We start from the raw sequence: 144179 nt of genomic DNA on the forward strand, positions 1-144179 counted from the left end.
TTATAGTGCCCAGGAACTCCACCCTGTTGCTGGGAACCAGGGAACTCTTTCCTTAGTTGATCTTTCAACCGTGAGATTGGAGCATAAGAAGAAGAGCCCTCGAATGATCCTCTGCAAGGCTGGATGTCCCATGGGACAGTTGTTGCGGACGGATCCACCAAGAAAGGGAATCCCTCGTCCGAACATCCAGAGAAATCTGTTGAAATAGATCTTAATAATCGCCGTTCCACTGTCTCAACATGCACAGCTGAAGAGGTCTTAGATGGAACCTGGCGAATGGAAGGACATTGATGCTGGACACCATGAGCCCGATCACCTCCATACTCTGAGCCACAGATGGACTGGAGGAAGACTAAAGGGCAAGAGGAGGACGCAATCTTTCTGAGCCGCTGATCTGTGAGAAATATCTTCATAGACATAGAGTCCATTATCATGTCCAGGAACTCCACCCTGTTGCTGGGAACCAGGGAACTCTTTCCTGAGTTGATCTTCCAACCGTGATATTGGAGCATAAGAAGAAGAACCCTCGAATGATCAACTGAAAGGCTGAACAACCGTGCCTGAATTAGGATGTCGTCCAGGTAAGGTGCCATCGCAATGCCCCTGGATCTGGCCACTGCAAGCAGCTCCCCCAGAACCTTTGTGAAGACTCTCGGGGCCATCGCAGACCAAAAGAAAGGGCCACAAACTGGAAGTGTTGGTCCAGAAACGTAAATCTTAGGAACCTCAAGTGGTCCCTGTGAATCGGCACATGAAAATAAACGTCCTTCAAGTCTACAGCTGTTATGAACTGTCCCTCTTGAACTAGGGGCAGAATATATCTGATCGTTTCCATTTTGAATGATGGAACACTCAGAAACTTGTTTAAACACTTCAGGTCCAGAATCGGGCGGAACGTGCCCTTCTTCTTAGGAACCACAAAAAGGTTGGAATAGTACCCTAGACCCCTTTCTGCTAGGGGTACTGGTACAATAACCCCGAGAGAGGCGAGATCTATCACACACTCTAGAAAGGCCTCTCTCTTCTCTGGTCTTGAAGACAAATTTGACAGGAGGAATCTGCCCTCAGGCGGATGGGATCTGAACCCTATACTGTAACCCTGGGAGACAACTTCTAGAACCCAAAGATCCTGAACCTCCTGCAACCATGCATCTGAGAATTGAGATAAACTGCACCCTACGTGATCCCGAGACAGGTCGGGGGCCGCGCCTTAATGCTGATTCGGTCTCGGCTGGCTTTTTGCTCTACTTAGACTTGTTCCAAGATTGAGCCGGCTTCCAATATCCCTTGGACTGGTCCGCTTTCTTGATGGGTTGCTGGCGCTGGGCCTTGTCCGCACAAAAGGGGCGAAAAGTAGATCCCTTAGGCTTAGCCTTCTTATCCTGCAGTAGGAAAGCTCCCTTGCCTCTCGTAACCATGGATATGATCGAATCCAATCCTGGACCGAACAGGATCTTTCCTTGAAAAGGCAGGGACAACACCCTCGTCAGGTCATGTCAGCAGACCACGATTTTAGCCACAGAGCCCTGCGTGCTTAAACAGAAAAACCTGACACCTTAGCATTCAGGTGAATAATTTGCATATTGGCGTCACAGATGAAAGAATTGGCGACCTTCAGCACCTTAATCTTCTCCTGTATCTCGTCTATGGACATCTCCCCCTCGATCATTTCACACAGGGATTCACATCAATATGTCGTAGCTCCAGCGACCGCCGCAACGGCCGCTGCCAGCTGATAAAACAAACTCTGTGTGCCGAAACAACTTTCTCAACATGTTTTCCAGCTTTTTATCCATGGGCTCTTTAAAACGACGAACTATCCTCAAGGGGAATATTTGTCCGCTTCGCGAGCATAGAGATAGCCCCACCCACCTTAGGGATGGTCCCCCACAGCTTAAGCCGAGAGTCCGGAACGGGGAACAGTTTCTTAAAGGAAGAAGGGGAAAAGGAAGAACCTAATCGCTTCCATTCGTTCTTAATAATATTAGCCATCTTAACAGGAACCGGGAAAGACTGAGGTACTACCCTGTCAAGCTTGGGAATCGCAGGTTCCTCCGGTATCTTAGGCTCTGGAACCTCCAGAGTAGCAAGCACCTGCCATAGCAGAAAGCACAAATTCTCCACCCTAAACCTATAACCAGACTCCTCCGCTGACGGAGGTTTAGATGACACGGACTCCGACCCAGAAGGGGCCCCCTCCGAAGAGTCAGAGTGTGCCTCGTCCTCGTATAGAGCCTCTGGATCTTCCATCGGCGTGGACAACCCCTGGGTGGGGCCGCTATGATAAACCCTACACTTGCGCTTAGCAGAACGTGGTAAGGCATGGATCACTTTCGAAACCGCCGATTCCAGTTGGTCCGCAAAGTCTGACGGCCAACGAATTTCTCCCGAAGGAGTAACGGTTGGACGGTTGCATGTGCAATCGGGATTAGGGAACGCACCTCCCAGGACGAAGAACCCTCAGAGGTGGACAGCTCAGTAGTACTAGACATCCGTTTACATTTAGATATTGTAACTTTATCAAGGCATGTGGAACATAGTTGAGCAGACTGATCTACCAGAACCTCCTCACAATAAACACAGGAGTGAGACTTTGTTAAGGAGGGAGAGACCTCAAATGTGTCAGAGTCCTCCATCGCTTGCACTTATGGGGAGACTAACTTAATTTACAAAAGGCACCTTTATACCACTAATGGCCGGGGCACACACCACCTCCTAGGACCCAGACTACAGAAACCACTATGTCTCCTGTGCCACAGATCAACAGAGGAGAGATAGACACACCCAGACACGCGGAATGCCTGGCAGGACCGCTCCTGCACTAGGGAAAAACATGCCAAAAATGGCAGCGCAAAATTCCCGCCAGTAACCTGAAAGTTCCACACATTGCCAGAGCCTCATCTCGCACATAACGCAGCAATGACACAATAACCAATATCATGTAGGGGGAACTTCCGGGCGGCGGCCATGACAGGTCGCATGTTTGCTTACTGCTCCAACCCTTGGACTTAAATCTCTCAAAAGCTAAATTTTGCAGCCTAACTGAATGCAGATTTACAACATTTATCCTACAGCAGAGCATACCCTACAGATTGAAACCACCCACACCAGCATAGGAGTAAGTTTAAGCCTCCTGGATATTACTAGAGGTTACGGCCTCCTACTAGACCCCCCGGCAGAGTATCTTCTCTGTCGTTACTCGCAGTGTTACCTTACAAATCACTGCTAAAATTGCGCAACCTTTATCTAACATGCCCGCTTTACACCTCACAGAGAGGATCGATATGAAGGGTGCTATGGAAATCTTGGAGCAGCTGAGTCATTTGCTCATGGATTACCGAGCTGACTTTGACGAGTCACTGCACATGGCGTCCAACCCTGGAATCATCTATAAACCCTGCCTGGTCCCTCGGCTGGAACACGATTCTACAACAGATGAATGTGGTAGTGCTTTGGGGCCCCAGCACTTAACTCCTACTCTGGATGTAGATCTAAAGGACCGGGCATCTGATGCTTTGATCCTAGCAGGGAGCGATAGGCCAGTCGAGGACTTAAAGCTTGAGAGAGCCGTTTCCGGTTTTGCCACCATGCAGAGAGCCAACAGATACAGCATTACAACGCTAACCTCAAGCCTCACAACAGCGGATGCGGCTAAGACCTATGAGCGCAGGAGGTTCCTTACTCAACATTTATCCCCAATGTTATACCCAGGGATCAATCAGTATGTCCTACTTCTGTTCTCAGGGAAACCCGGTGACCAACTTACATCAATTGGGACTTTCTACATGCCATCAAAAACCGGAGTTTGGTAACGGAGTATTTGCCTCATGTCACTGAAATTTGCTCCTGGACTAGCCATTGATCATATTTATTGCCTGAACGAGGACACTATAAATGTTCATGTTTCAACCTATATTCATACTGGTTTATTTTCTTATGTGTGTTCTCCTCTCTCCCCCCGACTGCATATTCACATGTTTGCGGCATGGATTTGCCGAACGCATATGTTCCTTATGTAGATATTCGAGTACTGCCTGCCTGACTCCACTACTTATTTGGTAGATATTAGAACACTTGGGGCAACACTATTATATATTTCCCTGCTGCGTGTCATTTGACATCTATATGATCCTCACAGAGAGGGTTGGCTTCCCGCGGCCGGGGAGGTGAGCCCTCTATTTCTATCCCATGTTTAATTTTATTCCAGCTGCTTCGGGAATAATGTCATCTACTTAACCAAGTTTTCTTGCCCCTTAGTTTCGCATACTATCATTGCTATAACTGTCATTGCATTGAGTTGGTACTTATCACCACAGGTTTATCGCATTGCACTTATGTCAAGGTGGGACAGACTTTTTCATTTTCTTATTTCTATGCATAGAGGGGGGACTCTCATTCTAATTTACCTCAGTTGAGACCCTTGATTTGTTCGAGGATAGCGCTGTTCTTGTTCCTAATTAATTTGTTGTTTATACTTACCCTGAACCATATAAGTCACTGATTAGTATTTTTTTCCCTCACCAGCACTCACTATACCCTACAGATCCAAGGTAATTCTAACCTTCCATGTGCCTTATTTCATGTATAGTTATATATATATATATATATATATATATATATTTATTTTTTTCCCTAGCTTCACTTATATAATATTTTTGCCGTCAATGTAAAGCGGGCTCAACAGTAAAAGCAATTCAAATAGTTAATTTCTCCCATTATTATTTTATACCCCTTACTCCCCTATCATCAAATACTAAAGGATAAGTTCCAAGAGAGGCCTTTGTTTTTCTTTTTTGGGGATTAGAGATTTGCAAAATAAGATGGGCATAAATGAGGGTGTATCCCGTGTTATCTTCTAGAAAAATAAAAAATGAGGTTAGCATAGAGAGATCCAAGAGTGGTCTCTACACTCCATTATACCTTTCCTTACTATAAGTTGTGTTTCTTTACTTAAGGTCCAAGAGCGACCTATTAGATTTGATATGGAAGGTTCCCTTATGAATAGGTACCATGTATTTAATTTTGCCATCGCTAACTGTTTTTTATTTCATAGGTGAGCTGTGCAGAATGTTTCCTATACCATTATAGAACTAAGCTAGACTGTAAATTTTTCCTTCTGTACTGAATGGCAATTTCCTTTGTGTTTATACTGTTTGTATGCCTAATTTAAGCACCTAAATAAAAAATTAAAATAAAAAAAACCCAAACAATATCATGTATAAACCGCCCCTGTTCAATAATCCCCCTTCCAGGAATATTAACCATTGATTCTGTAAAGATAAAAAGGCGCCACACTGTGACCCTGTCTTCTATGTTATCATTATTAATAAAAAATGAAACGATCTTACCAGAATCTACGCCGTGCAACAGGAACATGGCCTTTCAAGTGTGACAGGTTAGTAGCCTCACTCCTGACATGGACTTGAGTATAAAAAGCAGGCAGTGAAACTCGTCAACGCTGATTGCTTATGGAGCTGTTAATAAGTCGGGATGGTTTTGCAGAAAGACTCTCCCTGCATCTCCGGACTCTAACTTTCACCCAAGCTCTCACTGAAAGGCTGACAGGGCTACTAAAAACTCCAGTCCCATTTCGAAGAGTACTACCTCCATAAGAGACTACTCCGAATCTTCCAACACTTCTCTGCCATCCTCCTGTGACGAAAGGCAAAGAATGACTGGGGGATGAGGGATGTGGGGGAGGTATTTAAGCCTTTGACTGGGGTGTCTTTGCTTCCTCCTGGTGGCCAGGTTCTTAATTCTCAATAGTAATGAATGAAGCCGTGGACTCTCCTCCCCTTTAGATGGAAACAGGCCTGATTCTAGACAGAGCCTGAACAAAAGACTGGATAGACAGATTTGATAGGACGAGGACTTATTCCAAGACTGAGCTGGTTTCCAAGTACCCTTGGACTGATCCTCTTTCGTGGCGGGCTGCTGGCATTGGGTCACCAAACTGAAAGCATCAGAAAGATAGTGACAAAAAACAAAGGCGCCCTCCACAGGCTGTCGTAGAGGCTAGATGATCACCAAGGTCAGCTCTTCTTAAGAATGGATGGAAAATCTGAGAAAAAAATGAAAGAGAAGAAGGCGCTCCAATGATGCAGAATGTTAAAACACGACTAGATCTTCCCCAGAAATGATCCCCTTACAAATAAATGGGTACTCACAAACTGAGCGCACTATAATACAGTGCTATTCTTGCAAGCTGGAGTATTCAGAGCCCACAGCTAGCTCTCACCAGATTCAATGTGATCTTGAGTCTGGGATGAAAGAACAAAAATAGGGAGGGAAACAGGGAGACTTTAATGGTGCAGATGGTCACTAATGCTTTCAAAGCCCCCAATATGTGCCCCTTCTGTGATGGAATACTCACATATGCTGCGCACTATAATGCAGTGCAAGCTGGTATATCAGAGTCTACCAGCTGACTCACTCCAAAGAACAGGATCCACAGACCAGCAAAGGATATGAGACCCCAAAATGAAGCTCACAAACCAATAAAATAAATTAAAATATCCCAAGGCAAGGGATATATTTTATTAAAAAGTAGTATAAAAACAATACAAGAAATTCTGCTACGCGTTTCAAGATGCTGCTGGCACCTTTTCATCAGGCAGTGGTAAGTGAGCTATACAAAACACACACTATATATACAGCACAAACATTATACATTGATTAAAAACACATTCGGCTAAATTACGAGTTGTGCATTAGGGTTAAAAAGCAGCGATAGGAGGTCCAAACGCTGCTTTTTAACGCCCGCTGGTATTACGAGTCTTGAAATGACAGGTATACTCGAAAATACCGCAAATCCACATATGTCAATTGCGTATCCTACATTTTCTATGGGACTTGCATTACGCCGGTATTACGAGTCTAACCAAAAGTGAGCGGTACAGCCTCTCCTGTCAAGACTGATACCGCATTTAAAAGTCAGTAGTTAAGAGTTTTATGGGCTAACGCCGTAGCATAAAACTCTAAACTAAAGTGCTAAAATGTACACTAACACCCATAAACTACCTATTAACCCCTAAACCGAGCCCCCCCCCCCCCCCACATCGCAAACACTAAAAATGTTTAACCCCTATTCTGCCGAACCGGACATCGCCGCCACTATAAAGAATATATTAACCCCTAAACCGCCGCCCTCCCGCATAGCAAACACTAGTTTAATTTTATTAACCCCTAATCTGCCGTCCCTAACATCGCCGACACCTGCCTACATTTATTAACCCCTAATCTGCCACCACCAACATCGCCACAACTATATCAAAGTTATTAACCCCTAAATCTAAGTCTAACCCTAACCCCCCCAACTTAAATATAATTTAAATAAATCTAAATAAAATTACTACAATTCACTAAATTATTCCTATTTAAAACTAAATACTTACATATAAAATAAACCCTAAGATAGCTACAATATAACTAATAGTTACATTGTAGCTAGCTTAGGGTTTATTTTTATTTTACAGGCAACTTTGTATTTATTTTAACTAGGTACAATAGTTATTAAATAGTTATTAACTATTTAATAGCTACCTAGTTAAAATAAAGACAAATTTACCTGTAAAATAAATCCTAACCTGTTACAATTACACCTAACACTACACTATAATTAAATACATTCCCTAAACTAAATACAATTAATTACAATTTAAAACAATTATCTAAAGTACGAAAAACAAACACTAAATTACAGAAAATAATAAAATAATTACACGTTTTTTAAACTAATTACACCTAATCTAATCCCCCTAATAAAATAAAAAAGCCCCTCAAAATAATAAAAAGCCCTACCCTATACTAAATTACAAATAGCCCTTAAAAGGGCCTTTTGCGGGGCATTGTCCCAAAGTAATCAGCTCTTTTACCTGTAAAAAAAAAAAAGTACAATACCCCCCAACATTAAAACCCACCACCCACACACCCAAACTTACTCTAAAACCCACCCAATATCCCCTTAATAAAACCTAACACTAACCCCTTGAAGATCACCCTACCTTGAGAAGTCTTCACCCAGCCGGGCCGAAGTCCTCAACGAAGCCGGGCGAAGTGGTCCTCCAGACGGGCAGAAGTCTTCATCGAAGCCGGGAAGAAGAGGTCCTCTAGACGGGCAGAAGTCTTCATCCATCCGGCGGCGGAGCGGCTCCATCTTCAAGACATCCAATAGGATATTTTCTACCTTAATTCCGATTGGCTGATAGAATTCTATCAGCCAAAGGGATGCCATTTTGAATGACGTCATTTAAAGGAACCTTCATTCTTCAGTTGGACTTCGTTGGAAGAGGATGCTCCGCGTCGGATGTCTTGAAGATGGAGCCGCTCCGCCCCGGATGGATGAAGATAGAAGATGCCGTCTGGATGAAGACTTCTGCCCATCTGGAGGACCTCTTCTTCCCGGCTTGGATGAAGACTTCTGCCCGTCTGGAGGACCACTTCGCCCGGCTTCGTGGAGGACTTCGGCCCAGCTGGGTGAAGACTTCTCAAGGTAGGGTGATCTTCAAGGGGTTAGTGTTAGGTTTAATTAAGGGGGTATTGGGTGGGTTTTAGAGAAGGGTTGGGTGTGTGGGTGGTGGGTTTTAATGTTGGGGGGGGGTATTGTACTTTTTTTTACAGGTAAAAGAGCTGATTACTTTGGGACAATGCCCCGCAAAAGGCCCTTTTAAGGGCTATTTGTAATTTAGTATAGGGTAGGGCTTTTTATTATTTTGGGGGGCTTTTTTATTTTATTAGGGGGATTAGATTAGGTGTAATTAGTTTAAATTTTTTTTAATTATTTTATTATTTTCTGTAATTTAGTGGGGGGGGGGGTTTCGTACTTTAGATAATTTTTTTAAATTGTATTTAATTGTATTTAGTTTAGGTAATTAATTTAATTATAGTGTAGTGTAATTGTAACTTAGGTTAGGATTTATTTTACAGGTACATTTGAATTTATTTTAACTAGGTAGCTATTAAATAGTTAATAACTATTTAGTAACTATTCTACCTAGTTAAAATAAATACAAACGTGCCCGTAAAATAAAAATAAAAAAACTAGCTACAATGTAACTATTAGTTATATTGTAGCTATCTTAGGGTTTATTTTATAGGTAAGTATTCAGTTTTAAATAGGAATAATTTAGTTAATTATAGTAATTTTATTTAGATTTATTTAAATTATATTTGTTAGGGGGGGTTAGGGGTTAATAACTTTATTGTGCAATAAAACTATGCTTTATATTGCTTTGAAACTGGACTGTATTGCCGGCTTAGGTCACTGTTTAGGAGCTGAATGAGGGGCCCATGTGTTTTGTTTGTCTGTTCTATGTATGTCTCAATGTTATGTGTTAAATTCTAATTTATTTAGGATGTTTGTTTCTTGCTTTATGAACTTTTGATTAAATTGCAAATATATGATATTTATTGGTATTTCATTTATTTAACGTGATTGCTTGTTGTCCTGGTCTTTGTGGCTGCACCTTATACCGGTACAGCCTTCTCTCTTTTCATAGTTTTATTGCAGAATACTTTACGAGGTAGCATATCCCTATACAAGTCATAACATGATAGGTTGAGCTTTTTCATTTGTTCTCTTTGTGCTTTTTGTTAATAACTTTATTATAGTGGCGGCAACGTTGGAGCAGCAGATTAGGGGTTAATAAGTGTAGGTAGGTGGCGGCAACATTGGGGGAAGGAGATTAGGGGTTAATAAATATAATGTAGGTGGTGGCGGTGTCTGGAGCAGCAGATTAGGGGTTAATAATATAATGTAGGTTGCGGCGATGTCCGGAGCGGCAGATTAGGGGTTAATAATATAATGTAGGTTGCGGCGATGTTGGGGGCGGCAGATTAGGGGTTAATAAGTGTAAGATTAGGGGTGTTTAGACTCGGAGTTCATGTTAGGGTGTTAGGTGTAGACATAAAATGTATTTCCCCATAGGAATCAATGGGGCTGCGTTAAGAGCTGAACGCTGCTTTTTTGCAGGTGTTAGGTTTTTTTCAGCCAGCTCTTCCCCATTGATTTCTATGGGGAAATCGTGCACAAGCACGTTTTGCCAGCTCACCGCTACCGTAAGCAGCGCTGGTATTGAGGTGAGATGTGGAGCTAAATTTTGCTCAGCCTTACCGACAAAACTCGTAATCTAGGTGATAGTGTTCACATGTTGAAGTTGAGTCACATGGTCTAATCACAGACAGGCTACAGCTGCTTATAATATGATGACTTAAGCAAAGAAAACCCATTTTAGTTTGCAGACCTGAATACATAGTGAGCAATATTAAAAGTCCATATATAAATACATATATCAAACAACACATTCTAAACATAAAAAACATTTTCCACAATCAGATTCCCTGTTGTCAGGATGTAGTATACAAACATATATATGTATACATGCATCATCAGTATAAGATCAGCCCTTAAAGCGCCCCCTATAAGGCAAACACCACCGTATAGTAGTAATTGTATACAGATAGAGCTGCCTCCTTAATAAATATAGAAGATGACAATCCATATTCCTCTTATAAGTCCACCCTGCGAGCTGGCAGCTGGAAAAAGGTAAACAGACGCACGCTCAATCCTGTAAGTGTAACGGTGTCATAGCAACACACCCCTCAAGCCGTGACGTCACTTCACCTAAACCAATCAGTTATCACAAGGCGGAGTCATACACAACACTATGGGACCAAACTAGACACTAATAGCCATCACACACAAACACCCAATGCGCTCATATTTAAAGCACAAAATATTGGGTCCCTGTTTGTCAACTAATGGCAAATATGTCCAGTCAACAAAAAGGGAGACCTAAGCTGGCACTCTTGGTTACAGAAAAATGTGTTCGTTGTCATAGCAACGTTATACATAAGAGCATATCTATGGCTACTAAAAAATAACATTGCTTGAAAAGATACATAGATATGGGGAAAAGAAACAATATACACACTCTCTAGATATCCCTATACATATAGCCACATTGTCAGCGCTGTATGTAAACAAATTAATTTAAATCATATCATACAGAACATACGACAATGGTAGAGTAATCTTAAATGCAACATATGTATTCTCAAAAGATTAATCACCAATCTATAAAGGAAAGGTGCATATTAGACTGAATACTAAATTCTGTCTTATACTATACAAATAATGTTAGAAAGGACAAAACCTCCTCTATTGGCATGTTTACCAAATCATTACAAAAAGGGAGAAACTATTGGAAAGCTGCCAGATCTAAATTCTCATTTAATCCTTCAGGGAATAGTGTCTTGAGCTTCCAGATCCAATAGGTCTCCCTTTGTCGCAACCTAGTAAATTATAACGCACAGCTTTTGGGATGAATTCTATAGGGACAATATATGTCTTATCTTTACCCCCATGCATGAGTGTACTATGTTGTGACACACTTTGTTTATTAAAGTTATGTTTAATGTTTCTATGGTGTTCTCCCCATCGTGTTCTCAAACACCTACTGGTGCGTCCACAATACTGCATTCCACAAATGCATGTTATTAAATAAACAACATATATACTTTCACATGTCATCCGGGTCTTAATCTGAAATATTTCTCCAGTTGTATTGGATCTCAAACTCGTCTCCTTGTGTCCGATATGGTCACATGTCTGTCATCTACTCTTAGCACATTTGTAAACCCCCTTCTTAAGTTTCAAAAAACCAGAAGACTGCTGATGTTGTCCCTTAGTCTCAGGCCTTCCTTTTGATGTCACAACCTTACTGGGGGCTAAACAACTTTTCAAAGTAGGGGCCCTCCTAAAGATACATAACTGTTTATTCCCTACAATTTCTTTAAGAATTGGATCATTCTTTAAAATGGGCCAGTGTTTTTCTATAGTCAGGGCGATATCTCTATAATTGCTATTAAATAGTTATACATTTTGGTACATCCTAATATTTATTTACTCTAGATGATTTAGCTTTGAGCAATTCATCCCTATTTTTTAAAGAGGCCTTACTCATGCCCTTTGAGATAATTTTATGATTATACCCTTTCTCTTTGAATCTGTTGGATAGAACTTCAGCTTCTTTAACAAAATCACTTTCTCTCTTACAGTTTCTATGAATTCTACAGAACTGGCTGTATGGTACATTGTTCAGCCATCTCGGGTGGTGATTGCTTCTTTTATCTATATAGCTGTTGCAATCAACCTCCTTAAAGAAGGTGTGACATCAAAAAAATTCACACTATCACTTCTGATATTATGAGACAAAGAAATTCCATAATCATTATTATTCAGATAACCTACAAAACTCTCAGCCTCTTTGGTAGTACCATTCCAGATAAAAATTAGATCATCTATGTAACGGCCATAGTGGACGACGCTCGCCCAGAGTTCAGAGGGGTACATATGGTGTATCTCAAAGTATCCCATAAAAAGATTTGCAAAATTTGGGGCGAACGTCGTCCCCATGGCCGTTCCACAAATTTGCAAAAAGGAGGAGTCCTGGTATACAAAGTAGTTGTGTTTTAACACAAATAAAATAGGCGTTGGGCCTTGTCCGCACGAAAGGGACGAAAAGTAGATCCCTTAGCCTTAACCTTTTTATCCTGTGGTAGGAAAGTGCCCTTGCCTCCCGTAACTATGGATATGATTGAGTCCAATCCTGGACCGAACAAGATCTTTCCCTGAAAGGGAAGGGATAGAAGTCTGAACTTAGAGGTCATGTCCGCAGACCACGATTTTAGCCACAGAGTCCTGCGGGCTGATACGGAAAAACCTGACACCTTTGGGATCAGGCAAATAATTTGCATATTGGCATCACAAATAAAAGAATTAGGGACCCTCAAGGCCTTAATTCTCTCCTGTATCTCGTTGAGGGGAGTCTCCATCTCGATAATGTCAGACAGAGACTTGCACTAATATGTTGCAGCTCCGGCAATTGCAGCTACCGCTGCTGCCAGCTGAAAAACAAACCCCGTATGTTGGAACATCTTTCTTAACATGTTCTCCAACTTCTTATCCATGGGCTCTTTAAACAACGAACTATAATCAAGAGGAATCGTCATCCACTTTGTAATCGTAGAGCTAGCACCATCCACCTTAGGGACAGTCCCCCATAGCTCAAGCTGAGAGTCAAGGACAGGGAACAGCTTCTTAAAGGAATAACCTAATCTCTCCCATTCATTCTTAATAACGTTAGCCATCTTAACAGGAACCGGGAAGGACTGAGGTACCACCCTGTCCTCATACAATTTATCAAGCTTAGGAATCAAAGGTTCCTCCGGTAGTTTTGGTTCCAGAACCTCGAGGGTAGCCAGTACCTGCTTCAGCAAAAAGCGCACATTTTCCATCCAAAACCTAAAGTCAGGCTCCTCTGCATTGGGAGCTTTAGATGACATGGACTACGACCCAGAAGGAACGTCCTCCGAAGAGTCGGAGTTGTCCTCGTCAGCGGCTAATCTTTTCGAGATATCCATTGGAGTATAGGACCCCTGGGCTGGATATTTTACCTTATGCTTGCGTTTGGCACAAATTGATAAGGCACTTATCCCTTAGAGACCGCCATTTGCAGTTGATCCGCAAAATCTGACAGCCAACGGATCTCTCCCGTAGGAGAAATAGACATGCCCTGGGGCGCTGCATGTGTACTCGGAGATGTATGAAGGGAACGCACCTCATGGGATGGGGAGCCCTCAGAGGTGGATGGCTCAGTAGTACTAGACATCCGTTTCTTTCTAGATGTCGTGACTTTATCAAGGCATGTGGAACATAGTTGAGCAGGCGGATCTACCAGAACCTCCTCACAATAAACACAGGTACTAGACTTAAAGAGGGAGTACCTCCATAGCTTGCATCTTTAGTACGAACTATATAAAACTTAAATAAAAATGGCACCTTTATAACTTCCAATGGCCGGGGCACTCACCACCTCCTATGACCCGGACCACAGAAACCGTTACGTCTCCTGTGCCGTAGGTCAAGCCAGGAAGTCGATAGGCCCCACCCAATAGAAGGAATGCCTTGCAGGACCACCCCTGCACTAGGGAGAAAATGCGGCAAATCTGCCGCGCAAATACTGCCGGAAATGAAACTAAAGTCCCATTGCCAGAGCCACATCTCACACATATTGCAGCAATGGCACAACAAACAATATTATGTATAAACCCCCCTTGTTAAATAACCCCCTACCAAGGATATTAACCCTTGATTCTATAAAGATAAGAGGTATCGCACTGTGACCCTGTCTTCTGCGTTATTATGTGTATAAAAAAATGAAACGATCTTACCAGAATCTACACCGTGGAACAGGAACACGGCCTCTCAAGTGCAACAGTGTAGTAGCATCGCTCCTGACATGGACTTGTAGAAAGCAGGCAGCAAAACTCGTCAACGCTGATTGATTATGGAACGGTTAATCAGAGTCGGGATGGTTTAGCAGAAAGACTCTCCCTGCATCTCTGGACTCTAACTTTCACCCAAGCTCTCACTGAGAGGGCTACTTAAAACTCCAGTCCCATTCCGAAGAGTACTACCTCCATAAGAAACTACTCCGAATCTTCCGACACTTCTCTGCCAACCTCCTGTGACGAAAGGCAAAGAATGACTGGGGGACGAGGGGAGTGGGGGGAGGTATTTAAGCCTCTGGCTGGGGTGTCTTTGCCTCCTCCTGGTGGCCAGGTTCTTAACTCCCACAGCTGTGGACTCTCCTCCCCTTTAGATGGAAATAAACTTTATTTGAAAAGCTATATACAATGGAGATGTTGAGCCAAAGGATCGACTGTCATGCAACTTTAGGAAGTGAGCTGCAATAGAAATACATAGTTTGGGTGGTGCAGTTATTATTGTCTACACAGCCTGCTTGTCAAGAGACAAAACAAATAATATCTAATTGAGAGGCAGCAAGGGTTACATTAAACTAGAGAATGTACATTTTTTTAAATTAAACTATGCAATTTTACTACAGTGACTAAGATAGTCCTAATGCATTAATCTATGGCATTAGGGTTATGAAAACATTCTTTTAACTTTACCATCACTTTAGCGGTATAATGATTTATTTTAGGAGTACCCTGTATTATAGAGACATTAAACATTATATAAAGCTTGATTTAATGAAGCATTCAAATAAAAGATTCGTCTGAGAATAACATGTAGATGGATTTTTTAAAGTTTAATTAGCTGTTTAAATATTAACTAAATAAGTGTAAAGTTTTAGGCCTAGATTTAGAGTTTTGCGGCCAAAGGGGTGCGTTAGCAACGCATGCTTTTTTCTGGCCGCACCTTTTAAATACCTCTGGTATTGAGAGTTCACAGAATGGCTGCGTTAGGCTCCAAAAAAGGAGCGTAGAGCATATTTACTGCAACTTCAACTCTCTATACCAGCGGTGCTTACGGACGCGGCCAGCTTCAAAAACGTGCTCGTGCACGATTCCCCCATAGAACAATGGGGCTGTTTGAGCTGAAAAAAAACCTAACACCTGCAAAAAAGCCGCGTTCAGCTCCTAACGTAGCCCCATTGTTTGCTATGGGGAAACACTTCCTACGTCTGCACCTAACACTCTAACATGTACCCCGAGTCTAAACACCCCTAACCTTACACTTATTAACCCCTAATCTGCCGCCCCCGCTATCGCTGACCCCTGCATATTATTATTAACCCCTAATCTGCCGCTCCGTAACCCGCTGCTACTTACATTATCCCTATGTACCCCTAATCTGCTGCCCCTAACACCGCCGACCCCTATATTATATTTATTAACCCCTAATCTGCCCCCCACAACATCGCCTCCACATGCCTACACTTATTAACCACTAATCTGCCAATCAGATTGAGCTCGCATTCTATTGGTTGATCGGAACAGCCAATAGAATGCGAGCTCAATCTGAATGGCTGATTGAATCAGCCAATCAGATTGAACTTGATTCTGATTGGCTGATTCCATCAGCCAATCAGAATTTTCCTACCTTAATTCCGATTGGCTGATAGAATCCTATCAGCCAATCGGAATTCGAGGGACGCCATCTTGGATGACGTCCCTTAAAGGAACCGTCATTCGTCGGGAAGTTGTCGGAAGTAGAAGATGGGTCCGCGGTGGAGGTCTTCAAGATGGAGCCGGTCCTCATCGGATGAAGATAGAAGATGCCGCTTGGATCAAGATGGTTGCCGGTCCGGATCGCCTCTTCTTCCCGGATAGGATGAAGACTTTGGAGCCTCTTCTGGACCTCTTCAGCCGCCGGATGATGGATGTCTAGCCCCCGCTTGGGCTTGGATGAAGATTTTGGAGCCAGGACGGATCGGTGTGATACCCGGCGAGGTGCAGACAAGGTAGGAAGATCTTCAGGGGCTTAGTGTTAGGTTTATTTAAGGGGGGTTTGGGTTAGATTAGGGGTATGTGGGTGGTGGGTTGTAATGTTGGGGGGGGGGTATTGTATGTTTTTTTTTACAGGCAAAAGAGCTGAATTCTTTGGGGCATGCCCCGCAAAGGGCCCTGTTCAGGGCTGGTAAGGTAAAAGAGCTTTAAACTTTTGTAATTTAGAATAGGGTAAAGCATTTTTTTATTTTGGGGGGCTTTGTTATTTTATTAGGGGGCTTAGAGTAGGTGTAATTAGTTTAAAATTGTTGTAATTTTTTTCTAATGTTTGTAAATATTTTTTTATTTTTTGTAACAGTTCTTTTTTATTTTTTGTACTTTAGTTAGTTTATTTAATTGTATTTATTTGTAGGAATTGTATTTAATTAATTTATTGATAGTGTAGTGTTAGGTTTAATTGTAACTTAGGTTAGGATTTATTTTACAGGTAATTTTGTAATTATTTTAACTATTTTAGCTATTAAATAGTTCTTAACTATTTAATAGCTATTGTACCTGGTTAAAATAAATACAAAGTTACCTGTAAAATAAAAATAAATCCTAAAATAGCTATAATATAATTATAATTTATGTTGTAGCTATATTAGGCTTTATTTTACAGGTAAGTATTTAGATTTAAATAGGAATAATTTATTTAATAAGAGTTAATTTATTTTGTTAGAATAAAATTATATTTAACTTAGGGGGGTGTTAGGGTTAAAATTAGCTTTAGGGGTTAAAAAATTTATTAGAGTAGCGGTGAGCTCCGATCGGCATATTAGGGGTTAATACTATTTATTATAGGGTTATTGAGGCAGGAGTGAGGCGGATTAGGGGTTAATAACTTTATTATAGTAGCGGTGCGGTCCGCTCGGCAGATTAGGGGTTAATAAGTGTAGGCAGGTGGAGGCGACGTTGAGGGGGGCAGATTAGGGGTTAATAAATATAATATAGGGGTTGGCGGTGTTAGGGGCAGCAGATTAGGGGTACATAGCTATAATGTAGCTGGCGGCGGCGTGCGGACGGCAGATTAGGGGTTAATAAGTGTAGGTAGCTGGCGGCGACGTTGTGGGGGGCAGATTAGGGGTTAATAAATATAATATAGGGGTCGGCGGTGTTAGGGGCAGCAGATTAGGGGTACATAGGGATAACGTAGGTGGCGGCAGTGTACGGAGCGGAAGATTAGGGGTTAAAAAATTTTAATATAGTGGCGGCGATGTGGGGGGACCTCGGTTTAGGGGTACATAGGTACTTTATGGGTGTTAGTGTACTTTAGAGCACAGTAGTTTTATAAACCGGCGTTAGCCCAGAAAGCTCTTAACTACTGACTTTTTTCTGCGGCTGGAGTTTTGTCGTTAGATTTCTAACGCTCACTTCAGCCACGACTCTAAATACTGGAGTTAGAAAGATCCCATTGAAAAGATAGGATACGCAATTGACATAAGGGGATCTGCGGTATGGAAAAGTCGCAACTGCAAAATGAGCGTTAGACCCTTTCCTGACTGACTCCAAATACCGGCGGTGGCCCAAAACCAGCGTTAGGAGCCTCTAACGCTGGTTTTCACGGCTACCGCCAAACTCTAAATCTAGGCCTTAGTGTCTAAAAAAACAATGGGATCTGCCTTCTGTGATGTGGCCAATTAGGGACAGTTATATTCCTTACAACCATTGGCTGCACATTCTAGTGACCAATTTATAACAATGATCTGCATTTCAACCTCTAACAGGAAGTGAAAAGTATACAATTATCAGAATGAAATTACAGGAAAAGGAGACAAAATACATAATGAAAGTACATTGCAAAGTTTTTTTTATTTATACAATTTATCATTTTATATTACCATCTCAAAGTGTTGATGGTCCCTTTAAGATAAAACCATTTGTTTCCACAGCATAACTTGCCCTCGGAGTACACTGTATCAGTTTGCTTTGCTGAAACAGGATGTGTGTGTGTACCACCTGTTGTATAAATCACCTTGAGAAGGCTAAAACTATATGCACTGCAAATATCTGGATTATTTGTGATACACTGTTTTGTGAAACGGTTCTGACAAGATGAATCTGCAACATAGGAGGGCAGCTTAGATCATTTAAAAAGATATGAAACACAAACATTTTCTTTTGGGACTTATAGCATGCAATTTTAAACTACTTTCTGATTTATTTCTATTCATTTTTCTTTGCTCTCTTTGTATCTATTGTTGAAAAGCAAGAACGTAAGCTCAGTAGCCTACCCATGTCTGGAGCACGATATGGCAAAAGTTTTGCAAAAATGTTATTCATTTGCAAGAGCACTAGATGGCAGCTCAATTCCTTGTCATGTACCTACCTATGTATTTTTTTCAACAAAGAATACCATGAGAACAAAGCAAATCTGATAATAGAAGTAAATTGGGAACGTTATTTAAAATTGTAAGCTGTGTCTGAATCACAAAAGAACATTTTTGGGTTTCATATCGATTTCATCAGTTTCACATATAGTACAACTGACTACACAATTCCTCTGTAGCCCTCTAACACACAGTGGTTTTGCATTGTATGTGCTTTAGTGCGTATTAAACAAAGCAGACTGAAAGAAGAAAAGAGTTTTTTTTTAAAAAAAAAAAAGTATATATTTTTTTATATTTCCAGTACTATTTACAATGTGGCTGGGACAAACAGGGTGACATTTGCAGAAACTGTACACAAATAAAAACATTCATTGAAATTCAATCCAGGTATGAATTGTGTGGATAAATCTTTAATTTACAACATGTACAATAATCCGTATCCCTCATTTAGCGGTCAGGAAATTCCAGCAAAATAAACTGCTATTTTTTTTGAGGTTTAAAGGAAAATACACAGTTTCTTGCAGTATAACCTATTAGCCGTGCCTCCTATTTACTAGAGAAAAGACAAGGACTTCCTGAAATACAGACATTTCTCATAGTACACTATCAGCAAGGACACAATGCCAAGAACAGATAGTGTGCTGTAATAGCGTATACCATTCGTTTTCATTGATTAATGAAAGTGTTAACAGATTTTTGTGCTTGTGATTAAACTTGCATTTATTCAAGTCAAGCAGACAGAACCTACAAGGGGTTGCTGGGTACAGTGAGATATGTACTACTGTTTGACTAACATGGGTCCTTCTATCAGATATTCACGTTAGGGCTTTTGGTGGCTTCCAAAAGAATGAAGCAGCTGCCTAATAAGTTGCAGAAACCCTAAGCAAAAATATTACGACAGGGACATTGCTGCCAGCATATTACAGTATTGCGGCACTGCCTTATGGATTTATCACAGGAGGATACTATTTCATGACCCACAATACCACAACCAACATATCTCGCCAGGTAAATAATTTAGATAAACTATTTGTACACGTATTGCTTTGCATTTTTTTTGCATACAATGGGTTAAATAAAGCACCTGCAGTAACATTGTGCTACCTAGATACTGCTGCTCTAGATATTCAGGATCAATCAATTCCTGTCTTGGCAACCTTGTTAAAGTCAATCTTGCAGGCATTTTTGTGGATGTTAACTCTACAATTCCCTCTTATGAGAACCAGCTACATACAGAAAGTATTAAACAGTCTTTTGAGGAGTAGTGTGTCCCTTAAAAGGACATTAAAATAGATTACACCTCCTTATTATGGGTGCTGCCATGTTGGAACTTAAAGGGGACCATAGTGATGTGTAGAGCCAGATACTTGCAAATTAAAGTGAATGTCAACTTTCATGATAAAGTGATAAAAATGGGCACTTTCATTCATGAAAGTTTACATTGCACCGGATTTTACAAATAATTATCTTCTCCTGAAATGCCGGATCGCCGATCCCCCGCCTGCAGTTTCTCTGTACTTCGTCAGCAATGACGAAACCGGCTTCCTCCAATCACGGGATCCCCCCCAGGAGCGTCCATCTGGTGAGGCCACGCTGTGTTTGGAGGAAGCCAGTTTCGTCATTGCTGGGTAAAATCTGGTGCAATGTAAACTTTCATGAATGAAAGTCCCCCTGTTTTTAATAGTTATTTTGAAAACCTGGCACTTTATCATGAAAGCTGACTTTCAATTTAAGAAAACCGGTATTAAACCTTATTAATAACAGCAAATACAGATTTACATTTCAAGTAACATTTCCAATCTTGGAAATGCAACAGTGGGGGATAAAAAAAAAAAATCTGATCGCCACATTGATTTGTCTGGTTACTACCATTTAAAGAGAATGTTGCTTTGCACAGTGAGAGCAGAAAAAAGGGTTTAGGGAAATTATATATATATATATATCTCCATCAATCTATCTATATTGTCTACTCCTTCTTGCACATAGCCTTTTAACAGTAATATTTACATATCTTTCAAATTAAGATAGAAGATTCCTTTGTGTGTGGAGCATAATCTGCTTTGGTGGTGTTGGGAAAACCCCCCAGAATAAAGCGTCAATAGTGTTCATAAGAGATAAAAGCTGGGAATGTCACTAAACTGAAAGTTATTACAACCTACACAACAAACTATATTGTCTAACACATTACCCTGGAGATCATTATAGCTTGGCTTGTAATTAATGAATCCATTATAGTTAAATGAAACTAGTCATATTTTAAATCAGAAATATAGACCTTATTTTCTATGTAGATTAAACAGATTTAACCCATGGTGTCACAAAAACCAGAATGATGGCTACAGAAAAAAAAGGATTATATTACCATTTTACTAGTATTTATCTCAATGTGCTCTTCATTTAGACAGATAAGCACATAGCTCCTTCTATTGAAGACTGGTCATTTAAAAAGGGCTAGATTACAAGCAATAGCACAGGGTGTGTTAGAATGCACAATTATAATTGGATAGTTAAATATTTTAACCAAAAGTATCTTAATGAAGACAAAACGTTTTTAGCATGCGCTATACTTAGAATGGATATTGATGTTAATGCAAAGTAAAGTCCTAATATTTTAACTCCCCACGTGTAAACTATATATGGCCTTAGTCACATAGCATGCTTAACATTTCATAGCCTTTAACAAAGGCTGTTGCGGAAACGTAACAGCAACTGAATAGCAAAGACTGGTGAACGTGCCAATTAAAGGGACAGTATACACCAACATTTTTCTTATTTAAAAAGATAGATAAGCCCTTTATTACCCATTCCCCATTTTTGCATAACTAACACAGTTATATTAATATACTTTTTACCTCTGTGATTACCTTTTATCTAAGCCTCTGCAGACAGCCTCCTTATCCAAGTGCTTTTGACAGACATGCAGTGTAGTCAATCAGTGAAGACTCCTAAATAACTTCACGGGAGTGAGCACAATGTGATCTATAGGACACACATGAACTAACATTGTCTAACTGTGAAAAACTTTCAAAATGCTCTGAGATAAGAGGCGGTTTTCAACGGTTTAGAAATCAGTTTGAGCCTAGCTAGGTTTAGCTTTTCCAAAATACCACCAAGGGAACAAAGCAAATTTGATTATAAAAGTAAATTGGAAAGTTGTTTAAAATTGCATGCCCTATCTGAATCATGAAAGTTTAATTTTGACTTTACTGTCCCTTTAAGTTAGTGTGTTTAACAAAACCAAAAGAGACAAGCAGCTGAACATGCAAAATGTATAAAAGCCCAAATTAACTTTCTATAAGGCAATATTGTTTGAGACATCTTGTGCATTAATAAACGGATTCCCAATCTGCTCAGTAACAGTGTCACTGTATGTATATCAGAATAACGCTCTAATTTGCCAGCACCTCAGGATATTTAGTATGGTTGTGTCTGGAGATAATGGATCACTATCGGATCAGGATGAGACTGAACTGCTCTAAAGGACATAGAGGAGTGTACCCCTTTAGAAATATTGCTAAGGTATAACAGGGCACCAAATGAAAAAGCATCATGACAGTGGGTACCTTTCTGGTCAGTCTTAGGATATATCTTCTATTGCTCCCTATCGGGGTAAAGTCAACAAAAGAGGGGAAACAAATCCACAGGTTGCTTTGTCTCCAAGATATGTTGACCACAGAATGCACTACCGAAACAGACAACAGGAAATAAAAATACATACATTTTAACAGGAGTGATCAAATATTTACACTGTAAGATAATGCACTACAAAAGGAAACGGTCTAAACTGCCGTTTCACAACAATCCATCATTTTGTCCAGTGTAACTTCTATCTTGATGATATTGCAAAAGAGGGACTGCAATTGCTCAAAAAGCAATTGCTCTATTTCCAAAAGTCGGGGCTAGGCTCAGAAAGGGTGATCATCATACCCAACAAGAAAAGGAACAATTATACAATGCTAAAAAGACAGGTCATGATACTGCTAATACTTAAGAAGCCAAGTTCTAGTTAGACAAAGGTTGGTTAAAATGGCCTATAATGCAGTCATCAGTTAATAAACCTGAAGTTGGTGGAATGGCTATGTATAGAAGATTGAGTGATGTTATAGTTAAAAAAAAAAGCACATTCTTTAAATAAAATCTCTGCTAGCAAAATTTAGACAGTTTCACTAGTTTATTAATTACTTGGACCATTTGTGGCTTGGAATTCAATACAAACAATACCTACAATCATGCAGGAAAATTCCAACCACTCTATGCCAAATTCTCGATTACTTTGGCATTTATAAGTACAATAAATACCTCTTGCATTTTTTTGTGTAGAAATTGTTTTTTTGTCGCACACTCTCAAAACGGCAAAAAAAGGGAATTATGTAACTTAGGAATGCTAGAAATCAAACAGCTGGTTTAGGCAATTTGCAGAAAACTTCAGTTAAATTTTTTTTTTTAATCTCTAGGGAGAGGGGGGACAAGTACAAACAAAACTATGATGCGTTTAATGTCCCATTTATTATCGTTCCTTAGTTTTATTTACTCAACCGATAATATTAAGGATGGCAATACTATGGTAAACGTTTACAATTTACCATTTATGGTCCACTCTCTAGTGGTAGACAAATCTGTTTAAAAATTAGCAGCCAGAAAAACTTTTATGAGCCAGACAGTGGTATTTCTTTATAGATATATGGAGAATAATCCAAAAAGTTAAGAGCCAGGGGTAAAATTCTAGTAGCCAGTGGCTCCCTGGCTCCTGGGTTTGTCGAGCCCTGCTCTACTGGATGTGATAAATGTTTTAAATACAGAGGCTGAAAAGGCAAATAAACCAAGACTAGCTCAAATGTTTGCTAAGCTGAGGATACCTTCAAAATTAAATGTTTCAAAGTAAAATTGTCATGTTTACACAACTGTCTGAAAATGCAATTTCCAAAATATTTTTAATCTGTCAATGTTGCAGAAAAATTACTGACTACAACTTGTGAAAATCCATTTACATTTTAAGGAGAAAATTATTAAAAATAAACAAGGAGCAAAAAGGATATTCGTATTCTAGTCTAATGAATGCAAACCATAGCTTTCATTTCGGTATACAAAGGGAAATGTATTCTCACATGACCAAACACCCCTTGCAGAAATTTCTGACATGTTACTATGCACACAGCTAAAACCATCGGGTCGAGTGCTGCTGAAAATATCCATCAGTACATATTAAAACCAAAAGCAGATAAAAATACCTCCTGACTGGTGAACTGCAATGACCACTTTCCAGCCATGAGACTGACCATTGACTAGCACAGGCATGAGATGTGAAGCAACAAAGCACAGAGATATAATCTACCTCTAATGCAAAAAAAGGCAACCAAACATCCCAATATAGGTTACATCACATTATAATTGCAACCTTAGTCTGTACTAACATCAATATACTATAATAATCATTTTTGTTGAAGATTCCTTTCTAATTTACTGCTGGAATTTGATCTAACAGCTTATTGTGTATCAACACCCATAACTGCCAATCATAGCCATAACAGTGAATTTAAAAGTGGAACCCCCTTAAAAAAAAATAAAAAAAAAAAATAAACACACACACAACAGGAGGCTCAAAGATTACCTGGAAACACAAACAGTGAGATTTTATGCTGCTGAAGTAAAAACACATCAAATTGATTATTGTGTGTACACAAAGCAGGAAGGTTATGAAACTATAACCTGTTTTTAGTCCTTGAAGACAGACTTGACCCTAATGGTATATACACCACACTGAATGTTATATTTCTGGCCCCAGGTGAGTGATCTATTTGCAGTACACTCGAGTGTGACTTATACCTCAAATACTTGTTTTCCTGTAGTGCTATTTACAAAGCTAAATAAACATTGTAAGTTAATATATAACAAGTTTCTGAAACTATAATTTCAGTATTTGTGATAAACAAGAATGAATATGTAAATAAAACAGCACTAATGTGCCTTACTAGGGAGAACAGATCAGATCCAGGGGTTACTTGTATACAAAGCATAGCTGGAAATGCATAGATGGCAGCTTAATTAAAAAATAAAATGAAACTAAATAAATGTAAAATGGAAGATTTAATTACAGAGATTTGATGTACATTTTATTTTTCATCAATTCAATCTAACATTAGGGAAGAGAGAAAAATCAAGATGAGACCTTCCTGTCCTGAATTAATCTGCCTTTCAGAGGATTATTCCTGTCCACTAAAACAAGTGTGAAATGAGTGAGCAATGAATACCTAAGTATGCAATATGCATTTTCTGGCTTCATTTTAAAAAGGTTAAAACAGGAAACCATTCTGGGTACAAGTTTAAAATAATCCTCCTTTTATTAAACAGCAGGGCACAAGTACAGCATCATGGTTACTACTAGTCATAATTTTGCATTTCCTACCGCACCTGTGGCTCTTTAACCCCTTAGTGACCATAGCACTTTTCAATTTTCTTACCATTTGGGACCAAGGCTATTTTTACATTTCTGCGGTGTTTGTGTTTAGCTGTAATTTCCCTCTTACTCATTTACTGTACGCACACATATTATAAACCGTTTTTCTCGCCATTAAATGGACTTTCTAAGAATCTTATAATATAAAAACAATATGATGAGAAAAAAAACACACTTTTTCTAACTTTGACCCCCAAAATCTGTTACATATCCACAACCACCAAAAAACACCTATGCTAAATAGTTTCTAAATTTTGTCCTGAGTTTAGAAATAGCCAATGTTTACATGTTCTTTGCTTTTTTTGCAAGTTATAGGGCAATAAGTACAAGTAGCACTTTTCTATTTCCAAACTATTTTTTTTCTCAAAATTAGCGCTAGTTACATTGGAACACTGATATCTGTCAGGAATCCCTGAATAGCCCTTGACATGTATATATTTTATTTTTAGTAGACAACCCAAAGTATTGATCTAGACCCATTTTGGTATATTTCATGCCACCATTTCATCGCCAAAGGCAATCAAATAAAAAAATGGTTCACTTTATACCAAACTTTAGGTTTCTCACTGAAATTATTTACAAACAGTTAGTGCAATTATGGCACAAATGGTTGTAAATGCTTCTGTGGAATCCCCTTTGTTCAGAAATAGCAGACATATATGGCTATGGCATTACTTTTTGGTAATTAGAAGGCCGCTAAATGCCGCTGCGCACCTCACGTATATTATGCCCAGCAGTGAATGGGGTTAATTAGGTAGCTTGTAGGGTTAATTTTAGCTTTAGTGTAGTAGATAACCCAAAGTATTGATCTAGGCCCATTTTTGGTATATTGCATGCCACCATTTCACCGCCAAATGCAATCAAATAAAAAAAAATCGTTCACTTTTTCATAATTTTAGGTTTCTCACTGAAATTATTTACCAACAATTAATGCATTCATGGCGCAAATGGTTGTAAATGCTTCTCTGGGATCCCCTTTGTTCAGAAATAGCAGACATATATGGCTTTGGCATTGATTTTTGGTAATTAGAAGGCCGCTTAATGCCTCTGTGCAACACACTTGTATTATGCCTAGCAGTGAAGGGGTTAATTGGTAGCTTGTAGGGTTAATTTTAGCTTTAGTGTAGAGGTCAGCCTCCCACCTGATCCCTCCCTGACCCCCCTCAAACAGTTCCCTTCCTTTCCCCACAATTGCAACCGCCATCTTAAGTGTTGGCAGAAACTCTGCCAGTACTAAAATAAAAGGCTTTTTTTATTTTTTTCATACATATATTCTGCAGTGTAGGATCCCCCCTAAGCCCCCAACCTTTCTGATCCCACCAAACCGCTCTCTAACCCTCTCCCTCGCTACCTATTTGTCGCCATCTTGGGTACTGGCAGCTGTAGTGTGGCTGCCCACCTAAATACACTCCCACACTCACTGTAGCAAGAGTGCTACCACTGTCGGCACTCCCAGATCCGGAACTCATCTGCAGCGATGGACCGCCCACCTTCCTCCCTTGTATCCCTCCCACGCCACCAACGATCCGCACTATCGCTGGCCGATGCAGAGGGGGACACAGAGTGGCCCCCTCTGCATCGATTGCCTAAAAAAAGGGTATTGCACAATGCCTCAACATCAAGGCATCATTGCAATAACCTGAAAGCATCTGGAAGCGATAACGATCGCTTCCAAAGCTTAAAACCCCAGAGGACGTGCCAGGCACGTCCTTGGTCATTAACTGACACCCAATGTAGGATGTGCCTGACACATCCTCGGTCGCCAAGGGGTTAAAGCTGTTCTATTAATTTTACTCATTACAGAATACAGTTGGTAACGCTCTGCATTATATACTGGGCGACGCCATCTTGTAGCTCGTGTATTGTTACATTCTGTGACAGAAGCACAGGTCTGTGATGTTACTGGCTTTTTGACAGCTGTACCTTACACTTCAGTTAAGCTCATATAATAGTAAGCAGAAGCATTACATTTTTGCCGAGTTTAAAAATTACATAAGAAATATAAGCTCCAAGATGGCGGCGCCCAGTGTGAAGATGCAGAACGTCACTAACTGATAATTGTAAGTAGTTAAAAATAAGAGGAAAACTTTGAAGACAGGTACAGGAGGGAAAATAATAGCAAGGTTTGAGTAGTAACCATGCTACTGTAGTTGTACTCTGCGGTTTAACGTCCCTTTAAAAACAAGCAGTCAAGTTGCATGAAGGAAAATGACAGTTTGAAATAGTTTGCCGTTCAGTTGGAACATTTACATATAATATTAGATGCAAAATTACATGTCATTGTATCGGGGTGGGGGGGGGGGGAATAAAATTGTAAACTTTGTGTATATCATGGATAACATTCACATAAAACAGGTCGAATAATCCAAACTGAAGCCAGCATTCTATAAAGTATACCAATGTAGAAATAGCCCAATAAAACAAATCTGCATAAAAAACTGTAAATAATTACACAGAATAAGGTTTCAATTTCAATATGTTTGTGGATAAGCAGATTCCAAACGCCAGTTTATCTTTAACAAACACGTCATTGAAGCATCTGCTATTGTTGGCATGAATCATGTTTTTTTGATAGGGATGTTTGATCAGCTCCAAAAGGTTTTGCTTGAAGAAAATAGCTTTTGTAAACACTATATGAGAGACTCCAGACCATGCTTATTTCTGATTTCGCTATAAAGGCTGTATGTATTTGTACCATTGTTTAAGTCAATAACTAGCTTTTTTGCTAAAGCTTAAATTAAAGTGATGGTAAAGTTTATACTATATAAAAGTAAATCCCAAATCTACTTTTTATCTTGGTAAAATGCTTTTAAAGTTGAGCAAAATCCTTTTTTTTAATTATCATCTGGTTTGAATATTCCCTGTTCAACCACCCTCTACAAATTTCCTTTTACCTCAAGGTGATGTCTTCACCTCTTATCCAATCAGCTTTGCAGCCATACGGCACAGCCAAAAAAAAACAAAAAAGCACACATTTGTAGAGGGCAGTCGGACAAGGAATAATCAAACTTATAAATTATAATGAAAAAAGGATTTTGCGCATCTTATGTATTATATATGTATTATAAAGTATAATCTTTACCATCAATTTAACTTATCAAGCAGCTGCTTGATGATTCACTGCAACCTTCGAGTTGTCAGATACCAAAGACTAAAGCGTGAAAACCGGTGCCATAGAGCAAAGCTATAGGATTGCGGCCTGAACGTTCAGAACGTAAGTCCGATGTAAGCAGGATTTAAAGTTAGTGAGCAGAGACCACCACCAAGCATGGCTACGATGGTGACAAACACGCCCTATTACAAAGCTGCAATGCCATAACAAACATACAAAATAAAGCTTTCTGCAGAAATCCATTAGTGGTAACAATCGTGTTGTACAGATTGATTTAACAGAAGAAAAAGAAATGTAAACCCAACCTTATACTGTATAATTTATTAGTACTTTTGGCAATGTTACTAATGATTGTTGGTATGAGTATTTAAAAAAAAAAAAAAAGTATTGAGAAATCCTGGAAAAAGTAATCAGGTTGAGAATCAGAATACGGCAAAGTGCCATTTTGAAATCCTAACTATCTGTATTAAATTATGATAAAATAAGGTAAGACATTCTACTAAACAGGATACAAAATTAAAATTAAATTAGTGCCAGAATAATGCCTCTAAGAGGATACGGAGGAAGCTATGCCTGAAGAAAATCTATCTATACTCATCTTGTTCGTATGACTGATATGATCAGTTTTAGAAGCAATATTGGCAAAATCTTACAGAAGCCAGATTGTTACATTGGGAGTGAATAGCTTATATGGCACAACTAATGAGTGTAAAGAGACTGGTCACAGTATGGGGTAAAAGCCCTCTTCCCTAGGCCCTGAAAAGCTTATATCCTGCAATAAGATTGTGATCATTCTCACAGCAAGAAAACAAAAGTATGGTATAAGAAATTACAGCATGAATGTCAGAGATATTCACATTATATAGCAAATTCAGCATATTTTACCATTCAGTCCTATCTGTATCACTTCATAGCCCACTATACACTTCAAATCGTAGCAGTGAAACAAACCTGTCAATCTAATGGTTCAAAATAATTAAAAACCCAAATCAATGAAGTATGGAAATTCGATGTACAGCCCAAATATCTCCATGAAATGCAGTAGATTTCAGCAACGTATCACAAACGCTTGCAGTATCAGCAATGTTACGAGCGCCCTTTTCCATCAAAAAAGTCATATTTAAGGTCTACCCAGTATGACTGGCATCACTCTTGCTTTGTTCACATGGCCAATGCTGTTCTGCCTATAAATATACAATCGTATTTCCATCCGGGTCATAACAAGTGCTTCAAATCTTCAAAATCACACACACCGAGGAATGCTAAACTCATATCTATAGCTTACACTATGTAACAGTTAATAAAAAGTCTGAGCAAATTCTTCAGCGCCAAAATCTCATCACAAGTGTCCATCACCCAATGTTAATCTAGTCACGCAGCGTCTTGCTGGATTGCTTGCAGCGAGGTTAAGAGCTTAACCCATCAAGCGTTGGAAGGACCCGATACCTCATTCTTTTGCAATGCAACACCTGTCCTTCCAACACTAACGGGGAAATGCGGTTATGTAAAAGTCCAGCCAGCCCAGCTCTATGGTAAAGTGAATTGCAGACTGGTCCGGTCTGGGCAAGAGAACTGCAGGTTACCCTGCTAGCTTGCTGGTGACAAGTGAGGATTTCCTCTGTGGAAGGTCTTGTGGTGTGGGGATGTGATCGCCTGTTACCAGGTTCTTGTCTTGCCCAGCACATGGCAACTGCTTGTTCTTCATCTTAGCCTTGGCCATATTGTAATCACCTGAGTCAAAGTACTTTTGCTACAAAAACAAAAACAAAGAAATTAGATATGGTGCCAATAAGCATCTCATCAAATTTTAGGATTTAAAAAAAAAACACACAGAAATCATACAATTATGGTTCACTTATCAAATAGCATTCACATTAAAAAACAGCAGTAAATATGGGGCACAAAATGTATATAGTTAACTGCATGCAAGTGAAAAAGTACACTAGCTTAGAAGTGGTAATGCAAGTGAAAAAAGAAAATTTATGCTTACCTGATAAATTTATTTCTTTTTTGACACGAGTCCACGGATCATCTTAATTACTAATGGGATATTCACCTCCTGGTCAGCAGGAGGAGGCAAAGAGCACCACAGCAGAGCTGTTAAATAGCTCCTTCCTTCCCTCCCACTCCAGTCATTCGACCAAAGTTAGGAAGAGAAAGGAAAAGCCAAGGTGCAGAGGTGTCTGAAGTTTATATAACCCACAAACTGTCTAAAAGAAACAGGGCAGGCCGTGGACTCATCGTGTCAAAAAAGAAATACATTTATCAGGTAAGCATAAATTTTCTTTTCTTTTTTAAAGACATGATGAGTCCACGGATCATCTTAATTACTAATGGGACTCAATACCCAAGCTAGAGTACACAGATGATACGGGAGGGACAAGACAGGGAACCTAAACGGAAGGCACCACTGCTTGAAGAACCTTTCTCCCAAAAGCTGCCTCAGCAGAGGCAAAAGTGTCAATTTTGTAGAACTTTGAAAAAATGTGAAGAGAGGACCAAGTTGCAGCCTTGCAAATCTGTTCCACAGAAGCTTCATTTTTGAATGCCCATGAGGAAGCAACAGCCCTCGTGGAATGAGCAGCAACTCTCTCGGGAGGCTGCTGTCCAGCAGTCTCATGTGCAAAACGTATTATACTCTTCAGCCAAAAAGTAAGAGAAGTAGCCATAGCATTCTGTCCCTTACGTTTTCCTGAGAAAAACACAAAGAAGACTGACGAAAGTCCTTAGTCGCCTGTAAATAAAACTTTAAAGCACGGACCACGTCCAAATTGTGCAGAAGCCTTTCCATCTGAGAGGAAGGATTAGGGCACAAGGAAGGAACAACAATCTCCTGATTAATGTTCCGGTCAAAAACAATCTTAGGAAGAAATCCTAAACGGTACGTAAAAACTACCTTATCTGAATGGAAAATAAGATAAGGAGACTCATACTGTAATGCCGAGAGCACTGACACTCTCCGAGCAGAAGAAATAGCCACAAGTAATAACTTTCAAAGATAATAACTTAATATCCAAGGAATGTATAGGTTCAAACGGAGCCCCTTGAAGAACCTTGAAAACTAAAAATCAGACTCCATGGAGGAGTAACTGGTTTGAACACAGGCCTAAACCTGGCCAAGGCCTGACAAAAAGATAGAACATCTGGAAAATCTGCCAGACGTTTTTGTAACCAAATAGATAAAGCTGAGATTTGACCCTTTAGGGAACTCGTCGACAAGCCCTTCTCCAAACCCTCTTGGAGAAAAGACAAAATTCTAGGAATCCTAACTCTACTCCATGAGTAGCCCTTGGATTCACACAAATAAAGATATTTACGCCCGATCTTCTGGTAAATCTTTCTAGTCACAGGCTTACGAGCCTGAATCATGGTCTCTATGACCGAATCAGAAAAACCCAGTTTGGACAAAATTAAGCGTTCAATCTCCAAGCAGTCAGCTTCAGAGAAACTAGATTTGGGTGAAGGAAGGGCCCTTGAATTAGAAGGTCCTTCCTCAACGGAAGTCTCCAAGGTGGCAGAGATGATATGTCCACCAGGTCTGCATACCAAATCCTGCGAGGCCAAGCCGGAGCAATGAGAATCACTGACGCCCTCTCCTGTCTGTCTGATTCGAGCAATGACCCGAGGAACAAGCGCAAACGGAGGAAAAAGGTATGCTAGACTTAAAGTCCAAGGAACCACCACAGCATCTATCAGTTCCGCCTGGGGGTCCCTGGGCCTCGACCCGTATCTCGGGAACTTGGCATTCTGTCGAGATGCAAAGAAATCTAATTCTGGCTGACCCCATTTGAGAATCAGGCTGAAGAACACTTCCTGATGGAGTTCCCACTCCCCCGGATGAAAAGGTATGCCTGCTCAGAAAGTCCGGCTCTCAGCTTCCACCCCTGGGAAGTGGATAGCCGACAGATAGCAAGAATGGGCCTCCGCCCCCTGAATTATCTTGGCTACCTCGGTCATCGCTAAGGAACTCCTCGTTCCTCCCTGATGATTGATGTAAGCCACTGAAGTTATGTTGTCCGACTGGAACCTGATAAACTGGGCCGAGGCTAACTGAGGCCAGGCCAGAAGAGCATTGAAGATCTCTCTCAGTTCCAGAATGTTTATAGGAAGAACAGACTCTGACTGAGTCCAAACTCCCCGAGTCTTTAGGGAACCCCAGACAGCTCCCCACCCTAGAAGGCTGGCGTCTGTTGACACAATCACCCAGAACGGTCTGCAGAAGCAGGTTCCCTGGGAGAAATGATCCAGAGACCACCACCATTGAAGTAAGTCCCTCATCTCCTGCTCCGAAGTTATTCGAGGAGACAAGACTGCATAATCTCCGTTCCATTGCCTGAGCATGCTTAACTGCAGATATCTGAGGAGGAACCGAGCAAACTGGATGATGTCCATTGCCGCCACCATCAGCCCGACTACCTCCATGCACTGGGCCACTGACGGCCGAGGAGTGAACTGAAGGGCTGGGCAAGTATCGATAATCTCTGATTTCCTGACTTCTATCAGAAAAAACATCCTAGATATGGAATCTATTATGGTTCACAAGAAAGACACCCTTGTATTTGGGACAAAGGAACTCTGTTCCAAATTTACCTTCCACCCGTGAGTTCTCAGGAAGGATAACACCATGTCGGCATGGGATCTTGCTTGTTGAAAAGATGGCACCTGGACTAGAATATCGTTCAAATAAGGTGCCAACCCAATGCCCCGTGGCCTTAGAACCGCCAGAAGAGACCACAGAACCTTTGTGAAGACTCTGGGAGCCGTGGCAGACCGAAAGGAAAAGTCACGAAGTGGAAGAGTTTGTCTAGAAAGGCAAACCTTAGGAACTTGTGATGATCCCTGTGGATAGGAACATGTAGATATGCTTCCTTTAAATCCACTCGTCATAAATTGACCCCCTGGATCAATGGAAGAATGGTACGAATAGTTTCCATTTTGAATGACGGAACCCTGAGCAATTTGTTTAGACTCTTGAGGTCTAAAAATGGTTTGAAGGTTCCCTCCTTTTTGGGAACCACGAACAGATAATGATCACAAAACCAAACTTGATTGAGAAGGAGAACATGCCCCCTTACGGGTTGGGTGCATGCCCCTCATGTTCTGTCAGCAGCAATAGGGTCTCCGTGCTTGGTAGGAGGAATAAAAGAATTTCCCTGGGAATCTCGAGAGAAACGAAATTATCTCTTATTTCCTTTTCACTATACTACATTAAAGGAGCCTACTCAATTAAAGGCCCTTCTCCTATTCCTGCGATAGGGGAGTCTGTCCATATAAACAGACAAAGCAACAAGCCAGTAAATCACCACACTGGAAACAGTAGTCACACCAACTGCAGGTTGACGATGTAGACCCTCTAACCTTAATAATCATAGGGTCCTTCATCTGCATAGAGTCCTGAAGAAACTACTATCCTTCATGTTAAGACTCTAGACCAACGTGGGGATTCCCATTTCCCCTGGTTATCTCCCACCTTCTAAGTGAAGGAGAAAAAAAAGGGGGAAAAACCCCTATAGCCCTATCTGGTACAGAAATACTTACACCATGAAGGGTCCATCATAATATTAGAATAACCTACTTGTGTCGGAGCCACCCAGAGTAGCTAAAAAAAACTTACTCAAGAAGCTCCTGATCAGATAAAGGTGTTTACCTCATCCGAGACTGAGAATTCCTTATCCGGTATTACAGAAATATCTTCCTATTTAATTACAGGGAAGAAACATTTTAAATAACCACAACTGAGTCAATCCCACTATTCTGTGTTAAAAACAGGGCAATAAAAAATTATTTTTTTATTTTTTTTGTAACGCCTTAGGAAAAATTTGTTGTAAATTTGACCATTGTCACTAGGTTCCTAAACAGTACGCGCCTAGAAGAAGTAGGTTTAGAACAAGTCTATCCTTATCAATTAAAGATTTCCCAATAACTGGGAAATAGAAGTGGACTGGTAGAACATTGGAATGATAAAGGATGATTTACACAAATAAACAGCTGCATTCTTTAACGAAAATTAGCACATAAAAAAACGTTACTGTCTCTTTAAATTTTAAAAAGCAACCTTTTATTTCTGTGTGCAGAGGCAAGCTAAATTAGCATGCAACCATTGCAGAACTTAACGTTACTTCTTTGTTCACAGACATCGCTTATGACGTTGAGGAAGCAATGTCTTGTGCAGCAATTCCGGATGGAAATTGTAAGAAACTGCAGGGCACTGCATGTGTGTTAGAAAATGTAATGTACACTTCTTTAATCAATCTGCCTCACATATGGCAGAATACTTAAAGACTTAGCCTGTTGTTAATAAGAATTAACATATAGCCAGCGTAGCTGTCCTTAAATGATAAAGATTAACTTTTATATTCTTACGAGGTCAGACATGGTTGAACCTGTAAGAGAGAGTTTAATAGCACTGACAATTCTCTCAAACACTTCAGCTTGACCCAGCTGAGGCGTCAGACAGCCTCTCTATACAAAGCCTGACCTTATTCTAGCACTGTCTTGAGCGCAAGAAATTAGACAAGTATTCCTTCGTTTTTTCCAATAACCGGAAGTGTTAGAAAGGAAGTGTTTTCTGTAAGGCGCCATCCTCCATTCCTAGCGTATATCAGAAGTGTTAGGAGGGAGTAAGAAATACTTTGGCGCCATTTACAAGCTCCGCCCCTCGTGGGCGTTACTCAAGCCATCTCCCGGTCGCCATTGATTGAATAAAGGCAGTGGGAGCAAAAGGATAGATCCTACTCAATTTAAAAGATAGATCTTTACTCTAAGTTAAATGCTAGTCCACTGTAATCACTTGCGGAAACACCACTCCCACTGTTATTACACAAATAACGAAGTAAAAACACAAGACGAAATCTCCCGGTCGCCATTTTTCTAAGTATAGCGCAGTGAGAATTATGTCCCACAAGTTCCCATTGCTCTAAAGCCACCAAAGCTCTACTGAAGAGACTTATATGGACTATGGCTACACCCTAGAACAAAGCAGCACAATCTTGCACTACTTTAAAAATAATAAACTCTTGATTGAAGAATCTAATCTAACACCTCACTTTACCTCTTCCTATCACTAACGTAGGCAAAGAGAATGAGTGGAGTGGGAAGGAAGGGAGGAGCAATTTAACAGCTCTGCTGTGGTGCTCTTTGCCTCCTCCTGCTGACCAGGAGGTGAATATCCCATTAGTAATTAAGATGATCTGTGGACTTAACGTGTCTTAAAAAAAAAAAGAAAGTACACTGGCATAGAAGTGGTAACGCAATTGAAAAAGTACACTGGCATAGAAGTGGTAACGCAAGTGAAAAACATAATTTATGTAAGAACTTACCTGATAAATTCATTTCTTTCATATTAGCAAGAGTCCATGAGCTAGTGACGTATGGGATATACATTCCTACCAGGAGGGGCAAAGTTTCCCAAACCTCAAAATGCCTATAAATACACCCCTCACCACACCCACAATTCAGTTTAACGAATAGCCAAGAAGTGGGGTGATAAAAAAGTGCGAAAGCATATAAAATAAGGAATTGGAATAATTGTGCTTTATACAAAAATCATAACCACCACAAAAAAAGGGCGGGCCTCATGGACTCTTGCTAATATGAAAGAAATGAATTTATCAGGTAAGTTCTTACATAAATTATGTTTTCTTTCATGTAATTAGCAAGAGTCCATGAGCTAGTGACGTATGGGATAATGATTACCCAAGATGTGGATCTTTCCACACAAGAGTCACTAGAGAGGGAGGGATAAAATAAAGACAGCCAATTCCTGCTGAAAATAATCCACACCCAAAATAAAGTTTAATGAAAAACATAAGCAGAAGATTCAAACTGAAACCGCTGCCTGAAGTACTTTTCTACCAAAAACTGCTTCAGAAGAAGAAAATACATCAAAATGGTAGAATTTAGTAAAAGTATGCAAAGAGGACCAAGTTGCTGCTTTGCAAATCTGGTCAACCGAAGCTTCATTCCTAAACGCCCAGGAAGTAGAAACTGACCTAGTAGAATGAGCTGTAATTCTTTGAGGCGGAGTTTTACCCGACTCAACATAGGCAAGATGAATTAAAGATTTCAACCAAGATGCCAAAGAAATGGCAGAAGCTTTCTGGCCTTTTCTAGAACCGTAAAAGATAACAAATAAACTAGAAGTCTTACGGAAAGATTTCGTAGCTTCAACATAATATTTCAAAGCTCTAACAACATCCAAAGAATGCAACGATTTCTCCTTAGAATTCTTAGGATTAGGACATAATGAAGGAACCACAATTTCTCTACTAATGTTGTTGGAATTCACAACTTTAGGTAAAAATTCAAAAGAAGTTCGCAACACCGCCTTATCCTGATGAAAAATCAGAAAAGGAGACTCACAAGAAAGAGCAGATAATTCAGAAACTCTTCTGGCAGAAGAGATGGCCAAAAGGAACAAAACTTTCCAAGAAAGTAATTTAATGTCCAATGAATGCATAGGTTCAAACGGAGGAGCTTGAAGAACTCCCAGAACCAAATTCAAACTCCAAGGAGGAGAAATTGACTTAATAACAGGTTTTATACGAACCAAAGCTTGTACAAAACAATGAATATCAGGAAGAATAGCAATCTTTCTGTGAAAAAGAACAGAAAGAGCAGAGATTTGTCCTTTCAAAGAACTTGCGGACAAACCCTTATCTAAACCATCCTGAAGAAACTGTAAAATTCTCGGTATTCTAAAAGAATGCCAAGAAAAATGATGAGAAAGACACCAAGAAATATAAGTCTTCCAGACTCTATAATATATCTCTCGAGATACAGATTTACGAGCCTGTAACATAGTATTAATCACAGAGTCAGAGAAACCTCTTTGACCAAGAATCAAGCTTTCAATCTCCATACCTTTAAATTTAAGGATTTCAGATCCCGATGGAAAAAAGGACCTTGTGACAGAAGGTCTGGTCTTAACGGAAGAGTCCACGGTTGGCAAGAGGCCATCCGGACAAGATCCGCATACCAAAACTTGTTTGGCCATGCCGGAGCTACCAGCAGAACAAACGAGCATTCCTTCAGAATCTTGGAGATTACTCTTGGAAGAAGAACTAGAGGCGGAAAGATATAGGCAGGATGATACTTCCAAGGAAGTGATAATGCATCCACTGCCTCCGCCTGAGGATCCCGGGATCTGGACAGATACCTGGGAAGTTTCTTGTTTAGATGGGACGCCATCAGATCTATTTCTGGAAGTTCCCACATTTGAACAATCTGAAGAAATACCTCTGGGTGAAGAGACCATTCGCCCGGATGCAACGTTTGGCGACTGAGATAATCCGCTTCCCAATTGTCTATACCTGGGATATGAACCGCAGAGATTAGACAGGAGCTGGATTCCGCCCAAACCAAAATTCGAGATACTTCTTTCATAGCCAGAGGACTGTGAGTCCCTCCTTGATGATTGATGTATGCCACAGTTGTGACATTGTCTGTCTGAAAACAAATGAACGATTCTCTCTTCAGAAGAGGCCAAAACTGAAGAGCTCTGAAAATTGCACGGAGTTCCAAAATATTGATCGGTAATCTCACCTCCTGAGATTCCCAAACTCCTTGTGCCGTCAGAGATCCCCACACAGCTCCCCAACCTGTGAGACTTGCATCTGTTGAAATTACAGTCCAGGTCGGAAGCACAAAAGAAGCCCCCTGAATTAAACGATGGTGATCTGTCCACCATGTTAGAGAGTGTCGAACAATCGGTTTTAAAGATATTAATTGAGATATCTTCGTGTAATCCTTGCACCATTGCTTCAGCATACAGAGCTGAAGAGGTCGCATGTGAAAACGAGCAAAGGGGATCGCGTCCGATGCAGCAGTCATAAGACCTAGAATTTCCATGCATAAGGCTACCGAAGGGAATGATTGTGACTGAAGGTTTCGACAAGCTGCAATCAATTTTAGACGTCTCTTGTCTGTTAAAGACAGAGTCATGGACACTGAATCCATCTGGAAACCCAGAAAGGTTACCCTTGTCTGAGGAATCAAAGAACTTTTTGGTAAATTGATCCTCCAACCATGATCTTGAAGAAACAACACAAGTCGATTCGTATGAGATTCTGCTAAATGTAAAGACTGAGCAAGTACCAAGATATCGTCCAAATAAGGAAATACCACAATACCCTGTTCTCTGATTACAGACAGAAGGGCACCGAGAACCTTTGTAAAAATTCTTGGAGCTGTAGCTAGGCCAAACGGCAGAGCCACAAACTGGTAATGCTTGTCCAGAAAAGAGAATCTCAGGAACTGATAATGATCTGGATGAATCGGAATATGCAGATATGCATCCTGTAAATCTATTGTGGACATATAATTCCCTTGCTGAACAAAAGGCAAGATAGTCCTTACAGTTACCATCTTGAACGTTGGTATTCTTACATAACGATTCAATATTTTTAGATCCAGAACTGGTCTGAAGGAATTCTCCTTCTTTGGTACAATGAAGAGATTTGAATAAAACCCCATCCCCTGTTCCAGAACTGGAACTGGCATAATTACTCCAGTCAACTCTAGATCTGAAACACATTTCAGAAATGCTTGAGCTTTTACTGGATTTACTGGGACACGGGAAAGAAAAAATCTCTTTGCAGGAGGTCTCATCTTGAAACCAATTCTGTACCCTTCTGAAACAATGCTCTGAATCCAAAGATTGTGAACAGAATTGATCCAAATTTCCTTGAAAAAACGTAACCTGCCCCCTACCAGCTGAGCTGGAATGAGGGCCGCACCTTCATGTGGACTTAGAAGCAGGCTTTGCCTTTCTAGCTGGCTTGGATTTATTCCAGACTGGAGATGGTCTCCAAACTGAAACTGCTCCTGAGGATGAAGGATCAGGCTTTTGTTCTTTGTTGAAACGAAAGGAACGAAAACGATTATTAGCCCTGCTTTTACCTTTAGATTTTTTATCCTGTGGTAAAAAAGTTCCTTTCCCACCAGTAACAGTTGAAATAATGGAATCCAACTGAGAACCAAATAATTTGTTACCCTGGAAAGAAATGGAAAGTAAAGTTGATTTAGAAGCCATATCAGCATTCCAAGTTTTAAGCCATAAAGCTCTTCTAGCTAAAATAGCTAGAGACATAAACCTGACATCAACTCTGATAATATCAAAAATGGCATCACAGATAAAATTATTAGCATGCTGTAAAAGAATAATAATATCATGAGAATCATGATGTGTTACTTGTTGCGCTAAAGTTTCCAACCAGAAAGTTGAAGCTGCAGCAACATCAGCCAAAGATATAGCAGGTCTAAGAAGATTACCTGAACACAGATAAGCTTTTCTTAGAAAGGATTCAATTTTCCTATCTAAAGGATCCTTAAACGAAGTACCATCTGACGTAGGAATAGTAGTACGTTTAGCAAGGGTAGAAATAGCCCCATCAACTTTAGGGATTTTGTCCCAAAATTCTAATCTGTCAGACGGCACAGGATATAATCGCTTAAAACGTTTAGAAGGAGTAAATGAATTACCCAATTTATCCCATTCTTTGGAAATTACTGCAGAAATAGCATTAGGAACAGGAAAAACTTCTGGAATAACCACAGGAGCTTTAAATACCTTATCCAAACGTTTAGAATTAGTATCAAGAGGACCAGAATCCTCTATTTCTAAAGCAATTAGTACTTCTTTAAGTAAAGAACGAATAAATTCCATTTTAAATAAATATGAAGATTTATCAGCATCAACCTCTGAGACAGAATCCTCTGAACCAGAAGAGTCATCAGAATCAGAATGATGATGTTCATTTAAAAATTCATCTGTAGGGAGAGAAGTTTTAAAATATTTTTTACGTTTACTAGAAGGAGAAATAACAGACATAGCCTTCTTTATGGATTCAGAAACAAAATCTCTTATATTATCAGGAACATTCTGCACCTTAGATGTTGAAGGAACTGCAACAGGCAATGGTACTTTACTAAAGGAAATATCTGCTTTAACAAGTTTGTCATGACAATCAATACAAACAACAGCTGGAGGAATAGCTACCAAAAGTTTACAGCAGATACACTTAGCTTTGGTAGATCCAGCACTAGACAGCGATTTTCCTGTAGTATCTTCTGACTCAGATGCAACGTGAGACATCTTGCAATATGTAAGAGAAAAAACAACATATATATATAAAGCAAAAATTGATCAAATTCCTTAAATGACAGTTTCAGGAATGGGAAAAAATGCCAAAGAACAAGCTTCTAGCAACCAGAAGCAATGAAAAATGAGACTTAAATAATGTGGAGACAAAAGCGACGCCCATATTTTTCGCGCCAATAAGACGCCCACATTATTTGGCGCCTAAATGCTTTTTGGCGCCAAAATGACGCCACATCCGGAACGCCGACATCTTTGGCACAAAATAACGTCAAAAAATGACGCAACTTCCGGCGACACGTATGACGCCGGAAACGGAAACTAATTTTTGCGCCAAAAAAGTCCGCGCCAAGAATGACGCAATAAAATGAAGCATTTTCAGCCCCTGCGAGCCTAACAGCCCACAGGGAAGAGTCAAATTTTTGAAGGTAAGAAAAAATGATTAAATCAAATGCATTATCCCAAATATGAAACTGACTGTCTGAAAATAAGGAAAGTTGAACATTCTGAGTCAAGGCAAATAAATGTTTGAATACATATATTTAGAACTTTATAAACAAAGTGCCCAACCATAGCTTAGAGTGTCACAGAAAATAAGATTTACTTACCCCAGGACACTCATCTACATGTTTGTAGAAAGCCAAACCAGTACTGAAACGAGAATCAGCAGAGGTAATGGTATATATAAGAGTATATCGTCGATCTGAAAAGGGAGGTAAGAGATGAATCTCTACGACCGATAACAGAGAACCTATGAAATAAACCCCGTAGAAGGAGATCACTGCATTCAAATAGGCAATACTCTCCTCACATCCCTCTGACATTCACTGCACGCTGAGAGGAAAACCGGGCTCCAACTTGCTGCGGAGCGCATATCAACGTAGAATCTAGCACAAACTTACTTCACCACCTCCATCGGAGGCAAAGTTTGTAAAACTGAATTGTGGGTGTGGTGAGGGGTGTATTTATAGGCATTTTGAGGTTTGGGAAACTTTGCCCCTCCTGGTAGGAATGTATATCCCATACGCCACTAGCTCATGGACTCTTGCTAATTACATGAAAGAAAAGTATATAAAATGCTCTTCAACGCATATGGCTCTTGCAATAAAACATGTAACACTAAATATATCACTTCGGCAGTATTACTAACTGGTAAACTAGCACATCTGGCAGTTACAATTATAGCTTCTGATGCATTATATTCCCATGAGAACCTTTAAAATGTGGACTCTACAAGCAGAAGCTCCCCAGGGTAGTCAATAATAGACAAACCTATCGTTCATAAACAAAAACAATAATGCTCCAGAACTATTGATTGGCCAAGAAAGGCTCCCATACATGTGAACTGGTGTTTCTGCAATTGAAATTGAGGACAGTTGCAATTTTCATATACAACACTGTCCTGTAACAAGAACAGACTGCTTGACCATTACATGTACAACACATGCTTCTCCAAAAGTTCACAACACAATGTTTTGAAACATAACACTTTTTCCTTGAGAACATGAATGTAATGGAAAAAAAAAGGAATTTGATATGTTTTACATTTAAAGTTACATTAAATAAATAAAATAAAAAAAGATTCAGAGAGAGCATTCAATTTTAAACAACTTTCTAAAGATCTGCTGGGAGCTAGCTTGTGATTGATGGCTGCACATATATGCCTGTTATTATTGGCTCTGCCGTGCATTGCAGTTCAACAAAAAGAATACCAAAAGAAGAAAGCATGTTATTAATAGAAGTACATTATCAAGTTGTTTAAAAACAAAATTTATGCTTACCTGATAAATTGGTGCTCTGACAAAATGCAGACAGAACATTTGGCCGACAGCATTCTGTCCGACGGACATTTGGCTGATGGACAGAATGCCGAAGCATGTTCCGAGTTCGGCCGAGGGCAGATACGCTCCAGAGTGCTCTGTTCTAATCAGAGCCTCGGGTGCCGCAACCGCCTCTGGGAACCTAACCATGGGTCCCAGCCCGCACGTCTAGTAATTCTCTGTCTGTGAAATTATCCATCTATCTAATCGCATCCATCCCTCGCATCCATCTAGCTCGTGATCTGACAGCCACTTGTGTGTCGGCCAAATGTCCGTCGGCCAAATGTCCGTCGGCCAAATGTCCGTCGGCCAAATGTCCGTCGGCCAAATGTCCGTCGGCCAAATGTCCGTCGGCCAAATTTCTTTCTTTTCGGGCATGGAGAGTCCACAACATCATTCCAATTACTAGTGGGATATTCAACTCCTGGCCAGCAGGAGGAGGCAAAGAGAACCCCAGCAAAGCTGTTAAGTGTAACTTCCCCTACCCATAATCCCCAGTCATTCAGCCGAAGGAAAATGGAAACAGAAGAAATACAAGGGTGAAAAGGTGCCTGAGGTTTACTAAAAAAAACTGCAGAATTATAATTTAAAAAGAGGGCAGGGTCGTGGACTATCCATGCCCGGAAAGAAAGAAATGTATCAGGTAAGCATAAATTTTGTTTTCTCTCTTATGGCATGGAGAATCCACAACGTCATTCCAATTACTAGTGGGAACCAATACCCAAGCTAGAGGACACGGAATAAACAGGGAGGGAGAACCTAAACAGAAGGCACCATCGCTTGAAGAATCTTTCTCCCAAAAGATACCTCAGCCGAGGCAAAAGTATCAAATTTGGAAAATTTGGAAAAAGAGAACCATGTTGTCGCCTTGCAAATCTGAAGCTTCATTTTTGAAAGCCCAAGAAGGAGACAGCCCTAGTGGAATGAGCCGTAATTCTCTCAGGAGGCTGCTGTCCAGCAGTCTCATAAGCAAAACGAATCATACTTCTTAACAAGAGGGAAAGAGTAGTAGAAGTGGCCTTCTGACCCTTACGCTTTCCAGAGAAAACAACAAACAGGGCAGAAGATTGCCGAAAATATTTAGTAGCTTGTAAGTAAAATTTTAGAGCATGCACAACATCCAAGTTATGCAAAAAGACATTCTTTATGAGAAAAATTACGACAAAAAGAAGGAACAACAATTTCCTGATTAATGTTTCGATCCAACACCAACTTAGGGTGAAACCCCAATTTAGTACGAAGGACCGCCTTATTTGCATGAAAAATAAGGAATGGGGAATCCCACTGCAGAGCTGAAAGCTCAGAAACTCTGCCAGCGGAAGAAATAGCAAGAAGAAACAAAACCTTCCACGATAATTTTATATCAACAACATGAATCGGCTCAAACGGAGCCTGCTGCAAAACTTTAAGAACTAGGTTAAGGCTCCAAAAGCTTTAACATTTGGTAATGCTGCCAGACGTTTTTGCAAAAGGATAAACAGAACAGAAATCTGACTGACAAACTTTTCTCCAGGCCATCCTGAAGAAAATAGAAAATTTGAGGAATTCTCACCCAACTCCAAGAAAAACCTTTAGCTTCACACCAGCTTTAGCTTTACGCCATATCTTATTGTAAATCGTACGAGTAACAAGTTTATGAGCCTGAAGCATAGTATCAATGACTGCCTCCAAAAAAAACACGTCTAGACCAGACTAGGCATTCAATCTCCAAGGAGTCAGATTCCGATAATCTATATTTGGATGGAGGAATGGACCCTGAATTAAAAAAGGTCCTTCCTCAGAGGTAACCTCCAAGGTGGAACCAATTCTGCGAACCAGACTGATTGGGCTTTCAAGAAGACTTGGACTGATCCTGCTTGGAAGAGGGAGAGAAAGATTTTTGAAGTTACGAAAGGAACGAAAATTACATTGACGTCCTCCGAGTCTGTTCTTCTTGTCTTGCGGTAGAAAAGACCCTTTTCCACCTGTAATATCAGAAATTATTTCTGCCAGACCAGGTCTGAACAAGGTCATCCCCTTGTAAGGAAGTGCCAGAAGCTTGGACTTAGAGGTCACATCAGATAGGACACTGAAGCCAGACATCTTGGCTCCCAGTCTAATAACTTGCATGTTAGCATCAGAAATAAAGGAATTGGCTAGTTTGAGAGCCTTAATCCTATCTTGTATCTCCTCCAACAGAGTATCTACTAAAATTGATTCAGACAAGGCGTCACAGCAATAAGATGCCGCTACTGTGGCAATACAAACTGCAGGTTGCCATTGAAGACCTTGATGAACATACATCCTCAAATAAGCTTTCAGCTTTTTGTCCATGGGATCCTTAAAAGGAGCAGCTATCCTCTATAGGGATCGTAGTTCTTTTAGCCAGAGTAGAAATAGCCTTGGCACCGTGCGCCAAGAATCTTTAATGGAGTCAGCAACAGGAAACATCTTTTTAAATAAAGGAGACGGGGAGAAAGGAATCCCTGGCTTCTCCCATTCCTGTGAAATAATCTCCGTCACACGGTCTGGGATAGGAAAAACTTCCACAGAGGAAGAAACATCATAGTATTTATTAAGTTTACTAGACTTAATAGGGTTGACAACGACAGAAGTATCTGAGTCGTCCTCCTTAACAGTACACAAAGGTATTCAAGCTTAAATCTGAAGTTTACTTCTTCAGTATCAAATGAAAGAATAACACTGTCCGAATCTTTGAGAGTTCACCCTCAGAGGCTACCGGCATATCCTCAGACTTATGAGGGAGGGCAATCTGCATAGCAGTAGGTGGAACAGAAACCTTACTATCTGAATGTCTAATTTTCCTCTTGCGTTTTGACAGCATAGGAAAAGCAGATAATGGCACTGATACCGCAGAAGATATCTGTGCAGCAAAATTTGCAGGAAAATAAACTCCTCCAAAAGGAGGAACTACAGGGCACTGTATGTGACGCCATAGAGGCGTTTGAGGAGAAAGCTGTGGCATTGCCTGAACAGCACCATCCTGAGAGACATTGGGCTCCGAGGGCAACAATTTATCTTTAAATTGAAGTGTTCTAGCTAAGCAAGCAGCACAGAATTGAATAGGCAAAAGCATTTGTGCCTCTAGGCATAACAAGCATTTGTCAAAAAACACAGTCTTGGTCCATGTCCATCATACTAAATAAAAAATTCCCCAAATTTTAGAATTTTTTTTAAACACACTGTCTCTTTAAGAATGTTTGTTTAATACCACAATTTGGCTGCCATTAGTCTCTAAAACGATTGTATAGTAGATAGACACTGAAGAGACTGAAATTCAATGACGCCGCTCCGTGAATATCCAACAGCAGAGAGTAGTCACATGATCGGCAGAGAAAGGGAAACTACGCAGCAAGTAAAAGGTGCGTGTTTCCCTCTGCCTACAACATAAGATGCAAGTAGCTGCAGCTGGTTTCAAACTCAAGCAGTTTGTCAGTTAGCCTGTTCTAGCTAAGCAAGCAAAGAAAACCAACTGCCAGATTTTAATTTTATATATAAATCCCTGTATAAAACATAAGCCACACACATACTAATAAAGTTTTTTTAACAAAATTAGCCCAAAGAGGAAGCCCAATAAAGGGAAGATTAACCCCTAGTCTCAACATACATAATGTGCCTGCCCACTGCCAAAGAAAATCCTGTATAAAGAATTTTTAAAATGTCCCTATCTACTTTATATGACATTCTTCTGAAGTGCAAGTCTCCAAGACCTAGAAGACAAAAGCACTTTCCTGCAGTCTAGCTGTCTGGCAGGAAGACAGCTCACAAGGCATCAAAGGACACATACTCCTTACAGAGACCTGTAGAAAAAAAAAAAAAGAGAGAGTGACTAACTCTGGTTTTCTGTACCATGGGAAGCAATGTGTTAGGAAACAAAGCAATGACTACCTCACCTAACTGCTTCCTAACTGCTTAAAAGCCACCACTACACTACTGAAGATATTGACATGGACTCAGCTAAACCTAAATCCTTGCTTGCAGGGAAAAAGTACCCAAAAAATGAATTAATTTCTTCAGACACCAAACTTCACCTCCTCCATTGACAGAGGCAAAGAGAATGACTAGGGATTATGGGTAGGGGAGTGACACTTAACAGCTTTTATGTTGTGCTCTTTGCCTCTTCTTGCTGGCCAGGAGTGATATTCCCACTAGTAATTGAATGCTCTGGACTCTAGTGTAGTGTATGCTCTATTTAAATGCCTATATATTTTTTTCTTTATATACTTCTGGGAGATTATACTTCAGTATATTCTCCTAAACTACACAGCACCTGGGTTACATATGGGTTTGTACCGAGTGATATTTACATAGATTTATCAGCTAATCGTTAAAGGCATGAGTTTCCAGCAGCAGAAGTGTGGATGCTAATTTTGGAAACCTGTCAGGTGTGCTTCATTGCTACCCTGCCTGCGTCTAACGATGGAGAACCTCTATGAATTAATTTTCAAGATGATGCCCAAACTTCCCTTAAAAAGAGATTGTGCTTTATGTTTCTATCAACTACATGTGAACATTTTCCCCCTCAGAAAAGTAAAAGCAGTTTAAGCTGCAAATATTGCAGTATTTCTTCTGGCTGAAAGGTACATTGAGCACTACTAGAAAGACAAAAAAACAAATCATGGAAGTATGCAACAGAGAGATATGAAACCCAATTTTTTTTTTCTTTCATGATGCAGATAGAGCATGCAATTTAAGCAACTTTCTAATTTACTCCTAATAACAATTTTTCTTGGTGCCCTTATTTGAAAAGCAGGAATGTAAGCTTAGGAGCCAGACCATTTTTGGTTCAGACCTGGGTAGCACTCGCTGATTAGTGGCTAAAAATTGCATGCTATCTGAATCATAAAAAAATGTGGGTTTTAAACATTTAAGGGACATTAAACTCAAAAAAATTATTTCATGATTCAGGTAGAGAATACAATTTTAAACATTCCAATTTACATCTATTATCTAATTTGCTTCATTCTTTAGATATCCTTTGTTGAAGAAATAGCAATGCACAAATGTGAGCCAATAACATCTTTATGCAGCCACCAATCAGCAGCTACTGAGCCTATCTAGATATGCTTTCCAACAAAAGATATTAAGAGTATAAAGCAAATTAGATAATAAAAGTAAATTAGAAAGTCGTTTAAAATTGCATGTTCTATCTGAATCATGAAATAAAAAAAACAGAATTTATGCTTACCTGATAAATTACTTTCTCTTGTGGTGTATCCAGTCCACGGATTCATCCTTTACTTGTGGGATATTCTCCTTCCCTACAGGAAGTGGCAAAGAGAGCACACAGCAGAGCTGTCCATATAGCTCCCCCTCTAGCTCCACCCCCCAGTCATTCAACCAAAGGTTAGGAAGAAAAAGGAGAACCCATAGGGTGCAGTGGTGACTGTAGTTTAAACAAAAAATGTTTTACCTGACTTAATTGCCAGGGCGGGCCGTGGACTGGATACACCACAAGAGAAAGTAATTTATCAGGTAAACATAAATTCTGTTTTCTCTTGTAAGGTGTATCCAGTCCACGGATTCATCCTTTACTTGTGGGATACCAATACCAAAGCTTTAGGACACGGATGAAGGGAGGGAACAAGACAGGTACCTTAAACGGAAGGCACCACTGCTTGTAAAACCTTTCTCCCAAAAATAGCCTCCGAAGAAGCAAAAGTATCGAATTTGGAAAATTTGGAAAAAGTATGCAGTGAAGACCAAGTCACTGCCTTACAAATCTGTTCAACAGAAGCCTCATTTTTAAAAGCCCATGTGGAAGCCACTGCTCTGGTAGAATGAGCAGTAATTGTTTCAGGAGGCTGCTGGCCAGCAGTCTCATAAGCCAAACGGATGATGCTTTTCAGCCAAAAGGAAAGAGAGGTAGCAGTCGCTTTCTGACCTCTCCTCTTACCAGAATAGATAACAAACAAGGAAGACGTTTGTCTGAAATCGTTAGTTGCCTGTAAATAGAACTTTAAAGCACGAACTACATCAAGATTGTGTAACAGACGTTCCTTCTTCGAAGAAGGATTAGGACACAGAGAAGGAACAACTATTTCCTGGTTAATATTCTTGTTAGAAACAACTTTAGGAAGAAAACCAGGCTTGGTACGCAAAACTACCTTATCTGCGTGGAAGACCAGGTAAGGTGAATCACACTGTAAGGCAGATAATTCTGAAACTCTTCGAGCAGAAGAGATAGCTACCAAAAATAAAAAAACTTTCCAAGATAACAACTTAATATCTATGGAATGTAAAGGTTCAAACGGAACCCCTTGAAGAACTGAAAGAACTAGATTTAGACTCCATGGCGGAGCCACAGGTTTAAAGACAGGCTTGATTCTGACTAAAGCTTGAACAAACGCTTGAACGTCTGGTACCTCTGCCAGACGCTTGTGTAAAAGGATAGACAGAGCAGATATTTGTCCTTTTAAGGAACTAGCTGACAATCCATTCTCCAATCCTTCTTGGAGGAAAGACAATATCCTGGGAATCCTAATCTTACTCCATGAGTAACCCTTGGATTCACACCAACAAAGATATTACCGCCATATCTTATGGTAGATTTTCCTGGTGACAGGCTTTCTAGCCTGAATCAGAGTATCTATAACTGACTCAGAGAAACCACGCTTTGATAGAATTAAGCGTTCAATCTCCAAGCAGTCAGACGTAGAAAAACTAGATTTGGATGCTTGAACTGACCCTGTATTAGAAGATCCTGCCTCATTGGCAGTGTCCATGGTGGGACAGATGACATGTCCACTAGGTCTGCATACCAAGTCCTGCGTGGCCACGCAGGCGCTATAAGAATCACCGAAGCCTTCTCCTGCTTGATTCTGGCGACCAGACGAGGGAGAAGGGGAAACGGTGGAAAAACATAAGCCAGATTGAAGGACCAAGGCGCTGCTAGAGCATCTATCAATACCGCCTTGGGGTCCCGGGACCTGGACCCGTAGAGAGGAAGTTTGGCGTTCTGACGGGACACCATCAGATCCAACTCTGGAGTGCCCCATAGCTGAGTCAGCTGGGCAAATACCTCCGGGTGGAGTTCCCACTCCCCCGGGTGAAAAGTCTGACGACTTAGAAAATCCGCCTCCCAGTTGTCTACTCCTGGGATGTGAATTGCTGAGAGATGGCAGGAGTGATCCTCCGCCCACCTGATTATTTTGGTTACTTCCGTCAATGCTAGGGAACTCTTTGTTCCCCCCTGATGATTGACGTAAGCTACAGTCGTGATGTTGTCCGACTGAAATCTGATTAATTTGGCCGCAGCTAGTCGAGGCCATGCCTGAAGAGCGTTGAATATCGCCCTCAGTTCCAGAATGTTTATCGGGAGAAGCGTTTCTTCCCGAGACCATAAGCCCTGAGCTTTCAGGGAGTCCCAGACTGCACCCCAGCCTAACAGACTGGCGTCGGTCGTTACAATGATCCACTCTGGTCTGCGGAAACATATTCCCTGAGACAGGTGATCCTGAGACAACCACCAGAGAAGAGAATCTCTGGTCTCCTGGTCCAACTGAATTTGAGGAGACAAATCTGCATAATCCCCATTCCACTGTTTGAGCATGCATAGTTGCAGTGGTCTGAGGTGAATCCGAGCAAAAGGGACTATGTCCATTGCTGCTACCATTAATCCGATTGTCTCCATGCACTGAGCTACAGATGGCCGGGGAATGGAATGAAGAACTCGGCAAGTAGTTAAGAGTTTTAACTTTCTGACCTCCGTCAGAAATATTTTCATTTCTACTGAGTCTATTAGAGTCCCTAGGAAGGGAACCCTTGTGAGAGGGGAAAGAGAACTCTTTTTGATGTTCACCTTCCACCCATGAGACCTTAGAAAGGCCAATACAATCTCCGTGTGAGACTTGGCTCCTTGGAAAGACGGCGCCTGAATTAAGATGTCGTCTAGGTAAGGCGCCACTGCTATGCCCCGCGGTCTTAGAACCGCCAGGAGGGACCCTAGCACCTTTGTGAAAATTCTGGGAGCAGTGGCTAAGCCGAAGGGAAGAGCCACAAACTGGTAATGCTTGTCCAGAAAAGCGAACCTGAGAAACGGATGATCTTTGTGTATAGGAATGTGTAGGTATGCATCCTTTAGATCCACGGTAGTCATATATTGACCTTCCTGGATCATTGGTAAGATTGTCCGAATGGTCTCCATTTTGAATGATGGGACTCTGAGGAATCTGTTTAGAATTTTTAGATCCAGGATGGGTCTGAAAGTTCCCTCTTTTTTGGGAACCACAAAACAGGTTTGAGTAAAAACCCAACCCTTGTTCCGCAATTGGAACTGGGTGGATCACTCCCATTGTATGTAGATCTTCTACACAGCGTAAAAACGCCTCTTTCTTTGTCTGATCTGTAGACAGACGAGAAATGTGGAACCTTCCCCTTGGGGGAGAGTCCTTGAATTCTAGAAGATATCCTTGGGATACAATCTCTAATGCCCAAGGATCGTGTACATCTCTTGCCCAGGCCTGAGCGAAGAGAGAGAGTCTGCCCCCTACTAGATCCGGTCCCGGATCGGGGGCTACCCCTTCATGCTGTCTTGGTAGCAGCTGCAGGCTTTGTGGCCTGTTTACCCTTATTCCAGCCCTGGTAAGGTTTCCAGGTTACCTTGGGCTGTGAAGCGTTACCCTCTTGCTTTGCAGCTGGAGAGGAAGAAGCGGGGCCGCTCCTGAAATTACGAAAGGAACGAAAATTAGCTTTGTTTTTTGTCTTAAAGGACTTGTCCTGAGGGAGAGCATGGCCTTTTCCCCTGGTGATTTCTGAAATAATCTCTTTCAATTCAGGCCCGAAGAGGGTCTTTCCTTTGAAAGGGATGTTCAAAAGCTTGGATTTAGACGACACATCGGCCGACCAGGACTTTAGCCATAGCGCCCTGCGCGCCAAAATGGCGAAACCTGATTTTTTTGCCGCTAACTTAGCTATTTGGAAAGCGGCGTCAGTGATAAAAGAATTAGCTAGCTTTAGAGCCTTAATTCTATCCATAAATTTCCTCATAAGAAGTCTCCGTTTGGAGCGAGTCTTCCAGCGCCTCAAACCAGAAAGCAGCTGCAGTAGTTACAGGAATAATGCAGGCAATAGGTTGGAGAAGAAAACCTTGTTGAACAAAAATTTTCTTAAGTAAACCCTCTAACTTCTTATCCATTGGGTCTTTAAAAGCACAACTGTCTTCAATTGGTATGGTTGTGCGTTTAGCAAGTGAAGAAACAGCCCCCTCCACCTTAGGGACCGTCTGCCACGAGTCCCGCACGGGGTCAGAAATGGGGAACATTTTCTTAAAAACAGGAGGGGGAACAAAGGGAACACCTGGTCTATCCCACTCCCTAGTAACAATAAACGCATCAGTGTAAACAGGGACCTCTAGGTACTTGTCCATTTTACACAATTTCTCTGGGATCACCAAAGGGTTGCAGTCATCCAGAGTAGCCAATACCTCCCTGAGCAAAACGCGGAGGTGTTCTAGTTTAAATTTAAAAGCCAATGTATCTGAATCTGTCTGAGGAGGAACCCTTCCTGAATCAGAGACTTCTCCCTCAGACATCAAATCCCTCGCTCCCACTTCAGAGCGTTGTGAGGGTATATCGGATACGGCAACCAAAGCGTCAGAATGCTCATAATCTGTTCTTAAAACGGAGCTATCACGCTTTGCAGGTAATACGGGCAGTTTAGATAAGGCTGTAAGAGAATTATAGAGGTACTAGGCATCACTTGAGCGGGCGTAACTGGTTGTGACACTTGGGGAGAGGTAGACGGGCTACCCTCGTTACCTTCAGTCTGAGAATCATCTTGGGCCACATTCTTAAGTGAAACAATATGATCCTTAAAGTGTATAGACATTTCAGTACAAGTGGGACACATTCTGAGAGGGGGTTCAACCATGGCTTCTAAACACATTAAACAAGGATTTTCCTTGGTGTCAGACAGGTTTAACAGACTAGTAGTATACACAAACAGGCTTGGAAAATACTTTAATCAAATAAAAAACACAATTTGAAAAAAAGTTACTGTGCCTTTAAGAGATAAAAAGGGCACACAATTTTGCAAAACAGTGAAAAATGCAGCAATCCTTTTGAAATTTTCACAGTATGTACCTGAAGCCTTAGTAAGATTGCACCACTAGTATCAAAACGATTAACCCCTTAATGCCCAAACCGGAGCAGCCTAAAGCCAACACCCGGTTAAAATTACTACAGCACCTTGCCACAGCCTTGCTGTGGCCCTACCTGCCCTTAGGGATCAGATTTGGGGGAATATAGCTTCTTTTAGGCCCTCAAAAAGCAGCAGGACCCTCCATGTGAAGCAGCATGAACTTCTCTGCAATTCTAAATGCGCATCTGAGGCGCGAAATTAGGCTCCTCCCACTCTACTCGGAGCTGTGAGGCCTAGAAAATCACTCCTAAGTGAATAAAAAATAGCCATGTGGGTAATAACACCAGAAAGAACCCAAAAGGCCTTTCAGAGTGTCTTACAAACGATATTTTCTTAGATAAACAATCGATTGCCCTGAATTAGTGTCAACCAGCATAATTAGCCCTGTTATGTAAGCATTCAATTCCTTACTAAGTCTGAACATAGCTTACCCTCCCCTCATGGGGATATTGTCAGTCTCTTCTAGCATTATCTCAGTCTTGTCTAGAAATAAATGACTGAACATACCTTATTGCAGACTACCCTGCAAACCGTTCCCCCCAACTGAAGTTTTCTGGTACTCCTCAGTCCTGTGTGGGAACAGCAGTGGATTTTAGTTACAACATGCTAAAATCATTTTCCTCTCAGCAGAAATTATCATCACTTTTCTGCTAGAGAGTAAATAGTACAAACCGGTACCATTTAAAATAAACTTTTGATTGAAGATAATAAAAACTACAATTCTAACACCACATTCACTTTACCCTCCCGAGAGAGACCCTAGTGCTTAGAGCCGGCAAAGAGAATGACTGGGGGGTGGAGCTAGAGGGGGAGCTATATGGACAGCTCTGCTGTGTGCTCTCTTTGCCACTTCCTGTAGGGAAGGAGAATATCCCACAAGGATGAATCCGTGGACTGGATACACCTTACAAGAGAAATTTGAGTTTCATGTCCCTTTAACTGTTTTTACTCAACAAAACACTGATGTAAAATGCCCCTCTAAAGTGCACAAATGCAGACAAGGATATGAAATACAGAAATCCTTTAGTCACTTTGGTATTTTTAACATTACTTTCAACACATTTATGTTCAACTTAAAGGGACAGTTCACTATAAAAATGCTTTTCCCTGAATGTGTTCCCCATGTCTGGTTATACCAGCTGCAGCGTATAAAATGTATGAGAAATTGCTCATTTATGCTTCTTTTTGCAAAAGAAATAGCTGTATTTGCTCTATGAAACCAAAGCCCATCAAAATAGGCTTGGCTTGCTGACAACCCTTATCACTCAAATGCTTCCCTTTCTTATCTCTGTACAATACTTAGAAAGAATAATTGAAATTTAGCTTTATCTCTTCCACCTCCCACTGGAAGTGTATTTTCTTCTGCTGGCTGTGTTTACATAGTTTCTCAATAGCCTAAACCTAGGTATATAAACTTTCAGTATAGGTAGGGAAACTACAAGCTAAATCAGCTATTTCAAATTCCAATATAAAAACAAAAATGTATGCATACCTGATAAATTTCTTTCTTTACAGATATAGTGAGTCCAAGGCTTGAGTAATTACTGTTGGGAATATCACCCCTGGCCAGCAGGAGGAGGCAAAGAGCACCATGGTTAAACTGTTAAGTATCACTCCCTTACCCACAACCCCCAGTCATTCGACCATAGGGAAATGGAGAAAAAAAAAGTAACACAAAGGTGTAGAGGTGCCTGAGGTTATAGTCAAAAGGACAACTGTTTTAAAATAAAGTGTGGGGCCGTGGACCCACCATATCCCGAAATAAATAAATTTATCAGGTAAGCATAAATTTTGTTTTTCTTTCCCAAGATATGGCTTGAGTAATTACTGTTGGGAACCAATACCCAAGCTAGAGGACACAGATAAATAGGGAGGGACAAGACAGGCAGTCCTAAACAGAAGGCACCACCGCTTGAAGAACCTTTCTTCCAAAAAAAGCCTCAGCCGAGCCAAAAATATCAAATTTGGAAAAAGTATGTAGAGAAGACCAAGTTGCAGCCTTTCAAAAATGAAGCTTCGGTGGAACAAATTTGCAAGCCCAAGAAGAGGAAACAGCTCTTGTGGAATAGGCCGTAATTCTCTCAGGAGGCTGCTGTCCAGCAGTCTCATAAGCAAAACGAATTATACTTTGTAACCAAAAAAAAAAAGGAGTAGTAGCAGTATCTTTCTCACCTTTATGTTTCCCAGCAGAGGACTGGCGAAAATCCTTAGTCGTCTGTAAGTAGAATTTAAGAGCACGTACAACATTCAAATTGTGCAACAAACGTTCTTTGGAAGAAGAAGGATTAGGACACAGAGAGGGAACAACCATTTCCTGATTGATATTTCTATTAGAAAAAAAACCTTAGGAAGGAAACCTAACTTAGTACGAAGATCCGCCTTACCGGCATGAAAAATAAGATAAGAGGAATCATACTGCAGAACTGAGAGTTCCGAGACTCTTCGAGCAGAAGAGATAGCAACAAGAAACAAAACCTTCCAAGATAACTTAAAGTGAATGTCAATTTTGATGCTAAAGTGCCCGTTTTTTTAAAAATTCTATTAAAAACAGGGGCACTTTAATTCATCAAAATTTACATTTCACTCCTGTTGAGAAATAAAAAAAAAAAAACTTTTTAAACTTGACAGCAGCTCCAGCTTCCTCCGGTCGTTGCAAGCCATTTCTGACGTCAGAAATGATGGATAGGTCATCCTCCAATCACGGCTCCCCTGGGGAATCAGTGTCTGATTCAACGCCGTGATTGGAGGAACCCGGATTTCTCATTTTAGACCCAGGAAGAGGCTTTGTGACGGGTGGAGGAAGCTGGAGCTGCTATGAAGATTAAAAGGTAAGTTGTTTTTTTTTCTCAACAGGAGTGAAATGTAAATTTTGATGAATTAAAGTGCCCCTGTTTTTAATCGAATTTTTAAAAACCGGGCACTTTAGCATCAAAATTGACTTTCACTTTAATGTCTATGGAATGCAACGGCCAGCTGTAAAACTTTAAGAACAAGGTTAAGGCTCCAAGGAGGAGCAACAGACTTAAAAAGACAGGCCTGATTTTGACCAAGGCTTGACAAAAAGATTGCACATCTGGCACATCCGCCAAACATTTATGTAGTAAAACAGATAAAGCAGAAATCTGACTGACAATCCCTCTCCAGGCCTTCCTGAAGAAAAGATCAAATTCTATTCTACTCCAAGAGTAGCCCTTGGATTCACACCAATAGACATTTACGCCATATTTTATGGTAAATATTTCTAGTAACAGGCTTGCAAGCCTGAATCATGGTCTCAATGAACGACTCAGAAAAACCATGCTTAGACAGAATTAAGTGTTCAATCTCCAAGCAGTCAGCTTCAGAGAAACGAGACTTGGATAAAGGAAGGGACCCTGAATCAGGAGGTCCTTCCTCAGAGGTAGTCTCCAAGGTAGGAGAGATGACATCTCCACTAAGTCTGCAAACCAGATCCTGGTTAGAATCACAGACGCCCTCTCCTGTTTGATACAAGCAATGACTTGTGGAAGGAGAGCAAACTGAGGAAACTGGTATGCCAACCTGAAAACACAAGGAACCACCAGAGCATCTATCAGAACGGCCTCCGGATCTCTTGACCTTGAACCGTACCTTGGTGTTCTGACGGGATGCCATCAGATCTAACTCCGGCACCCCCCATTTGAGGACTAAGCTGGAAAACAGCTCCAGATGGAGTTCCCAATCCCCGGGATGAAAAATCTGTCTGCTCAGAAAATCCGCTTCCCAGTTGTCTACTCCTGGAATGTGGATGGCAGATAGACAGTAATTGTGGGTCTCTGCCCACTGAAGAATCCGAGTAACCTCCTTCATGGCTAAGGAACTCGGAGTTCCTCCCTGGTGATTGATGTAAGCCACAGAGGTTATGTTGTCTGACTGGAACCTGATAAACTGGGCTGAGGACAACTGAGGCTAAGCGAATAGAGCATTGTAAATCACCCTCAACTCCAAGATGTTGATGGGAAGAGCAGACTCTTCCCGAGTCCAAAGGCCCTGAGCTTTTAACGAGTTGCAGACTGCTCCCCAACCCAGCAGCCTGGCGTCCGTGGTCACAATCAACCAGGAAGTTCTCTGAAAGCATGTGCCCTGAGACAGATGTTCCTGAGAAATCCACCACGGGAGAGAGAGTCCCTTGACGACTGATCTAACTTCTCTGAGATAGATCCGCATGGTCGCCATTCCATTGTCCGAGTATGCACAGCTGGAGAGCACTTAAATGGAATCGAGCAAAAGGAATGATGTCCATGGAAGCCGTCATCAGACCGATTACCTCCATACATTGAGCCACTGAAGGATGAGCAGTAGCCTGAAGAGAGGCAAGAGGAAATTAATTTGTTTTTCCTGACCTCTGTCATCAATAGAGAATATATTATGGTCCCTAAGAACACTACTCTTGTAGCAGGGGAAAGGGAGCTTTTTTCCAGATTCACATCCCATCCGTGAGAACGAAGAAAAGACAACAATATCTATGTGTGAGATTTTGCTTGTTGAAAAGATGGCGCCTGAACCAATGTCGTCCAGGTAGGGTGCCACAGAAATTCCACGAGAACAGATCACTGCCAAAAGTGCCCCCAGAACATTTGAAAAAAATCTGGGAGCCGTGGCTAGACCAAATGTAAGAGCTACGAACTGGAAATGTTTGTTCAGAAAGGAAAATCTCAGGAATCTGTGATGGTCCCTGTGAATAGGAACATGAAGATACGCATCCTTTAGGTCTATGGTTGTCATGAACTGACCCTCTTGTACTAAAGGAAGAATGGAGCGTATAGTCTCCATCTTGAAGGATGGAATTTTGAGAAACTTGTTTAGACACTTCAAGTCTAGAATGGAACGGAAAGTTCCCTATTTTTTGGGAACCAAAAATACGTTTGCGAAGAATCCGAGATCATGTTCCTGCACTGGAACTATCACCCCCAGGGAGGAAAGATGTTTTATACATTTGAAGAATGCCTCTCTATCTGGTCTGCAGATAATCTTGAGAGATGAAATCTGCCTCTGGGAGATAAAGTCTTGAATTCCAATTTGTAACCCTGGGATACTATGACCACAGTCCAGGGATCTGGGACATCTCGTATCCAGGCTTGAGAAAACTGAGAAAGTCTGCCCCCCATCTGGTCCGATTCCAGATGGAGGGCAAACCCTTCATGCTGATTTGTAATCAGCTGCAGGTTTCTTTGATTGTTTCTTCTTGTTCCAAGACTGATTGGGTTTCCAAGAAGACTTGGATTGTTTCTGCTTGGAAGAAGAAGGGGAAGGCTTTCATCTGAAGTTACGAAAGGAACGAAAATTACGATGTCCTTTAGGCCTATTCTACTTATTTTGAGGTAGAAAAAGACTCCTTTTCCACCCGTAATATCAGAGATAATTTTTGACAAACCGGGTTCAAACAAGCTTGACTTTAGAGGAAACGTCCGCAGACCCAGATTTCAACCATAACGCCCTGCGGGCTAGAACAGCGAAACTAGAAGTTTTAGCTCCTAGTCTAACAACCTGTAAAATGGCATCTGCAATAAAGAAATTGGCCAACGTAAGAGCTTTAATCCTATCTTGAATTTCATCCAAGGAAGGCTCTATTTGAAGAGAATCAGACAAGGCGTTGAACCAATAAGACGCCCCACTAGTCACGGTGGCAATACACACCGCAGGTTGCCATTGGAGACCTTTCAAATAAGCCCCCAGCTTCTTGTCCATCAGATCCTTAAAAGTGCAGCTATCCTCAATAGGAAGTGGTTCTCTTAGCAAGAGTGGAAATGGCCCCCTTCAACTTTGGGTACAGTATACCAAGGGTCTTTAAAGGAGTCCTCGATAGAAAAAAAATTCTTAAAAATGGGAGATGGGGAAAAAAGACACCCCAGGTTTCTCCCATTCCTGTGAGATAATCTTCCTATCACGGTCGGGCATAGGAAAAACCTCCGAAGAGGAAGGTTCATCAAAGAAACTTAAGTTTACTAGATTTCTTAAGAGTGACAACGACAGGGGTATCGGAGTCATCCCTGTAATCTGGGAATGGCATCTAATGCCGCAGATTCTGCTGAAGATACCTGGGCAGCAATTTCTGCTTTTAAATAAACTCCACTAGGAGTTAGAGGAATTGCAGGGCACTACATGTGACGCCATTGAGGCTTGGGACGTAGCAGGAGAAAGCCGAGGTATTATTTTAACAGCATCATCCTGAGAGACATTAGGCTCAAAAGTTTTACCTTTATTTTGCAAGGTTTTCTTGACCCATGAAGAACAAAATTGCATAGGAGCTGCAATTTGTGCATCTAAACATAATAAGCATGAATTCATGAGAGCAGGCTCTTGCTCCATATCAGACATGTTGTGAAACAGTAAATAAAACTTGTACAGATAAGTTTCAAACATTTTAATATTCAATTAAAATAAGCCAAGGAAGAAATACACTTTATATTTCATCCCAAATTAGGATCGATCCCCAGCTAAAATGTATAAGCCTGGTGGCCCTCGGAGAGGTCATTGAGGAAGGGGTACTGTCACACCCTGGGATTGAACCTGGGACGTTGCTATGTGCTATCCTTGCAACTGTCAAATTACTGTTGTGACACATAGAGGCACTACTTCCTGGTACACGGAATACCAGAAATAACCGTTTTTCAAACCGGACAGTTTAAAATGTTACATTGTTTTATTTTAAAGATGCTGAAATAGAAAATTCAGCCTTACTTTCAGTTTAAACTTGTATTGTTGTATCATGTAAATAAGTGTCAGAAAATAAAGCCTAATAAAAACATTTTACACTTTCTTTTTAGAAGAGTTTAAATGTTAGTCTAACACATGCTACAGTGCCTGCTTCATGCCCCAGTGTAACCCTTACAACAGGATTATCTATGTCCCAATAAAAAAGCAGTGTTTTTAATTTGTTAAGTGCATGGTCTCCCAAACTGGAAGAAACAGCACTTACCTGCTCCGCTGTACGGCATGTAGATAGTTAGAAGGTATGAGAGGACACAGTTCCTCACAGAGACCTTTGAAAAAGAAAGAACAGAGTAGCCAACTCTGGCTTTCTAAACTAGGGCAGCAATTGTTAGGAAAACTCAGTAAGTACCCCTTTACAAGTTCCTAACCTCTTTAAAGCCACCACTACCCGACTGTAAGGAATGACGTCGAATACGGCTATACCCCAAAACTTGCTTGTAGATGAAATAAAAAAAATTCTTCAGACACCAAAACTTCACCTCCTCCATGCACCGAAGGTAAAGAGGATGACTGGGGGCTGTGGGTAAGGGAGTGGGACACTGAACCCAAATGTTTTCTTTCATGATTCCGATAGAAAGTTGCTTAAAATTGCATGCTCTAATTTACTCCTATTATCAATTTTTCATCGTACTCTTGCTATCTTTTAGGGATGCCCCGAAATGAAAATTCTGGACCGAAATAGATACCGAAAATTCAGGATGCCCCTGGCCGAAAACCGAAACGAAACCGAAATTATTTTTTTATTTTTTTTAAATACAGTGTGTGTGTAGCTGAGAGAGCTTGTAGGCGGGAAAGCTCCAACAAAAGGGCGTGGTCACTTGTACCGTAGGGCATGATCTGCAGTAAAACTGGTGGAGCTCTACAAAGGGAGAGCATGGTTATAGACAGACAACAATACGGGGTGGACATGTGTTTTATTTTTGGGTGTAGTTATCCGTGCGATAGACGTGGCTGCACCTGATCGTCTCTCATCGTATCTCCGCCTAGTTCCTGGTTTGGGTCTCACACTGACCCGTCAGATTATATGTCCGGAGCCCCAATTGGAGTCTGCCTGTCACCTATCACCAGGACCACAGGACTTAGCTACAACCTTATGTGCAAGGTGGTTATAGAAAGTTACTGTGCTTTTTTTGTATACACTGTCTGGTGGGTGCTAATTTGTACCAACTGTATGAGAGCTTGGGGCTTATGCATATATAGTGTGCACGCATATTTGCCTTAAGCGAATAGAATGTCTACGCATAAGAGGCTGATGTATAAGTTCTGTATATAAGGCTAATACATATTCAAATAAAGAGAATGAAGAAAATTTGATAATAGGAGTAAATTAGAAAGTTGCTTAAAATTTCATGCTCTATCTGAATGAGGAAAGAAACTTTTTTCCCTGTTAAAGTGTCCCTTTAACAGTTTAACTTTGGTGCTCTTTGCCTCCTGCTGGCCAGGAGTGATATTCCCAACAGTAATTACTCAAGCCGTGGACTCACCATATCTTAGGAAAGAAATCGATCATTGGGTGAAAGTTTTTGGGTAAACTGTCCCTTAAATATCATCTTGGAACTGATTAGAACCAGTACCTGCCAGAAATAATTTAGAAAGTAACCATTTGTATACGGACCATCACCCTGACACATACCCCTTTCTGAAGTCTCTTCATCAAGAAGTCAGAGCCTCCTGGCTTTTGCCCCAGATTAGGGTATTTGGCTTTCAGCTTTTGCTCTTCTGCTTTTTCTGGGGTTACAGCTTCCTTCTCTTGAGAGTCCTGTAACAACCAAACAAAAGGATAAACAACACAGCAAAGCTTTACAGGCAACTAACCCAAACATACGTGCACCGAAATCCTAAAGGGACATTAAACCCAAAATATTTCTTTCATGATTCAGATAGAGGACACCATTTTTAAAAAGTTTTCAATTTACTTCTATTAACAATTTTTTTTCATTCTTATGTTATTCTTTGTTGAAGAGATACCTAGGTAGGTAGCGTGCACATGACTGATGCAGTACATGACAGGAAATAGTGCTGCCATCTTGTGCCCCTGCTAATGTATAACATTGTTGCAAAACTGCTGCTATATAGTGCTGCAGACACGTGCACACTCTTGAGCTTAAATTTCTGCTTTTCCACAAAGGATAACAAGAAAACTAAGAAAAGTTGATAACAGAAGTAAATTAGAAAGTTGTTTAAAATGTTATGTTCTATCTAAATCATGAAAAAATAGGGTTTTATATCCCTTTAACAATCAGGAAGCCTGTGAATTCTGCTCCCTGCAAGGCGTTTGCTAATATTTTGTATATGATCATGAAATCTGCATTGTTAAAAAGGGGCAGTTAAGTAAAAATTAATTTTTCACAATTTAGATAGAGCATTCAATTTTAAACTTCCCAATGTCCTCCTGAGAGCTAGTTTGCGATTGGTGGCGGCACATATATATCTCTCATCATTAGCTCACCCTAACTGTTCAGCTAGCTCCCAGTCATGCAATGGGGTTCATAATTTTTTATTTCAAAACAAGAAATACCAAGAGAACAAAGAAAATTAAATAAGAAGTAAATCAAAAGGTGTGTAAAAACATAAATTATGCTTACCTGAAAATTTAATTTCGATCGAGGGGAGGAGAGTCCGCGGTTCCGGCCCATATCTCCGTGGGGCGGCACCTTTTATTCCCTGATATTTCTCTTGCTGTTCCTGGTTTCCCTCGGCAGAATGACTGGGGGATAAGGGAAGTGGGGTAGGTATTTAAGCCTTTGGCTGGGGTGTCTTTGCCTCCTCCTGGTGGCCAGGTTCTTAATTCCCAAAAGTAATGAATGAAGCCGTTGACTCTCCTCCCCTCGATGGAAATGAAATTATCAGGTAAGCATAATTTATGTTTTTAATTTCCATCGAGGGGAGGAGAGAGTCCACGGCTTCATTCATTACTGTTGGGAATAAAGAACCTGGCCACCAGGAGAAGGCAAAGACACCCCAGCCAAAGGCTTAAATACCTCCCCCCACTTCCCTTATACCCCAGTCATTCTGCCGAGGAAAAAGGAACAACAGGAGAAATATCAGGGAATAAAAGGTGCCGGAAGAATAAAAAAAATTTAGGTCCGCCCCACGGAGATACGGACTCTCCTCCCCTCGATGGAAATGAAATTATCAGGTAAGCATAATTTATATTCTCCATCTAAAAAACAGAATTTATGCTTACCTGATAAATTACTTTCTCCAACGGTGTGTCCGGTCCACGGCGTCATCCTTACTTGTGGGAATATCTCCTCCCCAACAGGAAATGGCAAAGAGTCCCAGCAAAAGCTGTCCATATAGTCCCTCCTAGGCTCCGCCCACCCCAGTCATTCGACCGACGGACAGGAGGAAAAAACAGGAGAAACTATAGGGTGCCGTGGTGACTGTAGTTAGAGAAAATAATTCATCAAACCCGATTAAAAAACCAGGGCGGGCCGTGGACCGGACACATCGTTGGAGAAAGTAATTTATCAGGTAAGCATAAATTCTGTTTTCTCCAACATTGGTGTGTCCGGTCCACGGCGTCATCCTTACTTGTGGGAACCAATACCAAAGCTTTAGGACACGGATGAAGGGAGGGAGCAAATCAGCTTACCTAAACAGAAGGCACCACGGCTTGCAAAACCTTTCTCCCAAAAATAGCCTCCGAAGAAGCAAAAGTATGAAATTTGTAAAATTTGGCAAAAGTGTGCAGTGAAGACCAAGTCGCTGCCTTACATATCTGATCAACAGAAGCCTCGTTCTTGAAGGCCCATGTGGAAGCCACAGCCCTAGTAGAGTGAGCTGTGATTCTTTCAGGAGGATGCCGTCCGGCAGTCTCGTAAGCCAATCGGATGATGCTTTTAAGCCAAAAGGAAAGAGAGGTAGAAGTCGCTTTTTGACCTCTCCTCTTACCAGAATAGACGACAAACCGAGAAGATGTTTGTCTGAACTCTTTTGTAGCTTCTAAATAGAATTTTAGAGCACGGACTACATCTAAATTGTGTAACAAACGTTCCTTCTTTGAAACTGGATTCGGACACAAAGAAGGTACAACTATCTCCTGGTTAATATTTTTGTTGGAAACAACCTTTGGAAGAAAACCAGGCTTAGTACGCAAAACAACCTTATCTGAATGGAACACCAGATAGGGCGGAGAACACTGCAGAGCAGATAACTCAGAAACTCTTCTAGCAGAAGAAATAGCAACCAAAAACAAAACTTTCCAAGATAACAACTTAATATCTATGGAATGTAAAGATTCAAACGGAACCCCTTGGAGAACTGAAAGAACTAGATTTAAACTCCAGGGAGGAGTCAAAGGTCTGTAAACAGGCTTGATCCTAACCAGAGCCTGAACAAATGCTTGAACATCTGGCACAGCTGCCAGTCGTTTGTGTAACAAGACCGATAAAGCAGAAATCTGTCCCTTTAGAGAACTCGCTGATAATCCTTTATCCAAACCTTCTTGTAGAAAGGAAAGGATCTTAGGAATTTTGATCTTATTCCATAAGAATCCCTTGGATTCACACCAGCAGATATATCTTTTCCATATTTTATGGTAAATTTTTCTAGTTACCGGTTTTCTGGCTTCAACCAGAGTATCTATCACAGAATCTGAAAACCCACGCTTTGATAGAATCAAGCGTTCAATTTCCAAGCCGTCAGCTGGAGGGAGACCAGATTTGGATGTTCGAATGGACCCTGTACAAGAAGATCCTGTCTCAAAGGTAGCTTCCATGGTGGAACCGATGACATATTCACCAGGTCTGCATACCAAGTCCTGCGTGGCCACGCAGGAGCTATCAAGATCACCGAGGCCCTCTCCTGCTTGATCCTGGCTACCAGCCTGGGAATGAGAGGAAACGGTGGAAACACATAGGCTAGGTTGAAGGTCCAAGGCACTACTAGTGCATCCACTAGAGTCGCCTTGGGATCCCTGGATCTGGACCCGTAGCAAGGAACCTTGAAGTTCTGACGAGACGCCATCAGATCCATGTCTGGAATGCCCCATAATTGAGTTAATTGGGCAAAGATCTCCGGGTGAAGTTCCCACTCCCCCGGATGGAATGTCTGACGACTCAGATAATCCGCCTCCCAGTTTTCCACTCCTGGGATGTGGATCGCAGATAGGTGGCAGGAGTGATCCTCCGCCCATTTTATTATTTTGGTTACTTCTCTCATAGCCAGGGAACTCCTTGTTCCCCCCTGATGATTGATATAAGCAACAGTCGTCATGTTGTCTGATTGGAATCTTATAAATCTGGCCTTTGCTAGATGAGGCCTAGCCCTGAGAGCATTGAATATCGCTCTCAGTTCCAGAATGTTTATCGGGAGAAGAGACTCTTCCCGAGACCATAGTGAGCTTTCAGGGATTCCCAGACCGCGCCCCAGCCTGCTAGACTGGCGTCGGTCGTGACGATGACCCACTCTGGTCTGCGGAAGCTCATTCCCTGGGACAGGTGGTCCAGGGTTAGCCACCAACGGAGTGAGTCTCTGGTCTTCTGATCTACTTGAATCACTGGAGACAAGTCTGTATAGTCCCCATCCCACTGTTTCAGCATGCACAGTTGTAATGGTCTTAGATGAATTTGCGCAAAAGGAACTATGTCCATTGCTGTAACCATCAACCCTACTACTTCCATGCACTGAGCTACGGAAGGACGTGGAATAGAATGAAGAACTTGACAAGCGTTTAGAAGTTTTGACTTTCTGACTTCTGTCAGGAAAATCCTCATTTTCTAAAGAATCTATTATTGTTCCCAAGAAAGGAACTCTTGTCGACGGAGACAGGGAACTTTTTTCTATGTTCACCTTCCATCCGTGAGATCTGAGAAAGGCCAGAACGATGTCTGTGTGAGCCTTTACCTTTGAGAGAGACGACGCTTGTATCAGAATGTCGTCCAAGTAAGGTACTACTGCAATGCCCCTTGGTCTTAGAACCGCTAGAAGGGACCCGAGAACCTTTGTGAAAATCCTTGGAGCAGTGGCTAACCCGAATGGGAGGGCCACAAACTGGAAATGTTTGTCCAGAAAGGCGAACCTTAGGAACTGATGATGATCCTTGTGGATAGGAATATGTAGATACGCATCCTTTAGATCCACGTAGGTAGAATCGTTCGAATGGTTTCCATTTTGAACGATGGAACTCTGAGAAATTTGTTTAGGATCTTTAAATCCAGAATTGGTCTGAAAGTTCCCTCTTTTTTGGGAACTACAAACAGATTTGAGTAAAATCCCATTCCCTGTTCCGCCGTTGGAACTGGGTGTATCACTCCCATTTTTAACAGGTCTTCTACACAATGTAAGAATGCCTGTCTCTTTATTTGGTTTGAGGATAAGAGAGACATGTGGAACCTTCCCCTTGGGGGTAGTTCCTTGAATTCCAGAAGATAACCCTGAGAGACTATTTCTAGTGCCCAGGGATCCTGAATATCTCTTGCCCAAGCCTGAGCAAAGAGAGAGAGTCTGCCCCCTACTAGATCCGGTCCCGGATCGGGGGCTGCTCCTTCATGCTGTTTTGTTAGCAGCAGCAGGCTTCTTGGCCTGCTTACCCTTGTTCCAGCCTTGCATCGGTTTCCAGGCTGGTTTGGTTTGTGAAGCATTACCCTCTTGTTTAGAGGATGCGGAATTGGAGGCCGGTCCGTTCCTGAAATTGCGAAAGGAACGAAAATTAGACTTATTCTTGGCTTTGAAAGGCCTATCTTGTGGGAGGGCGTGGCCCTTTCCCCCAGTGATGTCTGAGATAATCTCTTTCAATTCTGGCCCAAAGAGAGTTTTACCCTTGAAGGGGATATTAAGCAATTTTGTCTTGGAAGATACATCCGCTGACCAAGACTTTAGCCAAAGCGCTCTGCGCGCCACAATTGCAAACCCTGAATTTTTCGCCGCTAATCTAGCTAATTGCAAAGCGGCATCTAAAATAAAAGAATTAGCCAACTTGAGTGCGTGAACTCTGTCCATAACCTCCTCATACGGAGTCTCTCTACTGAGCGACTTTTCTAGTTCCTCGAACCAGAACCACGCTGCTGTAGTGACAGGAACAATGCACAAAATGGGTTGCAGGAGGTAACCTTGCTGTACAAAAAACTTTTTAAGCAAACCCTCCAATTTTTTATCCATAGGATCTTTGAAAGCACAATTATCCTCGATAGGAATAGTAGTGCGCTTGTTTAGAGTAGAAACTGCCCCCTCGACCTTAGGGACTGTCTGCCATAAGTCCTTTCTGGGGTCGACCATTGGAAATAATTTCTTAAATATAGGAGGGGGGACAAAAGGTATGCCGGGCTTCTCCCACTCCTTATTCACTATGTCCGCCACCCGCCTGGGTATAGGAAAAGCGTCGGGGTGCACCGGAACCTCTAGGAACTTGTCCATCTTGCATAATTTTTCTGGAATGACCAGGATGTCACAATCATCCAGAGTAGATAACACCTCCTTAAGCAGTGCGCGGAGATGCTCCAATTTAAATGTCACAACATCAGGTTCTGCCTGTTGAGTAATTCTACCTGAATCTGAAATTTCCCCATCTGACAAAACCTCCCTCATGGCCCCTTCAGATTGGTGTGAGGGTATGACAGAGCAATTATCATCTGCGCCCTCCTGCTCTTCAGTGTTTAAAACAGAGCAATCGCGCTTTCTCTGATATGCAGGCATTTTGGATAAAATATTTGCTATGGAGTTATCCATTACTGCCGTCAATTGTTGCATAGTAATAAGCATTGGCGCGCTAGAAGTACTAGGGGCCTCCTGCGTGGGCAAAACTGGCATAGACATAGAAGGAGATGATGTAGAACTATGTCTACTCCCTTCATCTGATGAATCATCTTGGGCAACTTTACTATCTGTGGCAGTACTGTCCTTACTTTGTTTGGACGCAATGGCACAATTATCACACAATTTTGAAGGGGGAGACACATTGACTTTCATACATATAGAACATAGCTTATCTGAAGGTACAGACATGTTAAACAGGCTTAAACTTGTCAATAAAGTACAAAAACCGTTTTAAAACAAAAACGTTACTGTCTCTTTAAATTTTAAACAGTGCACACTTTATTACTGAATATGTGAAAAAGTATGAAGGAATTGTTCAAAATTTACCACAGTGTCTTAAAGCATTAAAAGTATTGCACACCAAATTTCAGAGCTTTAACCCTTAAAATAAAGAAACCGGATGGGAGGAGCTAGCCAGCTAATGAAGCAGCAGCACTTGTGGAGAGCTCTGTGTTATATACTCCATTAAACTGATAAAAAGTGCTTTTTGAGACCTAATAAAGCCTTAAAAGGATAAGGAGCAACATCCCCAAGCAGAGGATTATCAATACAAGGAGCCTTTTTTAAGATTGGGAAAAACTGAACTCAATCCGGTTTTGAGAACCAGAACAAAACCAGGAAACCCCCCGGCTTCGGCCTGCACCGGATCGAAAGGCCTCACAAAAAGTTCTTTAAAGATCACCAAACTACCTAAGGTCAGTGTAACAGATGTGGTCAAGCACTAGTGGGGCTAATTGACATCATAGCTAAGAGAAAGGGGCACTTTATAAAGCAGAGAAAGGGCCCTGGGCCTATCCACATTTTCGGCCGAAGCTGGGTGGGGGAGAGACATTCAAGACCCTGCATCATAACTCTTTAATAACTGGAGAGGTGTCCCAAGGTGGGCCTTCCATTACAGGAAGATCTGCTCAATTGAAAAAGAGAAAAAGCCCATTGTGATTTAGCCATTTTAAAGACACTTTTTCTCTTCTTTTTTTTTTTTTTTTCTTTTTTTTTCTTCATTACCACTTTTCTCTCCTTTTGCATTTTTTATGGAGTGGAAAAGGTGGGGTTGGCACATTATATATTGAGGGGGCCAGAGAGGCAGCTAGAGCCATTAATAACAGCACAGCATCCTAATTACAAGTGTGGAGAAAGACTTTTGAACTAGGTGCATTTCCATGCTGCAGCACAATAATATCACAGCTACCATCCCCCACTCAGGCTTTCATTTAAAGAGTATTTGCAACTTTGCTCCCCAACTTTATCAGGCAGACACATCTAGAGACTATAAGGAGAGACACTGAATTAATCAGTCCTGGAGAGTTGAGGCGGTCAGAAACTGCTTTGTTTGGCTACTACTGATTGACAGTTTTGGAGAAATATCTACAGCAGACACTAGCACTCTCTCCCCACCCCTTTCCTGCCAGTCCCAGTACTGGTGGGTCATATCCAAGATTCCCTCTCCGTGATGGTCCTGTGAGGACAGCTTCCCTGGGGAGTTGAGTGCTTTATTTTTGCAACTGCTCATATTTTGGACTAAAGTGAAGCATAATTACCATCCTACATGACGATCATCTAACAGATGGTCCACAGATAGGGTAATACAGTACTTACAGGGGCTTTTTCCACTCGCTGATCTCTCATCCTCTAGCCTAAAGGCCTTTGGGCAACAAGGAATACAGGAGAGGTATATTTAGCCGGCCCTGACACACAATACCCTATTCAGACCCTCTCCATCAGTCCAGATAATTCGCCCACTATTGCAAGTTTTTGCAGAGGAAGACATGATGTGGGACTAAATGGTTAATGGATGAATCTTTCGGACATGACTGAGTAGATAATAATATAGGTGGATATCTAAAAAAGATTTCGGGCTGTGAGGCTGCTATATTGGCAACAAAGTGGTATTGTTCTATGCAACAGAAGCTACAAAACCACTAAGCAGGTTCTATACAGAATAAATTTCAGTTTTTCTGTTTGTTTCTCTCTTCTCTCTATTAATACATCATTCCTAACAGTGCCCTCAATATGAAAAGCCGTACGCAGTCAGTCAAAGAGTGTTTATCAAAATCACAACAGAAAAAGAAACTAGCTATGTTAGATTCCTCTCAACAGATGGAACCAGTTGAAGATATAGCGGATTCCTCTCCGTCTCCGCCCAAGTCAAATACCTCAAACGAGGCCCTTTTAAAGCAAATAAAACAAATGTTTCATGAGGAAATGAGATCAGCCTTATCAGAACTAAAGCAAGATATCGCAGACATAGGTGAAAGAACTTCGGCTATAGAAGATAAAGTTGATGAAATAGTAGAAGAAATCCCGGAACTACAGGCCACAGTAAGCTCCCAACAAGCTCAAATACAGAAATTGGAAGATCATCTGGAGGATCTGGAAAACAGATCGCGCAGATCCAACATCCGCATACGCAATTTACCAGAAAAATATAACAATCTCTCTGATACTGTAACTCAGATCTTCCAACAGTTATTGCCAGATGAGGAGACATCATTTCTCCTTATGGACAGAGTACATCGGGCTCTAACCAAGCCTCCAACTCCGGGAGCTCACAGAGATGTTATAACAAAACTCCATTATTATCACATCAAAGATAGAATCATGCAAGTTGTCCGAGGAGTTCAAGAAATCACCTATGAAGGCCACAAAATACAAATTTTTGCTGATTTATCGCCTATTACTTTGAGGAAAAGGAGAGAATTCAAACCAATAGTAGCAGCCCTAGCCAATGCCCAAATCAAATATAGATGGGGATTTCCTTTTCGATTGTCCTTCACAGTAGACAAAACATCTTTTTCCTGTGCCACAGTTGAGGAAGGACAGTCGATTTTGAACAAACTTCACATCGGTAGAGGAACGCCCCCTCCAGCACAATCGCCCAAACCTCAGCGAAAAGCTCTGACACGTACCTGGACACCAGTTCTCAAAAATGGGAAAACTCCAAGGAGAAATCATGATTCGGAAAGCCCAACCTGAGTCAAAGAGACAACTTATAAGTATTCTTTCATGTCCCCAAACGGGGGAGTCAGAGACCTCATTGGATTTTTCTTATGGGGGTTAACTCAAGAATCTTGTCACAATTGATGAGATCTGATTCAGAACTCCTGTGTGTCATTGTTTAAATAGTTAGTAAGGATTAGTCAGAAAGAGATCCACCTTTCATTCATTCATTCACTCATGCATTTGGGTCATTCCAATGATTCAAATGTTGGACATTTCTGAGACATGTATCTAATGTGCTGATATTATATGTCCGAAGCTCATATTGTTTTTCATGTTCTTTATTATTTTTCATGATGTTTTGTTCTTTATCTTTAACTTTACAGGATTCCTATTGCTAGTTATGACCAATACTGGTTCTTTGTTGTTTGTTTTCTTGTTGTTTGAACTAATTGACAAATGTTTTTCCACCTCGACTACTTGTGCACTACAAGCAGGTAAACCTATGCCTTCACGTACATTGCAAAAAGTGGCTGATAGATCTGTATTTGCCGGGGGAGGGAGACCCAGCCGTACTGCAGTTGGTGAGTCTTTCAACATGTGTAATAAGAACATCTTTCACATGACTAAGAAATGTCTATAAATATAGTCTCTCACAATGTTAGAGGGTTACACTCAAATGTTAAGAGACGTAAGGCTCTAGACACATATAAATCCCTGAAGGCCCACATAATCTTATTACAGGAAACCCATTTTACAAAAGTGAAAACCCCGAAGTATTGGGATAGAGGTTTCCCCACCCAATTCCATGCCACATGCCAATCTAAAAAATGCGGAGTGTCCATCTTAATCCACTCAGACCTAAATTTCAAAGAGGATGAGGTAATAATAGATAAGTCAGGCAGATTTATTATTGTTAAGGGCAGAATACATGACTCACATGTAATTCTTGGCAACATATATGCTCCAAATGAGTCTCAAGCCCTTTTTATGTCTAAGATAGGTAAATTGCTTACTACTTGGAAGAAATCAAGGCTAATTATAGGGGGAGATTTTAATTTGGTACTTAATTCAGAATTAGATAAATCATCGATCCCACACAAACCTTCTTCCCAAAACTCTAAAAAACTCATGTATGACTTTCTATTAGATCATAATTTGGTGGACAGCTGGAGATACATCAACCCGAAAACCAGAGATTACTCATTTTACTCTAGTGTACACAATGTGTATTCTAGAATTGATTATATTCTACTTAGCCAGATCATGACTCCTTTGATAATGGCTTCGGATATTTTGCCTGCAACATGGTCAGACCATAATATAGTGTTGACAAGAATATCTGGCTTGATTGACCCTTACAGGGGCAGAAGCTGGACAATAAATCCAACTTTATTTAGAGACAAAGTTTTCACACAAAGTTTTCAGACAGAAATAGCACACTTTTTAGAGACAAACCATGACTCAGTGACTAATCCTATGCATATATGGGGGGCACTAAAGGCCTTTGCGAGAGGCATCTTGATAAAAGAATCCAATAAGCAGAATAGGGGTTATGTAGCACAGATTGAGCACTTAAAACAAGATATACAGAATCTGCAATCCCAACATCATTTAACACATGATGACAGGACACTCAGATTGTTGAAAGACAGAAAATATTCACTAGATAAGTTGCTGACAAGCGAGGCAACCAGATCCTTGAAACTTGTGGATGCTCAATATTTTATACAAGCTAATAAACCAGACAAGATGTTGGCTTTTAAATTAAAAGAAATATCTAGGATAACTTCTGTCCCACAAATTCAAACATCGAATGGACAGGTTTCTAATCACCCGCAGATCATTGCGAATACTTTTGCCCAATATTATCAAAAACTATACACTATACCGACACAAGGTAACCCACTTGATTTAGCCTTAGATACCAATAATTTTTTGCAGGCCTGTAAACTACCTAAAATTGAGGAGGGAGACTTAGATAAGTTGAACGCGCGAATAACTACTCAAGAAGTGAAACAAGCAATCCGTAGTCTAAAGATTGGAAAGGCACCTGGTCCTGATGGATACTCGGGTATTTTTTATAAAACACTTATGCAAGATATTAGCCCCATCTTAGTTACAATATTTAACCATATGCTAGAAGGTGGAGAGATCCCTAAGGAACTTCTAGAGGCTCGTATATCAGTGTTGCCTAAACCTGGAAAATGCAAGCAACTTTGTAAAAATTACAGACCTATCTCGTTAATTAACTTAGACATTAAATTGTTTACCAAAATCCTGGCAGTCAGGCTAAATGATATTCTCCCAAAACTTGTCCATCAGGACCAGGTGGGATTTATTCGCAACAGGGAGGCTCCAGATAACATTCGGAAGGTAATAGATCTCATAGATTACTCATCCAAGCAGGCTGTGCCTTCTCTGTTTCTTTCCCTGGATGCAGAGAAGGCATTTGACCGTGTAAGATGGGGCTATTTGGACTTAGTATTAAAACATATGGGCTTTACGGGAAATTTTTGTGCGGCTATTTCTACAATATATTCTAACCCTTCTGCCTTTATTAAAATAGCTGGGTATAAGTCTTCATCTATAACAATTCTTAATGGAACCAGGCAGGGCTGCCCTTTATCACCACTACTATTTGCACTGTGCATCGAACCATTAGCAGCCAGCATCAGGCAAAACGTAGATATTACAGGCATTAAAATACAAGACCAGGAACATAAGATCAGCCTGTTTGCAGATGATGTTATTCTGTCTGTCACTAAACCTATGATCTCTCTCCCCCTAATATACTCGACTATTGGCAAATTTGCCAATATCTCGGGTTACAAGATTAATAATGATAAGTGTGAGGCTATTAGTGTACATCTTCCAGAACACACTAAAAAACTTTTAACACTGAATTTTGACTTTACTTGGTCTGACAGGGGTATGAAATACCTGGGCATTAACATTCCAAGCAATCTGGATCATCTACATAAACTAAACTACATACCTTTGTTCACGCACATTAAAAATTTACTATCCAGATGGAACAAGCTTAATATCTCCCTATATGGCAGATTGACTTCGGTCAAGATGACAGTTCTGCCTAAAATTCTATATCTTTTTCGGTCATTACCTATAAATGTACCCACCTCAACACTACAGAAAATACAAAAAGACATAATAGCTTTTATATGGAAATACCAAAGATCTAGAGTAAACAAACAAACCCTTAGTAGACATAAGGTGGGAGGAGGGATGGGGCTGCCGGATTTAACATCCTATTATTACGCGGCTAGAATGGCACAATCCACCCTGTGGCATAATCATTTAGATAAAATCCAATGGGTACAGATAGAATCAGACATGATGAAGACATACCCTATTTATAAACTCTTGTGGTCTAAAAAAAAAGATAGACCCACTAATTGGAGATCCTTTATCACCATAGCACATACATTGATAATGTGGGACACCTTGACAACCAAATACCCCTTGCTTCAGAGGGGATCGAAAGCGACCCCGCTGGTAACGTTATCCACTAGTTATGACCAAGATACACAGGAGAAATGGGCAAACAAGGGACTATATCGAATTGCAGATGCTCTTGAGGGGACTAAGGTTATAACTTTCCATCAGTATGCTGAACTCAAAAGGTCGGGGGTTGCCAGTTGGTTTCACTACCTTCAGTTGAGAGCCAGGGTAGCTGAAGTTTTAGGTAACGATAAGATGTCTGCTAGTTCTTATGTAGAGAGGTTGTGCTTGGCCACCAGTAGGATTAGAGGAGCAATCTCCGACCTTTATATTCAATTCAATACACCTCCTAAGTTAAATAAATTACCATTCATGATAAAATGGGAGTCTGAATTAAATTTCACCTGGTCAGCAGAAAAGTGGTGTGACACTCTTAGGTCTGGCACTTCTTTTTCGATATGTGCCCATTTAAAAGAAAATTTCATAAAAGTGGCATTCCGATGGTACTTTCACCCCTCCAGAATACATAAGATTCAGGCTAACACAAATTGTTTACGAGGTTGCAATGAAAGAGGGACATACTCCCATATGTGGTGGCATTGTTGTCATGTAATTAATATATGGTCCCAAACGTCATCTCTTCTGAGTGAAATTTTGGAAAGACAAATTAATTTATCCCCTACTCAGGCACTGCTACATGAACCCCTACCAGGTCTGAATTCAAGAGTTAATAAATTAATAGCACTTATCTGTACGATAACTAAACTAAACATAGCTAGATACTGGAAGACATCGGTGCCATCATTTTTGTTAATCAAGAATAAGATTGATTTCTACTATCAGATGAGTAGTGCTTCTGCAGACATACTAGACAATAAGGAGCAATTTTTGAGGATATGGGAACCCTGGATAATGTACTCCGAAGCTAGAAATAGAAATAGACAGCAAAGATTCAGAACACCTGACTAAAACCAAAAGAGTTATGAAGTGGGTGCCCCCCTGCCTCTCCCGCTCCTGCCCAGCTTGTCTGGGTGGGTCACATCCCATTACCCTTCCCCTCCCTTTGGGATGTATCCAGTCTCCCCCGGGGCAGGGGGGGGGGGGGTGATAGATAGAGCACCATGGGTCTTCTTACTGGCTGGGTCCCCTCCTCCACAGGGTTTTGAAAGGTTATTACTGATAATATATTATGCTTAATTTGTGCTTTTGTATATGAGGTATGTGTAACCATGTTCAATGACTTAAAATTTAGCAGAGATGGAATTCTTTGTCAAATGTAAATTATACACTGTAAAACTCAATAAAAACTTTTGTTCATTAAAATAAAGAAACCGGAGCCGGTTACAGTTTTAACCCCTCTACAGTCCCAGCTACAGCCTTTGCTGCGACTTTACCAAACCCAGGGGGGAATACGATACCAAATGAAGCCTTCTAGGAACCTTTCCAACTACTTTCAGATCCACACACATGCATCTGCATGTCTTGCTCTCAAAAGTAACTGCGCAGTAATGGCGCGAAAATGAGGCTCAGCCTACAACTGGGAAGGCCCTTCCTGACTAGAAAGGTGTCTAACTCAGTGCCTGACGTTAAAAAACGTTCCCCAAGCTTATAAGTGTGAATTTCAAACATAAACATGTATAAAATGCCCAAATAAAGCAATCTATTTTGCTCATAAAAGTGTCTACCAGCTTTATAGCCCATATTAAGCCCTTTATTCTGTTTGAGACTAAGAAAATGGCTTACCGGTCCCCATGAGGGGAAATGACAGCCTTCCAGCATTACACAGTCTTGTTAGAAATATGGCTAGTCATACCTTAAGCAGAAAAGTCTGCTAACTGTTTCCCCCAACTGAAGTTACTTCATCTCAACAGTCCTATGTGGAAACAGCAAACGATTTTAGTTACTGCTGCTAAAATCATCTTCCTCTCACAAACAGAACTCTTCATCTTTTTCTGTTTCAGAGTAAATAGTACATACCAGCACTATTTTAAAATAACAAACTCTTGATAGTAGAATAAAAAACTACAACTAAACACCACATACTCTTAACCATCTCCGTGGAGATGTTGCCTGTGCAACGGCAAAGAGAATGACTGGGGTGGGCGGAGCCTAGGAGGGACTATATGGACAGCTTTTGCTGGGACTCTTTGCCATTTCCTGTTGGGGAGGAGATATTCCCACAAGTAAGGATGACGCCGTGGACCGGACACACCAATGTTGGAGAAAGGTGAGGAGAGTCCACGGCTTCATTCATTACTGTTGGGAACATATACCCAAGCTCTAGAGGACACTGAATGAAACCGGGAGGGTAACAGGCGGAACCTAGTCTGAGGGCAGAAGCGAAAACGTTAAATTTGTAAAACTTTGTAAAAGTGTGTAAGGAGGACCAGGTAGCCGCCTTACAAATCTGCTCCATAGAGGCCTTATTCTTGAAGGCCCAAGAATTAGCCACAGCTCGTGTGGAATGAGCCGTGATCCTCTGAGGAGGCTTATGTCCCGCTGACTCGTAAGCCAGGCGAATCAAGCTCCTCAACCAAAAAGACAAAGAAGAAGCAGAGGCCCTTTGCCCCCTGCGCTTCCTAGAATACACCAAAAACAGAGATGTAGACTGTCTGAAATCCTTTGTAGACTGAAGATAGAACTTCAAGGCACGAACCACATCCAGATTATGAAGTAACCTCTCCTTAGAAGAAGAAGGACACAAAGAAGGAACCACTATTTCCTGATTGATGTTACAGTCAGACACCACCTTTGGGATAAACCCCAACCCGGTGCGAAGAACAGCCTTATCTGCATGAAACACCAGATAAGGAGGGTTACACTACAAGGCAGCTATGTCAATGGAATGCATAGGTTCAAAAGGAACCCTCTGCAAAACCTTAAGGACTAAGTTTAGGCTCCAAGGCGAATCCTGGATACCTTCACCTTATTCCAAGGATATCCATGCTTCTCACACCAGGACAAGCAAGTCCACCACACCTTACGGTAGATGCGACAAGTGACTGGCTTCCATGCCTGAATAAGAGTATCAATCATACTTTCAGAAAAACCTCTCTTGGCTAAGACTAGGCGTTCAATCTCCACGCAGTCAGCCTCAGAGAATCTAGATTGCGATGCTGAAAGGGGCCCTGTGACAACAGATCCCTGCGACAGGGTAACCTCCACGGCGGAGAGGATGACATCCCCACCAGGTCCGCAAACTACGTCCTCCACGGCCACGAACGAGCAATCAGAATGGCCGAGGCCCGCTCCCGTTTGATGCAAGACACTACTCGTGGCAGAAGAGGTAGCGGTGGAAATATGTAAGCTAGGCTGAATCCCCATGGAACCGCTAAGGCATCTTTCAGTCCTGCCTGGGGATCCCTAGACCTCGACCCGTATCGAGGTAGCCTGCAATTGAGTCTGGACACCATAAGATCTATCTCCGGCGTTCCCCATCTGTGACAAATCTCCGCAAACACCTCGGGGTGGAGAGAGACCATTCCCCCGGATGGAAGGATTGTCTGCTGAGAAAGTCTACTTCTCAGTTGTCCACACCTGGAATGTAAATCGCTGAGAGAGAGCAGTCGTTGGACTCCCCCCACTCCAGAATCCGAGACACCTCCCTCATCGCGAGGAAGCTCCTCGTACCCCAAATGGTTTATGTAAGCCACCAAGGTAATGTTGTCAGTCTGAAATCTGATGAAACTGACCGACTCCAGAGAAGGCCAAAGAATGAAAAAACAGGAGAAGCGCTAGTAAAAGCTAAAGGTGCTAAAATAAAAATTAGGTTGCTGTGCAAAATAAATAAGTAAAATAACTTGTTTTGTAAATAAAATTTAATTAAATAAACATATAGTTATAAATCCAGCAAAGATAAAAATAAAAAGATATTAAAATCGGACGTCTCCGATATGTTGAAGCATAAAACAAGACTAAAACAAATGACTACTGTTGCCAATATGAACCTTATTACAATAATGGGTAGAGGAAGTCGACATAGTAACTAAAAGTCCACAGATGAAACAAAGAGAGGATCAAAAACCGGGTGGGGATAAACCCGTTGTTTTTTCATTCTTTGGCCTATCTTTTTTTCCCTAAGTTTGAGGGACTTTAGGGTTGGAGCAGCTTGGTGCCTCTTGCACACACTTTAACACATTTACATAACGACTCCAGAGAAGGCCATGCCTTCAGAGCATTGTAAAATTGCTCGCAGTTCTAGGATGTTAATCGGAAGGAGAGACTCCTCCCTGAACCACTTTCCTTGTGCCATTCTGGCACCCCAAACAGCTCCCCATCCTGTCAGACTGGCGTCCGTGGTCACAATCTCCCAGGACAGTCTCAAGAAGGATGTCCCCATGGACAGCTGCTCCGGACGGGTCCACCAAGAGATTGAGTTCCGAGTCCGAGCATCCATAGTTATCAGCTCTGACAGATCTGAATGATCGCCGTTCCACTGTCTCAACATGCACAATTGCAGAGGTCTGGAATGGAACCTGGCGAATGGGACGACATCTATGCTCGACACCATGAGACCTATCACCTCCATACATTGAGCCACCGACGGGCTTGTGGAGGACTGAAGGGCAGGACAGGTGGACGTAAGCTTCCTGTGCCGCTGGTCTGTGAGAAAGATCTTCATGGATGTAGAGTCTATTATCGTGCCCAGGAACTCTACCCTGTTGCTGGGAACCAGGGAACTCTTTCCTGAGTTGATCTTCCAACCGTGAGATTTGAGCAGAAGAAGAAGAGCCCTCGAATGAACCTCTGCAAGGCTTAACAACGGCGCCTGAACTAGAATGTCGTCCAGGTAAGGCGCCACCACAATGCCCCTGGATCTGGCCACTGCAAGCAGTGCCCCCAGAACCTTCGAGAAGACTCCCGGGGCAGTCGCCAGACCAAAGGGAAGGGCCACAAACTGGAAGTGTTGATCTAGAAACGCAAATCTTAGGAACCTGAAGTGGTCCCTGTGAATTGGTACATGAAGGTATGCGTCTTTCAAAACTACAGTAGTCAAACTGTCCCTCTTTAATTAAAGGCAGAATAGATCTGATTGTTTTAATTTTGAATGATGGGACCTTTAGAAACTTGTTTAAACACTTTAGGTCCAGAATCGGGCGAAACGTGCCCTCCTTCTTTGGAACCACAAAAAGGTTGGAATAGTACCCTAAACCCCTTTCTGCTAGGGGTACTGGTACGATAACCCCGAGAGACGAGATCCCTCACACACTCTAGAAAGGCCTTCTTGAAGACAGGTTTGACAGGAGGAATCTGCCCTCGGGCGTATGGGATCTGAACCCTATCCTGTAGCCCTGAGAGACAACCTCTAGAACCCAGGGGTCCTGAACGTCCTGCAACGATGCGTCTGAGAACTGAGATAATCTGCCCCCTATGTGATCCGGAGACCGGTTGGGGGCCGCCCCTTCATGCTGATTTAGTCTCGGCGGGATTCTTGCTCTGCTTAGACTTCTTCCAAGATTGAGCTGGCTTCCAAGATCCCTTGGACTGGTCTGCTTTTGCGTCGGGCTGCTGGCGCTGGGCCTTGTCGGCACAAAAGGGACGAAAAGGAGATCCCTTGGGCTTAGTCTTCTTATCCTGCGGTAGGAAAGCTCCCTTGCCTCCCGTAACCGTGGAAATGATCAAATCCAATCCTAGACCGAACAGGATCTTTCCTTGAAAAGGTAAAGACAACAGCCTCGACTTGGAGGTCATGTCCACAGACCAAGATATTAGCGTGCTAAAACAGAAAAACCTAACACCTTAGCATTCAGGCAAATAATTTGCATATTGGCATCACAGATGAAAGAATTGGCGACCTTAAGCGCCCTAATCGTCTCCTGTATCTCGTCGATGGGTGTCTCCCCCTCGACCACATCACACAGGGATTCACACCAATATGTTGCAGCTCCGGCGACCGGCCCAACGGCCGCTGCTGGCTGAAAAACAAACCCTGTGTGCTGAAACATTTTTCTCAACATGGTCTCCAGCTTCTTATCCATGGGCTCCTTAGACGACGAATAGTCGTCCGCTTCGCGAGCGTAGAGATAGCCCCATCCACCATAGGGACGGTACCCCACAGCTCAAGCTGAGAGTCCGGAATGAGGAACAATCTTTTAAAAGAAGGGGAAAAGGAAGACCCCTATCTCTCCCATTCATTCTTAATAATATTTGCGATCTTAATGGGAACTGGGAAAGTCTGAGGCACTATCCTATCCTCGTACACCTTGTCAAGCTTAGGGATCGCAGGTTCCTCTGGAATCTTAGGTTCCGGAACCTCCAAAGTAACAAGTACCTGCCGCATCAGAAAACGCAAATTTTCCATCCTAAACCTATAACCAGGCTCCTCTGCAGCAGGAGGTTTAGATAACGCAGACTCCGACCCAGAAGGGGCCTCCTCCGAAGAGTTGGAGTGGGCCTCGTCCTCTTATAGAGCCTCTGGATCTGCCATTGGTGAGGACAAACCCTGGGCGGGGCTGCTATGATACACTCTACACTTAGCAGAAAGTGGTAAATCATGGATCACCTTTGAAACCGCTGTTTCCAGTTGGTCCGCAAAGTTTGACGGCCATTGAATCTCTCCTGAAGGAGTGACGGTAGGACCCCCGGGGCGCTGCATGTGCAATCGGAGATGAATGCAGGGAACGCACCTCATGGGACGAAGAATCCTCAGAGGTGGACGGCTCAGTAGTACTAGACATCCGTTTAGATTTAGATGTTGTAAGTTTATCAAGGCATGTTGAACAAAGTTGAGCAGACTGGTCTACCAGAACCTCTTCATAATAAACACAGGAATCTCGCTAATGATAGATTAACTTTATTTACAAAAAGGGCACCTTTATACCGCCAATGGCCGGGGCACTCACCACTTCCTAGGACCCGGACTCCAGAAACCGTTACGTCTCCTGCGTCACAGATCAACCGAAAAGGAGAGATAGCTGCACCCAGTCACATGGCGTGCCCTGTAGGACCGCCCCTGCACTAGGGAAAGCGCGCCAAGGAATGGCCGCATAAGATTCCCGCAAGTAACCTGTTTAAAGTTCCACACATTGCCAGAGTCCATCTCGCACATAATGCAGCAATGACACAATAAACAATACCATGTATAAACCCCCCCGTTCAATAATCTCCTTCCAGGAATATTAACCCTTGATTCTGTAAAGATAAAAGGCGCCACACTGTGACCCTGTCTTCTTATGTTATCATTATGCAATAAAAAAACATAATTTATGCTTACCTGATAAATTTATTTCTCTTGTGGTGTATCCAGTCCACGGATCATCCATTACTTGTGGGATATTCTCCTTCCCAACAGGAAGTTGCAAGAGGATCACCCACAGCAGAGCTGCTATATAGCTCCTCCCCTAACTGCCATATCCAGTCATTCGACCGAAACTAGCCGAGAAAGGAGAAACCATAGGGTGCAGTGGTGACCGTAGTTTAAAATTTAGACCTGCCTTAAAAAGGACAGGGCGGGCCGTGGACTGGATACAACACAAGAGAAATAAATTTATCAGGTAAGCATAAATTATGTTTTCTCTTGCTAGGTGTATCCAGTCCACGGATCATCCATTACTTGTGGGATACCAATACCAAAGCTAAAGTACACGGATGAAGGGAGGGACAAGGCAGGTACTTAAACAGAAGGGACCACTGCCTGTAGAACCTTTCTCCCAAAAATAGCCTCCGAAGAAGCAAAAGTATCAAATTTGTAAAATTTTGAAAAGGTATGAAGCGAAGACCAAGTCGCCGCTTTGCAAATCTGTTCAACAGAAGACTCATTTTTAAAGGCCCAGGTGGAAGCCACAGCTCTAGTAGAATGAGCTGTAATCCTTTCAGGGGGCTGCTGTCCAGCAGACTCATAGGCTAAGCGTATTATGCTCCGAAGCCAAAAAGAAAGAGAGGTTGCCGAAGCCTTTTGACCTCTCCTCTGTCCAGAGTAAACAACAAACAGGGAAGATGTTTGACGAAAATCTTTAGTCGCTTGTAAGTAAAACTTTAAAGCATGGACTACGTCCAAATTATGTAAAAGACGTTCCTTCTTTGAAGAAGGATTAGGACACAATGATGGAATAACAATCTCTTGATTGATAATATTCTTGTTGGAAACTACCTTAGGTAAAAACCCAGGTTTTGTACGCAGAACTACTTTATCTGTATGGAAAATCAGATAAGGAGAATCACATTGTAAAGCTGATAACTCAGAGACTCTACGAGCCGAGGAAATAGCCATCAAAAACAGAACTTTCCAAGATAAAAGTTTGATATCAATGGAATGAAGGGGTTCAAACGGAACTCCTTGAAGAACCTTAAGAACCAAGTTTAAGCTCCATGTCTAACTACCTCCAGCTATGTTGAGAGCTTGCAAGAGAATGACTGGGTATGGCAGTTAGGGGAGGAGCTATATAGCAGCTCTGCTGTGGGTGATCCTCTTGCAACTTCCTGTTGGGAAGAATATCCCACAAGTAATGGATGATCCGTGGACTGGATACACCTAACAAGAGAAATTTAACGATCTTACCAGAATCTACGCCGTGGAACAGGAACACGGCCCTTCAAGTGTGACAGGTTAGTAGCCTCGCTCCTGACATGGACTTGAGTGTAGAAAGCAGGCAGCGAAACTCGTCAACGCTGATTGCTTGTGGAGCTGTTAATATGAGTCGGGATGGTTTTGCAGAAAGACTCTCCCTGCATATCCAGACTAACTTTCACCCAGGCTCTCACTGAGAGGCTGACAAAACTACTTACTCCAATCCCACTGCGAAGAGTACTACCCTCCATAACAGACTACTCCGAAACTCCAGCACTTCTCTGCCATCCTCCTGTGACGAAAGTCAAAGAATGACTGGGGGATAAGGGAAGTAAGGGAGGTATTTAAGCCTTTGGCTGGGGTGTCTTTGTCTCCTCCTGGTGGCCAGGTTCTTAATTCCCAAAAGTAATGAATGAAGCCGTGGACTCTACTCCCCTTTAGATGGAAATTGTCATTTTGATGTTACAACGTGTTGAACAAATGAAGGAGAAAAAAAAAAAAAAAAAAAAAACAGGACACAATAATCAGTAGACTTCCAGAACACACTGCAGGTGTGAAGACTTGGCTGCAAAATACGGTTAAAATGAAACTTTCAGGATTCAGATCTTTTAAGTAATTAAAAAAATGCTTTCCAATATCAAATTGTGCACAATCAGGTGGAATTCGCCACAGATAAGGAAGCAACTGACAATGTAAAGAGGACAGTGGTACTGACAGACTATCTGCTGGAGCCCGGGAAGCCTTCTCTGCTTCTCTCGTTGGATGCAGAGAAGGCGTTTGACAGAATGGACTGGACATACATGTTTAGAGGAGAATATCCCCTAAAGAAAAGGGATGAGGCCGGAAGGGCAACAACTGTCCTCAAGGCCCGAAGCCACCGGCTAATGGGAAGATAAATCCCCAACACAAATCTCCTAGAAAAGGACCCCTCTACAAGTAGCTTGCCAAGCAGTGGCACAGCCCACGCATTTGCCTGCAGAGCAGGAATCCACAGGTACATTGGCAAGCTGACCAGGGGAATGCAACCCTAAGGCGCACCAGAAATTGAACATCCAGTGCCAGCAGCTGGGTATGAACCAACAACCCTTGAGGCGCAAGCCACACAGCTAACCACTAGAGGACATGGGCTACTCTGTTGCAAAGAATAATACTCAGAAAAGCTGGACAACCATGACCAGGTCAGGTAGATGGAGCAAGAACATAGCCCAAGTTCCCACTACCGTGGAACACCCCGACCAGCCCTGAGATCCAAGATTCCAAAACAACCCAAGACTGGGTCAGGAAAAAGGCCAAGCAAAGCCTCAGCAACCAGAAGTCTCAGGGAGAAAAACAGATCCGGGCACCTAATAGTTCAGGCAAACCTTAACCTAGAACTAAACCCCCAAACTGGCCAAAGAGCCAGACACAAGGGATATGGATGCATATCCAGAGAATCCGGATAGTGAGAAGAACTCGAAAGCCCCGACCAAGGAAGGAACCACCCCTAGCTAAAGTCCAACGCTCCAAGGAGCAAGGCTAGAAGTTGTATGCAGAGACTTCTTAAAGCCTCATGACAACACAAGGGATACTCAAGGTAAAAAAAATCCCTCTAGCAGGGCTAGTCTCCCCATCACCTCCACACAAGTAGAGGACACAGGGAAGAGAAAGGCGTTAAGCCTTCTCAGCTCCGTAAAACCCTAAGCTAAATAAAGTCCCCACAGGGATCAACCATCACCTGGAAACACAGATCCCTAAAAGGAGATCCAACTCACCCGGAAACAATGGTAGAAGACCCAAAGGTCTCTTATAACTCAGACAGACAGTACACGTCAAGAGTAAGAGCTACATCTAGATACACTATAAACAGCTTCCGCGTACACCTGCAAGGTGCCAAGAGCTGCAAAAGGTTTTAAACTGCAAACCTTCCGCATGCTAGACAGTTATCCTGTACAAGCTGCTAGATCATGCCCAAAAATTACAAATCCAGAGCCCTAAAACTTAAGGCCAAACCGCTTAAACCAGGGCTCAACAAACCCAGGAGCCTGGGAGCCACTGGCTTCTAGAATTTTACCCCTGGCTCCTAACTTTTTGGGTTATTCTCCATATATCTATATACAAATCCAACTGTCTGGCTCCTAAAAAATATGCCTGGCTCCTAAATATTCTTAATGGCTCCTAATTTTTTAACATATTCGTCAAGCACTGGCTTAAACTGTGGTAATGGGGCGCTAAGCCCTCCAACCCTCCACCGCATAGGGGAGGAAAACTCTAGGTTCTGATGATAACACATGACAGAGTGACGCAGCAGAAAACTCCCCTGCCCGGTCATCTAGGACTGAAGGCTAAGGACTGAAACAATCCTTTCCGCCTCACGGACCCACAGGTCCTCTCGAATGCTTAGGTGAACATGAAATGATAACCTGGGCACTCGCCGCTTCTACCGAACAAGCAGAGCAGAACAGTGCCACGTGTCTGAACAGCCGCAAGACCGAATGAACCCGACAGCACCAGCCTGCACTTAGGATCCTAACCGGCAAGCTGCATAAATTCTCCCTTGTAGGGGGAAAAAAGAAAAATAGACATTTTTAACTTGGGACTAACGTGTCCAAAACAACTTTAGAAGAAGTAATAGAGTGTATCAATCCCAGAAGGTTCCTGAAGGAAACAAAAACAAATAAAAAAGACATCCCATCGGATACAAAAAAAAAATAAGGCAAGCCAGAGGTTAATGCCCAAGAAGACACAGGCCTACCCGCAGGACCAGTCAAACAGAGCCCTATCTTTCAAAAACTGGGAAAGATCTCATTCAAATGACAATCAGGAGATTACCTCATCCCCCACATGTCTAATGAGGTGCACTATTCGAATTAGCAGACTGAAAATCCCCGTAACTGAAAAACATGTTTAAGCAATACGCAAAGGCGCACAATCCTGTAACGAAAGGCACAACAACACTCAGGGACAGTTACACCCACAGGGAACAGTAGAGGCCCTCCCCAAGGCGGAAGGCCCGGTACAATAGGGCACGAGCACAATCGCAAATAAACGTCCAGACTCTGCAGACAAATAATAGCCCAAATTATGTGGAAGCGAAAACAAGTTGCAACCTCCGGGGGGGAATCATGGTGGAATCATAAACTGGGTTACCCGCATGTGTAGAAGTATGAGTTGGTAGGGAACTTGCCTCTCGGAGGACAGGACCCCCAGAGGCAGATGGCTCAGCTGTCCCTTGGTTCCCAGAGCTCGAGGAACAAGGCGCACTCATATGGCAAAAACTGGTTGACGTGTTAACGAGCTCAATCCGGATTCGTCACCGGACACAGAGTCTGAAATTAAAATAGTCTCAGTATCAGAATCCTCCATAACTGAATCTGAAGTTTGAACAGTCTGAGCATCAGAATCCTCCATAACTAGATAGAGGATATGCAAATATGGACTAAAGTAGAAAAACCAAAAAACGGCACCTGAAACCCACAATGGCTGGGGCACTCACTAGCTCCTATGACCAGACCCCTGCAGACTAGAATATTTCCTACGTCACACGGTCGGGAATGCCGAATTTGAAAACAGAACATAACCACGCCCGACCACAAGGTGAACCGTACAGTCCACAAAAGCGCGCCCAATCAAAAGGTTGCTTCACTTCCAAAGGCCTCAATGTTCCAAATCACAAACCCAGTAAACATCACACATAAGCAGGTTGAATCACATAACAAACATGATTAAAAAAAACCCTGAACAATAAACCCCCTCAGAAGATATTAACCCTCGATTCCAAGATACTAACAGAGACTCACTGAGACCCTTATGTTAAGTTAGACCCACCAGGTGGTAGCTTCTCGGGAAAACATTCACATTACAGTCATTCATGAATAAAGTAAAATGAAACGATCTTACCGGAATCTACGCCATGGAACAGGAACATGGCCTTTCAAGTGTGACGCATAGTAGCATCGCCTCCGCCACGGACTTGAGAGAAGAAAGCAGGCAGCAGAGCGAAGTTAGACAACACGGATTGCTTGAGGTGCTGTTAATATGAGTCAGGATGGTTTCGCAGAAAGACTCTCCCTGCATCTCCGGACTTTCATCCAAGCCCTCACTGAGAAACTGACAGGACTACTCAAAATCCCTGTCCCATGCCGAAGAGTACTACCCTCCATAAGAGACAAAGAGAAAAAAACAAAGATTCTGACACTTCTCTGCCAACCTCCTGGGACAAAAAGGCAAAGAATGACTGGGGGATGAGGGGAGTGGGAGGAGTACTTAAGCCTTTGGCTGGGGTGTCTTTGCCTCCTCCTGGCTTATTTCCAAAAAGTAATGAATGCAGCTGTGGACTTTTTCCATTTAAGAACAAAACACAAGTTTCCATTTACTAGCAATTTGTACAGTCTTTTAATATGCACACTTTCCAAGGCACCAGCTCCTACTGAGCATGTGCAAGAATTCAGTGTATACACATGACTGTTATTCACTGATGACTCTCACATGATACAAGGGACAAAGAAATGGAAGGAAATTTTTCAATGTGTCAGAAAAAAAAAATCTGCTCATTTGAAATTCAGAGAAAGTGCTTTTGACTTTACTTACGGATTTGTTGATTATGCAATTCTACTGTAATTGTCATTTAAATGGAAAACTACAGAACAGTAGTAAATAAATAACGCTTCTTTAGGCAGTTCTTTATTCAGTAATAACAGAATTTATGCTTACCTGATAAATTACTTTCTCCAACGGTGTGTCCGGTCCACGGCGTCATCCTTACTTGTGGGATATTCTCTTCCCCAACAGGAAATGGCAGAGTCCCAGCAAAGCTGGTCACATGATCCCTCCTAGGCTCCGCCCACCCCAGTCATTCGACCGACGGACAGGAGGAAATATATATAGGAGAAACCATATGATACCGTGGTGACTGTAGTTAGAGAAAATAATTCATCAGACCTGATTAAAAAACCAGGGCGGGCCGTGGACCGGACACACCGTTGGAGAAAGTAATTTATCAGGTAAGCATAAATTCTGTTTTCTCCAACATTGGTGTGTCCGGTCCACGGCGTCATCCTTACTTGTGGGAACCAATACCAAAGCTTTAGGACACGGATGAAGGGAGGGAGCAAATCAGGTCACCTAAATGGAAGGCACCACGGCTTGCAAAACCTTTCTCCCAAAAATAGCCTCCGAAGAAGCAAAAGTATCAAATTTGTAAAATTTGGCAAAAGTGTGCAGTGAAGACCAAGTCGCTGTCTTACATATCTGGTCAACAGAAGCCTCGTTCTTGAAGGCCCATGTGGAAGCCACAGCCCTAGTGGAGTGAGCTGTGATTCTTTCAGGAGGCTGCCGTCCGGCAGTCTCATAAGCCAATCGGATAATGCTTTTAAGCCAAAAGGAAAGAGAGGTAGAAGTCGCTTTTTGACCTCTCCTTTTACCAGAATAAACAACAAACAAGGAAGATGTTTGTCTGAAATCTTTAGTAGCCTCTAAATAGAATTTTAGAGCATGGACTACGTCCAAATTGTGTAACAAACGTTCCTTCTTTGAAACTGGATTCGGACACAAAGAAGGTACAACTATCTCCTGGTTAATATTTTTGTTGGAAACAACTTTCGGAAGAAAACCAGGCTTAGTACGCAAAACCACCTTATCTGCATGGAACACCAGATAGGGCGGAGAACACTGCAGAGCAGATAACTCTGAAACTCTTCTAGCAGAAGAAATTGCAACCAAAAACAAAACTTTCCAAGATAACAACTTAATATCTACGGAATGTAAGGGTTCAAACGGAACCCCTTGAAGAACTGAAAGAACTAGATTTAGACTCCAGGGAAGAGTCAAAGGTCTGTAAACAGGCTTGATCCTAACCAGAGCCTGAACAAATGCTTGAACATCTGGCACAGCTGCCAGTCTTTTGTGAAGTAAAACAGATAAAGCAGAGATCTGTCCCTTCAGAGAACTTGCAGATAATCCTTTCTCCAAACCTTCTTGTAGAAAGGATAGAATCTTAGGAATTTTTATCTTGTTCCATGGGAATCCTTTAGATTCACACCAACAGATATATTTTTTCCATATTTTATGGTAAATTTTAAACACCAAAAAACTCTTAACCATCTCCGTGGAGATGTTGCCTGTGCAACGGCAAAGAGAATGACAGGGGTGGGCAGAGCCTAGGAGGGATCATGTGACCAGCTTTGCTGGGACTCTTTGCCATTTCCTGTTGGGGAAGAGAATATCCCACAAGGATGACGCCGTGGACCGGACACACCAATGTTGGAGAAAATTAGATTCTGAAAGTTACTGGAAGGTGAAAGCCAGAATTTAAAGTTTGTCATTTCCATTCAGAGATTAGATAACTTAAAGTGATGGAAAATCCTAGCGTTTTTGAAACGCTAGGATTTACCAGTGCAACAAATAAAGGGGGCTTTCAGTCATGAAGTATAAAATATATCACACTGAAAGTTATTTTTTATTTGTCTGCAGCGTATGGCGCACTGAGCGCCTCAGGCCGCCTATAGTAGAACGCTATTTTTCAGTGAGGTGATCTTAGCCAATAGCGTGCTAGCTATCCGGCGTGCTGCCAGCTGGGCCATATAGCTATTGGCTAAGTGGGAGAAAAAAAAAATAGCATTCTGCTGCGGGCGGCCTGAGGCACTAAGCGTGGCATACGCTACAGGCAAATAAAGGAACTTTCAGCATGAAGTATTTTATACATGACTGAAAATCCCCTTTATTTGTTTCACTGGTAAATCCTAGAGTTTCAAAAAAAATGCAAGGATTTACCATCACTTTAAGGAATTTCCTAATTAGAGTCTAATAAAAATGCATCTGTGGACAAATAAACCCAAACTAAACGTGAAAGCTATCTAATGACGTGGAACATTCCCTTGAAAACTATGAAGGAAAGGCTGTAACTGTATGGCAAAGTTATACATTTTATCAAACTAGTTCAAGTTCTGTTGAAGATGTAAAAATATAAATACTTCATAAAATAAACCCATCCAAAGCAAATAAATGAGGCATAAAAACACAGCCCTAGAGGAGGTTAGTTGGTATAATTTATTGCTAGTAATAAAACAAGGTTTTGGAAACGTACCAGAGCTCACTCCCTTCACACCTTATAGTAGGAGTAGAATAAACAACGTTCAGTTTTGCTATTTACATTTAATGTTACAAAGCAGTGCAAAAACAAAATGCTCTAATATGTTAGAGAATTGTATAATTGTGCTGTTGCTAGCATATAAAACTGTGTTTAACCCACTGCAAAAGGATTAAACAACGTCTGCTCCTGAGCAGCAAGGTACTACTGGGAGCTAGCTGAACACATCTGGTGAGCTAATGACAAAAAGACAAATCTGCATTTTGCAACCAGTCTGCTAGGTCGCAGTAGTGCACTGCAGCTACTGTGTATATGTACATATGCTTTTCAAAGGATACCAAGAGAACAAAGTAAATTTGATAATAGAAGTGAATTCAAAAAAATGCCTTACAATTGCCTGCATGGAAGTTTAATTTTGACTTTTCTTTAACAGAACATTCTTAAAATAAAAGGAACAACGTATTCCAAATTTTCTGTAATTGATATGAAAAAGCACCTTCTAAATATGTTTTATTTGTGGGTTTATTAAATGTAAAGTGCAAACAATACAGCTGTATCAGTTGTGCACTTCCTTGGCTGACAGGTAGCTGCTAATTGCTCATGTTCGTCTTTGTGAGCTGTGCATTGGAGTCCCATCTATACATACACTTCCTGTTATCTTTACATAAAGTTTAAACAGTTTTGACATTTCACTTGTTTTCTTCAAATTCTTCCTTTTTAATCCTGACAGCCGCTGCAGCGCTTCCTCCGCCCGTCGCAAGCCCTCTTGGCAGGTCCAAAATGACGAATCCAGTTCCGCCAATCACGGCGTTGCCTTAGGCCATGATTCCTCCGGGGGAGAAGCCGTGATTGGAAGATGACCGATCCGTCATTTCTGACGTATAAAGAGGCTTCCGACGACCGGGGGAAATCGCTGGAGCGGCTGTGAAGATTAAAAGGTAAGTATTTGAAGAAAACGAGTGAAATGTCAATTTTGATTAATTAAAGTGCCCTTGTTTTTAATAGGATTATGAAAAAACGGGCACCGATTCATCTAAATAGACATTCACTTTAACAGGACATTAAACTCAAAATAAAACTTTTAGTACAGATGTCATTTTAAGAGACTTTTCAGTCTACTTCTATTATCACATTTACTTTGCTCTCTTTTTAGCCTTTGTTGAAAAGTATACCTAGGTATGCTAAGAAGCAGCAATACACTAGTGGCTGCATACACACGGCTCTTGCCATTGGGTCACCAGATGTGTTCAGCTACCTTAGTAGTGCATTGCTTCTATTGAGTTAACCGTTTCACCCCTTTTTATGAGGTTGAACACCAAATTATGTGCATGCAACAGTGCAATAATACATTTTAAAGAGACATTTTACGCTGAAATAATCTCAATTTAAAGGTTTCGTAAAGCATTTGTTACTATAGTATATAGCAATAAAGTATATTTTACAAAAATGATATTAATACTGTGCGCACATTTCTAGCCCCCTACCCAAACCTTAAAAGGGATAGAAAAATCAAAAATGAAATGTGTATGGTGCATTTTAAGTTTAAATAGAAGCATTTTTGCAATATACTTCCATTATCAAAAATGCTTCAAGAAAACGTTATTACTGTTTTTCAGGGGCATGCCAAAGACGAGAGCCATATATTTGCAGCCACCAATCAGCTGCTGACTCCTAGTAAGTGCACTGATGCTTTTCAACAAAGGATACCAAGAGAAAGAAGCAAACTAGATAACAGAATTAAATGTTGTTATAGCAGATAAATAAGGGCCTGGGAGACTAAACAGTTTGTGTAAATAAGGGAGGGTTGCTAACCCAGTCACGCACTGCCTGTACAAACCACTGTTAGGGAGTTAGTGGCTTCACTGTATCAAAATCGGATATGGCCTTTCTAAAACTGTCAATGACTCATTTACTTCAATCAGGCCTACCTCCTGCAGTGGCTCTTGTTTAGTAGGATAATGCATCTAAACGAAGGGTAAAACAATGCATTCATCCACACTGGAGCCCATGTATTTATACAGAAAAAGATACCATTAGTGCAGAGTTTACTGGTGCATTTAGGTTTTGCCATTATTTCACATTTGCAGCCTGTCCTTATTTTCTAAGGACAGTCCTGGTTTTTGCTTCCTGTCCCAGTAGAATTATCCGGAAGTCTGACCCACGCTGTAATTTGCCCTGAGGGTGTGTCTCATGACGCGTTTGTTGTTTATATTTGTTAGTATGGCTTCAGAATCTCCTGCAGTTTACAGATTAGACTGAATAAAACAATATTGAACATTCTGAGCATAATGTGTGTAATTTATATTGGTTGTTTTTTGGAGAAACCGAGTGGGCATAGTCAATACTAAAGTAAGTTCCTTGACCCGGGAAATGATTTTCAAATTTTGGCAGCTATAATATAACCAAAACTGCAGCTTTATGTCGTTCCTTGTTTGCACAGCCCGGTTCCAGCACAGGAAAACAGGCAACATGTTGCAGTTCTGTTTTAATATTCTGCCCATCTTGGTCTTTAAAGTGAATGTAAAGTTTCATCAAGTAGTGCCCGGTTTTTAAAAATACTATTAAAAAGAGGGGCACTTTCATTGACGAAACTTTACATTGCATACATATAAGTTAAGTATTTCTGAGAGAATATGTCATTTTAATTGTTCTGAGAGAATATGTCATTTTAATTGTTCTGAGAGAATATGTCATTTTAATTGTTCTGAGAGAATATGTCATTTTAATTGTTCATTACCAATATGTGTACCATATATGCTTCTCTAGAAGTGTTACTTTGGAGTTACCATAAATAGTTTTTTTATATACATCCAATACCATCCTCCTGGTATCTTTGCATCTTTTAGCGCTTTATCCCTAACCCCCCCCCCTTTTTTTTTTTTTTTAATTGTCGAAACTTTACATTGCACCATATTTGTAGAAATACTTACCTCTTCGTCTTGAAAGCCGCTCCAGCCCCTCGCAAGCCTCTTCCTACGTCAGCAATGACGATTCCGGCATCCGGGGAAGCATTGCCTAAAGCAACGCTGTGATTGCAGGAAGGCCGGAATCGTCATTGCAGACGTAGGAAGAGGCTTGCGAAGGGCTGGCGAAGTGCTGGAGCGGCTTTCAAGACAAAGAGGTATTTCTACAAATATGGTGCAATGTAAAGTTTCATCAATGAAAGTGCCCCTGTTTTTAAAAGGCACTACTTGATGAAACTTTACATTCACTTTAACTGCTACTTAGATTGTAACCTCTTTAACCCCTTAAGGACACAGCTTCAGTTTGCTCAATAGTTTCATGATGGACTAATTCCACCATTGTTCATTAAGGGGTTAAGAGCAAAGCCTAGTAATCTGTCACAGTCTGCCTTACATGCCTACTCTATTTATTGTACCACCAGTAGAGTAAGTGGAAACAACGTCTTATGTATTTTATGCAATATTTAAATGACATAATACCTAAAGTCAGTTTTATTACTTTTGTATACATAGTACTATCAGAAAGTACTGTAATCAGAAAAGTAATAGTAAAAGTATTGACTACCAGTTGTACTTTAGAGTACAAAAAGCAAAGCAAAGACACTGGCAGAGAAGATTGTGACTTACAGGTGTTAAATTCAGAAAAAAACATTGAAATTCCAGACTAATTCTGGAATTTGGAACTCCAGACATTGACAAACTGGAGTGGGTACATACTGTACAACATGCCACTGGCAAAACTCACAACTCTGGGTCCTCTTCTGGCCTGGGCTCAAGCAGTTATTTCCATACAGGCCTGAGGGCAAAGTCCAATAAGAAAGTCTCTCTTAAATATCAAACACAGCACAAAATAGACAGCACTCACTCAGACTAAAAGCATAACAATGAAGTTAGTTACAGCACCAGAAGCCACATCTAGGCCTCTCCTTACCTGGGTCCCTAACCTACAGCAAATACAGGCCAGCTGCTAATATATTATATATATATATATATATATATATATATATATATATATATATATATATATATATATATATATATATATATATATATATATATATATATATATATATATATATATATATATATATATATATACACAGTACATAAATACATACACACCATAACTAGACTGTAACGTGCTAACCTAAATGTGGAATTTTATTTCCATAAAGGGGCATTCTAGCATAAAAGAAAAATGACGCCCCCCCCATTTTATTTTTTAACAAAATTCTACATTTACTATGTGTTTAACCCAAGCAAAAGTGTTAAATATGCAAATGTGTGCTCTTGGAACACCCCCTTGCAACTTCAGATAAGATTGGAGCATATATAAGGATGCCTGCTCCTTATTGGCTCACAGTTATATCCTTGTCTGGCACAGCAAAATAGTGTGTCACATACATGACTACTGCTGTATTAAATACTCTTGAATGGGTTAAAAGTAATGATTGTATTTAAAAAATAAAATGTAATTATAAAATAGAATGTAGGGCTGCAACTAACGATTATTTTCATAATCGATTAATCGGCCGATTATTTTTTCGTTTAATCGACTAATCGGATAAAAAAAGAGAATCAATAATAGTTTTCTATGTTTTAAATAAAATCCACATAATGAGTGTTACAAATATAAACTTCAGACTAAAACTTTACATTAACACAACTTTTTCTTCAATTTTTAAGCAGCAGAGCACAGTTTTATAATTAAACAAAACAAAACCACAAACTGTTTGAAAAAAGGTAGAACTAGAAAGAGTTAGACTATCACTGTTAATAACATTCTGTTATTCACTCTTTCATAAACTTTGCATTGAAATGCTTCTGGCTAAGGCTGGTTCTCTGTTGCAGGTATATTTCCTGCAGCAGAGAAAAGGCTGTTGAGGTGTATAAGTAGGGGTTTGCCAATTTCACCAAAGTGGGATATTTATCTTTGTTAGCTCTTCACCAATGCTAAGTGTTTTCTACCTTGGCAAGGGGCCTCTCAATAAAGTAACCCTTGACTTCATTCTAACATAAAAATATCTTGAATATCTATATGCAATGGTAAATAACCAGCTATAAGGTTAGGGGAAATATCTAGTCCGCTCTAAAAATAACGAACATATACTTATAAAGGTTGAAAAACCAACTAATCGATTATGAGATTTGTTGACAACTATTTTCATAATCGATTATGACGATTAGTTTGTTCCAGCTCTAATAGAATGTCTTTAAAGTGAATGTCAATTTTGATGCTAAAGTGCCGGTTTTTAAAAATTTGATTAAAAACAGGGGCACTTTAATTCATCAAAATTTACATTTCACTCCTGTTGTGAAAAAAAAACAACTTACCTTTTAATCTTCACAGCAGCTCCAGCTTCCTCCACCCGTCGCAAAGCCTCTTCCTGGGTCTAAAATGAAGAATCCGGCTTCCTCCAATCACGTTGTTGAATCAGACACTGATTCCCCCGGGGGGGGGGAGTCGTGATTGGAGGATGAACTATCCATCATTTCTGATATCAGAAATGGCTTGCAACAACCGGAGGAAGCTGGAGCTGCTGTGAAGATTAAAAGGTAAGTTGTTTTTTTTCATAACAGGAGTGAAATGTAAATTTTGATGAATTAACGTGCCCCTGTTTTTAATCAAATTTTTAAAAACTGGGCACTTTAGCATCTAAAATTGACATTCACTTTAAAATATATGTTCCACAATATAAAACAATGAAATAATTATAATAAAAAGTTACAAGTCTCTTTAATGATAAAATCAAACTAAGGCCAGTCAGCTCGGATGCTGTAAATTATCCTCACAGGTGGTACAAAAGAGTCAGAGTGAACCAGAGTGAACCAAATTTTACGGTTTCATTTTTATATATGAAATAGCCATCTCTGCATATTGCATGTAAAACATAATCAAATGGGCTGAGCTTCCAGGGGGAACAGACATCATACGCTTATGTTTATACAAAATACTCCTCATCTTATGTCACTATACACAGTGAGACCAATACTTAGCAAAAACAATGGAAAATTAACATCTCTCTATGTCCCAACACCCACTGGGAATGTAATTTCTTTACATCTTGTTTACACAGCTTTTCTTTAACCAGTATTTAAGATTTGAAATATTTAAAATAGATGGGGATACAAAAAAGCAGCCGATTTAAATTACAAAATAAAAAGGTAAAAAAAAGCCATTTGCAAACAATGTGATACACTCTAGTCTAGTGGGTAAAATGGATCATTGGGAACACATTAAAGGGGAGAAAAACCTCACAGTACACAGTCCTTTTAAGCTATGGTTTTACTTAAAACTAAAAATATATAGTGTAAGTGCTAAAAGCACTCTAGTAAACAGGATGAGCATGTGTGTGTTTTGTCTATGGAATAACTGTATGAAGCATCACTCAACTTCCTTGCTACGAGATGAAAATGATTGATTTTTGATGCTTGAATTCTATGTATGTTTAGCAAGACAGCTATAATTGTTAACAAAAGGAGGTAAAACTAAAAATTCTGTATTTATAATAATAATAAAAAAAATTGTGTGTATATATATATATATTATATTTATTTATAGTTTTATATAAAAAATGTATACGTACTTAACATACAGTAATGACATTGTTACCTCCCACAGTCATTTTACAAAGCAAATACAGACTGTTCCATTTGCATCCTGGCCTGCAAGGTTGATGCATATTATTTTCAACTACACCCTGTGTAAGGTTTTATAGATAGACAAAACATTTTATAAAAAAGCATTAAAGGGACATTATACACTAGATTTTTCTTTGCAGATGATCCATTTATACAGCCCAATTTTTTTTTTTTTAATTAACATTGTGCTGATTTTTAGACTCCTAACCAAGCCAAAAGTTTTATAAGTAGACAGTTGTTTACCTACTCCAGCTTGCTCCTGTTTGTGTAAAGGGTCTTTTCATATGCAGGGCAGGAAAAGGGGGGGGGGGGGGAAGTCTGCTCTTTTTGATTTCTAGCCCATTTCAGTGGGTGTCCCTGCCTAACCTTTTCAACAATGCTAAACTGGGAGCTTCTAAGTAAGTTTTTATAAAGTTATATACTGGATTTTTAGATTAGTATCTTTGCATATTCTTTTTTATAGTAGTGTCTATTACATGCAGTTATATGCACTTTATAAAGGGACAACACTAGGAAACTAGTTAGGTGAAGTAAAAAGCTTTGCAATATACATGAATGTGCCCCCTTTTCTTGTAATTTTACTCTAATTGTGTTTTTTTTTTTTCAATTTCTGAGAATGGATAGTGCACAGTGCAGGCTTCACCTGTCTAACCATGCTATATATATTCCCCTAATATATAAAGAAAGAGAAACGTCTCAGCAGCCTGTTCTATGGGGAGTTACCACCTAGGAACAGCCTCTTCTCGCCCAATTGTGCTTTTCACAGAGGAGAACTTTCCTTAAAGGGACACTGAACCCAAATATTTTCTTTTGTGATTCAGATAGAGCATGTTATTTTAAGCAACTTTCTAATTTACTCCTATTATTAAATTTTCTTCATTCTCTTGGCATCTTTATTTAAAAAGCAAGAACGTAAGTTTAGATGCCGGACCATTTTTGGTGAACAACCTGGGTTGTTCTTGCTGATTGGTGGATAAATTCACCCACAAACAAACAATTGCTGTCCAGGGTGCTGAACAAAATTGGCTGCTTTGCTTAGATGCCTTCTTTTTCAAAAAAAGATAGCAAGAGAACAAAGACAAATTGATAATAGGCGTAAATTAGAAAGTTGCAGTAAGAACAAGAGAACAAGGCGCAACCCCACATTAAGGTAGAATTACACTTTATTAGGCACACACACGATTGAACAAGAGTTAAAATAACCATTTGCAGTAGTATAAACAGAATACTCGGTCTGGGGTTTGCAATGTTTCTTGTTCAGAGGAGGATTGCCTGGTATTTCGGGGCTAGTCTGACCTTGTTAGACGGGATGAGACTGATAAACTTCAGGAAAGTTCTCCTTTGTGAAAAGCACAATTGGGCTAAAAACAGGCTGCTCCTAGGTGGTAACTCGCCATAGAACAAGCTACTGAGCTGTACGTCTCTTTCTGTATGCATTTGTATTATGACTCTGGGGAAGTCTCTCCCTAAGGGTGATGGAGGGGAACCAGACGTGGACTAATGCCCAGTGTGCTTAGAGGAATATGGCTGCACCTCACTGACGAGGCCCAATGAAGGCCAAAATGATATAGTCTTGGGTTGCCATTTCCCTTTCTCAGAGGAGAATTTTTATTTTGGGGCTGGGCTGACCTTGTTAGTCGGGATCAGACTGATTTACTTCAGGAAAGTTCTCCTTTGTGTAAAGCACAATTAGGCAAAACAAGGCTGCTCCTAGGTGGTAACTCGCCACAGAACAAGCTACTGATCTATCGTGGTAGAGCACTTGTCTTTCTGTATATGTAATTGGAATATTTCCCTAAATGACACAGCAGATATTATAAAGATAACATACTGCAAGTTGTGCTAATAAAATGAAAGAGGTAAACCTTGTCTACTCCAGTAAGGAGTCCAGATTTGCTCCTTCAAATAAGACAAGCTGTGTGGGGAGTTTGACCAATGAAAAACAATTGCAGCAATCAATGTAATAGTTTATTTAAATTTTAAACATGGCTGGTATGTTAATTCACTTAAAGGGACATTGTACACAAGATTTGTCTTTGTATAAATGTGTTGTAGATAATCCATTTATATAGCCCATCTGGGAGTGTTGTAAATGTATAGTTTTGCTTATTTATTTTTAATAACATTGTGCTGATTTTCAGACTCCAAACCAAGCCCCAAAGTGTCAGATGTACACGCTTGTTTACAAACTCCTGCTGGCTCCTGTCCATGTTATCTGTCTTTTCATATGCAGGAGGGGGTGTAAGTGTCTGCTCTTCATGTTTTCCCAGCCCCTTTCAGTGGGTGTCCCAGCCTAACCTCAGCAGCAGTGCTAAACTGGGAGCTTCTAAGTAAGTTTTTAAAATGTTTTTTTTTACTAGATTTTTATATCAGTACCTGTGCATATTCTAATTTTATAGTAGGGTCTATTACAAGCAGTTATATAAGAATTGGTGTATACTTTCCCTTTACACGGTTTATGCCTGTTTTAACTCAAAATAAAAATTCTCATAAAATGTTTAAATAGTGAATAGAAAGAGTTTGTAAAGCAATTTTAACGACTTTCCCAGTAAAATTCTAGTAGGATTCTGAGCTCTGACTTTATATTCTATGCTGTAAATTTGCTTTACAGCAAATAGTGCTAACAAAATGAAAATATTTACCTACCACTTGACGCCGTTAGGACGTTCCATGCCTTCCTAAAAGTGATGGGCTTTAAAATGGCATGGAACATCCTGCTACATTCTAAAACCAAACGGCGGTTTGGTGATATGATAGCAACTTTCAAGTACGTTAAAGGGCTTAGTAAAACTGAGACTGTGGGTATTTTACATAAAATGGAAAATTCAAGAACAAGGGGTCATGATCTCAAGCTGAAGGGTAGTAGATTCAGGATTCATTTGAGGAAGCACTTAACAGAAAGAGAGACTGATTTATTGTCATAAGTAACACCTAATACATTATTTTTAAAGCTTTGAAATGAAGACTTTAAAATGTTAAACAGCATTATAAACCTAATAAAATAATCACACAACACAGAATATATAATTAAACTAAGTTAAATGAACAAAAACATTTCCTAAACAGCATTATAAACCTAATAAAATAATCACACAACACAGACTTCACTTGCATTTTTCTGCAAACAGTTCTTTCTATGCATTCCATTCTGGACTGATTTATAGACAGGAAGATCTTGTTCCTTTGAAATCTGCTCGATAGCTCAGGTCTGGTTAAACTGATTAATTTTAGCTTGCTTGGCTTTGCTGCAACACAAGCAGACATCTCCACCTACTGGCTATTTTAATCAATGCACTGCTTTAAATGCTTTTCAATAGCAGTCACATGACTGGGAAAAAAAGGTTGTTATTCTGAAATGGTGCAAATTGAACCGTTGTAAATCGAGGGCCACCTGTATTCTCCTTTATTTGGAATGTATTTTCTCCACAAATTGCATTTTGTATTCCCTGGAGACTTGATTGCATTATGCATACTTAAAAAGAGACAGTAACAAGTTGTGATTAATAAATAAAAAGTTTAGTTACACATAATGATACAACTCTGCAATACATTGATGTTGCCCACTTTTCATGTAATTTAGCTCTGAAAAATTAGTAATTTCTAAGACCTTGAAAAGCACCCTGGTGATTTATCAAGGTTAACCCGGCTACATAGCTGTCCCTAAATGACTATCAGATAACTACAAAACAGTTCACTATGTACTAACTTTATGACAGTGACTAGCCTTGTTGTCTGAACTAAAGATTGGCTAATCCAAATAACGCAAATGGTTGGTTGGTGGAGTTGGGTATTAAAAAATGATTGCAGTAAAAAGGATGTTAATTTATTTTAAACACATTAAGACTTGACTGATGTTATTCTATAGCAACACAACAGAAAGGTCTTGTAATTACAAGGCGTTTGCTGTCCCTTTAACAGTACAGTAAAGTCAAAATTCAACCATCTTGATTCAAATATATCATACAATTTTAAACAACTTTCCAATTTACTTGTATTATCAAATTTGCTTTACTCTCGGTATCCTTTGTTGAAGAGTAAAGCCAAGTAGGTTTTATAGAATCTCAGGACCGTGCATGTGTCTTTGCCATCGGGCAGAGTATTTGCAATAGTATTAAATAGCCGTGTTATACATTTTTGTAAACAAGGCTCAACACTGTCTGGCTCCTAAATTTTAAAAAGATTTGTCAACCCCTGGGTGTAAACACTACTACCACCGACTGCTAAAGATGTGTATGGTCCTAAACTCTGATCAACCGGCATAGGTTTACTCTAGTAAGGAATATTGAGAACTAAGGAAAATTGATAATTACAATTGCAAAGTTTAATAATAAGTTTTTACTTTACTGTTCTTTTAAGAATGACCTGCTGTTTATATGTCCCTTTATTATACATAACCTTCGCTTTTTTTTACCTAGGCAAATCACATTTTAAAAATATAATTTTCAACATAAAACACTGTTGCTGGATAACTGATAAAATGTTTCAGGAAACAGAATCAGAGAGTGTCATTTATAATGAGAAACCAGAACATTTCTGTTCTGAAGGACACAACATGACAAATACCTATAAGGCAGCAGATCCCGTGGCCATGGGCTCAAGGACCCAGCAATAAACAAACACATAAGGAAACTGCTGCATATTGCAGTACTGCATGATAAACCCACCTCACCCAAATTTAAAGGGTTCTGCAACCTTCTTACACCATGATGTGTTATGCTGGTATATTTGCTTCTTTGGCGGATACATGAAAAAATGATAGAAATACTGATAACAGAATTTAGAACGTACTTGTATAAGAACAACCTAGCAAGCTTTTTTTTTTTTTTTTTTATCTTTAACAAACCAAAAAAATTACATTATCTGTTTTTGGTAAAGGGAATTTTTTGGTAAAATCTGAGCATTTCATACGACCCCTATAAAGGCCAAAAGCAAATTCTGAAACTATTATTTTTTTTTTAGGACATGAAACACAATTTTTTTTCTCTTTCATGAATGAGACAGAGCATGCAATTATAAACAACTTTCCAATTGAATTATATTATCAATTCTGCTTCATTATTGTAATATCCTTTATTGAAGGAGTCTAAATACACAGAGAGAGAAGTGCACTCACAGGAACGAACAACCAGCTCAATAATTGTTAGCCTGTTCTATGGCCATTTACCACCTGGGTGCAACTTCTTTTAGCCCAGTAATGCTTTTCACAGAGTAGAACTTTCCTGTAGTATATCAGTCTGATCCCGCCTATTACGGTCAGTCCAGCGCCGAAATACCAGGCAATTCCTCTCTGAACAAGGAACACAGCAACCCCAGACAATCGTTTCGGCCTTCATTGAGCCTCGTCAGTTCCTGGTAGAGCGCTTCTCTCTTCGTATGCAAATTAATATAACCCTGGGGAGGTCTCCCTATGGGTGATGGGGGAAACCAGACGTGGACTCCTTGCTCAGTGTGCTTAGAGGAATGTGGCTGCACCTCACTGACAAGGCCCATAGGAGGCTGAAACGATCATCTGGGGTTTGTTATGTTCCTTGTTCAGAGGAGAATTGCCTGGTATTAAGGGGCTGGACTGACCTTACTTGGCGGGATCAGACTGATATACTACAGGAAAGTTTTCCTCTGTAAAAAGTACACTGGTCTAAAAGAGGCTGCTCCTGGGTGGTAAATCGTCATGGTAGAGCGCTTCTCACTTCGTATGCACTTTATTGAAGGAGCAGCAGTGTGATACTGGGAGCTAGCTGAATACATCAGTAAGCCAATGACAGGAGGCATTTATCAGTAGCTAGCTCCCAGCTGTTCCTACCTAGGTATTCTTTTCGACAAAGAACACCGAAGGAACAAAGCAAAAATTAAATAGAAGTTAAATGGAATTTTATTTAAAAATGACATTCTCTTTCTGAATCATGAGAGATAAATATTGAGTGTCATATCCCTTTACAATGATACAAATAAAAAAGCTGATTATTTAGGCAATTTGAAAACGTGAGTTACAGAATTTTCTTTTTGTGTTGAATAAGCGCAATTTTTTTTTCTCACAAAAGCAAGAGGAGTTAATGCCCCTTTAAGGTTGCCTGATGCATGCAGTAACACTTTTTCTGCCGGTGTGAATAAATGTAAACGACTGAGGATTCCTTGGCACACATGTAGGACAGCTGTAATGATCCGATAAGTACTGCTCTATATGGTAGTGACTGGGGTAAAAACCACATACTGCCAGACAAGGGGGTTTAAATCACTGCTGTGTGTATACATTACTGGCAGCCAACTGTGTAAACTCATTACTTTGTGTGTGTTGTGGGAAGGCAAAATAATGTGTGGGGTATCATTGCTTTATGTGTATTAGCAGCTGGGGCTAAAAATGACTGTTCATTTGTAAAATTTATAAGAAGACTTAAAGGGACAGTAAACCTAAAATATAATGTTATATAATTCTGCACATAGTGCAGAATTATATAACATTATATTAGTGCTATTGTTATAAAACTTAAAATAACCTTTTAATTTTTTTAAAATATGGCAGTTTTATAGACCCGCTCTCTGTGCTCTGCTGAGCGGGTCTGTTTTTATTCCACAGCGCATCGGGCCAGCTGTATAGTCACAGCCCGGCCCGACCGCGCCATAAAGGCTGTGACACACTGCAAGCAGAGCGATGCGCAGCGTGTAGATGCGGCTGTGCGCGCTCAGTGTGTCCTGCCTATTCATCTCTGAGCACTCTGCTGCATCAGGTCGCGTAGCTGAGCTTTCTGAGATGAAATATTTGATCTTCAGAAGCGATGCGACGCAGAGCGAAGCAGCTGCTTCGCGCCGCATCACTTGCAGTGTGTCACAGCCATTACACTAAGTGCAGCTCGCTCCTGCTGTCAGACACTACACTTAGTGTAAAAGGTGCACTATGTGCAGAATTATATAACATTATATTTTAGGTTTACCGACACTTTAAGGAACACTAAATACTTCATGAACATTCCTGTAAATACTGGTGCTATTATTTAAGAATTTAGGTTTCACTGAAGGTATCTGAAGGAGAGCCGTTACGCATGTGCAAACATATCACCAATAGAATGCATTGAAAGAGAGATTTCAACATGGCGGCACACGTGACTAGGGAGGCGGAGAATAACCTCAATGCTATGCTAATAAAAAGTATTTATTTGTATATAGATATATAGAGAATAACCCAAAAAGTTAGGAGCCAGTGGCTCTTGGGTTTGTTGAGCCCTGGTTTATTGTCCCTTTCGGTAAGGGATTTAGTGTGGCCTAGGTAGGAGCCATTGCATAACCTTACCCACTACCTCTTCCATTTAGCCCACTGGTTGTCCATTATTTCTTTGGAGAACTAGCACCCTAGTTTAAAGTGAAGCTCAATTTTGATGAATTAGTGCCCATTTTTTAATAATCTTATTAAAAACAAGGGCACTTTAATGCATCAAAATTGACATTTCACTCTTTTTCTTCAAAAAAAAAAAAAAAAAAAAAAAAAAAAAAAAAAAACCAACAACAACTTACCTTTTCATTCTGGCAGCCGCTCCAGCAAATTCCCACGGTCGTCGGAAGCCTCTGCAGACGTCAGAAATGACGAATCCGGCTTCCTCCAATCACGCCCCCCCCCCCCCGGGGGAATCTTGGCCTGATGCGACGCCGTGATTGGAGGAAGCCGGATTCGTCATTTTGGACCCGCAAAGACTGCTTGCGATGGGTGGAGGAAGTGCTGGAGCGGCTGCCGGGATTAAAAGGTAAGTTTTTGAAGAAAACGAGTGAAATGTCAATTTTGATGAATTAAAGTGCCCTTGTTTTTAATAGGATTATTAAAAACCGGGCACTAATTCATCAAAATTAACCTTCACTTTAAGTTCAGTTTTGTTTGATGAGGGATACTTTCTTATAACAAAGTAAAAACAAATCCTCCATGGTCCAGACAGTCTCTTGTATGAGAAAGGAAGGGCCATAAAAAAAAAATATATATAAATAATAATAATAATAATAATAATAATAATAATAATAATCTGTCTTTTTAAGCCAGGCCACACATTTTCTTCCAATTAAATTCTGAAATAGAAGTTTTGTTTTAAAGAGAAAGTTTAAGCCTCAACAAATATATAATTTACAGCCTCTGGATTGATGGAAAAGTAGACTAGGAGCTAGCAGTCACCACAGGTGGGTAAAGGGCTACAAACAGGGAGCAAATCATACTGATAAGATTTGTTACAATGTAAAAGATGACAAAGAAACTCAAGGACTGAAATGGAAGACAAACCCAATGACATGCAGTATGGCAGGGAACAGAGGTACCCAAGGTGAGGCAGTCAGGATTCCAACAAGGAGTCCTAAGGCTAAAAAGCAGACCCATCCATGACACTAGACAGCAGCAAAATTAACTTACAGGTTCACAAGGTGAGAAATAAAAGGATGGCAACTGTGGTGCTCAATACTAAACACCTTGTAATTACAAGACATCTCTGTTGTGTTGCTATAGTACATAGCCAAGTCTTAAAGTTTTGAAAAACGCATTAACATCCTTTTTACTGCAATTATTTATTAACCCTTTCAGGGCCAACGACGGCTCTGAGCTGTCGCAGTTTCCCACTCAGGTGCTAACGACGGCTCAGAGCCTTCGCAAGCACTCTCCCACCTTGAGGAAGATCTGGGGGCTCCCACCCGCTCCTACCCCGGCGATCGGGTTTGCATAGTGACAGACATTGCAGGGCTTCACGTTATGCGCGATGACGTCATTGTGCAACTTTATTTAAAAATAACAATTTTACGAATAGGAGGGGGCATGCTGCTTAGAAGCCTGTATATCTCAGGCATCTAAGCAGCTACAGACCTCCCCCCCCAAGACCCACCGTTGTAAAGGTAATCGCATAACCTTCCCAACAGTGGGGACCTGAAAAAAAAAATATAAAAACCCTTTAAACAGCTTAGCACACAGGTGGGAAAGTGCTTAGCACTAAAAAGGGTTAATAGCCAAACTACACCCACCATCACTTGCCTTACTTGGAGGAGCCAATCTGGGCTTTAGTCAACAGACAACAAGGTTAGCTCCGGCTATAAAGTTAGAATAGAGTGCATTATTTTGCAGTTATCTCATAAAGCCAATTAGGGAAAGATATATAGCAGGGTTAGCCTTGAGAGCTTAATAGGGTGCAGTTAAAATTCTGTGAATTAGAAATTGCTCAATTTTCAGTGCTAAATTACATAAAAAGTGGTGAAAATAAATAATGAAAGTCATTTCATTAACATAACTAAACATTTTATATACAAATTTCAGTGTGTGGTTACGGCCCCCTTAAAGCAGATATTAACACAACCCGGTAGCAAGGTTGCCATAAATAACAAAATTATAGTCAGTCTCCTACCTTTTTATAATTGCCAACATACATCGCTTTAGAAAAGGATTCCATGGCTCTCAAGTACAAATAACATTTTCAATCGCTGTCATCCATGCCTAAAAAGGCTGCAGGATATAGCAGCAAAAAGTCCAAAACTAAAAGGTGACAGGAGCTGCAGAGCATCACAAAGCTAATGAATGCAGAGTCAGAGATGCCCAAGGTTTGAGGGACATGAACCATATAGGTGTCTAGAGTTGGCCTGAAGAGAAGTAGGGCATAGAAGGAAGCATAGCTAAAGAAGTTAGAGGCAGCATGAGTATACTAGCAAGAGAAAAGCTTTACCTATGGGGGTACACCATTGTTTAAAGGACATATTTCAATAAAGCTTTTTTTTTTTACCTTCTGTCCTGTGTATTTTGATGCATTTTTGTGTTTTGGTTTTATATGTTGGCAGAAGGGCCTGAAACTAAAGAGATTATGTCCAAAGCTAAAGATGAACCTCAGTCCTCAGATAGGCTCAAAGCTAGAGGCACAAGAAATACAAGCAGACCAAAGGTCAGTGGACAAAGATGAGGTGCAAGGCCAGAGATTGCAGCTGCCAAGTATGGAAAGTGCAAAGATCTCCACTATCAGGCCAGGGTTAGAGCAAGCAAGTGTATGAGAACAGTTGACTTTCTTCTACATTTTTACATCAAGTTCAGTATGTTATAATGTAATCTGGCAGACAAGACATTGAGTTTCCAAGAACAAAAATAAAGGGTGGGGGATAATGAATCAACACAAACAGTATCCAAAAGAAAGTATGATTCATACACAAACACTTCTGAAAAAGAGATAACCTAGATACAGTAACATGGTGGATGACTGCTTAAAGATGCCTCCTGTAACTGTGCAAAGACCACTTTAGAAGACCATGTTTTGACCTTGTATTTTTGTGGGATACAGAAATGCAGTAAGAATCAAATGACAGTCTGTACAATCTACGATAATACAAACCTAGCTAGGGGGTATAAGTACCTGTAAAACTGTACACATTTATAACAGTGGCTGCCAAACAACAGGGCTGTTTCTCAGTACACTACAGATAACTCTAGCAGAGAATATTTAAATACTACACACATTAATAGGGAACCCCAAATTCCATTATCTTTAAGCACCGCCCTCTAAAGTCATAGACAGCCAATCATACAGCATCCAGTTCAGCATTCTGTCAAAAGCAACCAGGAAAGTGACCCCTTCGATGACCAGCGCTTTTAAGTGGTTACTGGCCGCCATTAAAAAAGGTGGGCGGGGATCACCTGTTTCTCCTCGCCAGTCTCTTCCAGGTGGGTGTCTCCTTCGTATTTATCAGACATGGTCCCGGATGAGGGGAGGGAAAGGGAAGAACGAAGGAAGATAACGGATTCTTCCACCAAGCACCTCGGTCCGTTCAACTCCGCTCCAAAATGGCGGTTACCGTATCTGACGTCACAGAATGGAAAGAGGTACACCCTCTCGGTCGCTGCCAGGAGCAACAGATTCTAGCCAATCAACGAGGCCAATGACATCATAGTCGCCCAATAGAAAGATACAAAGAAGCAATAATCCCGCCTCCGGTTTTGACAGACAGGCCCAAGAACTAATCAGAGAAGGGGTGGGATTTAAGGGACGAAAGTTGACGTAAGTAACCAATCAAAAAGAGATCGTGACTGGATTCTGTTGCCATGGAAGAGATGCATCAGTGTGCAGATGATGAGCAAGACAAGCTTCTGATGTTTCTGTAGTTTTTGTTAACAAACACGTATTTTAGATACAATAGTATAAATAATAACAATAGTAATAGCAAAACACTTTTTTGAAGCCTGACTGCTATCTGCTGAATATAGTACAGGGCAAAATAAAAAAATAATACTTATAAAATTGTATTTAAAAGTAAAAACTCAAACACATAGTGTATAAGAAGATATTCAAAAAACAAATATGTTACATATAGTATAATGTTCTAGCATTACAGTAGTATAATTATCATTCTTTGTTTAAAGAAAGGTTAAAGGGACATGAAACCCAATTTTTTTCTTTCATGATTCAGATAGAGAATACAGTTTTTTTTTTAAAATAATTTATTTTAGAACCAGCAGTATAAAAGAAAAAAGAGAAAATATTAACGTAATTTGCGCCATACAAGGCCAGTAGTCATTACAGTCATATCAAACAAAGTATAACATTAAAATAGTATTACATTACCACTTGAGTTAAAACCTTAACAGAAATTACCTTGTAATTCTGCTTAATGCTGCTGGAATTGTTTTAATTCCTATTAAACCCACTTCCCTAGGGAGGAAAAAAAAAGGGGGGGGGGGGGGAGAAGAAAAAGGTTGAAGGAACAAGAAAAAAAAAAGAAGGAAGCAAGGGGTAAAGAATGGGGAAAATACATCTGTTCTTTTCCTCTCTTAGTCAGCCATATTAGTGTTTACCAAATGCCAAGGAGTACCAGCTCTGAGTTCCTGAACGGGAATAACATATAGTCAATCTCGGTGATCGGGAGCGATTTAATAAATGCTGCCCATTTATTAAAGAATTGTCTGATATCTGATTCATTATCTATATTAGTGTCCCTCTGTTCCAAAATACATTCACCTAGATTACGAGTTTTGCGTTAGGAGGGGTGCGGTGCTAACGAGCAGTTTATGCTCACCGCTCACTTACAGACAGCGCTGGTATTACAGGTTTTTAGAAACCCGTTATTAACTGCAAAAAAGTGAGTGAAGAGCAAAATTTAGCTCCACATCTCACCTCAATACCAGCGCTGCTTACGTTAGCGGTGAGCTTGCTGAACCTGCTCGTGCACAATTTCCCCATAGGAATCAATGGGGGAGAGCCGGCTGAAAAAAAAACTAACACCTGCAAAAAAGCAGCGTAAAGCTCCTAACGCAGCCCCATTGATTCCTATGGGGAAAATACATTAATGTCTACACCTAACACCCTAACATGAACTCTGAGTCTAAACACCCCTAATCTTACACTTATTAACCCCTAATCTGCCGCCCCCGACATCGCCGACACCTGCATTATATTATTAACCCCTAATCTGCCGCTCCAGACACCGCCGCCACCTACATTATAGTTATGAACCCCTAATCTGCTGCCCCCAACATCGCCGAACCCTACATTATATTTATTAACACCTAATCTGCCGCCGCAACCTAACTACATTTATTAACCCCATATCTGCCACCCACAACGTCGCCACCACTATATTAAATGTATTAACCCCTAAACCTAAGTCTAACCCTAACACCCCCTAACTTAAATATAATTACAATAAATCTAAATAAAATTACTAGAATTACCTAAATTATTCCTATTTAAAACTAAAAACTTACCTATAAAATAAATCGTAAGATAGCTACAATATAACTAATAGTTACATTGTAGCTATCTTAGGGTTTATTTTTATTTTACAGGCAACTTTGTATTTATTTTAACTAGGTAGAATAGTTATTAAATAGTTATTAAATATTTAATAACTACCTAGTTAAAATAAAGACACATTTACCTTTAAAATAAAACCTAACCTAAGTTACACTAACACCTAACACTACACTATAATTAAATTAATTACACAAATTAAATACAATTAATTACAATTAAATAAAATTATCTAAAGTACGGAAAAAAAAAACTAAATTACAGAAAATAATAAAATAATTACAAGATTTTTAAACTAATGCAATCAGCCAATAGGATTGAGCTTGCATTCTATTGGCTGTTCCAATCAGCCAATAGAATGCAAGCTCAATCCTATTGGCTGATTGCATCAGCCAATAGGATTTTTCCTACCTTAATTCCGATTGGCTGATAGAATTCTATCAGCCAATCAGAATTGAAGGGACGCCATCTTGGATGTCTTCACTTAAAGGAACCGTCATTGTTGAAGAAGACTCCGGATGAAGAGGATGCTCCGCGTCGGATGTCTTGAAGATGGAGCCACTCCACGCCGGATGGATGAAGATAGAAGATGCCGTCTGGATGAAGACTTCTGCATGTCTGAAGGACCACTTCTGCCGGCTTCGTTGAGGACTTCGGCCCGGTTGGTTGAAGACTTCTCAAGGTAGGGTTATCTTCAAGGGGTTAGTGTTAGGTTTTTTTAAGGGGGGATTGGGTGAGTTTTAGAGTATGGTTGTTTGTGTGGGTGGTGGGTTTTAATGTTGGGGGGGAAATTGTAATTTTTATTTACAGGTAAAAGAGCTGATTACTTTGGGGCAATGCCCCGCTAAAGGCCCTTTTAAGGGCTATTTGTAATTTAATGTAGGGTAGGGCTTTTTTTATTTTGGGGGGCTTTTTTATTTTGTTAGGGGGATTAGATTAGGTGTAATTAGTTTAAAAAATCTTGTAATTATTTTATTATTTTCTGTAATTTAGTGGGGGGTTTTCGTACTTTAGATAATTTTTTTTAAATTGTAATTAATTGTATTTAGTTTAGGTAATTAATTTAATTATAGTGTAGTGTTAGGTGTAATTGTAACTTAGGTTAGGTTTTATGTTACAGGTACATTTGTCTTTATTTTAACTAGGTAGTTATTAAATAGTTAATAACTATTTAGTAACTATTCTACCTAGTTAAAATAAATAAAAAGTTGCCTGTAAAATAAAAATAAATCCTAAGCTAGCTACAATGTAACTATTAGTTATATTGTAGCTATCTTAGGGTTTATTTTACAGGTAAGTATTTTGTTTTAAATAGGAATAATTTAGTGAATTGTAGTAATTTTATTTAGATTTATTTAAATTATATTTAAGTTAGGGTTAGGGTTAGACTTAGGTTTAGGGGTTAATAACTTTATTATAGTGGCAGCGACGTGGGCGGCAGATTAGGGGTTAATAAATGTAGGTAGGTGTCGATGATGTTAGGGCCAGCAGATTAGGGGTTAATAATATTTAAATAGTGTTTGCGATGCGGGAGTGCGGCGGTTTAGGGGTTAATATATTTATTATAGTGGCGGCGATGTCCGGTTCGGCAGATTAGGGGTTAAAAAATGTATTTTAATGTTTGCGATGTGGGGGGGCCTCGGTTTAGGGGTTAATAATAATATGGGTGTTAGTGTACTTTTTAGCACTTTAGTTATAGTTTTAAGCTACGGCGTTGCACTTTAGTTAAGAGTTGTATGCTACGGCGTTGTAGTGTAAAACTCTTAACTACTGACTTTAAAATGCGGTACCAGGCTTGACTGGAGAGGGTTTACCGCTCACTTTTGGTCAGACTCGTAATACCGGCGCTATGCAAGTCCCATTGAAAATATAGGATACGCAATTGATGTAAGTGGATTTGCGGTATTTCCGAGTCTGGCCAAAGTGAGTGGTACACCTGTACCTTCAAGACTCGTAATACCAGCGGGCGTTAAAAAGCAGCGTTGAGACCGGCCAACGCTGCTTTTTAACCCTAACGCAAAACTCGTAATCTAGGTGATGGTTTCTTCAAATAATTTTTAATTTCTAGGATACTTGGCATCTCTCTCATTTTCCATTTTTTGAAAATTAAATGCCTAGCTGCCAGGACTGATACATTTATTAATTTTTCACTAAGTTGGCGTCCCTTATGGTTTTTCAGACAAAATAAGACATGGGTCAGTGATAGTGTCGGAGAGGAGATCTTAAGTGAGTTATTCAGCCAAAATTCTACTTTCCACCAAAACTGTCTAGTCTTTGGACAGTTCCATAACATGTGCAGTAAATCTGCTGCTGGAAAAGAGCATTTAGGAACAGTTGTTAAAATTTAGATTCCGAAGCTTGCAGTCTTTTTCAGGGGTAAAGTATGACTTATGTAAAAGTTAAACGTGTGCTTCTCTCCAGGTAGCTGAGAGAGTGGTCTGTGCTACTTTAAGAATAGATGCTTGTATAAATTTGGAATCAATGTTAGTCTGAGGTATCAGCAGATTCCATTCAGAGGCAATTTTCTCTTGAATGGGGGCTCCTTTAGTGGATCCTAAGAGGTGATAACACAGAGTGATAGACATACACCCTTTCTTGACCAAAGTGAGCCAACTTTCCAAGTTGCCCAAGGTCCAGCACCAATTTACCTCCTTCATTAATTCTAGGGTAAAATGTCTTATTTGCAGATATGCAAAAAACACCTTATTAGTAATGTTAAATTCATTCTTTAATTATTCAAATGTTTTAACACATTTAGGTCTAAATTTAGGTCTAGACCTGCTTGAAATTTTGGATTGTCCATCAAGGGTAGGTATTGAGAGACCCTACAGTTTATTGAAAAAAGGTTCCCTATTCTCCACCAAGCCTTTAATGGGTTGTAAAGGGTTTTAAGGCTCTTAATACCCATCGGAAGCCCTTTCGGCTTGCAGTGGATTAGTGCTAATGGGAGAAATGGGTAACAAATGCATTCCTCGAGTGTATTGTTCACTACCTAATTATTGGAAAAGATCCAATCTGCCACTATACGTGCCAAAAAAATATAATTGTACAATTGGACATCGGACAGTGCAAGGCCTCCGTACTCCTTTGCGAGAGATAGTTTAATTAAAGATATCCTGGGTCTTTTCCCCTGCCATATAAATCTTCTCAATGTACTGTTGAGTGATTGAATGTCCCTTTCTAGCAATATTATTGAAGTGTTCTGTAAGACATATAGCAGCTTCGGGAGAAGAACCATCTTGAACAGGGCGATTCGCCCAGAGATGGATAATGGTAGATTTTGCAGCTCCTAAGTTTCTCCCTGAAGTTTGCCAAAACTGGAAGGATGTTAATATTATAAATATCACCTAACTTAGGTGGAATTCGAATCCATAAATATTTAAGTAAATCATTGACTATTCAAAAGGGGATATTGGGAGTAGAGTTGGTACTTTTTCTGAGCCAAAGGAGTTCAGATTTTGCTGCATTAACCTTATAGCCTGAAAAAGACCCAAATTGATCGATAATGGAGAAGATAAGGTATGCTGAGAAGTTTAGGTATGCTGGAGAAGTTTAGGTATGCTGATTTTGGTGTTTGACAGGTAGATAAGTATATCGTCAGCATACAGAGCTATTTTCATCTCTTCTTTACCTATTTTGATACCCTCTAATCGGTGCCTGATTATGATTGCTAGTGGTTCAATAGAGACATTAAAGAAGAGGGGGGAAAGGGGGCATCCCTGACGAGTTCCCCTTCTCAACGTGATCTGTGGGGACAGAGTGTTGTTAACTATCATTCTCGTGTGGGGATCTTTGTACAAACTTCCAATAAAATTGAGAAAGCCACCTCTAAAACCAAATTTGGCTAAGGAGGAGAAGAGATGATCAAAATGTACCGAATCAAAAGCTTTCTCTGCATCAATTGAAACAATAGCTAGGTCAGGAGTGCCCTCTCCTCCCCCTCTGCAGATGCCGCCAAGTTCCAGAAATATTCTGTGATTACCAGAGCTTCTCTTATTTTTGCTGAGGAATTTTGCGTATGTAGAAAGCCGGCTTGATCTTTATGAATAACATTAGAGAGTGTTACCTGAAGCCTCTGAGCTAAAATTGACGTATCTTGGAATCTGAATTTAAGAGCGCTATGGGTCTATATGACTCTCTCTGAGTGGGATCTTTCCTTAAGAATTAGATAAAGCTTTCAGGAAAGGATAACAAGAGAAGGAAGCAAATTAAACAATAGAAGTAAATTGGAAAGTTGTTTAAAATTGTATTCTCTATCTGATTCATGAAATAATTTTTTTGGGATTCAAGTCCCCTTAAGGTTCAGGGTTTTTTCTGACCTTGGTCAAATAGGTGTAGGGTTGCCACCTTTTGCACAGAAGATTCCTGAACACTTTTTAAATGGGGGTGGAGAGGGTGTGCCTCGGTGGTGTGGCTTGGGGCGTGGCTTCTCACAGCCTCAAATTAAATATGAAATATAATATATTTATATAATATATTATATATATATCCTATGAAGAGTTTTCTGTATGTATATCTCTAGGGTGTTAAACAATGAAGAAAACAATCGCCTAGATTTAGAGTTATGTCGGTAAAAGACCCGCGTAGCTAACGCTGCTTTTTTTCCCAGCGCACCCTTAAAACAACGCTGGTATTTAGAGTTGTCTGAGTGGCTGCGTTAGGCTCAGAAAAGGGAGCGTTGAGCATAATTTACCTTACCTTCAACTCTCAATACCAGCGTTGCCTACAATAGCGGTAAGCTGGAAAAACATGCTTGTGCACGATATAGGATACAATGGGGCTGAGCTGGCTGGAAAAAACCTAACACCTGCAAAAAAGCAGCGTTCAGCTCCTAGCGCAGCCCCATTGTTTCCTATGGGGAAACACTCTCTAAGTCTGCACCTAACACCCTAACATGAACCCCGAGTCTAAACACCCCTAACCTTACACTTATTAACCCCTAATCTGCCGCCCCCGCTATCGCTGACACCTGCATTATATTATTAACCCCTAATCTGCCGCTCCGGACACCGCCGCAACCTACATTATCCCTATGAACCCCTAATCTGCTCCCCCTAACATCGCCGACACCTATATTATATTTATTACCCCCTAATCTGCCCCCCCAACGTCGCCGCTACCTTACCTACACTTATTAACCCCTAATCTGCAGACCGGACCTCGCCACCACTATAATAAATGTATTAACCCCTAAACCGCCGCACTCCCGCCTTGCAAACACTATAATAAATTTTATTAACCCCTAATCTGCCCTCCCTAACATGGCCGCCACCTACCTACAATTATTAATCCCTAATCTCCCTCCCGCAACGTCGCCACTACTATAATAAAGTTATTAACCCCTAAACCGAAGTCTAACCCTAACACCCCCCTAACTTAAATATTATTTAAATTAAACGAAATAATATTCCTATAATTAAATAAATTATTCCTATTTAAAACTAAATACTTACCTATAAAATAAACCCTAAAATAGCTACAATATAACTAATAATTACATTGTAGATATTTTAGGATTTATATTTATTTTACAGGCAACTTTGTATTTATTTTAACTAGGTACAATAGCTATTAAATAGTTAATAACTATTTAATAGCTACCTAGTTAAAATAAGTACAAAATTACCTGTAAAATAAATCCTAACCTAAGTTACAAATACACCTAACACTACACTATCATTAAATTAATTAAATAAATTAACTACATTAGCTAAACTAAAATACAATTAAATAAACTATTCTATAATACAAAAAACCCCCACTAAATTACAAAAAATAAAAAAATTACAAGAAGTTTAAACTAATTACACCTAATCTAAGCCCCCTAATAAAATAAAAAATCCCCCCAAAATAAAAAAATGCCCTACCCTATTATAAATTAAAAATGTAATCAGCTCTTTTACCAGCCCTTAAAAGGGCTTTTTTGCAGGGCATTGCCCCAAAGTAATCAGCTCTTTTACTGAACGATGAATGAAGGTTCCTTTAAGGGACGTCATCCAAGATGGCGTCCCTTCAATTCCGATTGGCTGATAGGATTCTATCAGCCAATCGGAATTAAGGTAGGAAAATTGAAGTTCAATACGATTGGCTGATGCAATCAGCCAATCGTATTGAGATTGCATTCTATTGGCTGATTGAAACAGCCAATAGATTGCAAGCTCAGTACGATTGGCTGATTGGATCAGCCAATCGTATTGAACTTCATTCTGATTGGCTGATTGGATCAGCCAATCAGGTTTTTCCTACCTTAATTCCGATTGACTGATAGAATCCTATCAGCCAATCGGAATTGAAGGGACGCCATCTTGGATGACGTCCCTTAAAGGAACCTTCATTCGTCGTTCAGTCGTCGGTTGAAGAGGATGGCTCCGCGTCGGCTCCTTTGAAGATGGCTCCGCTCCGGATGGATGAAGATTGAAGATGCCGCCTGGATGAAGACTTCTACCGGATGAAGGACCTCCTCTGCGCACCTTGGATGAAGATTTCAGCCCGTTTGGGTGAAGACGACTCAAGGTAGGGAGATCTTCAGGGGGTTAGCGTTAGTTTTTTTTAAGGGGGGTTTGGGTGGGTTAAAGTAGGGGTATGTGGGTGGTGGGTTTTAATGTTGGGGGGTTGTATTTTTTTTTACAGGTAAAAGAGCTGATTACTTTTGGGCAATACCCCGCAAAAAGCCATTTTAAGGGCTGGTAAAAGAGCTGATTACTTTTGTAATTTAGAATAGGGTAGGGCATTTTTTTATTTTGGGGAGTTTTTTTTATTTTATTAGGGGGCTTAGATTAGGTGTAATTAGTTTAAACTTCTTGCAATTTTTTTTATTTTTGTAATTTAGTGTTTGTTTGTTTTTTGTATTATAGAATAGTTTATTTAATTGTATTTTAGTTTAGCTAATTGTAGTTAATTTATTTAATTAATGTAATGATAGTGTAGTGTTAGGTGTATTTGTAACTTAGGTTAGGATTTATTTTACAGGTAATTTTGTACTTATTTTAACTAGGTAGCTATTAAATAGTTATTAACTATTTAATAGCTATTGTACCTAGTTAAAATAAATACAAAGTTGCCTGTAAAATGAATATAAATCCTTAAATAGCTACAATGTAATTATTAGTTATATTGTAGCTATATTAGGGTTTATTTTATAGGTAAGTATTTAGTTTTAAATAGGAATAATTTATTTAATTATAGGAATATTATTTCGTTTAATTTAAATAATATTTAAGTTAGGGGGGTGTTAGGGTTAGGGTTAGACTTCGGTTTAGGGGTTAATAACTTTATTATAGTAGCGGCGACGTTGTGGACGGGAGATTAGGGGTTAATAATTGTAGGTAGGTGGCGGCGATGTTAGGGAGGGCAGATTAGGGGTTAATAAAATGTATTATTGTGCTTGCGAGGCGGGAGTGCGGCGGTTTAGGGGTTAATACATTTATTATAGTGGCGACGAGGTCCGGTCGGCAGATAAGGGGTTAATAAGTGTAGTTAGGTAGTGGCGACGTTGGGGGGGCAGATTAGGGGTTATATAATGTAGGTGTCGGAGATGTTAGGGTCAGCAGATTAGGGGTTCATAGGGATAATATAGGTGGCGGCGGTGTCCGGTAGGCAGATGTGGGGGGGCTCGGTTTAGGGGTACATAGGTACTTTATGGGTGTTAGTGTACTTTATAGCACAGTAGTTAGGAGCTTTATATTCCGGCGTTAGCCCATAAAGCTCTTAACTACTGACTTTTTTTGGCGGTAGGAGTCTTGTCGGTAGAGGCTCTACCGCTCAGTTCTTCCGAGACTCCAAATACCAGCGTTAGGCAAATCCCATAGAAAACATAGGATACGCAATTGACGTAAGGGGATCTGCGGGAGCCTGGAGTCGCAGAAAGGAAGTGAGCGGTAGACCCTTTCCTGGCTGACTCTAAATACCAGCGGGCGGTAAAAAGCAGCGTTAGGACCCCTTAACGCTGCTTTTGACGGCTAACGCCAAACTCTAAATCTAGGCGATAGTGTGGTATCAATTAATATAGAGATATGAATAGCATAAACCAGTATGGCATATGCTGATGGGAGTTGTAATATCACTGAACAATTTCCTTCGTCATGTTTTGATGATTTCTCTGACCTATTTATTATTTATTATGTTTCATTTCTTTTCTGTAATCCCTCTATATATTCTGCTAGCTAGCTAACCATGATGCTAGATATGGTACAACTAATATACAAGTAGAAAGCAATTTAGAACAAAAGTAAATACCTTTTAGGCTGTTAAGCGATGTTTAGCTTATAACACATAAAATGTTTTTTTCTAAGATGTAAGATATGTAACTGAAAATGTCTACAAGAGAATATATACTGCTAAACTGTATAATAGATATCAGCTACAGTGTAAACTGGTGCATCTTAGCTGTTTGGTAAAGCATATAATATATACCTGTGAAAGTAAGGATTGTACAAAGGATAATTGCAACAATCTGAATATCAATTGTTATAACTGAATATAGTAGGAAATTAAGGTATTGTAAAGGCTTCATAGTCTGTGGGGGGGGGGGGGGAGTGAAGTAGAAGCCAGGTGGGAGTGTGTAATTAAGTCAGAGCACAGCCGCTCAAGCTTCCATGTTGCAGGACAACGAGGTGTCGCTTAAACGATGAGGATTGGCTAAATGTCACAATGTACCTAAGGCATATTATAACAAGTACATCATACAGTACAGGCTAAGTTATGGGTGCACTATACTATCTCCTATATATATATATTAGCTTCAGTGTCTTATCATATTATTAATTGGTATGAAATAACTGCAGATTATATGTATTATTTTTTTATTTTTTATTTTAATGTTTGTATTGGCAAATGTGTCTAAAGATGAATGTTTTACATTGTAAACTGAGTCTATGAATAAGCGCCACTAGGGGGCGCATAACGCATCAGACTACTCTATCTATCCATGTCTGTCTGGGTCTTTATACTAAACCTTTGTGTGAATTACAGACCTGATGTGCAGCCTTTGTTTTTGATGTTTTGAGCGGTTGGTTCCTGCTCCCCTTCAGCTTTGCACCTTGCACTCAGCATTCTCTCTGTGGCTACGTCAACAACTGGCTATCCTTGATGAAGTCATCGTTTAGGCGACACCACGTTGTCCTCCATCATGGAAGCATGAGCAGCTCTGCTCTGACTTACTTTCACGCTGAACCCACTACAGCCTGTCTCGTCTCATGGTTGCTGTATGGATAAACTGAGTATAACAGCGACTACATCAGATTCGGTTCCTGACGGACTCGTAAGTGCCTCTTTTTGTTTTACTCTGAGATAAGGATTGTGTATATGATATTTGCAGCTCTATATGAGGATCCTTAGTTCATTACAACAATGAATGCCCACAGCAAAGGAATAAGCAATATTGCATAAGCGACACTAACTACTGTTGCACGGGAATTGTTTGTTCTGGATCGTTGTTTAAAAGATGTTGCATTTTAAGTGTATAGTACGTTGCCTGTTTGAATGCATTAAAGTGGTCGATAATTATATAACATCGAACCACTGTTTGCCCCAAGTAATTGGGCATGGACATTGATAATGCAGTATTGTCCAGTACATTTTATGATGCTGAAGCTAGAAAGTAGCTCTTTAAACGAGTATTTTCTAGTGATAGAAATGAGGGGTTTATACAGAAAATGGAACCCTTATTCAAGTCGTTAGAAAAATTATTAACCTCTGATTTGAGATTAACATGGGATATTGAGGCTTTTGAAAATAACATAAACCTCAATAGAGTACCCAGGGGACTCAGATTGAATACATCTCTGACATTTGAGGTAGATGATCTTGATATAATCTCAGAGTGGAATGATACTCTAACAGACTGCTCTATTAAACTTATGAGCATTCTGATCAAGTGCAAACATAAGCAGAGAGTAAATCTAAAGGACCGTATTGGTGAAATAGAACTGGAGCTAAAGAAATTTGAGGAACATGAGAAGTTCTTGGAGCATAAGAAGGTTATGCAGGAACATATTGATAACCTGGATAATATCCTAGCAGAAAGAAAGGGAACTAAATTTAGTCGAGACAGGACGGATTATGAATCTAATAGGGTGTATTCCTGGCCAAGCTTCCAACAAGGGAATAAAGGCTATAGATTCAATAGAAAAAACAGATTAAATAATAAAAAAGATGCAAATGATGTGGATAAAGGGATTGGCCCTACTCCTAAACCCATCTTGAAGAATTATAAGAATAAAAAGAACAAGAAAGTGGTGTTTTCATCTACAGAAGCTGAAACCACAGATCAAGTATCCATGAAATCATCAGAAGCATCCTCTCTTTCTCCAGCCTCTTCTGTCTCTTCTGTCTCTTCCTTTTGTTCTCATTCTCTTCAGGGCACGTCAGCAGAGGATACAGAGGGTGAAGAACCGGTGGTGCGCCCTAAGGTTGTAAGAAAAGAACAGAAGATCCCTTTAGGAGAACTAGGAGATCCAAAAGGAAAATCCATAAGAAAAAAAGAAGGCTTAAACAATAATGGGACTTAAGATTTCAGTGTTATTAACATTTCTTCATATGCATTGAGCTCTGATCAGATTAAAGTTTTGAGTAAAGGTCTAGGTTTTGCCTTTTCGAGAAATTTTTCGCCATTCACTACATTGCTGGATGTTAATAAATTTGTCAGGAAGCTGATATTAAAGAGATTTTTTAGTATCAAGCCTGAGCCTCAGGTAGAGAATAGCAATGTTTTAGTGGCGAATAAAGGAGTTGGTGATAGTATATAATTTGAGGATGCTTGTGCATTAAATACCTTAGTGGAATTAAATGTAAATAGTTATACTTTGTTGCAACATGTTAGACCACAAAAAACCAAAAAGAGTAAATCTAGTTTTTATCCTATTCAACACAGAGGACAAGTTTTGAATATGTTTCAAAAAAATGTTGAGAGACAAATATTACAGTTGGCTGACAGAACTGATGAGAATAAATCTAAGAAATATGCTTCAAATTTGACTCCATCAGAGAGGTTGGCATTGGATCTCTTGCAAAATAATAATGAGATTGTAATTAGGAACTCCGATAAGGGAGGCAACATCAAAGTGATATATAAAGCCGATTATTTTGCAGAGGCACAACGCCAATTACAAGACGTAAATGTTTATTGACGTTTGTCAAGAAATCCTATATCAACCTTTCAGAAAGAGCTGATTAGCTTGTTAGATGATGGAATAGAATTGGGTTTATTTAGTGAGGAAGATTTACAGCACTTAATCCCTGACCATCCAGTTGTGCCCCTCTTCCATTACTTGCCCAAGATCCATAAGGATCCTGTGAATCCCCCGGGGAGGCCAATTGTTTCGGGCATTGGCTCCCTTTTGGAGCCAATGTCCGAATGGATGGATGACATTCTCCAGCCTTTGGTAAAAGGATTATACTCCTATTTAAGGGATTCACATCATCTTTTGGACTGTTTGGATAAGATAATATGGCAGGAGGGGTACACCTGGATGGTGGCTGATGTCATGTCTCTTTACACGATTATTCCCCATACTTTAGGTATCTCAGCGGTCAGGTATTTTCTTAACAAGTATACTAGTTATACTACAGACATTATTTCGTTTATTTGATTGTAAGCGATTATCCTACAGCGTTAGATATATGACCTCTGGCTCCTTGACAGAGTGGGTCCCTAGCCACCCACTGTACAAGTAAATTACAAAAAGAAGCTGAAGGAGCGCCTAACCAAAGGCAAGTACACAGAGAAATTATCCTAAGAGTTTAAAATGTTTTTTTCGGACCTATATTACTGTACCTTCATATACTACAAAATGAAAAAATGTTATTGTTATTTTTTGAATTTCCCTCTCTCTATATATGTGTGATACTAACTTGCAAATTCTAATATGAATCACTTCTTTGTTACTGCTTTCCAAGTGCCATAAAGGGTTAAGTAAGGTATCGAATACTCATCAGCTGAACATCCTTAATTGTATTGACCAGGCTTTTAAAAGGGATGTTAACCAGATACACAATATGGTCTATGACTAAGGCTATTCTTGCAGCCGAAACGCGTAAGACCTTTACTGGCTGCTCATGAGTAATTGGTATACCTTTTAACTCATATTTTCTTTTCCCCAATTTTTTGAGTGTATTGTATCATCATTTTTAATTAATAAAATTACCTCCTTTTTTCAATGATTCTCGCTGGATTCTCTTGTTTTGTTTGGATACTAGTTATACTACAGACATTATTTCGTTTATTTGATTGTAAGCGATTATCCTACAGCGTTAGATATATGACCTCTGGCTCCTTGACAGAGTGGGTCCCTAGCCACCCACTGTACAAGTAAATTACAAAAAGAAGCTGAAGGAGCGCCTAACCAAAGGCAAGGTCTGCAGGCAACTATTAAATCTTAAAAATTGAATAATACAAATAAAAATAATGGGGTATATGTCTTAAAATGTGTATATTTATTACATAGACTATATATCACAAAATGATGCATGGATCCATGACTAACTACAATCTTGAAATACACTTGAAATACACTTAAAAAGTAGAGCGTATGTTCTTAAAATATAACAGTCAGATGGTATAAAAACAACAGTTCAGAACATAAGATCAATGAAAAGCATAAAAACAATTGAAAATTGTGATTCGTGATACAGTCAATTTAGAACAAGTAGGTGTATAAAGTTCATCAAATGATATTCCAATTATCTTCCTAGATGTTATCCAAAGTGCAAGTGCACAAAGAATGGTGATGTGAAATCCGCAATAAGATGCTGTGTTACAAAAAATCCAAATAATTAAAAATGTGAAAAAATGTGAAATGTAAAAAATGTGAAAAAAGGAAGAGAAATATATCAAAAACTGGAAGATATATTAAAAAGATGAATACAGCTGTGTGTGTCCAAAATCCAATATATATAAGAAATATATAAAAAATGATGATAATAAAAAAGTGATGATAATAAAAATAAAAATAAGTGATGATAATAAAAATAAAATATGAAAAAATTAAAAGTGAGAAAATTCAAAATTATTGCTCCGTGGTGTATGATCCATCAGATTAAAATAACCAATAAACAATAAATGTAAAAGTCCTCATAACCTGTGGAAAAGGGATAATAACAACATCGAGCAGTACTGTATAAATAAATGACGTTTGATTAAAATATAGCTCACCATATATTGCCAACGCGTTTCGGCCCACTGTAGGGTCTTTCTCAAGACTAGTATATGGTTGGTGAGTTGGTTCTTTTATATCTGTGATTTGCCAAACATTGATTAAGTTTCTGGCGCCAAAAAGTAGTAGTAACTGGAAGTACTGGACCGGATCTATTGGCCCTGTGAACCGGATGTGTTATACCGGAAAAAAATCTGAATATTTATATTTCCAAAAAAGTGTCAATGCCCATATGTATGTGATTGAAATTATGTCCTTAATATGTAGAATTGTGCCTCAAATAATACATAAAGTGTATTGGCTTATTACCGTTGGCTTCTGTTCTAACCGGAAATGGTTAGTTTCGCCAAACCGGAAGTTCCATAAGTTGTTGTTACCCATTGCCGATACTATCTGAATAAACCGGAAGTGGTTAATTTCGCCAGACCGGAAGTGGGTAAGGCTCAGATTTCTGGTTGGCTACCGGAAGTGAATTATCCTATCTTTGTGTTTATCATCCGGTGTGTCAGGGGATCTGATCGGATAGAATTGGATAACAAATGTGTGTCTGATAAAAGCATAATAACCTATCTCTTGTGAAAATTTGAGTGAGAACACATAATTTAGACCAAAACCTAGAGGTAAACTGAGTACCTCTATCTGTTGTGAGGATAGAAGGTAATCCGTGGAGTAAAAACAGTTGAGATGTTTCAGCAGAGGTCGGCAATTTGTGATAGGGTAGGAAATGGGCCATTTTTGTGAAAATGTCTACTACTACAAAAATTGTAGTTTGATTTTTTGATGGAGGTAAATCAACGATGAAGTCCATCGAAAGATGTTGCCATGGTTTGGTGGGTATAGGAAGTGACATGAGTAATCCATACGGAGGTTTTCTCTCTGGTTTGGATGTGTTGCATATAATGCAAGTTTGAATGTGTTCTTGAACGCTCTCTCTCATCTTTGGCCACCAGAAAAACCTCTTAAGTAACTCAAGAGTGCGTTGGATTCCTGGGTGTCCTGAAAGGGGAGTATCATGGTGGTTTTGTAGAAGAGTTAGTCTCAGTGAAACAGGTACATAGATCCTACCTTTGTGATAGTAAATCCCAGACATGTTTTGATATGTGGAGTGATCTCTAATTTTAAAAGAGAACTTTGAGAAGTAGAGGCTCCAACGAACTTGTCTTGCAGATAATGTTTTGTTTGATTGTAGATATTGGAGATTTTTATGGTCAGTATAAATTTTGATAGGATGTTTTGTACCCTCCAGAAGATGTCTCCAGTATTCAAGAGCCTGTTTTATAGCGAGAAGTTCTTTGTCTCCGATTGGATAATTCCTCTCTGCTGGAGTCATGACTTTGGAGTAATAAGAGATGGGGTGTATGGGACTATTGAGATCCAATTGTTGAGATAATACAGCCCCAATTGCGAAGTCCGAAGAATCGACTTCTAAAATATAATAGAACGAAGGATTTGGAAATGTCAGAATGGGTGCTGTAGTAAAAAGACCTTTTAAAGTGTTAAATGCTATATCAGCTTCTGGAGTCCATTGAAATGGAATAGATATACTGGTCAATTTTGTCAAGGGTTTTGCAACTTTTGAGAAATCTCTAATAAACTTCCTATAATAATTTGAGAACCCCAAGAATCTCTGTAGGTCCTTTCTGGTCTTAGGTCTTTCCCAAGTGGAGACAGCCTCTACCTTTTCTTGTTGCATTTCTATGCCAGTAGGGGATAAATTGTATCCCAGAAAAGTTACTTTGTCGGTATGGAACAGACATTTTTCAGGTTTTGCATATAGTTTATGTAATCTTAAACGTCGGAGTACTTCTGTCACATGTCCTACATGGTCAGTATAATTTTTTAAATAGATTAATATGTCATCCAAATATATAACAACACTAGTATCCAAAAGATCGTGAAATATATAATTAATAAAGTGCTGAAAAGTGGCAGGGGCATTACATAACCCGAATGGCATTACCAAGTATTCATATAAGCCATATCGGGTTCTGAAAGCTGTTAGCCACTCGTGCCCTTCTTTAATCCTGATGAGGTTGTAGGCTCCTCTTAAATCCAATTTGGTGTATATGGTGGCTTCTGACAGACGCTCAATGAGTTCTGGTATAAGCGGTAGGGGATAACGATTTTTGATTGTTACCTTATTTAATTGTCGGTAATCGATGATAGGTCTGATAGTAGAATCTTTATTACGCACGAAGAAAATGCCAGCTCCTGCTGGAGAAGTGGACAGTCGGATAAACCCCTTCCTGAGGTTTTCTTCTAGGTAAGCTTTAAGATGTTCAAGTTCAGGCTGACTGAGTGGATAGAGATGACCATATGGGATGGCTGCTCCAGGTTGTAGATCGATGGGACAGTCATACTGTCTGTGGGGTGGTAGGTTTTCTGCTTCTGTCTTGCTGAAAACATCCAGGAATGTAGAATACTCCATAGGAATTGGAGTTTCTGTTAGATCAATATTTAAACACTCTTGTTTTTGGAAGCAATGTTCACTACAGAAGTGTGAGTTAAACTTAATTTGTGTAGGTGACCATTGTATAAGTGGGTTATGTAGTTGTAACCAATTAATTCCTAATACTACAGGGTAGTTAGGAGAGGGTAAGACATCAAATGAAATAAATTCGCTATGACCAAATGTTGACATGTGAATAGGTATGGTTTGATGTGTAACAGGACCTGTAGTTATGGGTGAACCATCAATCACACGGACACAGATAGGTTTTGTTTTGCGAATAAGGGGGATTTTATTAGATTTTAACAATTTTTAAATCAATAAAGTTGCCGTAGGCTCCTGAATCTACAATCCCATCAATCGTCAGGTGTCTTTGATCCCACTGTAGAGAGAGGGACAGAGTGAAATAAGTTGGGTTCAGTACATTCAGTATTGTAGTACAGGTAGATCGAGACTTACTGCGTTTGTTCTTTTGAAGGACAGGGCAGTCATGTACGGTATGTTGTGAATTGGCACAGTAATTGCACAAGGATTTTATCCTACGTCGAAGTCTTTCTTCAGGTGTGAGCAGTCCTCGGGCTATACCAATCTCCATAGGTTGTTCAACCGCTTTTGAGGTTGTAGGTATGTCTCGTGAACGTTGTCCAGAAAACACTTTTGGACGAACATCAGAGTTAAAACGTTCAGCACGTCTTTCGCGTAGTCTGCGATCTAACAGAGTGGCCGTTCTCATTAATGCCTCTAGAGTATTAGGCAATTTGACCCTGGCAAGCTCATCCTTAAGACTATCCGCAAGTCCCAGTCTGAACTGGTTGCGAAGTGCAACTTGGCTCCATTGAGAGTCAGATGCATATAGCTTAAAGTCAGCGACATAGTCCTCGACTGGCCTTTTACCCTGTTTAAGATTCCTCATGGAGGATTCTGCAGTTAATTGCACATCTTTGTCTTGATATAGGTTATCAAGTGCATCAAAAAATTCCTCCAATGAACCCAGTAGCAGATCGTCTGTCTCACACAGATTATCCGCCCATGAGCGGGGTTCACCTTTCATAAATGAAATAATACTCAGTACTTTAACCCTCTCAGTTGGGTATGTTCTGGGTTTTAGTTGAAACAGGAGTTGACAGGAATTTTTGAACTGTCTATATAATTTACGGTTTCCAGAAAAGGGTTCTGGTAACATAACTTGAGGTTCTGGTGTATTGTCTTGTTGCGTAGATCTAAGGCTTATTGAATCTCTTATTATAGCTCTTAGAGATTGATTCTCAATTTGCACATCATGGACAGCTTGTGCAAGTTGGTCTACTTTTTGTGACAGATTATAAACGATTTGTGGGATATCTGTTGGTTCCAGTTCCATATTTGTGGCTTAGTTATTATGTAAGGATAAGTAAGGAATATCCAATGAAGGAACACAAATTACAGATATTGTATATTAAGGTAACAGTAAGATTCAGGTATTAGTATAATAGGTATGTATCACTGCTGGTGATGAGTACCCAATTACTCTAGGGCAATCTGTTACAACAGTGATTTAATCTAGAATGAATGTGAATATAAGAACCAACCCTGATGTGATTCAGTAAAGAGTTAATTGAAATATACAGCACAAAATGAAATAGTTCAGAAAGAACTAAACTAATCAGAAATGAGAGGCAACAGGATTACACTAATGTGATACAACTGAGAAGATCAAATATTGTAGAGGAATCTAGTTTAGCACATTGTATAATAATAAGGAAACGCTGATATGTAAGGATATGTTATGGCTTATCAGAATCCCATTAACGTTAGGCAAAACAGAAGTATGTCACATTTACTACCTTAACTCCAACAGAAAGTTCTCCCTTTTGCCTGTCTGCACTTTGTGATAGTGCTGAGCTGCGACGCTGAATCGCGTTAACCGGAAGTTCCGGTTTCAGTTCAAAAAGGATCCTGGGAAATGTAGTTCAAATGCTGAATAAAAAAGTTATAACGAAAAACGGGTAAATACTTGCTCTTAAGAATAAAGAATGTTATAGCTTGCCAGGTCTTAGTACTTATTCCTGTTAGATGATGATGGAAGTCAGGAATCCAGTCCTTGAAAGGAGAGAAGAGAATAGCACAGCTTACTCCTGCAGCGCTGAGAGTTTCTCGCACACTCTCTCACACTCTCTTTCTCTCTCACACTCTCTCTTACTCTCTCAATCTCTCTCTTTCTCTCTCACATTCTCTCATTCTCTGTCCCACTCTTTCACACTCTCTCTTTCTCTTTTACACTCTCACACTCTCTCTCTTTCTCTCTCTTACTCTCTCACACTCTCTCTTACTCTCTCACACTCTCTCTTTATCTCTGAGACACTCTTACACTCTCTTTCTCTCTCACACTCGCGTTCTGTCTCTCACACTCTCTTTCTGTCTCTCACTCTCTCTTTCTGTCTCTCACTCTCTCTTTCTGTCTGTCTCTTTCTGTTTCTCACTCTCTTTCTGTCTCTCACTCTTTCACACTCTCTCTATCTCACACTCTCTCACACTCTTGTTCTCACACTCTCTCTCGCACTCCCTCTCTCACACTACAGGGAGTGCAGAATTATTAGGCAAATGAGTATTTTGACCACATCATCCTCTTTATGCATGTTGTCTTATTCCAAGCTGTATAGGCTCGAAAGCCTACTACCAATTAAGCATATTAGGTGATGTGCATCTCTGTAATGGGAAGGGGTGTGGTCTAATGACATCAACACCCTATATCAGGTGTGCATAATTATTAGGCAACTTCCTTTCCTTTGGCAAAATGGGTCAAAAGAAGGACTTGACAGGCTCAGAAAAGTCAAAAATAGTGAGATATCTTTCAGAGGGATGCAGCACTCCTAAAATTGCAAAGCTTCTGAAGCGTGATCATCGAACAATCAAACGTTTCATTCAAAATAGTCAACAGGGTCGCAAGAAGCGTGTGGAAAAACCAAGGCGCAAAATAACTGCCCATGAACTGAGAAAAGTCAAGCATGCAGCTGCCAAGATGCCACTTGCCACCAGTTTGGCCATATTTCAGAGCTGCAACATCACTGGAGTGCCCAAAAGCACAAGGTGTGCAATACTCAGAGACATGGCCAAGGTAAGAAAGAAATATCTCAAGACTGATTTTTCTAAGGTTTTATGAACTGATGAAATGAGAGTGAGTCTTGATGGGCCAGATGGATGGGCCCATGGCTGGATTGGTAAAGGGCAGAGAGCTCCAGTCCGACTCAGACGCCAGCAAGGTGGAGGTGGAGTACTGGTTTGGGCTGGTATCATCAAAGATGAGCTTGTGGGGCCTTTTCGGGTTGAGGATGGAGTCAAGCTCAACTCCCAGTCCTACTGCCAGTTTCTGGAAGACACCTTCTTCAAGCAGTGTGTCACACCCGTATGCGAATCTGAGGAATACAAAATTAACTTCAGTATCAATGGTAAGACCTCAATTGCCGAGACAAAATAAAATTTAAATTAATGTAGCAGAAAGTTACTGAAGAATACAATGAGAGGTTGTATCTTCATTTGTAACACCAAGCTGTGATTTCTATATTGGTGGTGTAAATAGGATTACCCTATAGCTGCCACATGTGCAGAGAAGTGCACTGAGGGATTGCAGCAGGGAAATCGGTTTACACCCCAGAGGTCAGATAAGGCATATAGGGCAGAACAAAAATAAAATATGAAGCACAAACTTCTATAAAAAATAATCAATTGTTAGTGCAAGAAATATAAGCGGATGAAGTGTAAATGAACCTATTAAAAATAAAGTCTTATAGAAAAATATGAAGGTTGTATATTGTCCAAATATCATAAAATCTCAATAGGAGTGGAATTTAGGTGCAGGATACCACAGCAAAATAATTATGAAGTATAGGGCTTACCGGAGACCAATTCGTTTGACAGAGCTGTGCGATACAAAGTGTGGTTAAAGAGCGCTGTGTCAGTCCGACTGTGCTGAAGTTGGCGTGTGACGTCACTGCCGCGTGGCTTGGATGAGCGTGGTTGTATCCCAGCTGACTGCCGATGCAGTGTAATCCGGAGCAGAGAAAATACAGAGCAGTAGAGTTGACAAAGTGTTAGAGAGCGCTGTGGATTAATAGCAGAATGTAATTTTACCAGATGCTGAATCGTAGGAATGTGAACAGCGTTCACTTTGGAGTTTGTGATCTGGTCGCGTGGATCCGTCTGTTGAAAACTCAGTACAGAGCAGGAGTTGGCTTGTAGTGTATCAGAGGTATAACTTCAATACTAAGCAATTTGTGAAGTGGGAGGCAACCTTAAATAGGGTGGAGAGGATAAGGTGAGCAGAAAATTAAAGGAACAGTGATTACTGACAGGTAGTATGAGAGGAATCCCTGACAGAATCCCCCATCTAATGAGCAACTCCCGGGGCTCATGGTCCAGGGCGGTCAGGGTTTCTTTGATGGAAACTGGAAACCAGACGCGGTGCTGAAATGTTGCTGGCAGGTTCCCAAGAGTCTTCCTCCTTGGAGTAGCCCTTCCAGCTGATGAGGTATTGTAGAGCTCCTCGGTACAGGCGGGAGTCGAGAATAGATCTTATTTCATACTCGACATTTGGATCAATGGTAACGGTTGGAGTAGACCGTTGATTTGAGATGCGTCTAACCTCCCTATAGGGTTTTAATAGGGAGACGTGAAATGTTGGGTGAATCTTTAATGTGTCAGGTAACTTGAGGCGGACAGCATTTGGATTGATCACTTTCTCAACTGGATATGGTCCAACGAAAAGAGGGGAGAGTTTTCTGGATGGAGTATTCATTCTCAAGTTTTTTGTAGAGAGCCATACTAAGTCGCCTATTTGGTAGACTGGAGGAGTTCTTCTGTGTTTGTCATAGTAATGTTTTTGTATGTCTTTGGCCCGTTTTATGGAGGATTCGATAGAACTGAAGTTAGAGGAGATGGAGTCAGACAATTCCGAGATGCTGGGAGAGAGGGACTGAGAAGTAGGTAACAACTGGAAAGAAGGGTGAAAACCATAATTTGCAAAGAACGGGGTTTGATTGGTAGTGGAATGTAACGTATTATTATAACAGAATTCTGCATAAGGTAAAAGTTCAGACCAATGGTCTTGTTGTGTAGAACAGAATGCTCTCAAGAATTGCTCAAGCCACTGATTACATCTTTCCGTCTGTCCATTTGTTTGTGGATGATACGCAGTGGTAAGTCTTCTGTCGATGTTGAATATTTTACAGAATTGCGACCACAACTTGCTGGAGAATTGTGTGCCCCGATCGGAAAGGATAGTAGTGGGTATACCATGGTATTTGATAACATTGGAAATAAGTAAACGGATAGTCTCCATAGCAGTAGGTAGTTTGTTATATGGAATAAAATGACACATTTTTGTGAACAAATCCACAACAACAAGAATGGTGGTATTTTTTGAGGAAAGAGGCAGGTCAACAATAAAATCAAGTGCAATGTCGGACCATGGCCTCTTTGGTGTAGGTAGAGAAAGTAGCAAGCCATAGGGGGGCTGTTTTTCCTTTTTTGAAACTATACATGTACCACAAGACTGAACATGGTTTTTTATGTCAGTGGTCATGTGAGGCCACCAATAGTTTCTGTTAACTAATTCTAAAGTCTTGGTAATCCCTGGATGCCCAGCGAGTAGAGAGTCATGTACAGAGTGGAGGAGAGTAGATCTGAGAGTAGGTGGGATGTATAATTTAGAGTTATAGTAGTAGCAGCCGTCAGGTTTGATAGTAAGATCAAGCTCCGCCTTTGTTTGATCCTTTCTTTGTTCGATTTTTAGGATAGGCAGGGATTCAGTGGTGAAACAGAGAAAATTTTGAGGTGGGATAAGAGATTGTTGAAGGGATGGTGAAGGTTTGTCCACTGGCATACGTGAGAGGGCATCCGCCTTCTGATTTTTTCCAGATGGACGAAAAGTAATTAGGTAATTAAACCTTGATAGGAATAGATTCCAGCGGACTTGTCTAGCAGATAAGGTCCTAGTAGACTTTAGGTACTGTAAGTTCCTATGGTCGGTATAGATTAGAATAGGAATAGGAGTCCCTTCCAACAGGTGTCGCCAATGTTCCAAAGATAGCTTTATAGCGAGTAACTCTTTATCCCCGATGGGATAATTTTGTTCAGCCAAATTCAGGGTTCGTGAGTAGTAGGCGACAGGGTGTAGGGGTTTTTTCAAATCTTCCCTCTGAGACAAGATTGCGCCTACTGCATAGTTGGATGCATCGACTTCCAGAACGAATTGGTATTTTGGGTCAGGGAACCGGAGGATGGGAGCAGTGGTAAATTTTTCCTTGAGGAAATCAAATGCTTTTTGAGCATCAGAGGACCATTTGAAAGTTCTAATGGATTTTGTTAATGAAGTAAGTGGAACTGTGAGCTTGGAAATTTTTTTTATAAACTTTCGATAAAAGTTCGCAAATCCCATAAAACTTTGTACCTGTTTTTTGGTTTTAGGGATGGGCCACTGTAGAATTGTATTGATTTTGTTGTCCTCCATACGAATGCCTGCTGGGGAAATTTCGTAACCTAGAAATGAAATAGACTGCGAATTGAATATACATTTTTCAGCCTTTGCGTATAGATGGTTACTTCTAATTCTGGAGAGAACTTGTTTAACATGAGTGATGTGTTCAGGTAAGGACTTGGAGTATACTAGTATATCATCCAGGTAGATGACAATGTAAACATCCAGGATATCTCTGAACACGTCGTTGATAAGATGTTGAAAAGTAGCAGGGGCGTTACATAACCCAAATGGCATGACGACGTATTCGAACAATCCGTAACGAGTTCGAAACGCCGTCAACCATTCATCCCCAGATCTTATTCGGATTAGGTTGTAAGCCCCCCTTAGGTCTAATTTAGTGAAGTATTTGGCCCCTTCAAGTCTCTCTATGAGCTCCGGAATCAACGGTAAAGGGTACCTATTTTTTATGGTAATCTGATTCAATTTTCTATAGTCGATTATGGGTCTTAGTGAACCGTCTTTATTTTTCACGAAAAATATCCCCGCACCTGCGGGAGAAGTAGAGGGGCGAATGATGCCCTTTTTTAGATTTTCATGGATATAAGATTTTAGATGCAGAAGTTCGGGGTTCGACAGAGGGAGTATATGCCCACAGGGTATTTCAGATCCTGGAATGATATCAATGGGACAATCGTATTTTCGATGAGGGGGTAGGTTTTCACTTTCTGTCTTACTAAAAACATCAATGAACTCTTTGTATACATCAGGTACAAGGTTTTCAGGTGAGACTTCGGTTGTCTGTAGGACAGTGACCGGAAAACAATTGTTAATACAGTGAGGAGAAGAGAAGGTCAGTGAGTTGTTAGACCAGTTTATAGTTGGATTGTGAGTTTTAAGCCATTGAATACCCAGAACCACAGGGGAGACAGGTGAACAGATTACATCAAAAGTAATAAACTCTCTATGGTGGTCAGTGGTACTCACCAGGAGGGGTACGGTTTCATAGACCACAGGACCAGTGGTGATTTCTCTACCATCTATCCCCCTAAGAAAAACAGGAGACTTTTTCTGAGTTAGTGGTATTTTATTTACAGTGACATATTCCTTATCTATGTATGAGGCAGTGGCTCCGGAATCAACTATCGCGGATGCGCTGGCCCGCTGTTGTTCCCACTGTAAGAGAAGAGACAGTGTTAAATAAGAATGAGTTTGTACCTGGGTAGTACAACAAAAAGGCTGGTATGAAATCTTACCCTTATTCTGTCTGAGAAGGGATGGACAATCTTTTACTGTGTGATCGTCAGAGGCACAGTATAGACAAAGATTTAGGTTGCGTCGTCTGAGCTTTTCTTGGGGAGAGAGAGGACCTTTTACGAATCCTATGTCCATAGGTTCGGGCAAGCTTTTAAGTAGAGGAAGTAGTATGTGAGGTAGTGACTTGTTTTTTGTAAGAGAAATCATGTGAAGACCTCTCTTGCTGCCTTTCTCTGAGGCGTCTGTCTATGGTGATGGACAGGGTCATCAAATCTTCGAGTGTAGAGGGTAGATCTATTCGTGAAAGTTCATCTTTAATAGCATCAGATAGACCCAATCTAAACTGGTTCCGCAATGATAAGTTGTTCCACTGTGAATCTTTTGCCCATTTCTTGAATTCGGTGATGTAGTCTTCTACAACCCTCTTTTTTTGTTTCAACCCTCTCATGGCTGTTTCTGCCGTAATCTGTTTGTATGGGTCTTCATACAACTGACCCATAGCTGTGAAGAAATTCTCTAATGAGTTTAAGATTTCTTCGTTGTTCTCAAAAAATGTGTTCGCCCAAGTACGGGGTTCACCTCTTAAGTATGATATCGTAGTAAGAACCCTCACCCTATCAGTAGGATAGGTATGGGGTTTTAATGCAAACATGAGCAAGCATGCGTTTTTGAATTCTCTATACTGGGATCTATCCCCATGGAATTTCTCTGGGGGACTAACTTGGGGCTCAGTGCCAGGAATTCTTTTGTCAACCACATCCCTAATATAAGCTTTTATAGTCTCATTCTCTGTTTTGAGGGAATTGAGACCATCAGTTAATAGATCAACCCTTTGTTGAAGGGCAATTACGTGTGGGTTAGTCTCAGCTGGGTCCATATTACTTTAGGGCTTAGTATTCTGTCACACCCGTATGCGAATCTGAGGAATACAAAATTAACTTCAGTATCAATGGTAAGACCTCAATTGCCGAGACAAAATAAAATTTAAATTAATGTAGCAGAAAGTTACTGAAGAATACAATGAGAGGTTGTATCTTCATTTGTAACACCAAGCTGTGATTTCTATATTGGTGGTGTAAATAGGATTACCCTATAGCTGCCACATGTGCAGAGAAGTGCACTGAGGGATTGCAGCAGGGAAATCGGTTTACACCCCAGAGGTCAGATAAGGCATATAGGGCAGAACAAAAATAAAATATGAAGCACAAACTTCTATAAAAAATAATCAATTGTTAGTGCAAGAAATATAAGCGGATGAAGTGTAAATGAACCTATTAAAAATAAAGTCTTATAGAAAAATATGAAGGTTGTATATTGTCCAAATATCATAAAATCTCAATAGGAGTGGAATTTAGGTGCAGGATACCACAGCAAAATAATTATGAAGTATAGGGTTTACCGGAGACCAATTCGTTTGACAGAGCTGTGCGATACAAAGTGTGGTTAAAGAGCGCTGTGTCAGTCCGACTGTGCTGAAGTTGGCGTGTGACGTCACAGCCGCGTGGCTTGGATGAGCGTGGTTGTATCCCAGCTGACTGCCGATGCAGTGTAATCCGGAGCAGAGAAAATACAGAGCAGTAGAGTTGACAAAGTGTTAGAGAGCGCTGTGGATTAATAGCAGAATGTAATTTTACCAGATGCTGAATCGTAGGAATGTGAACAGCGTTCACTTTGGAGTTTGTGATCTGGTCGCGTGGATCCGTCTGTTGAAAACTCAGTACAGAGCAGGAGTTGGCTTGTAGTGTATCAGAGGTATAACTTCAATACTAAGCAATTTGTGAAGTGGGAGGCAACCTTAAATAGGGTGGAGAGGATAAGGTGAGCAGAAAATTAAAGGAACAGTGATTACTGACAGGTAGTATGAGAGGAATCCCTGACACAGTGGTACAGGAAGAAGTCTGCATCCTTCAAGAAAAACATGATTTTCATGCAGGACAATGCTCCATCACACGCGTCCAAGTACTCCACAGCGTGGCTGGCAAGAAAGGGTATAAAAGAAGAAAATCTAATGACATGGCCTCCTTGTTCACCTGATCTGAACCCCATTGAGAACCTGTGGTCCATCATCAAATGTGAGATTTACAAGGAGGGAAAACAGTACACCTCTCTGAACAGTGTCTGGGAGGCTGTGGTTGCTGCTGCACGCAATGTTGATGGTGAACAGATCAAAACACTGACAGAATCCATGGATGGCAGGCTTTTGAGTGTCCTTGCAAAGAAAGGTGGCTATATTGGTCACTGATTTGTTTTTGTTTTGTTTTTGAATGTCAGAAATGTATATTTGTGAATGTTGGTTTCAATGGTAAAAATAAATAATTGAAATGGGTATATATTTGTTTTTTGTTAAGTTGCCTAATAATTATGCACAGTAATAGTCACCTGCACACACAGATATCCCCCTAAAATAGCTATAACTAAAAACAAACTAAAAACTACTTCCAAAACTATTCAGCTTTGATATTAATGAGTTTTTTGGGTTCATTGAGAACATGGTTGTTGTTCAATAATAAAATTAATCCTCAAAAATACAACTTGCCTAATAATTTTGCACTCCCTGTATTGCTCACACTCTCTCTCACTCTCTCTCTCGTTCTCACACTCTCTCTCACACTCTATTACTCTTATTTTTCTTGATATCCTTTTGTTTGAAAATCATGTAAGTTACATAGTCGGTTCTTCAGAATCATGCTAGATAAAGGAATTGCTATAAGTTTGACAGTCCCTTTATGTTAATTTTTTTTTTAGACTTCATTGCAGACTTTATATTGTAACAATAAATTACTACTAGTACATCATCTTCTATTGGTTTGATACCTGGCAGTCCCTTTAATATTTGTTTGACTTTGTGCACCTATATCACGTGAGGGAGGCAAGAGAATGAGGGGTAATTAGGGAGAGCAGAGGGACTTGGAGGCAGGGGATATGTCACTGTGATAAGAGGGGAATATGACTTTGTGCACCTATATCACTCAACTAGTTCTATATGCCCAAATCCATTGTTTAGGTCACATACTCAATAGCTCACTACATTATTTGTACCACATATGAATCTCCAGTATGGAGCTTGCGCATACACACTCAGCGTTTCCAAAATCCGACGGGCAGTGTTAGGAATTCCATTAATTCAAATAATTTTGTAGCTGTTAGAGTTGACAATTCGACACGACACCGGGCTAAGAGCTCCCCTGGCCAGCTATTTTTTTTTTAATCTGTGCTCACTGTGCCAGGGGAGCTCTTAGCCCAGGGAATTTGAGGGTAGTTCCGGGACACAGGACAAACAGCGTCAGACCGGGACTGTCCCGGTGATACCGGGGCGCGTTTCAACCCTAAATAGGTGTCAGTGTATGGGTAGCATATTTTGACAGATTGTACTCTGGCATGTTGTATTTCCACTCCTATACTTCCCAAATGTATTTGGAGTGGGAATTCATGATCTTACCTTGTGCAACCTTAACCTCTGTGAGAAACAGATGAGGAAAGTAAGTTAGAATAATTGGGGTTTGAGGGAATTGTTGGGAAGCAGATTTCTCAGTAGCTGGGGGGGGGCTACCATTGCCAAGATTACAGCTGACAAACACAGTTTTGGAGGTCCTTTGGTTGTTGTAAACACTAATTGAGATAACATTACAACATTGACAGTTATTTGTGTATTTCATAGCAAGTGGAATATAGCAATGTTAAAGGGACAGTCTAGTCCAGAATTATTATTGTTTAAAAAGATAGGTTATTCCTATATTACCCATTGCCCAGTTTTGCATAACCAACACTGTTATATTAATATACTTTTGACCTCTGTGATTTCAGTTATTTTGACTTGCATTTTAGCTTATCGGTGCTGACTCATAAATAACACCATGGGAGTGAGCGCAATGTTTTCTATATGGCACACATGAACTATCGTTTTCTAGCTGTAAAAAACTGTCAAAATGCACTGAGATTAGAGGCAGCCATCAATGGCTTAGAAATGAGCCTAAGAGCCTACCTAGGTTTAGCTTTCAGCAAAGAATACAAAGTGAAGCAAATTTGATGATACAAGTAAATTGGAAAGTTGATTTAAAGGGCTCCTAAGCTTTACGTTCCTACTTTTTAAATAAAGATAGAAAGAGAACAAAGAAAAATTGATAATAGGAGTAAATTAGAAAGTTACGTAAAATTGCATGCTGTTTCCGAATCATGATAGAAAAAAATATGGGTTTAGTATCCTTTTAAATTGCATGCCCTATATTTTAATCATGAAAGTTTAATTTTGACTAGACTGTTCCTTTAAGGGGACAATTCATCAAGATTACAGATGGACAAGTTCTCAAATAGAAAACCTGTTTGCCTACAATCTCCACTTGCAATGTAGCATCCCGTGGCAAAATGGAACATTACACAAGAGAGCTGCTCCCTTGTAGCAAGTTATGCTAATCACCCTGAACAAGCGAGTGTCAGGGTGCTTTATCCAGAGGCAAAGGAAACCGTTTCTGCTTCTTAAAGGGACAGTCAACTTGAAATGTTTTATTGTTTAGAAAGATAGATACTCCCTTCCTTACCCATTCCCCAGTTTTGAATAACCAACACTAGTGATATGAAGCCCATTTTTATTCCTTTCATGATTCAGATAGAGCATGCCATTTTAAGCAACTTTCAAATTTAGTCCTATTATCAATTTGCCTTCATTCTCTTGGTATCTTTATTTAAAAAAGCAGAAATGTAAGCTTAGGAGCTGGCGCCTTTTTGGTTTAGCACCCTGGTTTGCGATTGCTGTTTGGTAGCTACAATGAAAAGTTGTTGAAAAGAAGAAAAATTGATAATAGGACGGAGTCAATTAGAAAGTTGCTTAAAATCGAATGCTCTATTTGAATCATGAAAGAAAATATTTGGGTTTCATATCCCCTTAATATACTTTTTACCTCTGTGATTATCTTGTATATAAACCTCTGCAGACCGCTCCCTTATCTCTTTTTTTTTTTTTTACAAACCTGCATGTTAGCCAATTAGTGCTTGCTCATGCATAACTCCACAGGAGTGGGCATAATGTTATATATGTGGCACACATGAACTAGCACTGTCTGGCTGTGAAAAGCTAGTAAAATGGATAAGAGATAAGAGGCGGCCTGCAAGGGCTTAGAAACATGGAATCCAAGAAAAAAAATCACAAGAAAAAAGTCACAGAAAAAGGTAATATTTTATTCAAATAAATTAAACATTTTGAAACATATTAAAGTGAAGGTCCATTTTGATGAATTAGTGCCCGGTTTTTAATAAACCTATTAAAAACAAGGGCACTTTAATTGATCAAAATTGACATTTCACTATTTTCTTCAAAAACTTACCTTTTAATCCTGAATGCCGCTCCAGCGATTCCCCCGGCTGTCAGAAGCCTCTGCAGACGTCAGAAATGACGAATCAGGCTTCCTCCAATCACAGCTTCCCCCCGGGGGAATCTTGGCCTGATGCAACGCTGTGATTGGAGGAAGCAGGATTTGTCATTTTGGGCCCGTGAAGACGGCTTGCGAAGGGCGGAGGAAGTGCTGGAACGGATGCCAGGATTAAAAGGTAAGTTTTTGAAGAAAACAGTGAATTGTCAATTTTGATGAATTAAAGTGCCCTTGTTTTTAATAGGTTTATTAAAAACCGGGCACTAATTCATCAAAATGGACCTTCACTTTAACTGACACACAGTATAATATTAATGCTGAGTTAGAGTTTCGATTATTTTGTGACATGATTGATGCTTTAGCTTTTTACCCCTTAAAGACGCTGATGAAGGTATGAGATACCTCAAAATTGTCATTCCATGAGATCCACCTGAAGTCGAGGATTTGCTCATGTATTTTGATCATACTTATGTTAGTGGCACATTTCAACTAATTCAGCAGCCATTTGTCATATCTAATTGCACCCTGATGCCTTTAAGTGTGTGTCATGTGCCACCTATGTAGATGGAAGCACTATTTCCTGCCTTGTAGTGCTCCAGATGTCTACCTAGGTATCTCTTCAACACAGAATATCAATGGAACAAAGCAAATTTGATAATAAAGGTAAATTGGAAACTTTTTTTAGAATGGTATGCTCTATCTGTATCACAAACATTTTTTTTTGGGGGGGGTTCATATCCCTTTAATTGTAGTGGAAGAAGTTTCGTATATCAGCAGTTAGTGTAGTGGGGAGGTCTTTTTTACTGTTAATTTTCATTTATATATATATATTAATATTTTTTATTGAGGTTTCAAAAAGAAATCTACAAACATTTTAAACAAAAGTTCACCGGCTTATGCAAAGGATCATGACATATACTGCAATTACTGAAGTACTGAAAAACATTAGAAATATACATAACATTTATCCAGATAGGTTACCAAAGACTGTACAAACCTCTCTTATTTAGAGTAAAGTTAAAGAGTAGAAGAAATACCTCTGTCAGATGTTTGATGGCTACTTTCGGACCTTACGTACAGTCCACTAAATATCCGGAGGGAATTGTAGACACATAAAAGTAAGGGTCACTTATGGACCAAGAGTATATAGATTAAAGGAACACTGTACCCAAAAATTTTCTTTTGTGATTCAGATTGAGCATGAAATTTTAAGCAACTTTGTAATTTACTCCTATTATCAATTTTTCTTCGTTCTCTTGCTATCATTATTTGAAAAAGAAGGCATCTAAGCTTTTTTTTGGTTTCAGTACTCTGGACAGCACTTTTTTATTGGTGGATGAATTTATCCAACAATCAGCAAGGACAACCCAGGTTGTTCACCAAAAATGGGCCGGCATCTAAACTTACATTCTTGCATTTCAAATAAAGATACCAAGAGAATGAAGAAAATTTGAAAATAGGAGTAAATTAGAAAGTTGCTTAAAATTTCATGCTCAATCTGAATCACAAAAGAAATTTTTTGGGTACAGTGTCCCTTTAAGGAAAATAATATAAGAGAAAAGAAAACAGGAAAATACCTGAATTAGTGGCCACTTCTGAGAATATTTTTACTGTATTAGATTAAGGTATATATTTTACAGCAACACAATATAATTATAGCTGGTTAATCTCAATAAGAGAGGGCAAAATGCAAATAAGTGAAGAAGGATTGCAATTTGATAAAAGAAGTAAATTGGAAAGTGGTTTAAAATGGTATGCTCTATCTGAATAGCGAAAGAAAAAATAATAATTGTGTTTTACATCCATTTAAATGTCAAATCTTTGCTTAATTATTTAGCCATTTATGTCATTGCTGGATGAGAACAAAGTCTTCTCAACAGAAATGCTCATTGGGATTTCCAAAAAGTCAGATTGTTCAGTCATTTTTTTTCAAGTCATAGGAAAAAAATTCTAAATAATAAGAAAATAACTTACAAAATCAATTTAGACTGGTTGCAGTATAATGTAAAATGACTGCTTGAACTGAAACAATGGCACTTTATTACAGGTGACACCAGTCCTAGGTTTAATACTATATAAGCTGTTAATATGATTTAGCAAAACCAATAATGCTGTTTAAATGCAATGATAGATATTAGCAGTGGGGAGAGAGTTACAGATCTGAAGTGGCTTGTGATTAATGTCCAAATTGAGGCAGAATTCTGACAGGAATAGGAATGTACTGCATAAAAACAAAATGGTTCCCAGAACTGCAGGAGTGATAAAACACGCATACAACATGTGCAACGATAGATTTTAATGTGTTGTTAAAAGGGAATGAGAACATGCCACATGACAGAAATTACACACCTAGGGGGATATCTATCTAGCCGTCAACCACAAATACGCTGGAATTTCGAAGTGTAATTGTTGCAAGCTTGATCCGACCTAGTTATCAAAGCCTACAGACCGGCAAAATTTGAAATCTGTGACATAACATACGATCCGCCGGTCTCTAACGACACAGATCGATGCTTACGTCATTACAGATGTTCCGAATACACATTCGGCACTATTTGAAACTTTTTCAAAATTATCAAATAGTTAACAGGTACATTTGCGGCTATTCCGGCCCAGCGTACCTGCTTTTCAATCCGCCACCCTGGAGGCCTCGGATGCCATAGGAATCAATGGGATTCTGAAAGCAGCGAAAGCTTATGTTCGATGCTGCCAGATATCCCATTGATTTCTATGGTAGAAAACCAGTTACATTTACACCTAACACCCTAACATAAGTCCCGAGTCTAAACACTCCTGATCTGCCGCCCCAACATCGCCGCCACTTACATAATGTTATTAACCCCGATTACGCCGCTCCCCGACCCCGCCGCAACCGAAATAAAAGTATTAACCCCTACCCCGCTGGAACAGCCAATAGGATGAGAGAAGCTCAAATCCTATTGGCTGATTGGAACAACCAATAGGATTTTAGCAGCTCTTATCCTATTGGATGATTGGAACCTTTCAGCCAATAGGAATGCAAGGGACGCCATCTTGGATGACGTCACTTGCATTCAAGTTCCAGTTTACGGTGGCGCCCGTATTGAAGTGGAGCTCCGCGCCGGATGTCTTCAGGATGGACCCACTCCACGCCGGATGGATGAAGATAGAAGATGCCATCTGGATCAAGACTTCGTCGGATGGATGAAGATAGAAGATGCCGTCTGGATGAAGACTTTGCCAGATGGATGAAGGTAGAAGAGGCCACCCGGATGAAGACTTCTTGCCGCCCGGATGAAGACTTCTTGCCGGCTGGATGAATCCTTCAAGCGGAACTTCAAGAACTGTAAGTGGATCGTCGGGGGTTAGTGTTAGGTTTATTTAAGGTTTTTTTGGGTGGGTTTTATATTTAAAGTAGGGTCTGGGCAGTAAAAGAGCTAAATGCCCTTTTAAGGGCAATGCCCATTCAAATGCCCTTTTCAGGGCAATGGGGAGCTTAGGTTATTTTAGATAGGGTTTTTAATTGGGGGGGTTGGTTGTGGGGGTGGTGGGTTTTACTGTTGGGGGTGTTTGTATCTTTTTTTTACAGGTAAAAGAGTTGATTTCTTTGGGGCAATGCCCCACAAAAGGCCCTTTTAACCCCTTAAGGACACGGCCATTTTTAAATTTCTTTCCCTTAAGGACCAGGGCTATTTTTATATTTCTGCGGTGTTTGTGTTTAGCTGTAATTTTCCTCTTACTCGTTTACTGTACCCACACATATTATATACCGTTTTTCTCGCCACTAAATGGACTTTCTAAAGATACCATTATTTTCATCATATCTTATAATTTACTATTAAAAATATTATAAAATATGAGGAAAAAATGGAAAAAAACACACTTTTTCTAACTTTGACCCCCAAAATCTGTTACACATCTACAACCACCAAAAAACAACCATGCTAAATAGTTTCTAAAATTTGTCCTGAGTTTAGAAATACCCAATGTTTACATATTCTTTGCTTTTTTTGCAAGTTATAGGGCCATAAATACAAGTAGCACTTTGCTATTTCAAAACCACTTTTTTTCAAAATGAGCGCTAGTTACATTGGAACCCTGATATCTGTCAGGAATACCTAAATATCCCTTGACATGTATATATTTTTTTTTAGAAGACATCCCAAAGTATTGATCTAGGCCCATTTTGGTATATTTCATGCCACCATTTCACCGCCAAATGCGATCAAATAAAAAAAAATGTTCACTTTTTCACAAACTTTAGGTTTCTCACAGAAATTATTTACAAACAACTTGTGCAATTATGGCATAAATGGTTGTAAGTGCTTCTCTGGGATCCCCTTTGTTCAGAAATAGCAGACTTATATGGCTTTGGCGTTGCTTTTTGGTAATTAGAAGGCTGCTAAATGCCACTGCGCGCCACACGTGTTTTATGCCCAGCAGTGAAGGGGTTAATTAGGGAGCATGTAGGGAGCTTGTAGAGTTAATTTTAGCTTTAGTGTAGTGTAGTAGACAACCCAAAGTATTGATCTAGGCCCATTTTGGTAAATTTAATGCCACCATTTCACCGCCAAATGCGATCAAATTAAAAAAAAAACGTAATTTTTTTCGCAATTTTAGGTTTCTCACTGAAATTATTTACAAACAGCTTGTGCAATTATAGCACAAATGGTTGTAAATGCTTCTCTGGTATCCCCTTTGTTCAGAAATAGCAGACATATATGGCTTTGGCAATGCTTTTTGGTAATTAGAAGGCTGCTAAATGCCGCTGCACATCACACGTGTATTATGGCTAGCAGTGAAGGGGTTAATTAGGGATCTTGTAGGGAGCTTGCAGGGTTAATTTTAGCTTTAGTGTAGAGATCAGCCTCCCACCTGACACATCAGACCCACTGATCCCTCCCAAACAGCTCTCTTCCCTCCCCCACCCCACAATTGTCCCCGCCATCTTAAGTACTGGCAGAAAGTCTGCCAGTACTAAAATAAAAGGTATCTTTTTTTTTTTTCTTTTTTTTTTTGGGAGCATATTTACATATGCTGCTGTGTAGGATCCCTCTTAGCCCCAAACCTCCCTGATCCCCCCCCAAACAGCTCTCTAACCCTCCCCCTCTACATTATTGGGAGCCATCTTGGGTACTGGCAGCTGTCTGCCAGTACCCAGTTTACAAAAAAAATATATTTTTTTTTAAAGTATATTTTTTAATTTTTTCCCCACTTTTCTGTAGTGTAGCTTCCCCCCCCCCCAAGACTAAACCCCCACCCCCTCCCAGATCCCTTCGATTAACATATTTATCCCCCCTCTCTCCCTCTAAATATAAACCACTGTTCCATAGTGTAACGGTTCCCACCCGCTCCCTCCCCGTGCACGCGCCCGCCCGCCCGCCTCCCCTGTGCACGCGCGCTCGTCCGTGCGCGCCCCCCAGCAATCCCGCCCACGATCCCGCCCACCGGTCATCATCGATCGCCGCCCACCCGCCTCCCACGTCTGCTCCCACCCACCAACGATCGCGGCATCGATGTCCGGTGCAGAGAGGGCCACAGAGTGGCTCTCTCTGCATCGGATGGGGAAAAATGTTATTGCAGTGATGCCTCGATATCGAGGCATCACTACAATAACCGGAAAGCGGCTGGAAGCGATCAGGATCGCTTCCAGCCGCTTTCAACCCCAACGTCGTACAGGGTACGTCGCTGGTCTTTAAAGACCAGTTTGTGCAAGACGTACCCTGTACGACGCGTGTCGTTAAGGGGTTAAGGGCCATTGGTAGTTTAGTGTAGGCTAGGTTTTTTTTATTTTGGGGGGGCTTTTTTATTTTCATAGGGCTATTAGATTAGGTGTAATTCTTTTTTATTTTTGATAATGTGGTTTGTTTGTTTTCGTAATTTAGTGTTTTTTATTTCTTGTAACTTAGCATTTTTTTTGTAGTTTAGTAATTTAAATAGTAGATTTAAATAATTTGAGTAGGGTTAGGCTTTTTTTAATATGTAATTTAGTTAATTTAATTGGTAGTTTAATTTAAGTGTAGTATAATAGTTAGGGTAGGTTAATTAATAGTTTAAAAATAGTTTATTTTAATTCTACAGGTAAGTTTAAATTTATTTTAAGATAGGGATGTGGTAATTTTAATTTAAAGTTAGCGGCTTGTTAGGTTTAGGGGTAATAGCTTAATTTAGTTTATGGCGATGTGGGGGGCTGACGGTTTAGGGGTTAATAGGTTTAGTGGTAGTGATGTGGGAGGCCAGAGGTTTAGGGGTTAATACGTTTATGTAGGTGGTGGCGGGGTCCGGAAGCGGCGGGATAAGGGTTAATAACTTTATTTATGTGGCGGCGGCGTCCGGGAGTGGCTGGATAGGGGTTAAACATTTTAGTATAGTGGCGGCGTTTAGTGACAGGGTATAAATAAAGTTGGTAAAACGCTGAATAGACCTGAGATCGATGACTGTTAGTTAACAACAGTCCAATGCTCATCGGCCCATACTTGGTGCACGGCTTTTTGACGGCTTTTTTTTATAAATATAGAGATCTTATTCAGGTCCGCGGCCGTGATGTTAGGCGATGTTAGGCGAGCGTATTGATGCCGTCAAACATTTGGGTTCAGTATCCCTTTAAAGGACCAATAAACACGGTAGAACAGCATAATCATGGATACTAAATAGACAATGCACAATCACTTGCTACTATTGATTGCACAATCAATAGTAGCAGATTTCTTTCTGACAATTTTCCCTCTCCCTGTGAATTCTTGCACATGCTCAGTACGAGCATAAAAGATATAAAGATTGTGAACATTTAGCTAATGGAAGTGAATTGGAAAATTGTTTAAAATTGTGTGCTCTATCTGAATCATGAAAGTTCAGTTTTGACTTTAGTGTCCCTTTAAATGTCACCGCCAAGGTGGTTTTCTATGGACTTGGGGTGTGGATACCACATATTTCCTTTAATTTTCTCTCTCTCTCTCGCTTTCTCTCTCTATCTCTCTCTCACTCTCACTCTCACCCTCTCCCTCCCTCTTACCCCCTGGTTTCCCCTCTCCCTCCCCATTCTCTCCTTTCACTATTTAACTCTTTCACCATCTCTAGTCTACCCTCTAACTTCTCATACCCACTTACTTAACAGTTACACTTACATTAAATAATAAATATAGTATTTTTGTTCAAAATGTGTTTCTCATGTATAAACACTGTGATGTATGTGTTATAGTACATTCAAAAGAAATACATTTTGGAGATACCAACTACTTACACTGTTAGATCTATCCTGCTTATTGCTCTTTGTAAGATCATAAATGCTCAGCTAAAATGATTATAATTGACATAGACTTATTGCTTATAATGGGCAAGTTGTGCAGTACGGCTATACCGCTGAAAAATTGGCCATTGCGCGCGAAATATGCAGGTCTCCCGTATTAAAAGTCACGGTGGTACGCCTATACCGCAAGCATTTTAGCCTTTACACAACTCTCCTTTCCGCATTTAAAAAATGACA

At 40.3% G+C, this 144179-nt stretch overlaps 1 protein-coding gene across 1 annotated transcript; it reads right to left on the reverse strand.

Moving 5' to 3' along the window:
- Nucleotides 1-18089: 18089 nt before the first annotated feature.
- ENSA (endosulfine alpha) lies at nucleotides 18090-106099 on the reverse strand. The gene is made up of 3 exons (XM_053705478.1): nucleotides 105937-106099; nucleotides 60615-60740; nucleotides 18090-29942 (listed from the first exon to the last, which is right to left on the reverse strand). The coding sequence occupies exons 1-3, from the start codon at nucleotides 105991-105993 to the stop codon at nucleotides 29772-29774; spliced, it is 354 nt and encodes a 117-aa protein (XP_053561453.1). The 5' UTR covers nucleotides 105994-106099; the 3' UTR covers nucleotides 18090-29771.
- Between the last annotated feature and the right edge of the window lie 38080 nt (nucleotides 106100-144179).

Source organism: Bombina bombina, chromosome 1 (genome assembly GCF_027579735.1).
Source record: "Bombina bombina isolate aBomBom1 chromosome 1, aBomBom1.pri, whole genome shotgun sequence".
In the NCBI taxonomy this organism is placed as follows: Eukaryota; Metazoa; Chordata; class Amphibia; order Anura; family Bombinatoridae; genus Bombina; species Bombina bombina.

Bases quoted from the DNA above. Each gene is read 5' to 3' on its own strand.
- ENSA (XM_053705478.1), bottom strand. From the start codon at position 105,993: ATGTCTGATAAATACGAAGGAGACACCCACCTGGAAGAGACTGGCGAG. The intron at 60,741-105,936 runs GTGATCCCCGCC...TGGTTGTTACAG, and splicing joins AGACTGGCGAGGAGAAACAG to GACTCTCAAGAGAAGGAAGC. The intron at 29,943-60,614 runs GTATGTGTCAGG...TTGTTTTTGTAG, and splicing joins TGAAGAGACTTCAGAAAGGG to CAAAAGTACTTTGACTCAGG.